The sequence below is a fragment of the Amyelois transitella genome, chromosome 3, assembly GCF_032362555.1.
Source record: "Amyelois transitella isolate CPQ chromosome 3, ilAmyTran1.1, whole genome shotgun sequence".
Lineage (NCBI taxonomy): Eukaryota > Metazoa > Arthropoda > Insecta > Lepidoptera > Pyralidae > Amyelois > Amyelois transitella.
Window position 1 is genome coordinate 3,017,519 of NC_083506.1, and position 144,179 is coordinate 3,161,697.

The 144,179-nt window shown below is 34.2% G+C and overlaps 2 protein-coding genes across 2 annotated transcripts; one reads left to right on the forward strand and one right to left on the reverse strand.

The window, feature by feature from the left end:
* Positions 1-46,731: 46,731 nt before the first annotated feature.
* LOC106133482 (tyrosine-protein kinase Drl) lies at positions 46,732-97,660 on the reverse strand. Its single transcript, XM_013333215.2, has 13 exons — positions 97,550-97,660; positions 72,016-72,143; positions 70,574-70,680; positions 69,125-69,255; positions 63,544-63,730; positions 60,569-60,696; positions 58,897-59,012; positions 54,927-55,104; positions 54,362-54,524; positions 53,519-53,662; positions 52,741-52,900; positions 52,317-52,453; positions 46,732-51,767 (listed from the first exon to the last, which is right to left on the reverse strand). Exons 1-13 carry the CDS (start codon positions 97,656-97,658, stop codon positions 51,656-51,658), a joined length of 1,800 nt encoding a protein of 599 aa, XP_013188669.2. The 5' UTR covers positions 97,659-97,660; the 3' UTR covers positions 46,732-51,655.
* On the forward strand, positions 82,670-83,571 carry LOC132903185 (uncharacterized). Its single transcript, XM_060950760.1, has 2 exons — positions 82,670-82,767; positions 82,869-83,571. The coding sequence occupies exons 1-2, from the start codon at positions 82,746-82,748 to the stop codon at positions 83,459-83,461; spliced, it is 615 nt and encodes a 204-aa protein (XP_060806743.1). The 5' UTR covers positions 82,670-82,745; the 3' UTR covers positions 83,462-83,571.
* Positions 97,661-144,179: the final 46,519 nt, after the last annotated feature.

Genomic DNA, 144,179 nt, shown 5'->3' on the forward strand with positions numbered 1-144,179 from the left:
TTTTACATACATACTTACATACATATAGTCACGTCTATATCTCTTGTGGGATAGACAGAGCCAACAGTGTTGAAAAGACTGATAGGCCACGCTCCACTAATTGGCTTAATGATATAATTGAGATTAAAATAGTGACAGGTTGCTAGCCTATCACCTACAAAAGAGTCCCAAGTTTGTAAGCCTATAACTTAGTCGCCTTTTAGCGGCGTCAAAAAAGAGATGGAGTGGTCCTATTCTTTTTTGTACTGGTGCCGGGAACCACACGGCACTTTTTACATACAATTTACAATCTCATTTCTAATTCAATCGCACAACAGGTCGATTATAATTCCTGAAACAATAATCATTGCTCATCCATGGCGGCGTCGCACAAACAGAGTGATAAATCAATCTATACGCGTTCGACGTCGTAAGCGGGGATTAAAGTTACAGACTTAGAGAGATTAATCTTCAAGTGAAGCCTTGTGGTTTGCGGGAAACTGGAATAGAACGATATGTAGACTATTTTTAGATAATTTTCTATATATGATTAAGAAGTCATTGGTTTTCCTAAAATAAATACAGCTGAAGAAGAGTGGAAATGTACAGAAGAACAAAAAATATACAGAATAATACGTATATTGGTTTTGTTGCCTGCAAGAGAAAGAAGATGTTATTGGGAAAAGTCAACTTAAGAATAAATAAACAGTTTTTCTTTTTTTGTCTCTTCCAAGAGTAAGTAACTCTACTTCTAATCAGTATTTTTAAGACTGTTGGCAATATAATTACAATCTTTCTACCCCGCAAGGGTTAAAGACGTGAATATATGTATGATTGTATGCCTATTAAATAAGTTTAGTAAAAAAAACATTTTGTTTACATACATAAAAAATGCCGTGTGGTTCCCGGCACCAATAGAAAAAAGAATGGATGTCGTAAAAGGCGACTAAAGGGTAGGCTTATAAACTTGGGATTCTTCTTTTAGGTGATATAGGCTAGCAACCTGTCACTATTTGAATTTCAATTATATCACTAAGCCAAACAGCTGGGCGTGGCCTGTCAGTCTTTTCAAGACTGTTGGCTCTGTCTACCCCGCTAGGGATATAGACGTGATCAAATGTATGTATGTATGTACATAAAAAATCGCTCGGCATGTAAATTTACGCCGATCGATGACGTCACGTACTCGGTAATCCTGCCATGGAGGCAGGACCATTGGAGGGATTACGTGCGTCCGCCGCCGTTAAATAGCAAACATACATATAATCACGTCTTTATCCCTTACGGGGTGAGCAGAGCCAATAGCCTCGAAAAGACCGAAAAGCCATGTTCAGCTGTAACGGAAATGAGATTCAACATACATATATTGTCACGTCTATATCCCTGGCGGGGTAGACAGAGCCAGCAGTCTTGAAAAGCTGAAAGGCCACGTTCAGCTGTTTGGCTTAATGATAGAATTGAGATTTAAATAGTGACAGGTTGCTAGCCCATCGCCAATAAGAAGAATCCCAAGTTTATTAGCCTATGCCTTAGTCACCCTTTACGACATCCATGAGAAAGAGATGGAGTACTCCTATTCTTTTTCAATTCGTGCCGGGAACCAGACGGCACGATGAGATTCAAGTTACAAAAAATACCAAGTTCATTAGCATTTTCCCTTGATAGACTTTTACAATCTGCCAGGAAGCAACCGGCACACACTGTGTTTAATTTTACGTTGCTAGTTTAGAATGGAAGATATATGTATGCCATTATACCTAATCAGGTTATGAAGCGAGATAAATTCCATATAAAATCCCGGCTGGGCGTGGCCTTCCAGCTTATGATGACTGTTGGTTCTGTCTGCCCCGCAAGGGATATAGACGTGATTATATGTTATGTTATAAATTCCATTGATTGTAAACTAAATACTATTTAATTGCTAGCATAATGTAGAGTTTTGTCATCTCAAACGTTGGCTATACATACATATATATTCCTTGCGGGGTAGACAGAGTCAACAGTCTTAAAAAGAGTGATAGGCCACGTTCAGCTTTTTGACTTGATGACGTTGGCTGTAGATATATTTTATACCCAAAGCGGTAGAGATAGGACTATACCTATCCACATTCCACGAACGAAAACAAGAATGTATAGGGCATTCTTGTTTCGCTTCGTACAAATTCGTATTCTGAATTTTATAAATTTCCTACGAATTTTTACGACAAACCTTTATACATCTATTATGGAAACAATAAGTACTCAAGTCAAGTCTTTTCGGGACTATTGGCTCCGTCTACCTCGTAAGGGATACGGACGTGACTATATGTATGTATGTTTTGTATGTATAAGTACTCAAATAATATAAGTTGATAAAATCCAATCAATATTATATTTAACCTTTCAATTCCTTGTACTCGGATGTGCTACGGCGTAGTATTTCGTAGCGTTTTGTAGCACTTGTGCTACGAAGCTGCTCGCGAGTCTCGTACGAAGTATAGAATTCACCGGAATAAAATCAGGACCTTGTTCCCTTTGTAAATAGTTCATAGTAAATTCTATGCCGTGTGGTTCCCGGTACCATAGGTAAAAAATAGGACCATTCCATCTCTTTCGCATGGATTCCGTAAAAGGCGACTAAAGGATAATTTGTACACTTGGGATTCTTCTTTAGGCGATGGGCTAGCAAACTGTCACTATTAGAATCTCAATTCCATCACGAAGTCATAGAGTTGAACGTAGCCGTTTAGTCTTTTCGAGACTGTTGGCTCTGTCGACCCAGCAAGGTATATAGACGCGACTATGTGTCTAGGTATCTGGATTAATTTAACTAGTCGTCACTAAGACCTCACGAACACTTTATTAAAATATTGTGAATATTCCAAAAACTACTTAACAAATTGTGATCTCTACGAACTTTAAAATTCCATTTACAGATAGAAAATCGTAAGAGCATCGGTTAGTTTTCAACTTAATGTAACATAACTGTTAAGTCTACTATTTATGATAATGAATAAACAGTTTTGTACACTTCAGAAATGATGACATAGCTCGTTAGTGTCACGGAGAGAGCGCCGAATAAAATATAATCACGAATCTAGCCAATAAAACGTTTCGAGACTTGGGGTGCTATTATCATATCGAACGATATTTTTAAAAGATTTTTTTAAATTTACTTTTAGATTAATTGATATTAAAATTAGAATACATGTATACGTATAAATGATCACGTTTTTTTCCGCAGGCAGACAGAACCAACAGTCTTGAGACTGAAATGCAACGTTAAGCTGTAAAGCTTAATGATGGAATTGAGATTCAAATAGTAACAGGATGCTAGACTACCGCCCAAAAATAGAAATTTTGTAGCCTTTTCCTTTAAAATTAATATTAGTATGTATTATCACAAATCATCATCCTCCAATTGCATTCTCACCTTCCTGGATACTATCCGAAGTGCGCCTATGAGACTATGAGTACAATCCTGAATTGGGGAAGAATTATTTTTTTATACGAATATTTCTGTCTGCTGAGGAGCCTTATCTATATCGGAGCATGGTTACCTGCACATTCAATAGCACTGTAATAGCAACAGTTAGTAATAAAACTAATGTATGTAATCAGAAAAAAGTCATTGTTACATGGCCGCGGTAGAGTTTGAACCTGTGCAGCATATTTTTTAAATCGGTTACTTTAAGCGCGCAACCATCGTTACTCTGTTTAATAAGAAAAAAAAAGAAAATACTACGATTGGAAACTTGGGTCGCTGTATCAGATAATTTGATATTTCATTATAATTTTTTTTTTGAATAAAGATATATGATAATTGTAAAGAAATTTTCCCCTTTTTTTGATAAAAATGTGCGTTTTCTTTACCTTTGATTTACAGTTGGGTCTTTAGGAGTAGTCTAAAATTGCATGAGGAAAACAAACAAGTGTATGAAAAAACTTTTAAACTAAGAATACAATTTTGAATAAACTTTGATAACAACGAATTTCAGAACATGACACGCATATCGTGCGACATAGTCGCGAATGGTTTTTCACTAGGCGAATCATTTCGAATGATAGAAAATTATTTCGAATGTCGAGATTAGAGCTAAGCACCGCCGACTATATCACTTTTATTTGGGGATAAAAGCAAAACTTGGATGGTCGCCAAATTAACTCTTACGCGGGAGCCGCAATTATGTGCGCCGAAACTATTAACGCGTATATTTTTGTATACTTTAATTTCGAGAGCGCATTTGGACGCATAAAACATTCATCATACTGATGACTGGTAACCGTTGATGTCGTTGGACTTTGGAAAACTTTAGAGGCCCACACCATCTCTTTGACATAAATGTCATAAAAGGCGACTTAGAAAATAGACACATAACTTATAATTAGGGACTAGAGAGCGCCCTAGGTTTCACCCGCGTAAACGAAAAATCCTGTTGTCTTTCGTTTCACGTAGATTCCCAAAAACCCGTTCTTACCAACTACTCGTTACAGTCTACTTTCTTGCCAAACTTTATCTTATTTGGTTCAGAAAATTTTCAGATTTCGTGATCAGTGAGTGAATGAATGAGTGAGTGTATGTATTTCGTGTGTTATGATAGGTGAAGATTGGTTCTTGGTACTTTAGGAACGCTTCATATCTTTCCCGTGGATGTTGTAAAAGGTGACTAAGGAAACAGGCACGTCCATCTAGTGCAGTTTTTAACATGAATGGTTCCCCTGCAAAGTTTGCAGAGGTCAAATGGGAGTCGCTTTGTTGAAAAACCTGACCTACACAATTTGGGATCCAGGGTCAATGCGCACTCAGGACTCTTTTTCAGAAGAAAGAAAGAATTCATTCTAATGATTTTTCTTTTTTTAATTGCTCTCAACCCAAATTTTATTCAAATTAATTTAAATTTAAGCGCTCCTTATCAGATACTTAATATATTTGAAGAGGACTGGAAAGTTTAAATATATGTCGTATACCCACCGTCGTCATGCGAGCCTATAAGCCTTTTTGACAAGGGTATTATTATTTATAGGGACGCGTAACTTGAAACACTTAATAATTAATCCTATATGATACCAATTTGCAAGGTGTGTTTATCTGGTATTTTATTAAAACAAATTTGTTTGTTAACAAAAGTATGGATGTGTGGCGTATCTATCGTATGGTTCTCAGCACTTAAAAATAGGAACTAGGAACTTTCCATATCGTTAGTCTTTTAATAGTTTCCTTAAATTAGTCTTTTCCTTAGTCGCCTATCGATCGGATCGTAAAAGGCGACAATGGTCAAGAAACAATAATTAGCTGATATCGTGTGCCACTGATGGTCGAGCCCTCTTCTTTAAATTTCTGTCAGGATCAGAAGTTTGCCATCCATTCAAAGAGGGTCCAAATACAAGTTATTATATTTACCAACCATAATCTCCACAAATCTACGCTCCATTTCCCAGATCCCAAAGTTGCAGGATTGCAGGTGGCTGGCTCATATCCAAGCCTATTGTCGCGGTATATTGCCTTTTGCGTTTGTCGCGTCGCGTGTCGTTCTGTTACGAGATGAGATTGATTTTAGTAGTTGAAATGGAATTCATATTTACTTGTCTTTATGTCTATCTGTCAGTTATGCTTTGATTACAGCTAGACTTTTTGTTTTAATATTAATTTGGATATTAAACATGGTCTACGATATTTTGATAAGAAAATGGCAATTTAATTTACACAAGTGAATTGAGTACCTCCTTCTTTTTTTAATTATGTAATCACGTCTATATCCCTTGCGAGCCAACAGTCTTAAAAAGACTGATAAGCCACGTTCCACTGTTTGGCTTCATGAAAGATAATAAAAGGAAAGAGATAAAGTAATCCCATTCTTTATTCTAATGGTGCCGGGGACCACACCAATATTCAACATGTCCGTTAAGTTCATAATTTTTTATTCTAGAGTATCTTTGATACCCATCACTGTCTGCTGCCTAGGCTTTATCCTTATGGATATAGTGAAGTAAATCCACGTTAATTTTGACTTTAAACGTGAATAACGTGATATTAATGCGCACGCTCTATGATTAATACAAACAACTATTAATTTGTACTAACTACACGCGCAGTTGTAATTAAATTCAGTACAAATTAATGACAAATTACGCGAATTGCTTGAAATGGTTTTGACGAAAGTGAGGTATGGGCGTATTGTTAGCGTTCTACTGTTTTTTGGGCCAAAATAAAAAGGAAAATATTAAATTAAGGATTTGCTATTGTGATATTTAAAAATCAATAAATATGTAAGACCAAGATATATTTAAAACGTTTACCTAGGTAGCTTTTAGAACTTCGAATACGCCAATTTCAGCTGTAAGGTTTTAATGATAGAATTGAGACTCAAAGTTACAGGTCCATCGCCTAAAGAAGAAATCCCATGTTTATTAGCATTTCCTTTGATTGATTTTTACAATCTGCACGGGAAGAGAAGATAACACCACGACAAAATCTAGTTATCTAATGATAACTACACTATACTAAATGTGATGTTTCAATACGCTAGTAATTACACTCCAACACATATGAGAGGTATATCACCGTTGCCACAGCAACCAAACTTGTGGTTCATTTCATTAATCTTAATTATATGCGGATGTTTGAGTACTTCCTGTTTATTACAACTGGTAGTGTAATTGTAGGACCATAAGATATTGTGTGCATAAATATTAAATAAAGAGTCTTAATCCAATCGTCATGTCATTCAGTCGCCCCTCCTCACAACATCAACGTCATCTTAATTTCACATCTTTACAAATATCGTTTTATTTCAGTCTTTTCAATTAAATTGTTGTCAATTAAATTTTGACATCAAATACAGCCGCGCCGACTTATTGCTGCGCCGACGCATCGCTGCGCCGACTGACAGGGTTGCCAAGTAGCGAAGGAGGAGACTGAATGATACGACGATTGGATTTCAATTGGCTTGAAGAGACTATAAGACCACTTACAGAAGTATGGTTTAATGATAAAATTTATATTCAAATAGTGTTAGGTTGCTGGGCTGTTGTCCAAAAGAAGAATTATTAAATTATCATATACCTATTTTACATCCCTATGGAAAGTCAGCTAATAACTTACAACTATATAATGTTGATCGATTTCAAATTATCCTTCAATTTTGCTGACAAGTGAACTTAATCAACAAATGTTTTGATTTACAAACCGAGTTATAACCCTCAATAAATCTTACAATTTAGAACTTACAGTTTCAATTTATAGAGTTCAAATTTCAATAGTATATTATGTTTATATCAGGGTCTTTCATTAAAGTGCTCAGCCAAGGACTTTTAAAGTTTAATTGAGTTGTGGATTTCGCTCGACAACTATCGGAAACTAACAAACTGAATTAAGAAAATTTCTGTTTCCATCCCGTGACGTTAAAGGAAAATGGAAAGCGTTTCTGTGATCTCTCGCACAATATACCGTATGTATCTAATTTTTTATTACAAAAAAGAATAACAAAAATGCATGCGAAGTAATGCACAAGCCCATTTAATCCAGCTTTACTTGGCCCTTGAGTTTTCGGAGTACTGGCTCTGTCTACCCCATTTGGAATAAAAACATAGTAAAGTGGGTGTATAATGAGCACCTTCTTCTAGCCAACTCTTAAAATCTGTACCATTTAAAAACTTAATAAAAGGAAGTACAACTACTTTCATATATTTGATTAAAATCGAGATAAAAACTGCCACAAAAAACAGTTTAAACTTTCTCAGTGAACTAGCTTTTGACCGCAACTTCGCCCGTGAAAATTTAGCACCACTTACAAACTCTCAACTATATATATACGCAACATTTAAATAATTCATTGGATAACGCGTGAAGTGGCAACAAACAAACGGTCACACTTTTGCAATAATAATAGGAAAGCATGTTGGTGAATGAAAACAAGCCAATGACGGATGATAGTTCAATTAAACGGTGTAAGAAAAAAATCTTTAGAACTAGAACTATTGTGGATGCGAAAAGAACTCTTACAAAACATATCAAATGCTGGAAGTTGTAATGCCAACTTCACGCACACTAAGAAAACGCACACTCATAATAATTTATCGGTTTGCAAGCCAATACGAATTTAAAAGCACGAAGTATTCCGAAACAAATACACATTAGAGTCTGAAAGTAAAGTTATAAAATCCACTTTAGTACTAAACTCGAATAAGCTACGACAAAACCAATTACTACCATTTATTTGCTACGAGCTGCGTCGTAGCCAATCCTTTTAGCGGCTCCGCAAGCTACGAAAATTTTAATAACAATCCAGTGAAATGGAACCGGTTGTGCGCGCCGAAAAGTTTCACTGAAAATTGAGATTTATACTATTTTTATACAATAAAATGTTAAATTTCAGAACCTCATTGTTTTTATACAACTTGCATTTTAATTTCGAAATAAAAACAAGCTATAACTTAAAATTATTAAGATTATAGTCTATTAATACGTTACTTAATTTATCTTTTTAATTTAAAATTATAAAACAGCTGAGAAAAATCAGGCTTATTTGTTGAAAATAAAATCAAACGAAGAAGAATAAAAACATCGTAGCATTTTCCAAGTTAAACTCAAACATCTGCGAAACTTGAGTCTATTTTTCTCAAGTATATTCAAAGAAAACTGTTGACTTTCCGACGAGTCTCACTCGAGAAATAATGGATGCAAATGCAGTTTTCCAACAAAATGCTGATTAAAATTACTATTTATGAATCCGTCAGTTACTTTAGAACTTGTTATTACCTTTTAAAAATTCAATACATTAATTTGATGTTGAGGTTGATTTTTTCAAAAAAACATTTTTTTTTAATTAAGTGGTACATCAAAATCATGAGTTTTAGAAATCATTTTAACATGAGCATTAGAAATATCCTTTGGAACTTTAAAAAATGAACCTTACATGTAAATAGTTATTTAAGAAAATTGTAAATAACTTATAAAGTGCGAGCTTGAAATAGTAACTCATTATGATGAAGAATCTTTATAGAAAAATATATGTCGGTTTATAGTCAAATCGATATATAATCTGAACAGTTTATTTTACAGGTGATCATCGATCATTTCTTCTCACGAAATCATTTCTACGAATTACAGGATAGCAAAAGATGTTATACATGAAAAAGTATCGTCCAAGGCAAAGGCTTTTAAGCGAGAATTTGCTGACACAGTTTCCACAAACAAGAGAGCTGATGGAAATTTTAATTCCGGCAAGGACGGTGTTTGTTTTGCGAAGAACGGAATATAACGTTATTTTAGAAAGGCCCTATTAACGTGAAACGTTTTAAATTTAGATAATACGTAACATGAATATTATATTTGACTAGCCTTTAGCCACACCTTCACTCGCGTGAATTAAGCGCTATTTACAAAAGTGACGACTTTAAACTACAAAGAAACTACGAAATTAGAACCACTTAAAAAAGCAACGAATTAAACGCTACCTACAAGGAGCGACGAATTTAGCGCCATCTACTTAACAATACAGGTTTTTCACAAACTGCACGGGAATTATAATTTTTACTGGAATGAACCCTATGTCCTTCTATATTATATCCCTCTCTCTCCCGCCTCTTTATTATATAGTGGTATATGATAAACCGTTACGAGGTAGCAAACAAACAAATGAATAAATAATTTTCGCATATGTAATGTAATTTGTAATACTACATACATATCTTCACGTCTATATCCCTTGCGGTGTAGACAGAGCCAACAGTCTTGAAAGGACTGTATGGCCACGTTCAGCTATTTGGCTTAATGATAGAATTGAGATTCAAATAGTGACAGGTTGCTAGCCCATCGCCTAAAAATAATCCCAAGTTTGTAAGCCTATCCCTTAGTCGCCTTTTACGACATCCATGGGAAAGAGATGGATTGGTCCTATTCTTTTTTGTATTGGTGCCGGGAACCACACAGCGTTATTTGTAATACTATATTTATTTTATAATAATATTTTTAGATGTAGACGTCATCATTCTATTCTAATATTATTTTTTTTCTTTCGAGTCTATCAGCAGCGCCCTTTTTACTACATTGAACATTAAATGATAGAGTATTTAAAAAAAAATTAAATCGTATGAATTGAATAATGGGCGCGAATAATTAAAAATATTAGCTTTATCCGTTTTCGCGAAATTACACTCACACAATGGTTTCCTTTAACAGCTAAACGCTTTCCAAATTCGAATTATAATTAAGACTAACAGCATTTTAATTCTACCACTAATGAAGAGGTGCGGCACATCAGCCGTTGAAGACGACGCGACGCGACGCAATTTCCGGTTTTTAGTTTCAAAGACGCGGCGGGTGCTTGCTTCTGTGCCTCGGAGATACTACAATCGGTTCTCGAAGATGTTTGACAATATTCTTTTTTGTCTTAAAAAAAATAAAATGTTAGGGCCCCTCCACATTGGGCGTCTTTCGAGCGTCGTCGTCTTACTAGCGGTTACGCGACGTGCACCTACCAGTATGATGCACATACCACTGCGGACGACGTCGCTTGAAAAATGTCCAGTGTGGAGGGGTCCTTACTATTAACTATGTTCTCTGCATGAAGTGAGTTAAGAATGTGAATGGAGCGAAATAAGTATGTAGGGATTGTGGCGAGTGGAAAAATGCCTAAAATGCCTACCCCTCTGGGATTTGTGTGATTCTTATGTATGTATGTTTCTATTACATATGTATTATTTTTAAGTGCAATGAAGATTATTTGCATATATTGTATTTTTTTTTTGATCGTATAAGTATTGTTTTATTTTATTTTAATAAATGAATGTTCAGAAATACATACATGTTTTTATTTTTATACATTTTAAATATAAAACTTAATTGACACATCTCATCCAGAAAGTGAGGATGCAATAGAATAGATTTATTTTCAAAATTGGATACAAGGTATCACTTATTGATGTTACATCACTTAAATCTAATTATAACTACTACCGCCTCCAAAGCGCATGTGTAGAAGAAGCGGCGGAACAAACTACACTGCAGCATTTTCATCGGACGTCAATTTACAAATATAGATATCTTAAATCTATCAATCGTATGCATGCAATCGAGGAGGATTACACAGCCGAAACTTCTTAGGGTAGAAAATCCAAAGGAGCGTAGCAACAACGAAAGCATATGAAAAAAACTATTTCTACAAGAATTGACGATATATTCTTTTAACGCCAACATTATAACGCAATCTAATAATAATATAAATTTGTAGAAAACGCGACCATTAGTAATTACCGTGCAGGAAGCACTTTGACAAACACGGATGAGCTCGAAATTGGTTCCGCTATTTAGTCGCTGGGTCGCCCCTCATTCCGTCTCCTTATTTGCTGGTACATAATTGGATGTACGAGATTTCTAGTACATTGTTAATGTCTAGAATCTAGAATGTTATGTAAGTATAGTGAAAAATTATGACTCTTTCGTGTCTCATGATTATTGATTGGCTCTGTTTACCCCGTATAAGATAAGGACGTTGTATTAGTTGTGTAAGACAGTAATATCAAAAACTGGACCTCCATCTTCTCTGCAGAATCTTGGAGATGTAACTAGGACTAAAGTAAGGAGGAAAAAATAGTGGGAGAGAGTAATGTAATGTATATGTATTGTATTTAGTAGGGTTATAATTGTATTAAGAACATTGAAAATTGGGTAGGTATTAGGAAAATAAACAATAATAAAATGAGAATAAATCTTTTCACCTAGCCTAACATTAAATTAGAACATGTACCTCTTTAATTAGAGCTAAGATTATCAATAAAAAAAGAAGCTTAATTTAAATTTATAAATTGTGTAGTGCCTATAAATTGATCGCCCACGGCAACGTGGCCAGACGATTGATTTTATATTTTTTTGTTCTGATTATTATAATTAATAAAAGAATATGACCACTTCATCTTATTTTCCATGGATGTCGTAAAAGGTGACTAAGGGATAGGCTTATAAATTTGGGATTCTTATTTTAGGCGATGGGCTATCAACCTGTCACTATTTGAATCTCAATTCTATCATAAAGCCAAACAGCTGAACGTTAAATCTGACATGAAATAAACAAACATAAACCCTTGGAGCAAGTAACGGATTTCCGGTCTTTTAGAACTCCATGTTTCCAATAAGTCAATATCAATTGAATGACGCTTTATTTAGCGTATCTATAAGGAAAATTAAGCGGAAGTTGTACCAATAGAATTCTCTACGGTGATGTAAAATAAAAGTGATAGAGAGATAAAGTTGTAATGTTTACCTGGTGTTCTCTGTATAAGTCACAAAATAGTATATACTGATAAGGGTCGAGGGTTGAGGGGTTAAAATGCGTCAGTAAAAGAGCATAGGATTTTATTCAATCGTGGCTACGTTTAACTATTTACGTATTACGTACTATTAGTTTGATTGTTCATGTTGGATGCTAATAATGAGAGACAATCTGCATATTCTGGCAACTGGATGTGTAACTATGATCTAAACTGATAGTTTCCTCAAGATTTCAGAGACCGGATAAACAATGTGGCTTATTGTAAAGTCGTAACTACCTCATGGTCAAATTCCGGTCCGCGACCCGGAGGAACAAATTAAATAAATAAGCGAAAAAAATCCAAACAAAATCAATCTAATTAGTATATGTCTTGTCTTGTTTTTCAGCAATATGTTTTACTTCTACACAGTCATAATATTTTATTTTGTGACAGTATCTTGAAGAGGTCGGTAATAGGAGGAATGATAAAAATTGGCAACCTCTCTTTGTTTTCCATTTCAATCTGAAGGAAATCGATCGCCCGGGGCGCTAACATCACAACGGGGACTATCGGATAGGACTCCCTGTTTTTAATAAATGAGAAATGCCTAGGGCGAGTTGTATTGTTGATCAGCGCCGATTTTGATGTTTATTGTAAAATTGAAATTCGAATTTATCACGTGATTATTATGGGGCCTGTGATTTATTCTCGAAGTGTTATTGTTTCAAATTGTTGGTTTAAACTAAGTTACTGAATATATACTATCCATTATTAGGATGCCTGATTATTGACAGTATATTTACTGTACTGTCTGTTTAATTTTGATCTGTGGAAATAAAGAAAAATATTACGTCATATCGACCTATTACTAGTATAAATACACACAAAAAAGGTAAATGTGTGAATGCCATGACAGTGCCTGGCTCAGTGTTACGCTTAACATGTTCAGTACTGATTTTCAAAACTTATTGTCTGTAAATGTTGAAACTTGTTGAAAATAAGTGACCGATTTAGATCTTAAGTCTTCATATTTTTTTAATAACGTATGCTAAATGGAGAATCTCCTTTTATGAATTCGGTTGAACATAAAGTTCATCACTAGGAACTATGACAACATCGATATCTTTTCATTAATAGATTTTTCTTTTCAAAATTAATCAACTAATAAAATTATCTTCAGTTCGCTTTTGATAAACGGAATATTAATTATGTTCGAAATCAATTAATTTTTAAGGTTTAATAAAGCGTAGATTTCAATTTATTGAATATATTAGCATTAATTCTTTATTATTATTCCGTGGTTTCGTCATTCAGTCCCCTTGCAAAGCGTACTGTATCGAAAATTTCATTAAACGCCGACTAAATGAAATGAAAGCGAATTTTACACTTGAAAAAATTTCAAAAGCTTTATCTTGGAATATTGAATACTGCGATAAAAAGAGACCGCATAATGATTGTACCTGCTTTTTAAAATGTTCTACTTAAACTTAGGTCTTTCAACTGAATATTTTAAAAGCATTTCAATAACTTGGGATTCTTCTTTTAGGCGATGGCCTACCAACCAAGGGATATAGACGTGATTATATGAATGAATGAATTTCAATAACTAGCCATGTATCCTTTTCTCTTCCTCCTGTAGTCAGATCCGGTTACATCCTAACCTCTGAAGAGGAACCTTGGGTACACCTTTAAAAATGATCCTGAAATGGACAATATCTAGCCATGGTTTCTAAAAAAGGACGACTTCTTCTTGCACCAATTTGCACCGAAATCCGTTCCTTGGTTAATTTTCACAGAAACCTTTCTCAGATTTATTGTATTTTTATCCTTAACGGGGCATCCAGAGTCAACAATCTTATACTTATACGTGTGTGTATTTTTTTTAAAGATTGTCAATAAGAGATAATATAATAGAAAGAAAAAAAGACTTGCTTCTATTACACACGTATAAATCAATAAAAAAATAAACGGAAATGATCGCGTACATACATATAATAACATATAACACAAGCACGTCTATATCGCGCGCGTGGTAAACATAGCCAATGATATTGAAAATACTCAAAGGTCACGTTCAGCTGTATGGTTTAATGATGGAATTAACTCTAGAAGAATCCCAAGTTTATTAAGCCTTTCCTGTTGTCGCCTTTTACGACATTAATGGGAAATATATGGAGTGGCCCTATTCTAACGTGCCGGGAACCACACGGCACAGCCGTTCCTCCAATTTTCAATAGACACAGCAGTCTATTCGTATTATTAAATCGTATTTAGTTTGATTGAAATCTTTTAGAGCGTGATGTATTCATTTTCGCACCGTTTGCTGGCACATAAATAAATTGTTTCTCCAGTGGTTACTCGGAAACACAAATTTGTGTTCGCAAATAATCATTCTATTGTTGTTTCGTATCAGATTTTCTGAGAAATTTACTTGTTTTAAATATTTTAGTCAAAAGTAATTAATTTGCTTTGGTATTTTCACGACGTGTTTGTAAATTATCACGATTTAACTATGTACTTAGTAAAATAATAGCGAGAAATTCAGTTTGTTTTAAGGGGGTCTTTTAAAATTTTATCTGGTGTGGGCGTCAGCTGCGAAATATTTTACACAAACACACACATTTCATATCTATATCTCATAACATAGGCCGCAGTTGTAAATGAATTATCGGGTTAGTAGTCGATTAGCATGAAAATTACGCGCACGATCGTGCGAATCGTCCCCTTTCAATAAAAAAATATTTTTGGTAGGCGATTCGCACAGAAGTATTTAAATTCCGTGCGAATCGACCCTTTCAAGAATTAGTAGTATGCGATTCGCACACATCGCGTTCGTAAGATAATACAACTAGTAGTAGTAACGACTAGGTGTCTTAGTTAGTATTATTTCCATCAATCCAAAGCGGTGGTCGGGTCAGATCTCTGAGGGGTTGGAAATACCGATCTGTATCGCGCTGCACCAAGTGACGGATAGCAATCAATGGAAAAAGTTGGTTGACAAAATCAGGAGTCACGACGATACTCGACAAGGTAATGGGTGGCCGACTACAAAGAAGAAGAATGTCATCAAACAACATACATACATACATAGTCACTCTATACCCCTTGCGGGGCAGACAGAGCCAACAGTCTTGAAGAGACTGAATGGCCACGTTCAGTTATTTGGCTTAATGATAGAATTAAGATTCAAATAGTGACAGGTTACTAACACATCGCCTAAAAAAGAATCCCAAGTTCTCAAGCCCAGCCCTTAGTCGCCTTTTACGACATCCATGGGAAAGAGATGGAGTGGTCCTATTATTTTTTGTATTGGTGCCGGGACATACGGCACTCATCAAACAAATGTACTCCTTTTTTGAATAATAAAGCATTTACTTACTTACTAAAGCCAATAGTTATCGGACTAGAATGATTTATGACCAATGACAAAGGAAATAGTAATAAGACTTAAAGGTTACGGTTGGATAGCTTAACCCTTTAGTTCGCAACAAGAATTGTATTAAAAATTGTTATATTTTTTTAATTATTTGATTTAGTAATGTAATATACAAAATCTAAAAAATATTTAAAAAATTTAATTATATATATTTTTTTAATAAATGGATGTTTAAAATACGTAACATTACGAAGTGGCCAGCATTTAAGTGTTCAAAAATACCGTTATGTATTTTTAACAATGCGAAAGCTACAGGAAAATAAAAATAAAATTTCTATTGATTTTTTTTAAACATTTATTATTATTATATCTTCAAAAATATAGAATGGTTTAATGGAACTCTTTTAAAAACTGTCATGAACCAAAAAATATTATTGATCATGAAAATTTTTAAAACAGTTGCATTTTTTCTCAAAACATAATCTCAAATAACATTTAGAACATATAACAGTTGTCATACCATTCTTACAAAATTAGCTTTTGCCTGGAGTTGCTATGAAGTCAGGCATGTGACCCACGTGGTCACGGCGAATTGCATCAGAAGGCCTCGGTCCCGTCGGCTTTTGATTTTTTTTACTTACCAGATACTTCTGCCCTGACAAATATTTTAAAACCCCACTTCTTTGCTTTTTTGCTCTGGTTCCTTTATAGGGCACCATCATTTCATCAACACTGTACCAATGTTCTTCTTCTATTTTAAGACAGTTTAGACGTATTACTTCAAAAATCGGCCGAACTTTGAAATAACGATCATCATTTGGTTGGGTATTGTCGACAAAGTGTAAAAATTGACGTATCTGTTCGTAACGCTTTAAACTCAAATTGAAATTGAAACTTTTTAGAAATTTTTGAACGGCATATAAATTTGTGTTTTCTATAATTATTTTTATAACATCTTCATTAAAGAAATCGAAATAGTATTCAGATGGCGACTTTGATTCAGAGCCAAATTTAATAAAAGTTATTTCATCCAAAATTGCAGTTTATTTAAATCTGCCGCCTTCCCATTCAAAATTCAAAGGTTTTTTTTAATGAATGCTGTCTTTTTTTTATCAACAAGGTTGGTAAAGGTCTCTTTCTTGAACGAGTGATCTTGGGCACACTTGAAGCTTCAGGAGTTGGTGGAACCGACAAGACAGATGATATTGATTGAATGGCAGGCAAATCTTGTGGTAAATTATGTGATGCGAGAACTTCGGAAATAGACGGAGTGGATGGTATCACGTCTTCAGGCAAAAGCGTATCATCATGTGACTCGTCTATAATATTCAGACGTTCCAAAGAGGAATCTAGAGAGGGAAGTGCAGAACTATAAACAGTTTCGTCTTTTACTATCTCTTTGTCACCGTCTGATATACTGCTATCCAGAGAGATGAGGACCAGAATCTTCTTCACACGCTCTAAGCGCAACTTATGCTAGAACAAAATCAAGCCACCATTCATGCAAACACCCTCCAACACCATGGTTATTTAAATAAAAAAGCCTAAATACATTGCTCATCATTTCGCATTGTTAGTTATTGTTAACATTCGTAACTTCGCCTCAATCACCGTTAGCTTCGCAATGTTAATTGTAGCTAACATTCCACTTTTACATGTTATAGAAAACACAAAATGACTTTGTTAGTAATATTTTGTACTAATAATTGTAGAATGCAAACATAAAAACATATTTAATGTAAAATATAACGAAAAATCATGCTTTTAATTAAATAAAAATAATATTTCTTACCATGTGCGCGGGAGCAGTTCGTGGTCGGGACGCTATTTTGTACCTCAATTTCAAAATTTACAACTTAATAACGTTTTATATTTTGCTATGGGTGGGTAGTGATGTCTTTAACTAACTTATCGAAAAAACCGCTGTAGAATCGATATTGTTTTGAAGGTAGAATTTTCGAAATGTGTGTGTTATGTATATCTAACGCTGCGAATTAAAGGGTTAATGATAGGATTGAGATTCCGAAATAAAATGTTGTTGGCCCATCGCCTAAATATTTTTTGTCGCTAAAAGATGAGCACGAAAGCTTATACTTGTACTGGTGTGGCGACTTCAGTGACGTCATACACCATCAGCCAATCACAGTGAGAACACAACGCGCTCAACCAATACCAGTGAAATAACTTTAGCAACATCGCAGACGTCACGCGCCACCAACCTAATCACAGCGCATATGCTAAATCGCACAAGCAAAGATTTCACGGATTGGAGCATAAATATAATCTCCGACTTAACAACGTCCACAGGCATGATACCACCATACCTGATGGCGGAAGATATCTTCTCTTAGTAGTGATCGAGCCCGATCGCTCCCGCTACACAAGACGTTAAATATGCCATCTAGTTTCACATGCTTATTTATGTCCTTATAGAAATTTCAGTTCCCATCATATTCGTACCCTACTAAATACTAATTTGTAAAAACATCACATGTGATACCGAAAACTAAACGTCCATTCAAATCCCAGTTTGATAGGGGTCCCGTAACTTCGGTAATATCGTAAGAAGGCGTACATGTGGCGTTTCTTTCCACAAGTTCGCGAATGCTAATATCGGGATAAACCGCTCGAGAGATGGGAAACTTTATGCCTGTCTAACTATTGTTCTATTCTGCTATGTAGATTTTTATATTTGGGTTGTTGTGGATTCTTATTTGCCACAATTTTTAAACCTCATACACTTAAAAATTCATAAAAAAATATACATTTATATATAAGTGGAAAAAAGATTAGATTTATTCCACTTTGGTTACCTGGACGGTTTATTCCATCTGTTTCCCATAGATGTCGATATATGAATCTCAATTCCATCATTAAGCCATACAGCTGAACGTGGCCATTCAGATTTTTCAAGACTATTTGGTTTATCTACTCCGCAAGGGATATAGACGAGACTATATGTATTCTTCTTCGTCCTGGCTTTAGGCATTGAGGATTCCTTTGACCATATGCGACTAAATGTATGAAACTAATTATATCTATTTTCTTTTCTCCGATGCAGCAATACTATTCATTCTCAAAACACTATAGATATAGGTATTTATACAAAACCGTTGCTTGTTTATACAAAATCTTATACAAACTTTCCTCTCAATGTTACTAAATTATTATTATATTGAAATGAATGGAAATGCTTTTAAATTGTTGTTCCAAGATGACGCCCATGAATAATTAAAACTGGGAACTTTCAGCGAGTTATTAACGGTGAACAAGTAAATGAACATTGTATTATGAACTCCGGTTCTATGTTTTCCAAGAATAATTGGAAACATTTTTGAGAATTATTTTGTACGGATTTGCCTACAAGAACTTTGTGTTATTGACCTTCGTTTTAAAATAACTTTTGGTGTCGATTATTATAAACTTACATAAATGATCACTCAATGCTGTCTGTGTTTTGTTTTTATTTCATGTGAAACTATTAAAATATACTTGTTTTGTAGACAAGAATATAGATATTTTGGTAGTTAATTTTTTTTTGTCAGGTTACTTGGAATAACACATAAAAAATACAAATTAAGGACCATTAAGTTAACACAATGTTTTAACTTATCATTTTTCGTGTCTGTCGTTGATACCTGATCTATTTGCTATCTTAAGTTACCAAATTATATCAAATATCATACTTTTCACTGCACAATAACCCACAATCCACATGCAATATTTCCACAACGCAATTATTGCATTAAGTCGTCCGATCGAGTGACAAGACAAACAGAGAGGAGGGCTGTGGTGTAAAATAAAAAGGTTATAAACAACATGCCGTGTGGTTTCCGCCACTTTAGAATAGAACCACTCCATGGATATAGTAAAAGCCGACTAACAATTTGTCAGTATTAAATTCTCAATTCCATCATATAGCTTAACAGGCCACGTTAAGCTATATGATGGAATTGAGATTAAGAAAAATTATTAAAATTTAGTCTTTCCAAGACACCCCACAGGGGATATAGAATAGTATAAAATAGAATAGATTTATTTTCAAAATTGGATACAAGGTATCACTTATTGACGTCACATAACTTAAATCTAATTATAACTACTGCCGCTTCCAAAGCGCATGTGTAGAAGAAGCGGCGGAACAAACTACACTGCAGCATTTTCATCGGACGTCAATTTACAAATATAGATCTCTTAAATCTATATCGTGTTTATCTAAATATAGGTGTTTGTAATATAAACAAAGATATACCTTAGAATTATGGAACAGGTTACTTATTTTGGTAATTCGTAAGGAATAAAGAATAACGGGGATTAAATTATAACGCGGGCGGAGCTGAGAGGCTGTGACGACAGTACTTGATATAATTACGAGTTTATTACCTATATTATTTAATATTTTTACGTCACAATAACAAAGCTATACTTCTGTTTCCTGAATATTTTGTGTTCGTGGATTCATGGTGATTCATCATCACGCCCCACTGTTTGACGATGCCTTGGACTTGCCATATTTTATATATAGATATATATATAAAGGGTGTCTGGCTATCAGCGTTGGAGCGCTTTGATGTGTGTTTTGCTAGATTTCTGCTTCTATTCCCGTGCAGATTGTAAAAGTCGGTCAAAGGAATAGCTAATAAACTTAAAATTCTCATTTTAGACGATAAGCTAGCAACTTGTCGCTTTTTGAATCTTAATTCTAGCATTAAGCCATACAGGTGATTGTGGCCTTTCAATTTTTTCTAAATCGTTGGCTCTGTCGACCCCGTCGGTGTACCTACATGTTTTTTTCTTCGCACTGCCAATTAAATATGATTTTATGCTGTATTTTGTAGAATCACAGCTATTTTCTAAAGAATGTTCATAAAAAAAGAATTTCAAATAAATCGATTCTATATTATAAAGTTTCCTTAAACTTATTCTCAACGAGTATATGGCTAAGTGGCTATCTGGACCGCGAGAGAAGTGCTGTTGTGGACCCAAGGTAATGATATTTACCCAGACCAACCCTTTAGATAACAAAACATCGGATATCCAATACAAAAGCCAGTGAATTCTAAACTTTATTACAAGAAACTTTGGATGTAAAATCGCATGTTTATAGGTTTAGATAGTGCATCGTACCAGTACCAGTCATGCACTTTAAAGATTTCCTGAAGAACTCTACAGTTTACTTGTTTGAAATTCATTCGGATCTAGTTTGATAGAGTAGATTAAAGTTTCGTGATAATTGGTATCGAAAGAATATTTTAATTTTATTGCACTTACATAGGTAGGTTTTACCCGCGGCACCACCTGCACATTTATTTATTTATTTAAAACTTTATTGCACAATAAAAATGTAAATGTCAGTTGGTAACTGAATAAGTCAGAAAAACTTTAAAGTGGTGCGATAAAGTGCACATTTTAGTCGTCAAATATAAATCCCATAGAGTAATTTTATTCTCGAAAAAAAAAACACTTGGAATAGTCAGGTAAAGAGTACATACCCGAAACAGACAGGCTTGCATATGGATTAAGCGAAAGGAGTATGTAGGGATCGGGGCAAGTGAAAAGATGTGGTCTCTGCCTATCCTTCAGGGAAAAGGACGTGACTTATGTATGTGTAGAACAGTATTTTTATAGAGAGTAAAATAACTTGAAACCTTTTTATGCACTCTTACATCATATGTTTGCAAAATTTCAAGAACACTAGTTAGGCTGACAATATGTGAAGAGATCAAATGAATATAAGCTAAAAAAATCATTTTGCTTTTGTAATATTACTTGTGAAGTGAAAAATGCACAAATTTTCTAACGCTGTTAGGTATGTACAAACTCATTAGTTCTTAAACTATAATAACGAGCTATTTCTAACACCCCCTACATGTTTATAAACAATTTAACACGTCGTTTACAAAAACTTGAATTTCCTATCCCTATTTCAGCATTATTTATTAAACTAACATTCAAGTCTCGGTTATTACGCGGCCAAGAATGGTAGCGACGGCCGCTAACGACTCCCTTTCTCGTGATATGACACTTTAATTTGGTATGGTTTACATTTATAAGTTACAGCTGAAATAACAAGTTAATATTGGTGCACGATATACATATACATATATTATTATGCAACACGATAAAAACAACTTGGGGTGAAAATATTTATTTTTGGATGTATGGATGTGTGTAACGCGATAACTTTTGAATTGTTGGTCTCATTGTCATGAAATTTAAAATGTTTGAAAGATATGTCAATAGAATATTTAAGTTCGTACGGCATCAAAATCAGTCAAGTTTTATTGGGATATTCTTAAATTCACGGCGAATGAGTTGTAATAATTATGACCTCTGACATTAAACTTGGTTAGATACTTGTCACACTGAAGAGGCACCCGGGATGCGGTTATGGACCATCTTGAATTGAGTAAGTCAGGATTATATACAATGCAATCCTCGTCTGATCCCTGTAAATCCTAATTCATATAAAAATGTGCCTTCTACGACATCCTCGGAAAAGAAATGTACGGGTGCTATTATTTAGTGCTGGAAAACAAACGTTATACATTTTTTGAAGTTTAGTCTTCTTCCCCCTGGCTTTAGTACCAGTTGCATACCACTCTGGAAATGAGCCCGTATCCCTTTGACCATGGATCCTGAATTCAGGTTATTTTCTGAAGTTTTGTAGCCAATTAGATGACTGTGGTTAGTCAATTATAATATATTTTGTTATGAGATAACATTATTTTGTAAATTCGAATATATTAACAGCCGACATAAAATTTGTAAACGTACAAAAAAAAATACAACAACACCTCGTAATTCCTCGCCGCAAAATATTCAAAGAATTCAAAAGCCCTATACAAAATGTTTCCTTTTTAACGGTTTCTCTCAATAACTCTTTTAAAATGCAAAGTCACTACATTGAATGCTTTCACGCAATATTTTTATAGAAAACAGCCGTGAAAGACGCCGCATGAATATCGACTGTGTCACGTCGGCTGAAATATGACTAGAGCAAGACCGCGGCTCTGTCCGCTTTTAAGAAAAAATCCCGTTTATTTCAGTTACAGTGGAAATTTTAAGAAATAAATATATGGATATGTACAAATCACACAGATTAAGCTAGCCTCAAAGTTACTTAAACGAAATCTTCAAATGTAGAATTTCAAATCTCTGACCAAGTGGGGCTGTGCGTTGATGTGTCCAGGCTATGAAAAGGGTAAGACTCCCGTGCAAGAGTTGCAGAGGTCGGATAGAGATCGCTACATGTGATTCGATTCGAGTACACGAGGACCCTAACAATTTCTCTACACAAAAAGACATCAAATCTAAATAAATGTAACGTACCAGTCTCATGGCCTCTTTGGCTCAGCGGTAATACGCTTGTGTGTGACACCGGAGGTCCCGGGTTTGAATCCCGGATAGGGCATGATGAGAAATTAACTTTTCTAATTGGCCTGGGTTTTGAATGTTTATCTATAAAAGTATTTATTATAAAATATACCTAGTACCTTTGAGTTATCGTAATACATATTTCGAACTTACTTCGAGGCTAACTAACGAGGTAATTTGTCTCGAATATATTTATTTTTTTATGTCACTTTCTGAATTTGAATTCCATGATTGGACGTAGTTTAGCAGAAAGGAGCCAGTCCACAAACCAGTCGAAAATGAATGAAGCCAAATGTACAGTTGAACGTGGCCTTCCAGTCTCTTCTAGACTGTTCCTTTTATCTTCCTCGTGTGAAATTGTATTTTATCCATAAGCTATAAAATAAATATAGTACATAAAAACGTTGCGCTAAGACAAAAAAGGTCGAATTGAGAACCTCCGCGTTTTTTAAGTCGGTGAAATATGGTCTGAAATTATCAGAAAAGTATCTTGTCATTACTACCGTCACGTTTAGCTATCAAGAGGTCAATGACCGCACCCCACCCCCAATTTGGACTCTGTCGCCCTTTCGCAATTAGTGACGATCGGAAGCAAAAATTACAACCTTAAAGCGGGAGTTTGATAATTTTGTTTGGCAGTGTTAATTATGTTTGAAATTTTCGTTTAAATGAGAAAAATATGAAAGGGGGTTGATGAAATAGAAGAAAAAAAATTTGATAGATGGATAAAACTCTTTATTGCACCATAAGCGTAAAACATACAAAACAGCACAAAGCAGATAGAGATGGTACAAAGGCGGACTTATCACTAATGCAATCTCTTCCAGTCAACCTTTGGGTGGAAGGAAACCAAACAAGAGATTGCCGTTGGCGCAGAAATATAACCAGGTTTCAATATTTAGTTACTAGCATTAGATATTTAAAAATTCTATGCTTAGAATTATGTAGTTGCTTTATGATGGTAAGAGCGAGAATTATTCAAAGCAATGAAAATCCAGTTAAAAAGTATCATGACGTAATATTTTTAATTGTCTCTCAACTTATTTTTTAACACTATTTTTTTTTATAATTTCGTTTGTACCTTTTTATTTTATATTTACTTTTTATACTTAAAATTGACTTATTTAAACTATTTAATTAAAAACTTATTAAGTAGATTTCTAAAAAACACGAAACGATACAATTAATTAAAAGAAATGTTCCCCATACCATTAGAATTCCATCGAATTGAAACAGAAGACTCTAATTACGGTTGAAAAAGAAAAAAAGAAAGAAAACTAATTCGTACTAGAGGGACTCGGGAAAGTATCCAGAAAGTGGGATAAACACTTTAAGGATCGTATACATTGCATTAAATTGTCATTAAGTAAAAGCTTTGTGGAACTGGGGACTTAATTAGGTCGCTTCAAGGCTCAAATGGAGATATATTGTGTGCGGCCAGTTGTGTAAACCAACTTATTAGAAACTTTTTTTTTTTTTAATTTCTTAAGAATAGTTTATACGGAACCAAAATTAGATAGAATGAGAGCTAGGTCAACATAAGTCTCCAGCTTATTCGGTAACCATAAGGTAACCTTGATTAAATCCTTATTCTTCTTATTTCTCCAAGCGTTATTACTTTACGTTACTTCCGAAGAGGAACCCAGGACGCGTCTTTTTATCATAAATGATCATAATATGATAATTTGATCGTTATATGTTTCTTCTTTTACAAGAAGCGGCTCCTGAATGTTCTCCTCAACCACTTCAATACTTAACCCATATTAGTAGGTGTGTGTCTGTGTGGTTCTCGGAACTTTAGAACAGGATAAAGGATATTTGTCCGTTTGTCACGTCAAAACCACTACACTGATCTCCGTAAAATTTTGTATATTATATGTGTGAACTACGAGGAAGGACATACCTTATTTATGCGGGTGAAACCGCGGACGAAAGCTAGTATAAAATACATTCCTGTATTTGTATTCCAGTTTTATAATATTCCATTTAACTCGCAATGTAACATTTCAATCAGAACGAACGACTGAATGAAAAAAAAAGTAACAACATTGATTGGTGTTTACTCAATGTGATATTCGGATTTCAATAACATTTAATCAGATTGACGTAAATAAATAAAACCTTTTGACAACATGCTTGATAATACAAGCATTTTTATGTTTGCTGTTAAAATAAAAATGCTTGTAACAGTGTTTTAGATATTTAATCGGATCTCGCAGATTTCTAAAGCTTTGTGAGGCGTTAAAATTCATGTACTTAAGACTAGTCAACCTTTAGCGAGAGATAAAAATAAATTCTTTAATAGATGCGTGTATCTAGAAAACAAAGTATGTATGGTTAATTTAACTTTTTAGTAAAGTAGCTTTGTCATAATTACTTCAGGATTACACGTTCTTTTGCAGTGAGGGAAAACACCGTGAGTAAACCTGAACTTTCAAAAGGCTGAATGTGTAATCATGATCCAATATATGTAAGGTACCCATGGGACCCATTTGGTACCACAATAGTTTTGGAGATCATAAGGGTGTTGTGTGTTTTCCGGAACCAATAAAAAAAAAGAATAGCACCACTCCTTCTCTTTTCCTGGATGTCGTAAAATGCGACTAAAGGATAGGCTTATAAACTTGGGATTATTCTATTAGGCGATTTAGCTAGCAACCTGTCACTATTTGAATCTCAATTCTATCATCAAGCCTAACAGTTGTACGTGGTCTATCAGTCTTTTCAAGACTGTTGGCTCTGTCTACACCGCAAGGGATATAAAGCATAACCCTTGAACTACCGTTTAACTGCAAACAAAACCGCGGGCGGGTGCTAATATATTCGAATGATGTACCCTACAGTCTACATACTTCGATGCAGTAATAGCACTCACACATAGGTGTTGTTAGAGGCGGCATAATTTAATTTTGTCATAAACCGCTTTGAAACCAGCGCATTCTGTTGCGGCGTGAGGGTGAATTATTTTGGTTTGTTTTCAATGTATGCATGTACGCTGTTGTATCTACATCAACGAACATTATTATTATTTTGGTAGGGGTTTCGTTTCGTCGAAACGTCAGGTCAAGGGTAACAGAAACCGACGAGCTTGCATGAAGAGTGTTATGAATGTAGGAACGAAAAAAGAATGCACATCGTGGCAAGTGGAAAAAATTTCTCTCTGCCTTACCTTCCGGGAAAGAGGCATGATTTTATGTGCCGTGTGGATAATAAAAAAGAATAGGACCACTCTTTCTCTTTCCCATGGATGTCGTGAAAGGCGTCTAAGAGATAGGCTTATAATTTTGCGATTCTTCTTTTAGGTGATGGGCTATCAACCTGTCACTATTTGAATCGCAATTCGATTATCAAGCCAAAAAGCTGAACGTGGCCTATCAGTCTTTTCAAGACTGTTGGTTCTGTCTACCCCGCAAGGGATATAGACGTGGCTATGTGTATGTATATATGTATGTTTATTGTGTACAAGAAATGGTAAACAAATTTATCCCAAAGCTGAAGAAGGCAAATGTCAATTCAACCAACAACTTAACCCGTCGACTTAACAAACATACAGGCATTACCTTAACCGCACTTTCATTACATCCGAGATTAAATCTCCACTAGGGTAAAGGTGCCAATAGTCGGTCGTTCCACGTTGTATCGAGGGGGCGATTGGTGCGTTCCAAGATAAATAGTTTCATTATGACCGTCTTTTGGTATCCAGTATTTTACACAGTATACGCAAAGTTTACAGATACTTCTTATCTGTTGTTGTTTTTATTTCCGAAGATCGTGTTGTGAAGTGTTTTGACATAATAAAATCTTGATTTTGATTTGCCTCTATGCTATTTTATCATCTGGACTGGACGTAGAATAGTTGGTATATTGAGTATGGTAAAGGACATAATCAGGATCGACCCTTAGTCACTTGCCACAGACTTACAGATAAACATCTACCTACATACAAGTCTTTATATCTAACCGAAAAGACTCGGAAGACCAGGTTCAGCACAATAGGTTTTAGATTAAGGTTCAAATAGTGTTAGATTTCTAGCTCATCACCTAATAGAAGTATCCTAAAATATTACAGATTTATAACTTAAATACTAGCATTTTCTCAACTTTATTATGTTTCTCTATTTATAAGCTCTTGCTTGTGCCTCTTGTGTTTTTTCTCCGATTTTTAGATATACTTCCCTCAAGCAAAGGCGAAGCATACCAGACGGAGTCATTATTTTGCCAACAGATGGCAGCACAATCGATTAGGATGGCGCCGGGAGCGAGCGGCGCAATTTGCGATTCTCTCACCCGTAAAATCTACTGAAATGAATAAAACTATCTCAGAATCGAACATTCGTCTTGGTCCATTTTTAGTTCCAGTCTCAGATGGAACGGTAAGGTGATTCGATTATATCGTAACATGATTTAAATTCGCAAACGTGGGACAACCTTATAGATGTCGTTTTATCGCTAAAGCTTTACAGCTTCTACCTACTTTGGATGACTTAAGCGTAGAAACCTATTTATCATTATAAAACATATATTATCCGATTTTATATTAAAGATGAATGAAGGAATTCTTATTTTTTAAGTAATAGAGACTCATAATAAATCACAGCTTTTCCAGATCATTTTGTTTATGCGATCGGAAAGAAATCTACATCTCAAAGTCATATTCAAATTCTAAATTTTTATTCTTTATGGGACATTTCAAACATCACTTGACAATTGTCATGTCTTTTGGTTTCACAACATTGGTTGACAAGAAGTACCTAAATTACTTAAAACAAAGTTTGCTGCCTCTTACAAAGTGTCAGTGCAGAAGAAGCAGTCTTAATTCCAATAAAAAGTTATCTATGTAAACTTGAGTAAGTTTACATAGATAACTTTTTATTGGAATAAGGACTCTTTGATTATTCTGATTAGCTCTCTCTTCTTTTAAGCAATATAGAAGTGAAATATGTTATATATATGTGCAGTAATGTAAATCAAATTCCAAAAAAATGGGGTTCTTTATATTCATCCTGATGTATGTAGACTTAGGAAAAAAGGTGCTGTCTATGAAAATACAGAATAAACATTACCCATTTTGGAGTATCGTTGTTACAAAGTAGCTTTGTTAAATTAAATCATTCGCTTATCAAAATACATTGACAACAAACTAACATAATCCCAAATAATAAATCATTAGTTGGAAAACATTGGCATTTATTTTGTGGTTTGCATAAATAAAATTAATATCCATAAATTTACTATGGATATTTATTATATTATCATTTTGAAATTCAACAAACATTGTAAATTAAATACTGTTATTATTAATAATCCTTTAGCAAACATAAGGTTTTCGGTTTATGGTTTATATCGAAATTCATATTTTTATAATAAAAAGGTCCTGGGGGTAATATTTTGATACAAATTGTTTAAATACAGTCGTCAGTTAAGATAATCTACTTGCGATCAAAATGACAATGTCTGAACTTGGGTCTGAAAAATACTGTTTATCATCCAAAGTTAAGATTAATCCGACATATGTATATAAGATGCCTATGGATAGGTCAAAATAACGTTTTTAAATACGTTAATTTATTCTTTAATAGTTGTAAGAACTAGATATCATTTAGTGAAAATAGATTCAATTTTTCGAAAGTAATCAGGAAAAAGTCATCATAATCAAAGAACTCTAAGTGATTAAAATAAAACTATATTTTCTTCACATTAATGCCGGCTATCATTCCTTGTCATTAAGCTCACCAACCCAATAAATGATTAAAAACCAATCACAGACACCTTTCAAAAAGGCAACCACTAATACCGGATATTATTCCAGTGATCAGACCCCATTAAAGGTTGGGCACCACTGCCCATGAAGAAATACAAACGTATGTATGTAACTAACTATATACTCCTACTCTACTATCGTGATTTTATATACATAAAACACGCTGCTTTCCCGGAGGGGAAGGCAGAGACCACATCTTTCCACTTGCCACGATCCCTGCGTACTTCATTCGCATCATTCTCATTCATAACTCTCTTCATGCAGGCTCCACGAACTAATATTTGTATCGAAATAATAGTTAAGATAAAAACTTAAATTACTTATGATGATGCATTATGGTGCCTGGATGCAGGTCTTCTCACCGTTTAAGCATGGGCTAGTATACAAATTAATGTGTGCTTAAAAAAATTTTCTGCACTAACGACTTATTACCACTTATACAAAGAATATGCTGTAAGTAACTAATACTTTGAAACCAAATGACACTTAGCTAGAAACAAATTGCTAAAATAATATTTTTGGTCTTGTATAGATCCTTGACATTTATTTTATGGCAATATCTTTTCAATGTTCACATATACGTTATTTATCATTTTATTATATGTACATATGAGTATGAATTTTAGGCATTTTAAAATGTAATTATTTGGCAAGGCTGCTTGGTTAGTTACCACGGTCGGTTGGGTGAAACCAAAACGCTGTGGTAACTTTTAAATGCACGAGTTAAGATCCCAAGGCCATTTGCCAAGATTGCAAGGCGTTCTACGATTTGTGTTTTTTTATGAAAATAAATTTAAAAAAAAATATCGCTATTACTGAGACCCCACCCGTAATCCTAATTGGATAGAAAGGACCCGAGAGCCGCCTGTAGGTGTACTGTACACACACACGTAATTGAAACATGACATGATAGTGTTCCAGCTTCGGTATGCGCCATGCTAATATGTCCATGCATGTGCATTGTGCATGTTTGCATATGATTTGTGTAGACACACACGTGTTGTTTGTGAAATCGGACGATAATTTTGACTATGACTATTCTAATCTATACTATAATATTATAAACCTGAAGAGTTTGTTTGTTTGAACGCGCTAATCTCAGGAACTACTGGTTCGAATTGAAAAAATATTTTTGTGTCGAATAGGCCATTTATCGAGGAAGGCTTTACGCATTATGCAACTACATATAAAAGACGCGAAGAAATAATGGAAAATGTAAAAAAAATGATGTTGCCCAAAAATTCCACGCGAACGAGGTCGCGGGCACAGCAGCACAAAACATACAATTTCGCATTTATATTATTTATTAGCATGAAATTTCAAAATATTTTTTCGTATGCAAAATCAATTTCCCCAATCTAAACTCCGCCATGTTCACGTTCCAGATAATTTCGCACGGATATTTTAAGGGTTAAATCCATTACTGCAAACACTTTCTGTATTTAAACCGTATCTTAACGAAAAAAATTGCATTTCAAAATCTAAAACTGAATTATTTTAATTGCGTAATTTAGTTAGTTTTCTTTTTTGTGTAGTATTGTTAATTAGAATTACTTTTACATAATAATGGCTTCGTATGAGTAGAGTCTATTCAGGTGTTACATACATACATACATACATATAGTCACGTCTATATCCCTTGCGGGGTAGACAGAGCCAACAATCTTGAAAAGACTGAATGGCCACGTTCAGCTATTTGGCTTAATGATAGAATTGAGATTCAAATAGTGACAGGTTGCTAGCCCATCGCCTAAAGAAGAATCCCAAGTTTGTAAGCCTATCCCTTAGTCGCCTTTTCCCTATTCAGGTGTTCTAGAAAACAAAATTAATTTTACTCAATATATGTCTCATTACTTAAAAAAAATATCAAAATTCGTATTGATAGAGGCTTTACGAATACCATGTTAGTTTAGAAGTCTAAAATAATATAATAAATAACACAAACATTAAATCAATTTTCATAGATCTTCAAATGCATTTTATAAAAAATATGTGATAATAGATTCGTGCTTTAAGTTTGCATGAAAATTGACTATTTAATCGTACGCTGACAGCCTTACAAGTTCATTAAACTAAAATGGAACTTTGTAATATGTACGTCATTAGTAAGCTTTAGAGAAATATGTCACTATAAACAGAGTTTAACTTTGGTTGACTGTAGTGTATATTATTTCTGATTGCTTTGTTATGTGATGTATATGCTAGTGTCACCTTTTATGACATCTATGTGAAAGAGATGGAGTGGTCCTATGCTTTTTTCTTTTGGTACCGAGAAGCGCACGGCACTATTTTAAAATATATATGACATAATATTTTTTTTAAGTATCTATAATCGCGTAAGTCCCAATGATATTCTCGCCCATAAGGAATAGAGCCCAGGGCGCGCCTTTGATGTCGATCCGGGACTTCAGGACCGGAATTTTTAATAGCGGCTAACTCCAGCTAGTCCAGTTTTTCCACTAAGTAACTCCCATCAGACCTCCGCAACATGCACAACCTAAGTACAGGTAAAACGAGGTCTACAGCCTAAAGCTATTACTGGTAATGATGGTGTTTAATTTGCTTAAGAGAGAACAATACACCTGAGAACATTACGCAAACACTGACATAAACAAATTACAAGACACCCAACTATTTAGTTATTAACGCGAAATAGCATGCAAATTGTATCCGATCGGGAATCAAGTCGCTCTCAATGATGGATAAAAGCGGTTAAAGCCGCTTTAAACCGGATTACACCGCTCCGAGGCGGAGGCGTTCATTTATTATGTAAATACACGACAAATTAAATCCAATGGGAGTTTCGTTTGACAAACGGTTGGGCCGTTAAATATATTGCGTTAGTTGTGAGGTGGAAAAGGTTCGGAGTTTGTTTCGGAGGTACTTATTTATTAATGCAATTAATTCAACAAGTGAAAAAAATAAATATTTCAGCAAGTGTTATGCGAATTTATCAAATACCTAGTTACTATATTTTATGGTAAAGAAAACTACTGAATGTCACAAAATGTACTGACTTACTGCTACGCTTATACTGTATTTATATTCAAAATTCGTTGCACACTTAGTACCATTGGAACTCGCAGCAGATGACCAATTCGTAGCAAGTGCTACGACCATTTACGGTACTCTATGTGCTACGAGCTGTAACGCCTATAGCCAATGCACTATTTCGCCAAAGCTGTTAAGCTGCGTTCGTATATCTATAGACATACTTCACATACTTAGAATTAAACCTCTTGCCGAAATAGTAGGCAGAAATTACATCTTCACAATTGCCACGATCCCTGCAAAGCTGTTTTCCTTCTTAACATACATACATACATACATATGATCACGTCTTTATCCCTTACGGGGTAGACAGAGCCAACAGTCTTGAAAAGACTTATAGACCACGTTCAGCTGTTGGGCTTAATGATAGAATTGAGATTCAAATAGTGACAGGTTGCCAGCCCATCGCCTAAAAGAAGAATCCCAAGTTTTTAAGCCTACCAATTAGTCGCCTTTTACGACATCCATGGAAACGAGATGGAGTGGTCCTATTCTTTTTTTATTGGTGCCGGGAACCACACGGCAAACCTTCCTTTCCTTCTTAACATTTATAACTTTCTGTATGCAAACTCGTTATTTTAAGATTCTCTTAATCTGACATTCCGACCAGGTTAAACAGATGGTACCCGATTTGGTAACGTTCCAACGTTAGAAGAGAAGAGCTTTCACAATTTCCGTATGTTTACCTTATCTATACTTATAATAAATCTGTAGAGAGGTCAATTCTGTACATGGAATATTTTTTCAAAATAACTATCAGGGGGTGATTAGTGATCGATACTGATGCCAAAAATGCAATCAGTAAAATTTTTGTCTGTCTGTCTGTCTGTCTGTCTGTATGTTCTTTATAGAAACAAAAACTACTTGACAGATTTTAACGAAACTTGGTACAGTTATACTTCATACTCCTGAGCAGGTTATAGTATACTTTTCATTACGCAACAATCAATAGGAGCAGAGCAGTGAAAGGAAATGTTGGGAAAACGGGAGAAGTTACTTGATTTTTTAAGCTTCCGTCGCGTGTGCAGCCTTAGTGGTTAAAGATACAGCAAAACCATGTACAACGGAAATATTCTACATAAAATTATTAAAAAAATATCCCAAGACAGCATAAGTCTATCTTTTATGGTTGACTCACAATAACACGTGTAATTCATAATAGCTTAGCAGTTCGGAGATTTCTGATTATATTTCTTTACTCTGATGTTTATAATACCAATAACACTCACACTCATTCGTAATTCTTATAAATTATATTACTTTTCAATAAAAAAAGAATCATCGAAATCGGTATAGAAACACCAAACTTACACGTGAAATAAAATACCCTAACAAGCCATCGCGCGTAACTACTGAATCATGATATAAGGATTATTTTTGCGTAACGGTTGCCGCCCTCGACGCGGCTAGCGGCGGCAGGGTATAAAAGGGGCAGGAGGCGAGCGCAAGCTTCATGACCAAGGCAGCCAGGGGGAGACTTCACGCAGTTCTCTCCTCCAGCCTCGCCCTGAGGACGAAGCTCGGGATCTACCAAACGTACGTCAGATCCCGCCTCACGTACACGGCCCCGGCGTGGTACGCATTCTGCTCTGAGACCAACAGGAGACTCAGAAGCCCAAGAGAACCAAAGTCTCAGAGCAGTCGTCGGAGCCCCTCGCTACGTGAGGAACTCGACGATTCTCAGGGACCTGAAGTGGGAGATCCTAGATATTCGAGAGGGCGGACGCGTCATCACACAGCCACCTACGTGGCATCGCGCCGCTCCACGCCCGCCCTCCGGGCCGTCGGGTGAAACCCTCCCCTCGCTGCCTTGCGGCAGACGTCGTCGACCAGTGACGACGCCGCCGCCGATGGGAACTCCCAGTGTATGAAGACGTGAAGACCCAGGCCGTCACGGCCGCCCCATCGACCTGCCTACAGTCGTAGGCAGCGACGATGATGCCATTGAAGAGGGCCAAAAGCCCTGACCAATCTACTCCGATTCCCTAAGGGAGTATGGGAAGACCCGACGACGGCAAGATAGTATTGCACAGGCGTTTCAACTTTATTTTCATTTATTTTTCTTTTGTAAGTTGTAGGTATTATATTATACATATTTCTGGTTATAATTCTATTAGAATATTTTTTTTAGTTTAAATATCTAGGCACTTAGATTTATCTATACTAATATTATAAAATTGAAGAGTTTGTTTAAATGTGCTAATCTTAAGAACTACTGGTTCGATTTGAAAGATTATTTTTGTGTTGAATAGACCATTTATCGAGGAAGGCTTTAGACTATATAACGTCTAGCTGCAACTATTAGGAGCGAAGAAATAATGGAAAATGTGAAAAAAATCGGGGAAGGAGCATCCTTGAGGGCTTCAATGATGCCCAAAATAACTATTCCACGCGGACGAAGTCGCAGGCACAGCTATAATGAATAATAATGTAAAGCTCTGTCCATGGTGGCGTACACCCAACCTATATTAGAGTTGATCGGAAAGTTTGCTACGGGAACCGTAATGCCATTCTCTTTTCTAACTTGATGAGATTTCATATTAATATGTTCATATAAATTTATTTCCTACGTGAAGTTATTAAAACAAACTGTAATGTAGTTCGAAGAATTTCATCATACCGGTTCTATATTATTTTTGTTACGTAGTTTCAGGAGTACAATCTAGATATTCCTAGAAGCTATTGCGCATGAGTTAATTCATAAGAAACTGTAGATAGTATTTTGGCAAACTATGAATAGGGTTCTAATTTGCGTACTTCTATTTAGTAAAATATCTCAATCCCTCAAGTAATAATAATGTTACCCGCATAAAACTCAATTGCCAGCTACGGATCTTGCCTAAACTCGATTTCCTAGGAAACTTTTACAACACTACATACAATTACTCAATACAATTTCTTGTGCAATAAAAAAAAACTTGTGCAAATTGGAGTACTCCATCAAAACAATAGAATTATTCGATAATTGACACGACATAACATCTCCATTGGAATTCCTTCCCTATCGCTTTGGTTCAGGGTTTCAATTAGAGTGTTGCTGAAGTAATTGTGTTGTTTACAAGAACTTGGTTAAAGTTTAATTGAATCGAGTCTATGGACGGAACCCCGACTTGATGGCGAATTAACGATTCTGTTATGGGGACACTTGTTGTTTACACGTCTACGCAATTTCATTATCTGTGAATTTTGGGGGAAAACACGATAATGTATGCGTGGTGTACATACTGATTTTGGATTCGGTTTTTTGATTTCGATTCTGTGATCGGTTCAGTTGTTCCGGAGATTAGCATGTGAAAACAAATAGATATACAGTCTACAAACATAAAGTCTTCTTATCATGTATTTTTCAACAGTAAGACCTACCAAGAATACTTTATTTAAGTGCCTAAAGAAACGGACTGTATTTTGATGTATACAAATATTATGACATTGTTTAGTTCAAAATACAGTCCATATACATATATCAATATGATACATAAGTCAAAATATAACAAAACATCAAATGCCTCTTTGACGCTTGATCTTTTTACAGTATCTTAAAACAGTCAAAAACAAATTGAATTCCTTTGAATTACAGGAACACGCGTGTCGATTGAATTACCAATAAATATGGCCGGGTGGAAATGCGAACCTTTGTCTGAAGACTTAGCAACGCCTGATGTCTACAGGGTGCTCGTGAGAAGAGAAATTGGGCCACGAAATTTACTGCAAAATGTAAACTTGTTAGTTGCTTGATAGAAATTATTTTGACTTCGCGGCGAACTTGGTCTGATGATGATGAACACTTAAAATTTTTAATTTTTTTTATTATCTCAAAACCTAATATACCAATTTTGATGCGCCGCCGCGAATTTAAAAATTCTATTGACACATTCTACGAAATCAGACCTCATTGGTCTGAAAGTTACCGCGTTAAAAACTATACACACAAAAAAAATGTGTTTCGCCCCAAGTTGATTAGTATATGGTAATTATTATTAATTTTAAAGATAATGGCAATATTATTTAGATTACATAAGTCGGAGTTAGATTTAAGGCCTTCCGAGAAGGAAATATCCTGACGATACTTTTCATGTAGCAGATTACCCTCTGCATCTTTTATCCTACTCGTAGTATTAAGCTAGAAAGTTTTGATCAAAGTTCTTCAAATACACTGTCCGCAGATGCGAATTATTTTAACCTATTATTAAATAAATTGTCATAAAAGATCTGAGACTGATCATCATCATATTTTTAGAGTCAATAATTTCAAAGCAGAAAGGTAATAAAAAAAAAAATACTGTTGGCCAGATATATTTTTAAGGCTTCTATTATTTTTGGAAATTCCCACGGGTGTAGAGCCCTGAGTAAAATTCCATTTCCAAAATAATATGTACTTCCATTAACAGTTCCTCTTATCAACGTCTTGTCCCAATAAATATTACCGAATTGAAATGCGAGAGCGATGTCAGAAGACATAGCAACGTTTGATCTCCGTAGGGTGTTCACAAAATGTGATGTCGGGCCACGAGAACGGCTGGATTTATTGTAGTATCTTTTTTTTTAAACTTATTTATTTATTTATGTACGTCAAGGAAAAAGGAAAAATGTAGCTTCTCCACGCAAAACGGCGAGACGGCGGCGGCACAATTGCAGATAACTGTACTATGTGATGAAGAAGAATAATCTTCTCTCTCTATTCATTACGCCGAATATTGCATTGATCTCCGCTATGTGTTGAAACCTGGTTGTAGGTCCTTTGGGACATCTGTTTGGTGCAATATTATAAAATGAATAATTATTTGTAATAAATAGACAAATCCTTGAACTATATAAACTGTAAAAGATATATGAGTGTTTCTAAGTTTTTAATGTTTACGGAAATCATACTTACAAAATGATTACTTACAGATTACCTATTTAGATTCCGTGTGCGGCATTCATGTTTTCTCGTTTAATTTGAATATTATTTTAGGCCAATATTAGATTGTTATTCTGTTGACTAAATAAAAAAAAGCATCTTACATAACAAAACAAATGTTTATATGGATTCCTTGTACACCTTTGTATGTAATTGTACCTTACTATTTAAATAACAGATTTCCTAGCCACACGTAAACCTGTTCAGTCCTTTGTCTCCGCCGCCTGGTAACCGCTGATTATTTCTGATCGCAGCATTTCAACTGTATTCACGTTAAATCTGACCCCTTTCCCCTCTTTGATATCAATTGGTTAATTAAAACTTGCAATGCGTGAATTATTGACATATTTGTAAAGACGATTTCCCCTTTCAATCAGATTTTGAATATGATACAATTGTTTGTGAGAAAATCGTGTTCTTGGGGTGTAACAAAAGGCGAAATAATCTTTATTCGTGTTTTCCATTTGCAATTTTAGTCGCTGACAAATTCCGATAAGAAGTTTGTTGGAAAGATGAAAGTGATCGTTAGCCTAATGAATTGTTTTCTTATAATGTACGTACTTGGTGTATATAGACATAACTAATTTAACAATTTTTAATATTTAAAGGGGTAGGCAGAGACTTCATATTTCTACTAACCACAACCGCTGCATACTTTTCCCTTGATTCGCATCAATTCCTTCATTAGCTAGCCGACCGACTCGAAAATGTTTGTTTTTCCATGGTAATTGTAGCTGAAGCAATAATTCGGTTCGCCCGCCACCAAAAACATACATAATTTTAGGTGTGATGCCTGGGGAACCGCGGCTCCAACGATGTGGTGTCGGAGGTTGTATTTATACTTCAATCTGTAAAATCTTTGTTTGCGCTGCTCTTTGCTGCTTTTGGCTAAGCGCGTCACTTTATTCGCTATGATTGACATATGTTTTGTGATAGTAGCAATATCGCCACAGTAGTGAAAAAGGCCGCTTTCGCGATTTGATTTGATTTGATGTGATTTTTTCCTCATGCACTAAATCGCAGGTACCGTTAGTAGACCTATATTTCTGATTGCATTTCCTATTTTTTGCACTGACCAATAGTCTGTGTAGTATCCGTAAATTTTGTAGGACAACGCGCAGTGTGCATTTTACGATCGAGGTACGGATTTACGGTACTATAGCATGGTATGTTACGGTACATTGCTACTGAATTTTCTAGTCAATTTACTGGCGTTGGTGTGGATGAAGCCACGACCGGATGAGTTATTTAATTTATTTAAAACTGGATAGTAAAATGGATATGTATTATTTAGACAGTGTAAATAAACATTTTCAGATGGTATTATTTAATTGATTTATTTTTTACGTATTTTTTTATTTATATATTTTTCATATTAGGAGACTAAATGTACTTAACGGAATTAAGATGATTGATATGTGTATAAATTGTATATTTCCTTAGTCGCTACTTACCACATTTTTAGGAAGTTACAATTACAAGCAAAATCACAAAGAAAAAACTTCTTCCTTCCGGCTCTTAGTCCCGGTTGCATTCTCACCACCCTGGAGAGGAAGAGAGTATGCTTTTGACCATGGATCCTGGATTGAGCGAGTTAGGTTTTTACAGGAAGCGACTCCCATCTGCCCTCCGCAACCTATGCAGGTAAACCTAACCCGTATTGGATCAATCATGGTTACACATCCAGTTTCCTGAATGTGCAGTCTTCCTCACAATGTTTTCCCTCACCGATAGAATAAACATTGAACAATAATTACACATTGTAAACGTCAATTCTAAGATCATTAACCTAAGATCACTTGTTTAAGTTCTAGCTTCTCGTGATATCGATAGCCAGCTGACATCGCCCTGGGTGCTATAGCGGACTTATAATCATAAAACTAAGTTCACAGTTACTCTGAAACTGTGACGTCACTGAACCAGGATAATGTCTTTAATAATGTAGGTACTTCATTACTGGATTAGAAGATATAATTTCAGAACATCGTCGTCTCAATCTTTTCAGAGTAATCGTGTTATTGATAATTTTTGCCATGTATTTAGGGTAATGGAAAGGTTTTACAAGAAATTAGCATAAGAATTGTAACAAATTCCTTTTTTTTTATGAATAAATAAGATTTAAAAAAAATTATAATAATTTCAATTACAATAATAAAACTGTTTCAAAGAGCACCGCACCCTTTTGACCTTTTTCAAAAATGTATAGGACTGAAATAATCTGCAGTTAAAAAAAAATTCAAGCTTTTATTTTTGAAATATCTAAAATTAATTTCACTTCTTTTTCAAGTCAAAATTCAGTGCCCTTGCACATTGAAAATAAAGACTTCAGACACTATAAAAATATTTGTACTTTTATACGTACTGTAAAAACGATCAGCAGGAGGCAAAAGTGACAAAGTGGCAATATTGTATCTCAACGGGGCTCCTCAAACAAGGGGACTAGAGTGAGATGTCCATATGCTAAACACGATGAGAACGAAAGAGACGGCACGAAGTTATTAATTGGAGAGAATTGACGGAGGTGCACCCAGAGTGGTGTTTTTGACAAATTTCCCTTTGATACGGCGATTACTTTCAGATCGTCGCTTGGGGTCGAGACGTAGACTTAGATAAAATGACTTAACTTGGAAAAAATAAGGTATCGGATGTTTTCGACGTCTTATTTTGACCGAGTTATCCTTTCATAAGTGTTGTACCTAATAAATAATATATATATAAATATTTTTCAGTATAGTCAAATGAGCTGCCCTCGAGAGGTTTAATCTTCAGTACCCAAAAAGGGCTGCATACATTTTTATCGTGATCGTGGCTTAGTCTCTGCCTACCCCTCTCAGTTCAAGATATGTTTTCATGTACGTAGTGTATTGTACCCTTAGCCTCCGCAACTGCACCCTGCATTACTGTGAGAATTCCAGAATTTCCACACTTCCTAAGGACTGTCTGTCAGCGGGATTATCATGACACGAGTATTTATTGTTTGATTAAATTTTGCATACTTACATACATACAAATTGTCACGTCTATATCCCTTGTGGGGTAGACAGAGTCAACACTCTTGAAAAGACTGATAGGCCACGTTTAGCTATTTGGCTTAATGATATAATTGACATTCAAATAGTGACAGGTTGCTAGCCCATCGCCTAAAAGGAGAATCCCAAGTTAATAAGCCTATCCCTTAGTCGCATTTTACGACATCCATGCTTAAAACATATATAATATATATATTAAACTTTGTTGATAACAAAATCACACAGATCTACAAATTCCAGAGGTCAAACGTGTGATGTATTAAAAACCTGTCGGGCGTTAAACAGGATCAAATGTAACGTTGTACCGACGCGAAAAATTCCAACTAAATAAAATTTAACCCGTCCAATTCAGCCAAATTAATTGAATTGGATAGACAAAGGTATTTTCCGTTTGTGACATCGTTCGCGTAATCAGATTATTTTGATTGCGATGGAACACTTCAATTAATTTGACGTTTTTAAATGTTCATATCGGCGGATGGACGGAGTTGAGCGTCGAGGGTTTATTTCGTACATTTTTATTTCGTATTAAGATCTTTGATATTTTTTAGTACCTATGTGTCAAACCTCACCTTTACCTATGTAAAATATCGTATGGTTCCCGGCACTGATATAAATAAAATAATAGGACCGCTCCATCTTTATCCCATGGATTTAATGCGACTTAAGTGATAGACGTTTAAACTTGGGATTCGCCTTTTAGGCGTCCACAACGTCAAACTTTGCTATCCATAAATTCCGTATAAACTTTAGAACTAATGCAACGTCTTAATGCACTTCCATTCTTAATAAACTTTATAACGCACCGTTTCGTATCACTAAAGGAACTATAAACTTGGTCACAGAGTAATTCCAGGCAGTTTTGCGAGACACAATCGCCCGTATATACGTAATAAAATGGCGTTTATGAGTCCACCAACAGTAGCCTTTTACTGCCACAGTGGCTGCATAGAATGGACCTACTTCTTGAATTGTCAAGTTAATATCTGGAGCACTGGGAATACATTGTATGTGGCTTATATTGTCGGAGTTGGTAAAGTTTTACTCTAAAGTTGGAATCAACGAGTTTACTCATTTGAAATGTTATAAGACGCGCGCTTTTGTTTTTTGCTTAATTATTTTAAAGGAAAGAAGTAACCTTTGATATACAATGTTATTTCGTGTTTTAATAAGACATAAAAATAACTTTATTATTATTAAAATAAGAGATTGTCTTTGTGGGATTTTCGATAAAAGATTAATTTATCTGGGCGGAGCTACGTTTAAAAGCTGGTTTTTAATACTTCATTTATTCGATGTTCATAAAAAATATTTGAGTTTTTCATCAAAATTCAGAAATATTTTGTGGCTATCTATTGCATAAAAGATTCAAGATTAGCCGGATTGAATAAAATATAATCATTAGCTCACACTTTTCAATCACAAGAGTAGTACAATGCGACTTACTGAAAGATTTATGCTGTTTCATTATCGGCCATCCACCGCAGGCCTATCGCAATCTTAGCACTTATCTTCAGAACAATCTCGCACTTTCTCACCTTTGTAGTAGGTAACATGTGTCTTAAATGTTGCACACTCCGTTGTATAACATCTTTAGTCTCATTGCAACACGAACCACCTGCAACTTTACTGCTAACGAAATAAGGTTTATTTTTAAGTGTGTTATAGACTGTGGGTAGGACAAAATTATTGTGTACGGAGTAACTTTTTGTTTTTATGCCCTCTCATCCATTTTAGAAGAATGTTGACCAACGTTGACCTGTGTTTGAAGTTTGTTACGATAGGTGGGGTCTTACCTTTTGTTATTCGTGTTGCAGTCGTAGTGTTAAATTTATAAGCTGAAACATGATATGACTTCACTTTTGATATGACATCTTATCCAATTTACGTGAATACATCTCGCCTCTTTCACGACAAAGGTAGGTAGAGACTATATCTTTCTAATAAATATAATTCGTGCATACTTCTACCCGAAACCGACGAGCTTGCATGAAGAGAGTTATGAATGTGGATAAGCGAAAGAAGTGTGCAGTGATCGTGGCAAGTGGAAAGATGGCGTAATTAATGATTTATGTTTGTACTTCTTTAGCTTCAAAAAATCTTGACATAATCTTTTACCAGAATGTACACTATTTATTTATCATATTCATATTATCAGACTAAATATTTTTATAACCTAAAATTATAATATACAGGCAGAAAGATCTCACAGTAAAGTCTGTTTACCCTGTAAGGGATGAGAAAATCCCTTATAGACCTTTTAGATCTATCACGAGCCTACAAGACCATGATTATCTCGATGGCTTAATAATGGAATTAAGATTCATATATACACTGACAAGTTGCTAATATATTTTGCCTTACAGGTGATCCCAAGATTGTGGGTCTTATTCCCTCATTGACTATATTGACCTAGCGGAAGAAGAAGATTCTTATAATAATTTACCTACCTAAATTACCTAAAAACTGTTTGATTATAAGTATATAGTTAACCATTCTCTTTGCCATGGATATCGTTAAAGGCGGCCAAGGGCAGGGCTTTAAACTTGGGATTTTTCTTATAGGCTGGGCTGGCAACCTGTCGCTATTTGAATCTCGACTCCACGACATCGTCAAACCCTTTAGTCCTTGCGAGACTGTTGGCCCCATGGGGTTAAACCGTGATTGTATTATAAATGTTCATTTTTACCTATATATATTTAGCATTTTTCTCTTGCGAGCATAACTTACTTGCCTCTAGGCAAAGCGGACGTGTATCCAAAACCACGACAATCCAAATTTGAGCATTGAGTTAAATAAATACAAAACCATTTCAATTTTGAAAGCACAAAGAACTTAAAGCTGCATGTGTTGCCTTTGAGAGGCATGAGCCACTCAACAGGAAGTAGCTACAAAGCTTTGCCCTCTTTCATATCCGGTAGCTTTCAGTCCAAAATAGCGCTTTCGTTTTGACTATTTTCGGCGTTTTTTTTTTTGTGTTGTTTTAATATCACAGTTGTATTTATGGTTTTTATAAGATATTTTATTTTTCTTGAAATAAGTTAGAGTAAAAATCTTAATTGCACTAGCTTCCGCCCTAACGCGTTTAACTTAAAGTCTCGCTCCGTTCGTGGCAGTCATCTATCAGTAAAATAGAAATAAAAAGTCTCGATCTTTCAACTCTTTATCCCTTACAGAGGGGTAGATAACACATAATCATTGGATTATAGAGGCTGAAAAGCCACGTTGAGTAAGATAGTTTAAAAATGAAATTGAGGTTCGTGCGAGTTGTACTCGATCAGATGAGTTGAACAGGGAAACGCAAATTTGTATATGATTTAATCAGCGCCATCTAGTGGCCATTTTAATAATTAAAAGAAAAACAGAAAACTGTTATATAGTATTGGGATATTACATCATAGAAATAAGATTAATATTTGTAGCCTTGAACTTTCGTGGCGGTTAAACTGCTCAAATCCTACCTCGACCAAGTTATAATGACTCTTTTCTGAGTTATGTACATTAGTTTGAGTGCTAACTGATGCTCTCACATTGAGTGAAAAAATCGTGAGGAAACCTGCACACGCAGGCAACTGAATATGCAACCGTGATCCAATATAAGTTAGGTTACTCCACACAGGTCGAGGAGATCAAATGGAAGTCACTTCGGTTAAAAATATGACTCATCCAATCCTGAATCATGGTCGTAAAGGCGCACCCTGGGCTCCTGTCCAGATAGATAAGGATGTAGTAACAGGGAACCGACGTCAGGAGGAAGAAAACTTTAATTGTAGCCTTTTTTTTAAATGATGTATGTACTTAAAAAGTATGGCTCATTTTTCCTCTCAGAAAATCTCTATTAAGACTGCACCGTAACAATATTTACACAAACCCAACTTATATTTTGTTTTTAAGAAAACAACATGGAGATAAAACTGAATACAGATGGAGTATACATTCTTTATTAGTAAATTTGACATTTATCCCGCTACAAACGTGAAATGAATGTGACAGGATTTTCTAGACTGTTGACTCTGTCTATTTCATAATGGATGAAGACGAGATTTATTAAGTTCGTTACCAAAACTAACTTTAGTCTCCTTATTTATACTTACAAATATGAACGAAGAATGACGACGGCATTGAGATTCAGGCAGTGACAGGTTGCTAGTCCATCGTCTTAATATCAATGTCTTTTCAAAACACTCCATCTAGAAATTTTCCTTCAAAGTTTATACAACAAACATAGATATCTCTGAGTAGATTTTATTTTCATACTCTCTGTTGATTCAGCGTAAAGTAAACAACGAGCAACTGAGACGCTTTAATTGTTTCTTTGTACCAACTGTCTGACAATTAACGAAGTTGGACTTCTCAAACAGAACGTCTCATAAATATACGAGAGATATTAATTTTGGACCGTTACGTCAATTCGGGAAAGTTAAATGTTTATTTTATTTTGGAAAACTTCATTGGGGTTGTAGAGTTATGTGTATTAAGAGCCTTAAACCTTAATACTTACATTTTTTTCATGTGGATATTGTAGGAAGCATTTGAAGAACTATCTATCTATAGATATAGATAGACAGTTCTTTAATCATATATATATTTTTAGGATCTTTTGTCTCTAATTCATAATATTTTTGTTTAACTGTATTTCTAACCATAATTATGTCCCCTACATCTCAAAAGTTCTACGTACATCATCTAAGAACGCGGCTGTTAATAACCTGATTTACTCCAGGGTTGTGTTCACAGGCGGATCTGGGACTCAATGTAAGGCTCACACAAGACTTACGCTGTGATCATTGTGATGAATTTTATTGTTGTTAAGCTTTGTACTTTTACACAAAATCTGTTTTTTAATACAACTTAACCACTAGTCAAAATGTCGAAATCTAAAAGTTAACCAGAATGTTTCACATACCGATAAAAATCGTTTCACAATCTAAGGACGCCAATATAGCAGTCTCCGAAGACATTATCTTTGCAACTTGATATAGGTGCATAGCAGAATCTGGAGTACAAAGGTCGTTGCCCCACACTAGGGTAGGACAGTGAAATTTATGAGTGCGCCTCGGTCACCACGCCATCAATCCCGTTTAGCATGTAATAGCTGATCGTACATTTATCAGTCCCCACTGTTATTAGTTCTAAGGACCGGACGTAGATGTAGTGTGCGATTCCTTCATTAAACGAGGCATAAATACTCGTATGTTATCTGTTGAAATTGAGAACTGGCTGAATAGGTTTATTTTTTTCTGAGTTGATCAGTTCGATTTTTAAAATTATACACTTATCCTTAAAAAAAGCTTGATCTCAGTGACAGTGATAGATGTCAAATGCATAGGTACATTTTATAGTCTTCATTTCATCGTCATTGTTTATTATGACAATGACGATGAAATGAAGACTATAAATGAAATAACTATAATAAAATCCATGCACTTGCATGGACTGCTTAGAGTAATGGAAGTGTTATAATTAACTAGCTGTGCCCGCGACTTCGTCCGCGTGGAATAGTTATTTTGGGCACCATTGGAGCACTCAAGGATTTATAATTTTCCTGGATTTTTATTCGCTTCATTTATTCGCTCCTAATAGTTGCAGGGTGATGGTATATAGCCTAAAGCCTTCCTCAATAAATGGTCTATTCAACACAATAAGATTTTTTAAATTCTAACCAGTAGTTCCTGAGATTAGTGCGTTCAAATAAATAAACTCTTCAGCTTTATAATATTAGTATAGATGAGTAATCACGTTACAAAAAAATGAACATAGAGTAACCCTCCTTTGTTGAAGACGGTTAAATATTAGTATAAAGTTTGACGCTGACCCAATATATTCCCATGTCTTGTTTTGATACAAACAAGTAATTACATTAAAAACCTTCGACGCACAACTTTAAGGTCGCTGTTGATAAATCAGTGAGTTAATGTTCTGTTCTGACCATTATACCTATATGTGTTTTTGTTTGTTGAAAGTTTATCATACTCGTAGGTGGATTATAAGTGCATCCTGTTAAACCTAATTTTTGAGGTTTGAATCAATCTTTGAAATAAAACAAAAGGAACAAAGTTTGATAGAAATTAGAGTTTGGAATCGAAAATACTTCGAATAAAGAACCTCCTCCTATTTTTTAATTCGGTTAAAAACCAAAACCAAATCTAAGATTAATTGTAAATGTAAAAATTGATCAAAATGCAATTTTCATTTTTATATCTATTTTGTTTAACAAAGTACATACCTACAATATTTTTCACTCTCTATTTTCTATAGATGTTTTAGTAACCGATTTTGATAAAACTTGGTACACAAATACTTCAGATCTTGGAAAAGGATATGGACTAGTTACTTTTCTTTTGGTAATTCTTACAGGAACAGATAAAACGGGAATTTTAATTCGACGCGGGTGGAGCTGCGGGCGGAAGGTAGTAAAAGAAATTTACGCCCACACTACGTAGAAAATCGGTACGCTCTACTGATCAGCTACGATGCGTAGCTAATTCGTAGCTATTTGTAGCGTGACGCCTACGAAATATGCCGTAGCCACAAGACTGTTATGCTCGGCCGTGTCAGGGTACCTTAATCTGTGTAACTTGATTCTTGAAATTTTGAATTTCATACATACATATAATCACGTCTATATTTCCTGCGGAGTAGACAGAGCCAACAGCCTTGATAGACTGAAAGGCTACGTTCAGCTGTTTCATTATTCAAAGTCGAATTTAAGTGATCTAAAAATAATTGACAATAAACTTAGCAATAATAAGTTAAGTATATAAGTTATGAGTAATATTAGGTTAAGTAATAAACTAGCTATTGCCTGCCGATCCGCCTGCGTTAATCTTAAATTTCCTTCAATGTTTTTCGATCCAAGGATTTTTCCACAAACAAGTTACCTATTTTTAACTTGGATATTTTGTTTTGAACAAACTTACAAATTTATTTTGAACGTAGATGACGACATACTGGGCAAAGAATTGTTTTTTGGAACAAAGTAAGTCTAAAATAAAACTCCATTCTATTATAAAATAACATTATATTTCGTTTCTCGTAATTGTCATTGAAGCCATACAGAGTACATTCATATTAAATAGTCACTTACTGTATTAAACAGATACTTACGTAACATATAAACATACATTTAACATACAATCACATTCATCTGGCACTCTTTGTCATATGCGACGTTTTTACAAATCCACATTTTTATCATATTATACTATATCTTATATGCTATAATAATATATTATAATGTAAACTATTAAAATGAAAACGTATTACGTAAATAATTTCAAAGTTAACTTCTTCTATTTTTTTTTATTTTCACTGAAAGGAAAGACTTATTGTATAAGTGATCTTATGGTCTTTGGGGATATTTTTTTTTGTGCTTCTTTTATTTATATATTTTCTAAAATTTATCATGAATGTCAGATTACTCTAAAATAATTGTTTTTTACAAATGTATATATTAAAGTTATAGTTTAAATAAAAAGAAAATGTTAAAATTATGTTGAAACAGATTTTCCATTCAGAGAAAAAAATGTGTTTCAGAAAAAGTTAACTTATTTGTCTGTAAATAAACATATTTTAAAACAAAATATATTGAATAATTATTTAATAATGTTTAGTAACTTGTCAATTTCATTCGACTACGCGCCTGCATTTTTGGTAATTTGATTATGCAATGTGTCAATAATATCACACTCATGCATATTTTTAATTTTTAACACTCTATATAGCTTGATTGTCCCTGAAATGTACTATTTGAATTTATTGGATGTATAGTGGAAAGTTTGGGAATATATTGTATATACACTAAAAAGACAGAAGGAGAACAGAGGAGAGAAATAATTAAATGAAATGCACTACATTTCTGGAAAAAAAAAATTCGATCAAAATCTGATACTTTTTGCTAGCCAAACAAGTCATAGCAATCGTTGCTATGGCATACATATGCACATGTATGCCAGCCGGCTTTGCCTGTTAATATTTATGTATGTACAATAAGTAATTAAAGGTTGGCCTACAAATTCATAATTTGTTATATTAGTTACACAAGTAAAAAGGTTTTGCAGTTCTTTGGTTAAATTTATATTTCAGCATTCGATTACATCATTAGATGACTACCACTACTCTATAAAATGTACAACGACTGAAGTGGGATAAGTTTCATTATTTTTCACGTAGTCGAGACATTTATTTATAATTAATTAAATTATAGGTTGAGTCTTGAACTTATCTTTAAAAAAAGTGTGTTCATAATTTTCAGTCCACAGAAAATATAATAATAGCAAGAAGTAATAAGAAAATCGGTTGACTCCAATTGGGTCTAATTTAAACTAATTTTAAAATAACACAAAATGTAATATAATTATATTTTCTAAAAGGACAATAGTTTAGGGTGCTTTAACCATAGTTTTACAAGAACACCGATTTCACAATTAGATAGAAAGTTACAAGCTAATATTGAAAGAAGCGCAAACTATATTCAAACCAATTTTAGACGCTTATAATGCCTAAGAGTTAAACACCCTGTATAATCCATATGCGTTTTTAATACAATTATATAATAGCGTTAATATTAATGCTAATAGTTAATAAACAAAGATACTAAGAACAGGGGTTTAAAGTGTTTAATAAAATTATGCAACTAGTACATGGACATATATAAAATCCTGTAAAAAAAATAAATTATCAGCTTGATAAGTATAACTAAATAAGTAGGAACAGTTAGGTAGAATAGCAAGAAAAATTATATTATTATTTATTTATTACACTCCGATCATTTTAACTTGGTAATAAAATAACAGATATAACAAATTGAGGAGGAAAATCAACTCTTGTTTTTAAAGTTTCATTTTATATTGTTAATAAATGTAAGTATAAATAAGCTGACAAAAATGGCTAGTAAGATTACAAAACAATGCACTAGGTTCATTATTTGGCTTAAATTGGCCCTACTTAAAGATTATTACAGTGTGAGTAATGTTAAATTACTTATGAAGGTGTATAAAAGTTTTCTTCGAACTTTAAATATGAAACGAATGAGTGCATTAACCAAAAGATGACTCATATTTTTTTCAGTCTATTGCCGCAAAAACCTGTGTTTAAAATTAATGAGTATTTAATTCCTACCTAAGTCATTAGCTAGGCTTGTCTTTGCATGTGGTATCTATTGCATAATTAATTGAAATAAAAATGAAACTTTAACTTATATTTCATTTCATGAAATATTTTCGTGAACAGACGTCATATCAAAAACTTATAATTACACTTTAAGGATTGAAATTTCTTAATACTATATTTTATCGCCATGGGCTAGATTTTATAAATATTTACAATAAATTAGTCTAAATTCTATTATATTTCTTATTATCCTATGAATTTTCCAATACATTCCAATATCGATTTTCTATGAATAATTGTGGTATAATAGACAAATATTTCTCGATCATGGGCGTCAGTGTATCTGGCTTCAAGAAACTTTGACTTAATTTATTATTTACAGATGTAATTGAAAAGTAACTAAATATTATTATGTCCGTAGTAATATATACGAGTATACTTGCTGTCTTCTTTAAAAAAAATATGAGAAAGTCATGAATTATGAACGATTAGCCATTTGTTCATAGGTATGGAATTATGACACCCGTGAATTCCTTTTCACCTGGTAGATCTGGGTCGGGACTTAGTGCAAAATTTTACATTTATTTTACGTTTTTATATTTAAATATAGAAAAATATTTCTGAAAAGAAAAAAAATATTTATCTTGTAAAGAAAAAAAAAAGTATAAAAAAATACAGATACCATAGACGTAGAAAAAAAGGCGGACGGAGTGTGGCTGAAAAACATTGAAGCATCGCAAAGGCGGCGTTGCACCAATGTGTGAGTGACATAAAACATGCCATTTCTTAAGATGATAATCTATGACGCATCTATGATGTAATAGCAGCCGAATGTCACACTTGGTGAGAGTGTGTGCGTGAGCCGTGTATACATAAAGTGGTATAAATAATATTGGTGCTTCATTTTGCCGTATTCTAAAGTTTTACGTTTATGAGAATAAAATTATCGTACGTTTTTATTTTTGACAATAAAAATATTTTGTTTGTCGAAGCCACATAGCAGACATCTCCATGATTTTACTACTGTTTTGGTGTTTGTTCCTTTTTGTGGGCCTGATAGGACTGGAGTCCTCAGGTACTATTCTAACTTATGATAAATATCGATGTTATTGAAAGGACAATTTGTACTGCACAATTTGAGCAAGAACTTGCCGGATACAGCTGATCTGAATTTGAATTAGTTTGGACCTTCAAACTCAAACTGAATTCATAAATAATAATAATCTTCGAAGTTATGTCTATATAAGTTTAATATAGACAATGATTTTGGTGCATTGCGTGATAGAATGTAAGTGACGGAAAACCTACTTTTTTTTGGATTTTTCTTTCTTCTAAATTTGAATCAGATGATAAATATTTAAAAAATAATTGTGAATTAAACAAAATAAGACGAGCATACCTTTCTTAAATTTACCATAGCTTTATGTTTTAAATGTCATTAGTGATATAATATAAATTGTCCTTTTAAAATCGATAAAGCAATACAGCTCCATTAAAAATTAAATTCCTTTTGCATCGATTTCAATTATATGTACATCTTAATAATTATATTTGGTGCTCAATTTCTTTATTTACAGTAGCTTTTTGGTTTTATTAAAGTTTTAAAACAAAAGATAACCAAAACTTAATTAAACAATGATTTGGTCATTTAAATAATAAATCATTAAGGTTTACATATTCACTAATAACCTAATTACGAACTTCATTTAATAAGGATTTTCTACGTTCAAGGTAATATGTCTTCATACATTGCTTAGAGAAAAATTACAATTATTATTAAAAAATAATTATGTCAAATGATGCAGGTTTTATTTTCAAAATTGGTAAATATTTTTGTTGTGTTTCTTCACATGTTAAGGATAGTATTTAACGTTAATAATCTAATATCTAGCTTTTTAAACCTTACGCCTATTTATCGTTAGAACACCCCTCTGAGATGACAAATTACATTTTTATACTAACATAATATTTATCACCATTTGATCAAAAATATATCTTACGTTTCGACATCATTTTTTTTTAAATATAATTTTGGTAGGTATGGTATGTGTACAACATATATTTTTTTGAATATTACGGTACACATATTTTTGTATAGGAATTATGTTGAGATTTTTTGATGCAGTTTATTTTACGTGATTTAATTGTTTAGTGTACCTATGAAAATTCATCAAGTTGTTAATTTTTTGGAATATATTACAGCGAGAGTACCGTACTTTAAAACAATTGACACAATTATTTTAGTTAATTCGCATATTTTCACATCAACAGTACCTACTATGCTTAATGAATTATTGATCGTATTTACCAGACACCAAATCTATATTTATCCAAGTTCTTGCGTAACCTATCATGGATTTGTAATAGGTATGGAACAGTCAACAGTTGAATAAAAAAGACTATTTTCTAAACGTTTACTGGTAAAGACAACATTTATATATGTACAAATATGATTGAAATACAATTAAACTTATGAAATTATATACGTAGATATTGCAAAACTGTCGTTTCTTTGGCAGGCACTTTGGATTAAGTAAAATAGGAAGCGAAGCAGTTAAAGAGAAGAGAGGTAATATTATTGCACAGTTTAAATTTGCTCAAAGAATATTATATAAGTGTACTAATAAAAAAAGTAATGTTAATATTCAAGTTTCAAAAATTACTTATTAGTCCTGTCTATTATCCTTTTATATCTGTGTCCAAGGAGCGCAATATTAGCAATGGTTATGGCAGTCACTTTATCGATAATTTTCCATTTTCATTGATGAAGTCACCCATATTGTTTTACCATGGCGAGAATAGAGTTTGAGTTAGTTCCTTATAAAGTTAGTTTCTAAGGAAATTTATATGTAAGTACTCAGAGCTTGTCTGAAGTCGTGAAGAGCTGCAAGTAACTGAGGAGCGGTCGGTCTGGCTGACGCTGGGGATGTCCAGCACCAAGACATTAGGCCATACCTGTTAGAAGTTAAATAAATTATTCTATTGTAGATGAAGCGAAGGAAATATGCAGAGATCGTGGCAAGTGGAAAGAGGTAGTCTCTGCCTTCCCCTCCGGAAAAGAGGCGTGATTTTATGTATTTTATGTATGTATGTAAATTATTCTATGAGATCTGTTCTAATTGTTTATAATTCTGAAATTTTAAACTGAAACTGAAGCTCTGAAATTCGTATTATAAATATATACGGGTCAGATTATACAGATTGAGTTAGTCTCGAAATAAGTTCGTGTCGTGTATTGCGAGATATTAACTCAATGATATTATATTTCATAATAAATTTATTTTATTATTTATTTAACTGTCCAGCCGTCTCAATGTGGTCCAATGGTTCGACTGGCAACATGTCTAAGTACAACAGGTATGTACATTATATTTGCATTAAGCTTTAATAAATAAATAATTTAAGCATTAAACCCGCTTTTGATACATTTTGTTGTATCAAAAGCGGATTTGATGCCTTAATGTGTAGTGATATAAAGTTTAAAATAATAAAAATAGTACTCACAGTTCATCAGGACAGTTGTGTGGTTGCGAAGGCCTGTATCCTCCGTTGAGGAAGGCGCCAACATCAGCCGCGTCCAACTCCGCCAGCGGAGACGCGCCCAGGGTGGCCAACTCCCAAAGAGTCACTCCCAGTGACCACTGATAAAAAGAAATACATACATACATATAGTCACGTCTATATCCCTTACGGGGCAGACAGAGCCAATAGTCCCGAAAAGGCCGCGTTCAGCTGTTTGGCTTAATTAAAAAGAAATATTTATGATTTCAACATGATTTACTACAGTTTCGAATAGATTCTTTGTGTAATGATTCCAGATGTTTTGTAATTTAATTGTGAGAAAAACTGCTTGTCATAATTATGTCATTTTTCATAAGGGACTAGCGCAGTTATAATCACTCCAAATCTTGGCTCCCGACACACTTACCACATCAGAAGCCGTGGTGTACTGGTTTTGCAGCAAGGTCTCGGGCGCCATCCACTTGACCGGCCTGTTCTCGTTGTCACCCAAACAATGGTAGTCGTCCGGGAACAGATCCCGGGACAGTCCGTTGTCGGTCACCTTCAGTCTCAATTTCTCATCAACTCTGATAAAAACAAATCAATTAGTTGGTAAACTTGGGCCGAGTTCACATGGCGCAATCTTCGGTAATAATATTTTTGGCTCTTTTTTTTGTGAAGTTTTTGTGGATACTTTATTGCGAACATTTTGGCAAAAACTATTAGTTCTTTTAAGGTTAGGTTGAATGGGCGAAAGAAAGGGTATCGTAAAATGATAATAAATAATTTCAGCGATACACAGAATCGAAAATGGAGAACTGTCTAAAGGAATTTTTTTTAGGAAGAGAACATTATAATCGCTTTATTAATACATACATATATATATATATATAAATCCAGCTTTTCGTTCTTTTTTAGACAGAGAGCATATCAAAAAAGGAGCTATTATGTTAGGTTTTGTAAACACAGAATAAAAAAATATATATAAAAAATATATATATTCAAAATGTTAGCCCCAAAATGAGTGTGTGTTTAAATTGAAACGAGAGAGAGAGAGAAAAAAGTTAAAAGTCATATGGAATAAATAAAATGTTACATTAACGCTTTAAGGTGAGAATAGGTTTCAGATACTAACTCAACAGTTATAAGATATATATACATTCAATTTAAAATCATGTCATGTTTTTTTTTTAAGATAAACTCACATGCAATTCCTAGCTGCAACATCTGCATGCACCAGCCGCTGGACGTGCAAGTATGCCAGTCCACACGCCGCTTGTGCCCCCAGGTCTACCAGCTCCCTGGTGGCAGGAGACGCTTGGTGGCCCAGACGACAGGAGGTCAGGAACCTACAGGTCAATTAAGTATATCCTACTGAACTGATTCATACATATAATCACTATATCTCTTGCGGGGTAGACAGAGCCAACAGTCTTGAAGAGACTGATAGGCAACGTTCAGCTGTTTGGCTTTATGATGGAATTGAGATTCAAATAGTGACAGGTTGCTAGCCCATCGCCTATAAGAAAAATCCCAAGTTTATAAGCCTATCCCTTAGTCGCCTTTTACGACATCCATGGGAACGAGATGGAGTGGTACTATTCTTTTTTTTTATTTGCGCCGGGAACCACACGGCACTGAACTGATGGTGAGGAAAAATATCGTGAGAAAAGCTATTCATTTAGACATGTGTTATCATAATCCAATACGTGTTCCCCTGTAATGGTCGCAGAGATCAGATAGAAGTTGCTTCGTGTGTTATAAACTAACCAACAATATCTAGGATCATGGTCAAAGTCGCACTCCAGGCTCCTCTCCAGAAACGTGAGGCCAGGAGGAAGAAGAATCCTACTAAACTATAAGTTAACTTTCTAAATGGCGCTTAAAGTTTTAAGCAACAAATTTTGTTTTACCCTGTGTATACCAACTAATATTCTACGGTCCAATCCTAAAATAAATTGAATTAGGGTTAGCTTAAATTGATAAATACAAAATTACTTATGTAGCAGTAACACTAAAACGTAAGACCTTTTAAGATAAGTACCTACCTTTTAAGATTCGAAGAGTGTGAGGCACAGCAATAAACTAACAATGGTCTTCGGGCTTCCTCGGCACAGGCGGCCATGGGCGCTAGAACATTAGCATGTGCTAGACCACACAGCCTTAGCCCTTCAGCCACTAAAAGAGCTGCTTGCATGGCGGACGCTGCATCTGTACATATAATTTTCATCTTTCACATTTCTTATCAAGTTCCATATGATATACTTAGCCTATCACAAATACCACCACACCTCACTGCAGACGATTGAACGCAGAGCCTTGTCCAATAGTTTAAAAATTTGCTTTATAAAATTTGTAGTTACCACAAATTTATATACCTCAATGAAATAGATCTTCTTAATTATTATATACATGATAAAAAAATGAAATATATTGTGTGAACCTCAATTTATATGATGAATTTTTAATTACAACCACTTTTTTTGTCAATAAAAACCTTACTATACGGTTGAAGTATGATCGATTGTTCGAACAACGTGCTTTCTTCTTTCGTAACATGATATGTTTGAAGGAAACTTATGGTCAGTGCACCCTTATTATCAAAAATCATACCTGATACAGTTTTCACCATGACCTCTTCATACGTGTCTCCTTTTTTGAACACTCCTTTATAAACTCTACCAAAGGTGCCTTCGTGCACCAAGATTTCTAGGCGAATGTTAGATCTAGCTGTCGTTAAATACTGTAGCTGTTCTGCTGGGTCGGTGATGCGATCTTTGGTTATAGTTTGCTGGAACAAAAATAATTATTAAACATTTTCATTTTGACAGTTCAGTCCTATAATTATAATTAGAGCTATAATTATAGTAAGTATTGTTAATAAAATTAATGCCGCAGTGTAGTTTAATTCGTTTTCTTCACTAACGCTTTGGAAGTGGTAGTAGACTTAGTCATAAGTTGCGCTCATATCCTCTTTTGAAAATATTTTATTTTTTCAATCAAAATCTGCCTCTTTCAATGCAAACTCTGGGAACGTCCTTCTTGAGAATTCCTGATGTACTGCTGATCGCCCTTATGTAAAGTCAACTATTGCAGGATACTTTAACTCAACAATATATAGTATGTACAACAATATATATAAGAGGCATATTTTATACATAAATTCCCTGTCCATGACTTGAAATCGAAAACTGATATCACAAAGGCAAGCACACTGCCACTGCGCCAAAGACGTCGGCAATTTATGACAATGTTATAGTAAAATTGAACGCCTTCCAAGCTCCATAAAACCAAGTCTTACAAGTCTACTCCAAACATCGAGATTCGTTTTAAATCTTTATTACCCGTCAAAGTATTGGTACTATATTGTATATCACAGCGAAAAGTAACAAAGGCGTCATCTATAAAAGTTTCCAACTACATAAGTCTTTTGTCCGCTGCAGGTGTAGAACATAATTGCATTGAGCCATCGCACTGACGTCGATATCCGCTAATCGAGTTCTCTATAGTGCCCGGAGTAATGGCTTTTTACGTCGCTGGCACTAAAAGCGAGTGTATGCCAGAGAGCTGGTGATGAACTGAAGAAACTTTAGTCTTAGGTTCGTATCCTGCGATAACATTTTTAATTTTTCATTAATTTATTTAAGTCAATCTAGACGACTCACTAAACTTTGAGAAAATAATAAAGTTGGATCCAGTTTTATAAGAAGCAATATACATACAAACAATGTACGAACACATATCATAAAAAAATTTAAATTTGCCATTTTAGACAGTAGGCATCAAAAATGAAAAAAGCGAAAGATTTAAAAAAAAAAATACCTGCTATCACGTAGGATAACTAATGGAAGCAAAAGGCATTTTATTCGTGATCACATGAATATCATCGAACATATGATGATGATACATGAATATAATGATTTCGGTCGCATTTGTAACGGAACTAATGATCACGTAATTATTAATCAAACAGCCACGTAAATGTAGCTTACTTTCGGAAATAACTCTTGTAGTCACTTTTTGAATCACAACCAGATTTGCGATATTTCTAGTTAAAATGCAATAATTGCTCGTCCTTTCAGAATAGAATTTACAATGCAATTACAAGAATCCATTTGCATCTCGGAGGGTCGTTAGCACCTTTTTTCTGGAGAATACTAATTCATATTTCCTCAAGGAAGGCTAACGGAGCGATAAATTTAGGGACAAAGGGGTTGCAAATTAAAAACTGTTCTTTTACAAAGATATAAAGCTGGCGAAATTGCTGGAAATTATTTAAAAGAATAGTTTAAGAAAAATGGAAGAAGAAATGGGAACGAATCAATTTTGTTACTAATGACTTCATAGCTTGAAAAACCTTTAAGCAAATGAAATTTTTTTTCCAAATCGTACGCAAACGAAACGAGCACAGTTAGTATGTATAATATAATAAAATCACGCCTTTTTCCTGAAGCAATACGCAACAACTATATCTTCCCACTTGCCGCGATCCTTGCATAATTCTTTCTGTTTTTTGTAATCTGCTTCATTTAAATCAAATATAATAATTTATAATATTTTTTTCAAATAATTGTCAAAAAATTCAAAAATAGAATAATAAATACATAAGCTCTTTGTTTAACCATACATCGTTTTAGCAAAATATGAATTTAAAAAAAAATATTTCTTTTTTTAACTATTTATTGTCACTTCCACTTTGATAACTAAATTTACATCAAAAGAAGACTTATGTTCCGCTGTTTGGCTACTTTTTGTTTTATCTTTATTTTTTTATCAAAACACTTCCAGGAATATAATTCTCTTTTGTCAATACTTGAACCCTCTAATTGCATTAAGGCTGTATCACCTGAGGAGTAACTCGTTTCAAATTGGACACTTAATGAGATCTTTATGCACAATCCACCGTCTTCAAGGTTTGAGGGGGAATTGTCACTAATTACAAAGGATTCTTTCATCATTCTTTTTGCGGCGTTGGTAATTCAAATCGTTCTTTTTTTAACTCAAATTAAAAGTATATTTTTTACAGATGCAATGCTACGGAGGTCCTGTTAATAAAGTTGTTAGTACCTACTATGACTTAATACTTATATTTGTATAAGTACTAGGTTAAAACCTAGGAAAGGGATTTTCATGCACGTAAACGTGAAAGAGTAACAAACACACACACATATAAACGTTCATAAATAATAGGATTGTTATAGCTGTTCAGAATAACTAAATTAAAAAGAATATACATATTTTATCATCATTTAATCCAAATACATCATAAAAGTTTTGTTTGTAAAATGACTACTTTCAGTTTATAAATACATACTTAGTTGTATGACTTTGGTAGGCTTTATGTTGCAACAGCATTAAAATGTAACATTGTGGGATTTGCTTAACTAAACATTAACGAAAACCACGTAATGTGGGTTAATTTATATGTGGTTGTTAAATTTAGGGCCCTGGATCCAAGTTGCGGATACCGCAAATCTTTACTAGGTATAAGTGGTTTTCGTTATTTTGAATTTGGAATTGAGAGATTTTTAACTTTTTTTAATAATTAAAAATATAACGTTCTTATCAGATATTTTCAGTGTAGTTTACCTAGTAAGTTCCAACATATATAAACTTTCATCATTAAAATTTACTGACCTAATTATTAATAACTATTTCATAAAATTCTATATCTTTGTTTCTAAAATTTTTAACGTTAAACTCTAAAGTTACAAGTTGACTTTGCTAGAAAGTTGATCATTTCAAATATTCTTGCTCAAAAAAGATTTTTCGCAAACTGCCCTCAATAGTGCAATTCAGGAACATTGTTATTTTGAGTATTTTATTTCGGAAGAAAATTTCTGCATTATAATTTTAAGCGACATAATTCTATTCTTATTTTTTTTATTTCAACGAAGAATAACGGTGACGTACATGGAAACTAAGCAATAGATATAAGTATTATGGTGCCTCATTTATTAAGTTATTCCTCGTCCTTTTTTTAAAAGGACAGATAGACTAAGACTATAAAAATTAAATTGAATTAAATTTTTGTCAATCACATCACAACATATACAACTATAAACTATAGCATTCGCAAACTTGACTAATTTATGTTGGGCATGATCCAAGGCGCGGCCTACACGTGATCTTATTTAACGCCCCAAAGCCTTAAATTAATGGGATATGTAGGTACGGCCTATTTCGGGAATATATATGGTGTTTATATTTTAAAACTACGATAGAGTTTTATGTAAAGAGTTGAGCAATTTGTTGTATTTTTATATGGAAAGATCTTCTTCCTATTGGCGTTAGTTCCAGTTACATCCTCCACTCCGGAGGGGAGCCCGGGGTTCGCCCTTGACCATGGATCCTGGATTGGGTGAGTCAGGCTTTTACATGACGCGACTCCCGTCTGACCTCCGCAACCTTAGCAGCGAACCAACTCATATTAGATCATCCTGAATGTACAGGTTTTGTCACGATGTTTTCCCTCACCATAAGGGTGCACTCAAACTAATGTGCATAACTCATGAGTCTTTGGTACATAGCCGAGTATGGATTTAAAAGAAAATAGGTAGTCATCACATTTCTCCCTACGTACCTGTGAAACATGTGTAAGATTCGACGCAGCGTAGTAAGACACCCTCGACTCTGGTTTGGCGTATATGTGTTCTCCAATATGTGTGGTGGCATAGGGTGACGGGGACCGACGACTACCTGCAATATAATGTCTAGGTAAACATACATACATATGGTCACGTCTATATCCCTTGCGGGGTAGACAGAGCCAACAGGGTTGAAAAGACTGAATGGCCACGTTCAGCTATTTGGCTTAATGATAGAATTGAGATTCAAATAGTGACAGGTTGGTAGCCCATCGTCTAAAAATAATTCTAAGTTTGTAAGCCTATCACTTAGTCGCCTTTTATGACGTCCATGGGAAAGAGATGGAATGGTCCTATTCTTTTTTGTATTGGTGCCGGGAACCAAACGGCACTAATACAAAAAAGAATATGTAAAATAGTAACTTAATAATCTTCAAGACAATTATGTGATCAATTTTAAGGTAGTCCATTTATTTACATATTTATGTACACAGTAAATGTAAGAAATTTCAAACCCAAGAAATTATAGGACAAAGGTTCTGTTTTAATCAGGATCGTTTTTGTTTTTGAAGTTAAGTTTATAATAATAAAATAAACCTACACTGCGTTGTGTGATAATCATTCCATAATCAAAACTATTGAAAAGATAAATTGTTCTCCACATATTTTGATACTAAAGTTCTCAAGTTTTTGCAGACCTCGATTTAACATCCAAAAAGTGAGAATTTTTGGAAAAATCTAACATAATAATATAAATGATCTTGTTCACTTTTGAGGAACACTCAAGATATTCCCTATCTTGGATGTTCGCCGCATACTGAGACCGAATCCTTCCTGTGGGATCATGTTAGCTAGCTAATGCGTGGGTCTTGATAACGGCAAACTTGATAACATATTCATCAGTATATCAAAACATCTTAAATAGCAAAATGTAGGTAGATAATATATTATACCTAAATATAACAGTTAGAATTCAGAGAAAGACACTTAACATTTGTATAGCTGTGATAGTACAGCTGCCGAGATGATGAGATGAGCCGTGTGGTTTTCGGTACCAATAGAAAAAAGGAATAGGACTACTACATCTCTTTCCCAGGGATGTCGTTAAAGGCGACTAAGGGATAGACTTATAAACTCGGGATTCTTCTTTTAAGGCGATGGGCTAGCAACTTATCACTATTTAAATCAATTCTATCATTAAATCAAGCTGACCGTGGCCTTTCAGTCTTTTCAAGACTGTTGACTATGTCTACCCCGCATGGGATATAGACGTGATTATACTTATGTATGTATGTAGATAGTACAGAGTAGATGACGCTGTTTTATCACTGATCATTTCTGGCAATATCCAAGGAAACGACCACTTTGTTTTATAAAGCAAAAAAATTGATTTAATATATATAAATTTGCTAACGTTTTTCGAGTAGATTTAATTTCTATGATTTGTAAATTGACGTGCGGCGTGTAGTTTATTTCGCCGCTACTCCTGCGCTTACGAAGCGGTATTAGATAAAATTATAAATTGTGTTGACGACATTAATTGAAAAAGGATACAGGGTGTATCCTTTTTTGAATTCTTTTTCTATTTGAATATATACGTATTTCGTATTGTTTAGTAGGTACCATTTTCTGCGAAAAACAATTGCATATCGAAAAAAACATACTTACCAAATGGAAATTTATGTAGGCTAGCTATAGTTGCATAAGAACCCGTGGAACTGGGGGGCCGGCCGAGTGTGTCGAGACGCAGTAATACATTCTGATGGCTGCCATATGCCGCTGTGGTATACGATGTGCTGAGGAAGAAATATCATCATCATACATACATACATACATATGGTCACGTCTATGTCCCTTGCGGGGTAGACAGAGCCGAACAGTCTTGAAAAGACTGAATGACCACGTTCAGCTATTTGGCTTAATTATAGAATCGAGATTCAAATAGTGACAGGTTGCTAGCCCATCGCCTAAAAAAGAATCCCAAGTTTGTAAGCGGATATGCTTAGTCGCCTTTTACGACATCCATGAGATAGAAATGGAGTGGTCCTATTCTTTTTTGTATTGGTGCCGGGAACCACACGGCACTCATCATCATTATCTTGTTTTAAATCCATGACGGTATGGTAGCCTGTGGCGGACCAGCAGGCTGAGTAGGCTGAAGCCTAGGGCGGCGGATGTGAGGGGGATCTACATACATACATAAGTATAATCACGTCTATATTCCTTGCGAGGTAGGCAGAGGCAACAGTCTTGAAAAGACTGAAAGGCCACGTTCAGCTTGACTCAATGATACTCAAAAAAGATTTTTTCTTACAGAAATAAAAAAAAAGTACTTATTTAAATATAAATAATTTTTTTTAGTTCTTTTACAATTTGACATTTGACCTCCACCTTATTTTCTCCGTATGGGTTATCGAAATACAGAGATAACAAGGGGCGGCAAAATTTGAACGGCCTACAGGCGGCAAATGTGTTAATTTACACTGCTGGTAGCGAAGATAAAACTGTGACAAACTTTAGCTGCTTTTTTTCCCATGCAGATAGTCATGTCAAGAGAATAGCTCCGCAGTCTAGCAACCTATCACTACTTACATTTTTGTTCCATCATTAAGCCATCCAGTTCTACTTATCTTGTTAAAATCATAACAAAGAAGAATTAAATTTATACTTTATAATAAAACCTACAAGTTGTGGTGGAGGTCTTTGAGTAAGGAAATTTGAAGTACGTAAGTGGACATCTGACGGTTGCGTTTTTGACATGTTGTTGATTCTTATTTATCGCTAACGCAAACGCTAGGAATATAAAAGATATACCAATAAAGTACACGATTTTTCTTAAAATAAATATCTATAGTATAGTAATAAAAACTGATAGAGTTATTCATGAAAGCGATAGCATTCTGGCAATATTCTTTTGACGTCAAAGATGTGAATAAAAGGAATTAAAAATAAATTTCTCCTTGTCTATCGAACCTTCGATGCCGCATCATCCATCAACTTGCCAGACAAGGGCACTCCCCTTTGTTAGTCATGCAATGACCCAAATTATAAGCGGTAGCGATTTATTTATTAAAATAATACATTTCCTCTATTGTATTTGCGTGTTCTATAAAGAGTATGAAGTAGAAAAAAGGGAATATCTTATTATATAAAATCCTCGTGTCACTATGTTCGTTCCCGTACTCCTCCAAAACGGCTTGACCGGTTCTCATGAAATTTTGTGAGCATATTGAGTAGGTCTGAGAATCGGCTAACTTATATTTTTCATACCCCTTAGTGATAACAGATAAACCATAATTCTGTGGTCTACACCTTTCACAGATTTTGATTGTATCAATACCAATATATCTATTAACTATATTAATAGATCTTAGGAAGAGAGGTTCTCTTCCTAAGATCTATTAATATGTCCAGTTGGGCCTTTCATCTCCAGACTAGCTGTGCCCGCGACTTCGTCTGCGTGGAATAGTTATTATGGGCATCATTGAAGCCCTCAAGGATGAATAATTTTCCCCGTTTTTTGTTCACATTTTCCATTATTTCTTTGCTCCTTATAGTTGCATCGAGATGTTAAATAGCCTAAATCCTTCCTAAATAAATAGTCTATTTAACGCAAAAAGAATTTTTCATTTCAAACCAGTAGTTTCTGAGATTAGCGCGTTCAAACAAACAGACAGACAAACTCTTCAGCTTTATAATATAAGTATAGATATACTTATCTATACAGAATTTAACCGTCCTAATACGCTAATACTTTAGAAATAAAAACATTTTTTTTTTATTTGAGAACTCAATTTATACCGCTTTAATTATGTTACTTACGCCAACCACAATTTTAGGTCAAACTCAACCCGATATTGTGTGAAAATTGATCCATTATTGAAAATTTTATAAAGGGCTAAAGGGGAAGGTGAAAATGTTGAACATGGATTGATTGTGCAGGAATAATTTTGTGTGAAAATGTGTTAGAAGCATACAAATTTTGTTCAATTTCCTTTCAAAGAATAATATGTAAGCATTGAATTTTGATTGTTCGCTTACACACGTGCATATATAGACACGACATATACAGAAAGAAAACAATTATCACGAAATAGACAGAGGAAATGGTCCCTAAGAAAGGGTTTAGTTTCACATAGATCAATTTATGAACTTAAGTTAGTATTCACATTAATCACATAATATTTATAAAAAAATATGTCCAAGACAATTTTTTTTTATTTCCAAGACAAAACAAGAAAATTATTTTTTTTAAAGAGCTATTTTTGTTTCCTTATATTATGAACGAGCTGGTAATGAAAATTGTGTATTTTTATGTGCCGCTAAGTGTAGCGTGGGGTGTAATTTTTCCGTTTATTGTTATTGCAGATGCATTATAAAACGTTGGTATGCTATTAACTTTAATTTACATCCCAGTAGTATCTAGGAATTTTTATGAATGACAATTTATAAGTGACTATGTTTTAAAAAGAATTTATTCAACAGTTTTAATTGCTCGTGTCGTCGTGTGTCTTGTGTTCGTGAATCGTGATGTCTTGATTTGTTCTTTCAACTAGTGTCTTATTTCTTCATTCGACTAAGTTATTATCATAACAATCTAATAATGTAATTTATTAATTTTTGCAAAATTAATAGTAACTTACTGTATTGAATCATGATGCCTTGCTTTACTGCCTCTTTTATACAGCGTACCGGCTGCAGCGGCCGCGCCTAGCAACGCCAAAGCTGCGGCTGCGCATCCACCGGCGACAAAAAGGACGCCACTTGAACTGTGCGTTGCGTCACCAGCGAGACGTGCTGTTTCGTTGTGCGTCACCACTGATGATAAGCCTGTTGAGAAAATAATTAGTGTAAGAGTAAATAAAAAATATGGGAATATTAAACTTTAGAAGATTTGGTTGGTATAAAAGCAAGTTCGAGGCTTGTTTAAACCAACGATACTTTATCAAGCTGACCTTATGGTCAAACGCTTTCTGATCCCAAATAGCTAGCGATTGTAACTTTGATTATAGTGATGATATTATAAAATGAATACATTCTTCGAAATAAGAAGTAAGTACGTATTGTAGTACGAGTATTGTGATAGTATGATGATTTTGTCTCTGCCTACCATTTTGGGATAAGGGCGTGTGTATTACACTAATTAGGTACTTTTTCGCTTCGACATATGTTACAACCATGTCTTCATCCCTTACGGGGTAGACAGTACCTGGTCGGCCACGTTCAACTAGGTAACTTAACGATAGGCATGAGAGATTTCTCTTCAAAGATCTATAAGTTTGTAATCAACAGACGTTGTAGATTTAAACATATTTTATAAAAGATATAATCCACCGTTCATAATTACAAAAATGCCTAAGCAAAATATGTAGATTTATTCCATCGTTACGCCAAACTTTAACCAAAAAATAAACTGTGCGTACAAAATTTTAAATCGTTTAGCAAATCCTTGGATGTAATGATATTAGATGAAGCCTGCTAAATGAAATATTAGGGGTAATAGAAAAAAACTTTGCGTACAAAAGGGGATTGAGAGAGGGCTGTAACAGGAATATAATAAGGCAGGTAAGGCTCTCCCGAAGCTTTCATTAAATGCCCCCCTTATATCCCATTTGAGTGCAGGAAATAAAAGGCAATTTAAAATAGTTTCCAGTGCTTTGTAAATTTAACGGTAAAGGAAATTGAAGGAATTATGTTTCATGTTAGTTAAATTGGATGTTAAGTGTGGTAATTGTTTGCTGACGTATTATTAGTTAACTGTACTATTTATCTATAGGTACTAATATTATAAAGCTGAAGAGTTTGTTTGTTTGGATGCGCTAATCTCAGGAACTACTGGTTCGAATTGAAAAATTCTTTTTGTGTTGAATAGACCATTTATCGAGGAAGGATGCAACTATTAGGAGCGAAATAATAATGGAGATTGTAAAAAAAAAACGGGGAACATTATTCATCCTTGAGGGAAATGCAAGGCAAGATACAAAAAATAACTATTTACGGGGACGAAGTCGCGGGCACAGCTAGTTGTTGTATAAATGTTTATACCGAATAGAGATTTTTCATTTGAACTGAATCATTGAAATCATTGAAACTGAATACTATCGTAATACCTATTAGTAAAGCTACCATTTCGTTTCACTCGGAAATAGATTTTTCGTTTTTTATACATGAATAATGGTAGTGAAAAACAAAAAGGCTTTTTCGATAGAATGTTGAATGATTACAGAAAAGAAAGATTATCTAAATAAACTAACTACTTTAAGGCGAGGGGTGGTGAGGCCTGGTAAAACACATACACACATTTAATTACGTCTATATCCCTTGAAGGTAATAGATGCAACAGTCTACATAATAAATCAAAACATACAGCAAAAAAAATCTTTCACAACAAATCTTAGCAAAACATTTTCGATTGTCATCGCATTAAAACAAAACGCAGTCATAAACAACCACAGAATTGTACTTTCAAAACACTGAAAAGGCAATAATAAAACGCGTTCCTATTCGAAGGGAAACAAGAATTTCCAAGTCAAATAAAAGTACAATGGAACAATCGATACTTGTAAACACATTAAGAGGGCGCCTCGGGCATCCTGTTGCATCCATCCCCAAGCTAACAAAGCGGGGAGTGATTCAGAAACGTAACTATGAATAAGACATCCGAAATAGGGTATAGATATTCGTTCCACAATATTCTTTGATTTTTATTTAAATACTTGAGATGGTACGCTCGGGGCTGCGTTCGCGTGAAACATCCTGTTAATTTCTGTTCTCGTCGGAATTTCGGAAAATCTTCTCGGAACCAACTTGCTAGAGTTCAAATCTCTTGGCGCAAATTTTTGCAAAGACTTACTTGATTATAAATTTAATTTTTAAATTTGTGTGTGCCGTTTGGTTCCCGGCACAAATATAAAAAAAGAATAGGATCACTCCATCTTTTCCCGTGGATGTCGTAAAAGGCGTCTAAGGGATATGCTTATAAACTAGGGATTCTTCATTTAGGCGATGGGCTAGCAACCTGTCTCTATTCGTATCTCAATTCTATCTTACAGCCAAACAGCTGAATATGGCCTTTCAGTATTTCAAGACTGTTGGCTCTGTCTACCCTGCAAGGGATATACACGTAACTGTATGTATGTATTGTTATTTTAGGTAAATTCAATGAGTCATCAACCTCAAGTTACTATCCCAAAAGCAAGTATGGTATCAGACAACCCAAGTAACAATTAGGCGCTAAAGTAAGATTTATAATAAGTCTATAAAAGCGCTAACTAGATTCTAAAGTGGTTTATGGGTGTAACAAATTAGTGTTAGAGCGCGCTCTAACCCTACTTTACCCCCGAATTAGGCACAATTTTTATATTACTTAAGGTTGTATAATGACGGTATACAAGAGTTATGGTAATTGGCTAAGAGGTACAATCAGTGCTATAAGAAAGTTATGATAGCGGTAACAGGATCTCTTAGCGATACAAGAGGAGTAAATAAGCGTCAACTGACTCCTTAAGCGGTACAGTAGAGATACAAAGGCGTTAATTATATTTTCAAGCGCTAAAAGGGAGGTAAATAGGTGTTTTGTAACGGTCTGAACGCTATTCAAGATAATTAAACTAATTTTGTGATCTAATAATAAATAATTTTATTTTCAATGGCTATAAGTTTACGACTAATGATTTTTATATTAAACAAAAAAAAGTGATATTGTATCGTGCGAAAGGAAGCATATTTTTGCTGCGAAGGGAAGTACACTGTGAATATGTTACATATTTATTGGCAAATAATTCGAGCGCCCGATGTTTGTTGTCTATTTACTGAAAACTTTACCACGTATTTACAACAATTTTTGTTTATTTTGGTTGCGACGCCATTGTCAAAAACAAGTAGTCAATATAAGAAATACAGTAGTGACCTTAAGCGCTATTACTTTACCTTTAGTCACAAAAAAGTAACAATAGACGCTAGAGGATCTGTTATAGCGAAAAATTATACTCCTATTTGACTTAAGGTAATGCAAGAGAGTTTTGTATAACTTCAAGCATTTGGTTCTATATAAGATTAAATAAACACCATTGTAAGGCTGGTAGCGCTTATTAACGCTATTGTGCAACTTTAGGTTCTTGTAAAGAGTTTATTATCACCTGCATAGCACTTTTGGAGGTAGTAGCTAATTCTTATTCTTATTTAGATCTTAGAGTTCTAAGATTCACTTAAAGCTATAACACAAAATGCTGTGCATGTACAACAGTGTTAAGATTTGCCATAATACATCCATAACCTTTAAGCTCGCCTAATTGTCGCGCTTGTAACTCTGTATTATAAGTAGAAGTGATATACGTTACTTGGTACGCCACTTTATCGCCAATAGTCATAAGTGCTGCTACTGTAATGCCTTTGTAGCCCACTAAGTAACAAAATAAGCTCTAATCGTCGCCTAAATGTTTGTTGGGAATGTATGATCACATAAATATATGAGATAGTTGAATTATAAGTCTTTCTAAATCAAATAAAGCATTTACCCCCACCCATTTGGAACTAATAATCGAACCAATGCTAGAATTGAAACAGCCCCACCTTGTTGGAGAGATTTATTGTTATTATTATTGCTGGCACCAAGGAAAGTGTTATAACCCGTCTTTATTGCTTTATGTGTTTTTAGTGTACCATCGTTTGTGTGATTTGTGGGTGGGAAAGTTCTACCGCGCATTTCCAATTGGTTGTTTGAGTGAATTTATTGCGTTTTTGATTTGATAGTCGTAATAATGGTAATCTGAAGGTATTGGTGGAATATATATAAATATATATATGGCGATGGGCTGGCAACCTGTCAATATTTGAATCTCAATTCTAACATTAAGCTGAACGTGGTGAACGTGGCCTATCAGTGTTTTCAAGACTGTTGACTCTGTCTTCCCCGCAAGGGAAATAGACGTGATTATATGTATGTATGTAGAAATTTCTGTGTTACTCTTATCTCTCTATTTGCCAACAACATCAAAAACGGACCAATAGTTTGCGAGTTCATTCAAAACAAACCAAAAATGAAAATTATTTATGTCCCCTCAAAATGTTAGTACTTAGACGAAAAATGAGGATTTAGTTTCAGTTCAGCAGTAAATTTCACAAATACGCATAATTTCGGTCGAATTTTCTAGAAATGCCTACACAAATATTTCATGACACACATTAATAATGCCCCAGCGATCACTTTGCATGCATAATGCATGAACAGACACGGAATTTTAGCAGATACGTAGAGATACTCGTATAAAATGGTGGATTTGATTGATTAAAATCGGAAATTTTTCATTTTATTTTCATTCGTCAGTAATAGACAGATTTATGGTGAAAGAAAGTTTGTTCATAATATTTGGTAGGTTCGTTAACTATTGTTTAGGATAAAAAAATGGGTAGATTAACTTCATAACCAGGCTATCTTATTTAGGAAACAAACAGGAATTAAGTTAATTAATTTTATGACACATTCCTGCAAGTATAATGCTTAATTAGGTAGTTTTTTTTTATCTTACTGTTAGAATTTCGGAATTTTATGTTAGTTAAAAATTTACTTCGTTTAAATAAATAAAGAAAGAAAGAAAATTTATTATTTATTTAATATTAAATATTATATGTAAGTTTTACAATGTACAGTTAATTGAACAATTATATAATGAAAGATATAAATTGTACAATAGTATACAATCAAAATATTATAGGCTCAAGATCATAGCAATAAATTTCTATGTAGTTGCAAAAATTTTCCGTGATATGTAACAATGAGCAATCAATCTGATTATGTGGGTTAATTCATCTCGATGGATGTGTTTACGTGACCCATTTATCATCGGATTATTGGTTATTTAGACGATATAATAATATATGGGCAGCTATAGCGTATTGATGAAGGTTGTCGGATTTTAACCATTAGTTGTTTCAACGCTGCTGGTGAGAACCAAAAAATGTAGTCCTAACCAAACCTGAACTATCTTCTTTTTGTAATTCTAGTTGTATCCTCTGAGTGTGTTCAAATGCTTTACGTCCCGCGCAGATTAGAAAGGGCAATCAAGAGGAAGGTTTATAAATTTATGATTCTTCTTTAAGGCAATGGGCCAACATCTTGTCACTATTTAAACCTCAATACCTTTATTAAGCCATAGAGCTGACCATGGCCTTCGAGACTATTGGCTCTGCAAAGCTCTAAAGACCTAATTGAAATGTGAAACTCACCTTTCCAACATATCTTGTTCCTCTTGAAGAGCAGCTTAACGTCTTTATGAGAACGATCCGGGAACGATATGTTGAGCTGCATCGTGACTAGAATCTCGGCGCTTCTGGAACCAGTGCACGGCAGGCGAACCCTGGTAACAAAGTTAGTAAACATACCTACAGTAGCGTCCCAGTACATTTTTGATCTTATAATGTATGTTAGGAAAAATACCTCTTTTTTTCAAAAAGTTAGTGCCACAACTGATAGAAATTTACGTAATAAACATAAATTAGTCATGCCGTTTCATAGGCTTAGCAAAGTCAGTAAATCATTTATGGGGAACTGTATACGATTTTATAATAGGTTGCCGGAGTCTGTTCTTGATATGCCCAACCGAAAATTCAAAGAGTATGTAAAGAAAGTACTTTGTGAGAAGGCTTATTATAGGACTGATGATTACCTTAATGATAAAAACATCTGGCTCGAGCTTGGCACAGGAACCTCGTAATTAATTGTAGTTTAATTTGAACTTATATCAAAATTTCAGTACACTCTGTACATAAATCTTTTTAAAATTGGCAATCCATAAAATATATATATATATATATATATATATATATATATATATATTTCTTTTTTCAATATTAAATCTCATAAATATATAAATCTCCCGTGAGCAATGTATTCTCCCGTCCATATTCTATTCTAAGTATAATTTAATATTGTGAAGTTGACGTTGTTGAAGAAAATGCTGCAGTGCAGTTTGTTACCGCTTCTTCTGCACTGACGCCTTGGAAGCGGCAGTAAACTTAGTTTTTAAGTAATTTATTTGACGTCAACCAAGTTGTTAAACCATACGACAATTATTAAGCGATATAATAATATCCTATAATAATGAATAAAAAATTTTGAATTTTTTGAGTAAGAACATAAATTACTACAAAAGTTTAGAAATTTATCATCTAATCGCACAAATTTTCAGTACATTCATGACCTAGCGATATAAAAGAGCGGAGCCTGCTGGCACAGGCATTCATATGTTTAAAAGTAGGCTCCAACAACACCTATGTAAAGATCTGTAATTACTGAATAAATATGTGTTTTTTTTTTACTTACTGGCCTGAGCAATTACCCAAAAGCGAAAACTCTTGAAAAAAAAATAATAAAAAACTTGTAATTTAGCATGTAGGTTCTTTGCACAATACTGCGCGAAATTTCCACGTGAACGTTGTATTGGATTTTTGGCGTACGAGTCAAGCTATTGGTCGAGCAAATACCGGAACGTGCTGGAAAGGACTTTATAAAAAGGACATAGAAGATAAAAGATATGGAGGTTGTAAGAGTAGGCTCAGAAATTGCAACAACTAAATGAGAACAAAAATGACAAGTATCCAAAGAAAAAGGTTTAATTGTTATTTTCTAATATTGATTTTCATAGAAAACCTGTACAAAGCAAGTCAATTACTAACCTAAAAGTTTGCAGGGTGGTAGGAACAAAACCGCGCTCGGATATATTCACTTGTGGCGGCAACATGGCGCCTCGGCTCTCGTAGTCTATGGCCATCACGTACGGCAGCTGAGAACAAACAATCGTTTATTAATATCACTCAATATTACTTTATTTCTAAACCAGCTTTAGCCCAGGGCTCATGTGAAAACTTCTAAATAAAATTACCTATGTTACCCTTGAAGCTCTGTTCTGGCTCTGTCTACCCCGCAAGGGATATAAATGTGACTATATTTTCAAGTATCTCAATTAAATGCTTTGAATAATCCTTAACATTTAACCAACAATCTCGAAAGACGTTTCCTGATACAGTTATAAATAAATTAAATAGATACGAGAAGCCGTAAATTTTCGTTAGATGTCAGTAAAAACGACTTCGCCTGACCTTTTGTTAAACAAAATCGCGTTTGAGTCGAATAGGAAAGTTAGGCTGCAGTTCCATTGTTAAGCTTAAATTAAATAACTAGTTTTTCCTCGCGAGGACTTCAAATTTCTTAACTATAATGTAAATATCTCAAAAACTACTTTGATACCCCGCGAATTTGAAAATTCTATTGACAGATCCTATATACATTTTAAATTTCATTTCATCAGATCAATGGTTCGAAAGTTATCGCGTTGCAAACATACACACAAAACAAAAATTGTGTTTTCGGCCCAAATTGATTAGGAGACCCTACTCGCTTTACTCGCTCGGTCAATTATGCAATCTGGGATTTGAACATTTGACAAACATGGTAATTTTACGCAGCAATGGTCATGCCACCTTAAGGGTCGCAACCTCGCGACAGACACAATTAAACCTCCATTAATTGACTGAGTGTTTGCGAAAAGGAAACGATGGAATAACAATTTACAAAGCCAGTACATGATTAATAAATGAATTGACTTATATTGTGGCAAGGACATTTTCGTCTTTTACGTTTATACTTGAAATTGTTCCTGAACAGTTGAATGTTTTGACTTGATTAATATAATAAACTTGATTTGTGTTTAACATGATAAAGCTAGTAAGTCATTATTTGAATCTCAATTCTAGCATTAATCTTAACAGCTGATCGTGACCTGTCATATATCATTCAAGACTGCTGGCTCTGCCTACCCCGCAACGGATGTAGACGTGATTATATAAATGAATGTGGTTCTCGGCACCAATGAAAATAGAATAGGACCACTCCATCTCTTTCCCATGGATGTGTGTGAAGGCGACTAAGGGATAGGCCTACAAACTTGGGATTCTTTTTTAGGCGATGGGCTAACAACCTTTCACTATTCGAATCTCAATTCTATCATCAAGCCAAATAGCTGAACGTGGCCATTAAGTCTTTTTAAGACTGTTGGCTCTGTCTACCCCGCGAGGGATATAGACGTGACCTACATGTATGTATATAATGAAAAACTCACCGGTTTCCTACCCAGAGCTTGCCACATGAACTCCAAGTCGGCTATATGCGCGGGCACAGGCACTATGAAGCTGGTAGCGTACGTGTTCACTTCACCTCCTCTTACGTAGTACAACTCAGCGTCTAAACCTGCAACAATGCATACTATTTTAAGGCAATTTGTATTTTGGAACTGTTTTATCTTTTTTTTACATACATACATTATATATACCATCACGGCTTTTCGTCATTGGGGTGGGTTGAGACTATGGATTTCCACTTGTTACGATCCTAACAGAGCTCACCCGCTGCGTCCACACTCATTACTCTTTTTATTTTTACTAATTAATTTATTATTTTTATCTTTTGATAATATGGATCCTGTATTGGGTGAATGAGATTTTGACACGAAGCAACTCTCATTGGGCCGATTACATCACATAACGTTCTTTCTTTTTTTTACTGTGCAATTCATTTGCACATAAAATTTTTTGTCAAATAATGGACACATATTAACTTGAAGGACAATTACCTAATTTAAAATTCTTTTCAATTGACTTTATTGCGAATACTTAAGTATTCACGACAGCAAAAAAAACATCAATATTCCTAATGCATGTCTAGAGGTAAAATTGTATTATTCTAATTTTTGCACCATTACGGCCGATTGCATAGTGAACAGATGGATGCTCCCCTAGATGCAAGTTCGATTCTCGGGGGAGGTGGCGCAGCGTCAAATTATCCAACTAACTCTATTTGCTTAGCCGAAAAAGTGCATTTTGAGAGGTACGTCGACCAACAATGTCTGATACTTTAAGATTGTTTAATATACCGTACATTAAGTGCACAAAATCTAATTTTGTGACTTCTGAGGCATTTTTATTATTATCATTATAGCTTTGCACAGTTTAAGTATTTTTAGATCATACAAATATACATATAATCACTTCTTTAAGCCTTACGGGATGAATAGAACCGACAATCTTTTAAAGAGGTATGATTGTGTTTTAGATCAAGATAGGCATTTATAGATGATGATGTATAGAATCTAAATAAGATGAAAAAAATGTTTTAATCATTTCAATAACCCTATTGAAATTTTCTACAAAACCACATAAAGCTTAACCTATGTGCCAAAATAATCTGAAACTCTGTCTGTCCCATTAAAAAAGATAAAATATATGACAACATACATGTGTATGACAAGAACGAAATTGATAAAATCCCAACAAAATCACAGATTAATTCCACCTAGCAACAAAAAAAAAATGCTCGCCGTATCACAAACGTACAAAAAGGCAATCAACTCTGAATACAAGTAATCAGCTTTTGAATTTCGAATAGAAAAAACAGACACAGAAAAAACATTCAAAAAGTTAAATAAAGGCTCCAGATCGTTCAGTGCGAGTACTTTTTTAGGCGGCAAAATGGTCGGGAGTGAATCGGACAGAATTTGAAGTGGCACTTTGCACAATTGATGAATCACTACCCTTATTCCGGCCCTGTATGTCATCTTTGGACCCCAAGCCCTCGGGCTACCTTGGATTAAAACGTGATATCATTTCAACTTTGGAAATTGCTTTGAAAAAAAACAATACTGTAGTGAATTGGTATTTGGATTGAGAGATTGTAGTTGGTACTAATAAATAGCGGAATTCTGAACAACGTTATTAGGATAATTGACTTAAAACTAATAAAGACTAAAAACGACGAATGAAATTGAGATTCAGATAGTGATATGAATCCTAAGTTTATGACTTAGGTAATGGTTAAACATGCAATTAACTGGTTTTTCTAATTCTCGCATAAATCGGATAAATTGAGCGCTACTTCTTAGAACCTTCTTTAATTCCTAAACTCATTATTTTAACTTATTTTTTAATTCCTTTAATTATCTGTACATATATTTTTTTGAATTTGTTTTTCATTCATCAACAAATAAAATGAAATATTCTTTATTTACTTGAAACATGGTACAAATGGGTGTTACAAATTTATTTATACTAAATTAATTTTATTAAAATTCACAATTAACAATATAACAGTACCAAGTAAGCCCATTCAACAATTTGGTGGTTCTCTTTTGTATATTCTGTAATTATATTGTAATAATTACGTGCGTAGCCCCGGGCGTTACTTTGTATGAATCAAAGGCGTGAATAACCTGTTATATGAGACATTTCCAGCTCATTAACATCCTTTGTATCTAGCTTTTTGGATAGGATATGCATGCATTTCGCAACAAGACACTTTAAATATATAACCTTTTGGCACGTTTAATTTATAGCTCTAATTAATTTAATTATAACTACAGCACACCCGCGGCTTCACCTCCGTATAGCCAAAATCCCATTAGTTTTACTCTACTGATTATAGGATAGGGCGTGAAATAAAAAACCAATGAGATAGGTATCTAACTAAAATATATCAACATACTTTGCTCAACTTTGAATTAATAAGTCAAAGCGGTTAACTAGATACGTCGCGAAGAGGACTAAAGCTTACATAAAGGAAGTTCGTTAATAGGACTGTAATATGTATAATCACACATACAGGAATTGTGATATTCAAATGATAATAACCTTAATACCATAGAAATTAAAGTTGCACTAAAATAAAATTTCGGCTATGTGTTACGTGAACTTTATTCTAAGGCCAACCGCACACTACGGCTCCAGAATTTAATGAGCCGTTTACAGGAGCTGCCAAACGATGCGGATTACGGTCTACGGTGAACATTACTTTATAATTATACTATTGAGAATACTAACGTGTTTATCAGACTAGATTTTGGTTCGCCGACGTGAATACCTACCTAACTAATTTTGTTAAATTTGAAAATATTATGTCAAAATTTATACCTTACTCTTACATGCATTAACTTTTTAAGATTTTTTTCTTAATCTCCCAATTACCTTAAGCCTTTTTCACTCATTTCGGTAATCGCTGCACCTATTTATTTATGTATATTGTTTATTGATTGTAGTTTTTATGTATGTTTAAATATTAAAATTTTATGTAAGTATAAATATATTTATTTAATTTAATTTGACTGCAGAAATTGCTTATAGCTGTCATTTACTTAGTGGTATCTATGTTATTATGTTTGACAAAAGAAATGTCTGCATGTGTTTTTGAATATATCTGGAACTAGTGCCCGAAATTTAATTGAATTTCACAGTCACAATATAGCCTAAAAAGTCAAACATTTCAAAGTAATGTACCATTATTTATTATTAAAGCAAATTATCAGAAGTAATTGGGTTTTGTACGTTGACATAATGAAGGCTACAATTGGGTCAGTCGCGATAACCAACAATTTATACAATTTAACGTAATTTCTCACTTAATTATCGTGTTCATTCGTAATTAAACGGTTAATTCTTCGTTAATATTAAGACTTAATTAGTTCAAACAGCTATGCATGGTTGTACGAAGCCACACCTATTATTTTTGTCACCTTTCTCTCTTGTTAATTAAGTAACGTTATGTAATTAGTTGTCGGGTTGATTAAATAAAAAAATATACATATATTGGATAACACAAAATTTGCTTGAACGAATATTATTATAGTTTGGTTATTGTTAAAGTAACCAATAGTAAGTGTCATTTAATTCCACCTAAAATATAATACCTGTCATTGTTTCCAAACCGAAACATCCGACTAAAATACATTTCCTTTTTTTATTTTCATGCACGTTTTCTTTATCAAGATAACCGATGACAAATAAGTGTGTAGATATACCATGAATATGTAAACACGATTGTCCATGAGTATTCATAAAGGCCCTTCATAAACCATCCTGTCTTTTTGTCGCGCAAGGAAATTCTCCAGATAACGCCTTTATTGCCTTACGAGGCTTATTTATACTAAGAAAGTTCCTCGCACATTTATTAAAATGGCGATAAAGGTGTATTTATTGTCTCCGTGCAAAGTGGCGAGCACGCAAAGCCATTGACGTAGGTTTGGATATATATATTGCTGGCCAAAAAGAAGTGTGGATAATCGCTGTTTAGAATAGATTTATTTTCAAAATTGGATACAAGGTATCACTTATTGACGTCACATAACTTAAATCTAATTATAACTACTACCGCTTCCAAAGCGCATGTGTAGAAGAAGCGGCGGAACAAACTACACTGCAGCATTTTTATCGGACGTCAATTAACAAATATAGATCTCTTAAATCTAAATCGTGGACGAATACACATTGTCTACATTAAAAACATGAATAAATGTAGAACCGGTTTTTTTTAAAGTCACCCATACTGAGTCTTCATTGCCCGTCTGTCCATACCAGCAGGCTGTGTCTTATGACATGTGGTAGGTAGACACAGATGGTGTTTTTCTGTTAACGCTCTAAGTGGGTACCTCACACAACAATTGTGATTTTTTTGCTTATTTTTGCTCAATAATGATAGGTAATTTCGCATTTGTTATTGTAAATGCGAATGGTATGGAACCCTTCCTTAGGTTCCTTTATAAGCTGCTGAGGTCAGATGGGAGTTGCTTCGGTTAAAACCCTGACTTATGAAGCAATTATTGAAATATGTAATGTGTAAGCAATACGATATAGAATATTGACTAAATCTAAAACGAATACATTGTAAAAGTATAGAAATTCTTGAGGAAATTTTTATTTATAAGAGGACGTAATAAAAGTGAGTTCGCATTCGTAGCAATAGATTTGTAAGCAGCCGAGATAAAATAACGGAAGTTCTTCGTTCTGAATGTCAATGCAGGTTCTATGTGCATTGGAAGCGCACTCTTTTCAATGACTTTCATTTATAGATACAGCACCACTATTTATTTATTGACTAAGTATCTTTTGTACGGGGAACTCATAAATATCATTCCGAACTTATATTATAGGTACGTTCGTTGAATTTCAACAAAATCACTGGACGAATTTATTTAGATTATTTTACATTGGACATGTTTTTATTGCATGAAGAGATTAATGAATGTAAATTAAGCTCAAAATGTTTTGGTGTATTGGTTTTTAATCTTATTTCCATAAAATAGCGTTGTCTTATATCTAGAGGAAAGAATAAATTAGTTTTTTCCACTTTTCGGTAACAAAAAGAAAGCCATATCTAATTAGGAGAAGCAATTAAATATCTATAGGCTTATAAACTTGGGATTCTTCATATAGTAGGTACATACATACATACATATAATCACGTCTATATCCCTTACGGGGTAGACAGAGCCAACAGTCCTGAGCGGACTGATAGGCCACGTTCAGCTATTTGGCTTTAAGATAGAATTGAGATTCGAATAGTGACAAGTTGCTAGCCTATCGCCTAAAAAAAGAATCTCAAGTTTGTAAGCCTATCCCTTAGTCGCCTTTTACGACATCCATGGGAAAGAGATGGAGTGGTCCTATTCTTTTTTGTATTGGTGCCGGGAACCACACGGCAAATATAGTATAGTATAGTAGGTAACTTTACCATTAAGTCTTTTTAAGGCTTTGTCTACTCTGCAAGAGACATAGACGTGTTTATATGAATGAACGGAACGAAATATTTAAATTTATGCGTGTGGCGTGTAAATGCATTTTTTATAGGTAGTAAAATTCAGTAAGTGCATGAAATTGAAAATACGATGAAATCTCCATAACGCCAAACTGGAGTGCTTGCCCAGTGATGCTGAAACTATCGAATTTCATTGCAGTGCTGTCTCGGGCAAATAGGATTTCAAATTCTATTTGACAGTGTGCCGTGAAAGTGTCAAAGGTGAATGCTAAACAAGATTTCATCTATGGGCCATACAGCTGAATGTGACTTTTCAGTCTTAAAGTGAGCTGCATATGGCTCACTTTCACCTAGCAATAAAAAAAAATCTACTTTCTTGAAAAATATATTTTGGAAAAAATTGTTAGGATTGACACTTTGTCTTAAGATTGGCCCTAAAATTTATCACCTTCATTAGATACAAATTTTTGCACGCAAAATAACTTTTTACATATTTTTTTATTACCCGTCAAAGCCTGCTTTCAAACTAGTGAAAGTACCTCGCAGAAAAATTTATAACGCCTTTGCGAAGTTTCTTTATCGGTAGCAATAAATTTCCGTTAGTTACTCACCCTTATTTCAAACATTTTCCAAACTTACTCTTTGCTATAAGTAGATATAGTGTAATCATAGCATAGAGTATGTAGTATGATATTTTTATAAAAGCCTCGGTGACTAAGCACTTAAAGTGACGGAATAAAATAATTACAACATCCATGGAAACGAGATGGAGTAGTCCTATTCTTTTTTCTATTGGTGCCGGGCACCACACGGCACTTAAGGATTGCCTTATAAACTTGGGTTTCCTCTTGAAGGCGATGGACTAGCAACCTCTATTTGAATCTTAATTCCATTATAAGGCCGTACAGCTGAACGTGGCCTTTCAGTGTTTACAAGACTGTTGGCTCTGTCTGCCCCGCGAGAGATATAGACGTGACTATATGTATGTATGTATGTAAGTAAATGTCACAGTATTATTTTTATAAACTTCAAAATAATGCTTTAAAAATGATGAAATCCACGGAGTTATTCAGACAGCCCTTGCTGACATCTCATCACACAATCAGCTTCGTTACAATTTTAATTATCACCTTTTTAAAAGAATTTCCTTTGATAACTTTCACATCATTATACTCATAATTGACTCGTCTCGCTTCGTCTTTCAAATTATTCTTCCTTTCTTTTTGGAAATTGTGTTTTTGTGATACATACATACATATCTTCACGTCTATATCCCTTGCGGGGTAGACAGAGCCAACAGTCTTGAAAGGACTGAATGGCCACGTTCAGCTATTTGGCTAAATGATAGAATTGAGATTCAAATAGTGACAGGTTGCTAGCCGATCGCCTGAAAAAGAATCCTAAGTTTGTAAGCCTATCCCTTAGTCGCCTTTTACGACATCCATGGGAAAGAGATGGAGTGGTCCTATTCTTTTGTATTGGTGCCGGGAACCACACGGCACTGGTTTTTGTGATGTTTTATTTAATTACAATGGCGAAAATTTGATAACGTAATTTTTTTTATGTTTATTGTGTGCCTAATTTATTTCAGTTACCGCTACAGTTTACATCGCCCAAAATGTATATTGTTTTAGTAATCAATTTATTCAGATCATCATTATATCCATTTCTTTCAAGTGTTTAGAAAATAGATTTTAGATAAATTGGTTGAATGACTGACTGACATATCAAATCAAGTCTCACCGCTGCGTCTGGATATTTGAAAAAACTGGGAATATTCCATAAGTGCCGTGTGGTTCTCGGCACTAATGTAAAAGGATTGGACAACTCCATCCTGTTCCGTTCTTGTTGACTCTGTCTTCACCGCAAGGGATATAGACGTGATTATATGTTTCCATAAGTGATCATGGGGTGCACTAAAAGAGAATTTCTCAGATTCCCGTGAGGAAGAGAGTTCATTTTATTTTTTTATATTGCGCGGGCGGATTATTTTCTAACATACGTACATACAATCACACCTTTTTCCCGGAGGGGTATTCAGAAACTGCATCTTTTCACTTGCCACGATCACTGCATATATCGCTTAATCCACATTCAAAACTTTCTTCGTGCACGCTTGTCAGTTTCTTTTATTCAAATTGTAGCGGGAGCGATAGTTCGGGCTCGACCGCCACAGGGGGAAGATCTTCCGCCAGGCTAGGTGTTATGCCTGGGGAACCGCGGCTCCGACGATGTTTTGTCGGAGGTTGTATAATAAATGCTCCAGTCCGTGAAATCTTTACTTGCGCGATTTAGAGTCTTCGCTGTTATTGGCTGATTGCGTCACGCGATTGGCTGTTGTGACTTGTGGCGTAGAGATGTCGCCACAAAATTTAATAACCGACACTTTGCTTAAACTTCGTCGTAAAATGACTTGCTTTTCTCGTAATACTAATGCAGCTTAATATCGCATTTCATTACTCCGATGACTTGTTAATTTTTGTAGGAAGCCCGTCAACGTGTCGGGCCGCCTGACGTCGACACTTTTAATAATTCGTGGAAATAACGACACTGTATAGTTTTACAAAAAAAGAGTGATTCATTTTGTCCATTTCATGTAAGGACATTAAGGCTACTAAACTTGGGGTTCTTCTTTTAGACGATGAGCTAGCAACCTGTCACTATTTGTATTCTCAATTCCTTTATTAAGGCATACAGATAACTCTACTAAGTATTTCAGTATTTTCAAGAATTTTAGCTCTGTCTACCTCGTAAGGGATTAAATACATGCGATTTTGTGAATACTTAGTAAGATTTCATTTAAGAGCCATACAGCTTAACGTGAATTTTAAGTCTTAAAGTAAGCCATATATGGCTCACGTTCAACTAGGTTTGAAAAAAAATCTACTTGCTTGGAAAAACTATTTGAAAAACACATAAAGACGGGTTATATGTGTAGATGTATATACTACAAATTAAGGATTTTCAAGGCAAGAGTGAAAAGTCATTATTTGAGCTTTCGGGAACCACGTTCAAATCCATTTTATTCGCTATCTGGCAGATTGAGATTAAAAGTACTCTATACCATGTATATTACTACGTATCTTATCATTCAGAACTAATTTATAACTTTATAGGCGTGGTTAGAAGAAAGTAATTTGAAGTAATGTAAAATTTAACCTAAAAGCTTATTCCTAAATAAACAACAGCAAAAACGTAACATTTAACATTAATGGAATTACAGTCATAGCCACGTTAGGGCGCGTGCACATTGATAATATATTTTTCCGGCTTTTAAAAAATAAAAACTCTTAATTTTTTTGGAATTTTTTTAATTCACTATGAATGAAAAAAGTCGGTTATTTTGTTTTCTATTTCAATTAAACAGTTGGTTAACTACAAACAAAAAGTTTGACGATACAATTCACAATACAATAAAGCATTATTGCCGCCAAAAAAAACTTAAACCATATTCACATTTAACTATAAACATTGCCGAATAAGGTAACTTTGTCACTAAAAACGACCCCTAATATGAGATGACTAAATATCTCGCAAACTTGCATGGTGAACGAGCCCTAACACGGTCTGTTTTTGCCGGTCACAAGATTTGACTAATGGTGCACTTGTCGGATACAGGGCGAGGTTCCCACGGTCTCTTTGTTATATACAACGTAATGTGGGTGCTCTGTGGTGGTATGTAATACTGGTGGGGTACTTGTTTTTAAAACAATACGGTTTTGGTACATATCTGTGAGCTATGGTTTTTAATCCATCTTTGCATAAGGCTAGGTGAAAATCTTTACTGAGTACAGACCTCAGTGTATCGCAGTGGATTTTATGAGCCTGAACTTGCGATGATAATAAGCCCGTATGTGTGTATGCCGTGTGGTTCCCGGCGCCAATATAAGAAAGAATAGGATCACTCCATCTCATTTCCCATGAATGTCGTAAGAGGCAACTAAGGGTTAAGCTTATAATCTTGGGATTCTTATTTTAGGCGATGTGCTAGAAACCTGTCACTTTTTGAATCTCAATTCTATCATAAAACCAAACAGCTGATTGTGGCCTGACCGTGAAAAGTATTTGTGATATAATAAAAAAAGTTCAACAAAACCGTACCTACATCCAAATATTTTATTTTCTACCAGCTTTATAATACCTAACAGAGCTTGAACAGAAAATAGCGAATATTTCCGCCCATCGATTTCGGACCAGCCCTCTGCTTTGATTCAATATCTGTAATGAACATGAAATGAACCAAGTAAACTGTCTATTATGATCATCGATATAGAAAAATATCCAATATCAACTGTCAGATTTTCCGCTAATTTTCCCACAAAGACGGGACTCCGCCTCGAATGCTACAATGAGGTTATTTCGGTGAGGAAACTCACGTACGCCGCAACAAGTGGCCGAAACAATGTTTAGGGGAATTTTATTGACTCCCTGGTATTATATTATCAGGGAGAATATTGTATTTTTGTCACATTTCAGGAGATATTACTGTAGCGTCGTGCGTGCGAGTCGACGGCTGAAAAGACGTAAACCTAAAATAAAACTAAATTTTTATTAGGTAGTACGCAAAATTTAAACCATTCTTTGTCAGTCAAACCATTGCAATCAATATAAATATGAGCATTAAGAAAAACCACAGACGTAAATATACCAATAGTAAATAATAACTTCAACATCTGCGATCTTTATAAAGGATTTTGGAGAATTCATGTCCTAGTTTCGTCAAAGAAGTCTTTGCTTATTAGTTTGATATTAAATTTACATAGTTAACAGTTCAACAAACAAATCTTGTTCAAATATATTTTAGTCCAAACGAAATAAAATAGTATCTTTAAAAAGAATATGTGTATCTTTATCATTTACTCACACAACGTTTGTTTATAGCTCCACAACTATCCGAGAACAAACTTGTATCTTTTTGCGGAGTACTTTACGATTGTTTGATGTAAAATGTAGTTGTTTCTTTCTCATAAACATTATTGGATATTTTAACTGGAAGGGATTGCATAGTGTCCGTATAAGGCCGCCTATTGTACATTACCTTAGTATGAGAGAAAGTTAGTTTTGATTTAATTTTTGTGCGATAAAAGGTATTCTATATCCCTAGATTACTAACCTTCGTCGATTCGACGACGCGTCACCAAAAAAATCGCGATAACTTTTGCGTGCGCGACCGTGCGGTTTTCTAATTCGAGCTAATCCCAGTCGACCCGTTGCCCTCGCGACGGACGGTAGTGTTCTGTGCGTAGGGGGGCTGTGCGCGCCGTTCCAGCAACCATGGCTCGTCGCATCGACGAAGGTTAGTAGTAACGTAACTTTTTGTACTATTTAGTTAAGTTAAAATAACGTTTTTTTATCTTTTTTTGATTAATAATGGTGTCTAATATTTCATTTTTTTAGATGCGGTCCTTGCGGTGTTATTAAATGATGACAGTGAGGAGGAAAATTTGTCAGAGAGTGAGCCCGAAGACCACCTTGAGGCTGATCCCGCGTATGAAACGGAGGGTGAAGATGAAGTTTTTACTGTAAATGACGAGCAACTTCCGGATGAAGATTATGAGGCAAGTGATACATCTCCACCATGTTCTACTGATGACGCGACACCTAGCACTTCAGCAGACCGTAGCGACTTGATTATAAGACCATCGCGTACTATTCTTCGTGGGAAAGATAAACACAAATGGTCGTCACAACAGTCAAGGTCACTAAGCAGAACAGCTTCAAGGAACATAGTTCATATAAGACCTGGACCTGTACGCTCTTATAAAAATCTTTTAGAGCCTCTGGGATGCTTTTCATGTTTCATTACTGATAATATGATTGATTTAATTGTCACCCACACCAATGCCGAGATAGCAATAAAATCTCATAAATATAAAACATTAAAATCTACACAGAGACCAACCGATCCTAATGAAATTAGAGCTCCCATTGGCATTCTCACATTATCTGCAGCAATGAAAGATAATCATTTATTATACTTATATGACTAAGAGTAGGTGCACTAAGTGCAATAAATCGTTGTGTGGGGAACACAAACTTGATGTGTGTCACAAATGTTTTAGTTCCTAAGCTATTGTCAAAATTTTGTTTTTAATTGATTATTCTAATATTATTTTTATAATTAACAGTTTATTTAGAACAATTTGATGTTATATATAATATGTACCGTTATGTTTATAAATTTTGAAAAAGTTGATTTTGCATGTAAACTGAGATCTCATTAATAAGACTGTTTGAATAAAAAAAAATGTTAAAGTGTATATAATTATCTTTAAATATGAAGATTAATACTTTGTTTTTAAAATAAAAACATTAATTAGAATATATATTTTTTTAATAAACCTCTAAGCCCCCTCCATTATAGAGCGTAGTCGAAACGACGAAGGTTAGTATTAAACGTCGTAAAATAAGGTTAGTGATCTAGGGATATACTTGGTATTTAGGTTTTAAGAGTCTACCAGAGTTTCTACATCTTCCGTGTCTGAACCCTAATTGGGGTCGGCCCTCCTCTTAAACTGGCGCAAAAACCATTGTTGTTCATGTATCTACATTTGCCCGTACCAAATTTTTAGCTACAGCTGTTCGCCACGTAAGCCTGCGGTCGACTCCTACGCCTCTAGCTATGTGTGAAAAATTAAAACTACTATTATAGATACTCGTATATAGATATTTAAACGGACCGTAATTTATATTATATATTTAATTAATAAAAAATAGGTGTAAATGCATATGTGCTGTAAGTGAGTATGTGAGCATACATTGTTTTTAAGGACAGTTTTGAATGTATATCCAATGCAATAAATGTATCAGAAAATTATAGTCAAGGTGCAAAGAATATAAGCATGCAGTCCCTAGAGTCTGAAGCACAGTGCCTCAGGATAAAACTGGATAAACTTAACACATAGATGAAGATAATACTATACAAAAATATACTTCGATTAAAAATGAAACTTTGGATGTTACAATACTGTTTATAAGAAGAAGAAAAAACTAAAAATAAAAGTTACAGTACAGATTTATAGTCAAAGTACGTGATCTTTTTCCGCGTCTTATCTGCATTCTGTAAACAAGCTATAAGTCTATCACGCACGACTACTCCCGGACAATTTTTATAGGGTTACCACAAACAAGTTACTTCTTAACTGTTATTAAAAATATATTTTCAAATAATTTTATATTTGAAAATATATTTTTAATAACAGTTAATCAGAAATTAATCATTATGAATGCAAAGTAATAGTACTTATAAAAAATATGAATGCACATAGTATAATGCTAATAACATAGTACTCCATCAAAAATTAAGTGCTACTTATGAATTGGTTTATTTTTTACCTCGTTGGATGTCAAGGAAAACCTCAAAGGACTACAATGGCAATATTGGAATAGGCAAATAAATTGATATCGCAATGTTCATTTTTCACATTATTTATTTCCATTTCGAAAAGTACAACTTTTACGTAACTGAATTTTTAACATTATACTACACTATTTATAAATAATACATATTATACAAAACAACCAAGATAAAATAAAGGTAACGTGCGTGTTTAATACCTGTAACAACTTTGATAATAGATTATCCTCTTAATTTTGGTTGATTGGAAGAAATTCCAATTGTAAGTCCGCCATTGTACGTATGATTTAAAATCCAGTGATTGTTTTGTATTTGTTTTTATGTGCAATAAAGAGTTTACAAACAAAAACTATTTATGTGAGTGAAATCAAAAGTTGTTCATTAAAATTATCGATATATTCAGCTTCAGTCACAACCCTACTAAAAGGGTTTGCTCTCACGGTCCACGTAACGTAAACAGGTTCCGGTTCGTTTACCCACCCTAAGTGTCCAAGCGATCGTAACAACGATGCTTAATTTATCTAAAAATTACCCATTTGCTACACACTTCAGGTGGGTGAGTCATATGGGATTTATAGATGATAGAAAAATTTTTACGAAGAATATTCTCGAATTGTTCTCAGTGATTATCTTTAAAGTTCAGGATTCGCTAAGGCGAGGATGAATTACATAATACTTTATGTTAAACAAAGACTTGTTAAAGTGTTTATTTGAACTGTTTTGGGATTTTTAAGGCATCAAATTTTATGTTGTAGTCAATACTTTCATTTACAAAGAGACGAGGAATCACTATTCTAACCGGCATAACTAACTAACCCATGTGAAATAGCTAGCACTGAATTCAATACATTTACTACCCTCAGCGCTTTTACCAAACAACTAAAAATAAAACTCGTGTAACATGAACGAATATTTAATTCACCGCCTAACAGTTACGATGTCACATTGGAACAATTACTCGAATACGAAGTGTCAATAATACTACCGTAGGAAAATTAAACAACCAACTAATGCTACTGCATTATTAAAACAGAAATTGATGCAAGTATCCGATAATACTCCTTTAAAATTGCCCGTAATAGTACCTCAACTAACTGCGGCCTACCAGGAATCTAACTGTCTCGACTTCAGCTACCATTAAAACTTAATCGCCCGACAGTAATAGCAGAAAATATAAGCGCATGTCTGTTCACACATTAGACTTTATATAAAATTAATTCACCGTTTTAGTTCAATTCTATCATAAAGCAAAATCGCTGAACGTGGCCTATCAGACTTTTCAAGACTGTTGGCTTTGTCTACCCTACAAGGAATATAGACGTGACCATATGTATGTATGTTTTAGTTCAATCCAGTCCAATTATAAGACGGCAAAACGATTTAAGACATTCAATTTTTATGCAATCGCAAACAGTGCCCGCACACGTTATAAGACAAAATATTGTATAGCTCAAACAAAATAACTCCGTTCTTATTAATAATAAATATAAAACAAAGTATTTATAGGTTACTTGTGTCGTAATCGTGGATAACCAAATACCGTATCTATATAGCACATTTTTTTACTAATTACTTATTTATATGCACAAAATAACATGCAATAAAGAATACAGAAATTTTTCTTATTTACTTCAGAGTCTTGATATTAGACATCTTGCTCGGCCTAGGAAACCTTATTACCGATTCAAAGTTTTCTAAACCAGCAATTTTTGCTCGTTTAGTCGTCATTCAGTCAGATCCCGAGTTAAGACAATAGCTGTAAAACAACAAGCTTATACCAGATAATTCTTATTTAGACAAGACATGTCTTAGTTCAAAGTCAAAGATTACACCAGAAAATTCTTATCTAGACTAGACATGTCTTAAAATATACAAGACGTCGCAATAGTAATTGCTATGGTTGACAAACGGTTCCGTGCACGTCGCGTGCCATCTGGTTCCCACAACCCCTTGTCCTGTTTATTTATAGCATTTCCTTTATAGTTGCAGTGATTTTAATACACTTGACAATTTCATTCATGAAAACTGTTAAAAAAACACTTTTTTAAATTATCTAATTTTAGTTACGTAAAATTCACCCAAATTGTTAATACACATACTACTTATTTAGTGGTCGCAAATAGGTAAGTATGAACTGCCAGAGTCGACACGATTAGCAGAGAAATAAGACAAAATATTGAAGCTTGCTGAACTATGTCTTGAATGCTGAATATGTAATGAAATCTTCCAAATTTTATTCTGAGTAATAACCTAAAAAAACCTGTTATCAACTAATTACAACGCAAACAATGACCGGAACAAGACACATTGTTTGTTGAAAATAATGTTTGTTATAGCTGTGTGTTTGTATATGTAGCATCTCAATAAATTGTGTTGAAATCAAACCCAAGCGACCTATCAAAGTGCCCCCGGTGGCCGAAAAACGCAAATTCCCGCCAAAAATGATAACATCCGAAATTTACGCTTCACATTCATCCCATCCCTATCAAGTTTGAGGAACAGAACATCGGCAGTACAGAAGTAAAGCTTTCATGGTTTATAAAAATTTAACTGTCAAAATCTATATGTGCAATCAACAACAAAAATAAATAGAAGCACACAAAGGCTTATTTGAGAAAAAAAAATCATTCTAATTTCGGTATAACAATAAAAAATTGAAAAATCAATATCTTTGGTTAATCCGAAAAGCTTTTATGTAGATTAATTTATTGGCTTCAACTTTATTATTTTTTTTTACTGTATTTATACCTCTTGAGCATTATGATTAAAGTAAGTTCCAAAGTTATATAAAAAAAAAAATAAGTGTAGGTATTCAGATGAGCATTTATACTGGAAAGATGCATTTATGTGAAAATTATTTGCGACCAATTCCCTAAAACAGACGTCAATTCGTAATGCAATAAAAAAAATTATAAATATAAAATAAAATAAATTATTTTATGTATAAAATCATTTTATTTTTCTGCTCCCGACAGTTTGTAATTGTGATTCCCTAGGGATGAGCTATCTGATCGTCCTCTGGGAGATATTATCGGTGATTGCAATTGTGCTGGAATTGTCGGCATGAGATGATAATTTGAAAACAGAATAAGGAGTTTATTCTGTTTTCAAATTATCATCTCATCGTCGGCTTAACAAACTTTGCCTGTTTATTATTATTGCCCGAATAAATTTGAAAGCACTTACAAGTTATAGCTTTAACTTGCTTTAAGAGGTTATCTTCTTTGAAGTTGTCGTAAAAAAGATTTGATTTCTTGAAGGATTTGCTAGTCTGCCTACAAAATGTGGAAATTTCATCTCTTTATGTCATTCTCTTCATTGATCTTTGTCTCAGTTTCATTGGATTTTATAATTATCTCGACAAGAAAAGCAGCTGGTAAGAACACACTATATTTTACTTCATTACCAGATCATCAAAGGAATTACTTGTATTTTTTTATTTCACGTACTATATAACTAAAGAATACATACATACATATAATCACATCTATATCCCTTGCGGGGTAGACAGAGCCAACAGTTTTGAAAAGATTGATAAGCCACGTTCAGCTGCTTGGCTTAGTGATAAAATTGAGATTCAAATACTGACAGGTGACTAGCCCGTCGCCTGAAAGAAGTTTAAAAGCCTATCCCTTAGGGGCCTTTTTTGCGAAATCCATAGGAATGAGACGGAGTGGTCCTAATCTTTCTTTTTATTGGTGCCGGGAACCTCACGGCGCTAATGAATAATTAATATGTTTTATTACAAGATCTTCATTTGAATTATGTTTTGATGACATTCATTAGTGTTTAACTATAGTAACGAACTAATTACCACACAATTCGACGCAATGAAACTTCAGTCCGAAATTGGTTTCCTACCAGCGCTAAAAGTTCACTAACTAAATTTCAATATAATTAACATCGCATCTTACCTAACATTATCTAAATTTACAGGTAATCGGAAGACTTAACAAATTTTCTAACACGCCATCTATTAATCAAACTCCGAAGTTCCTTATTAAATTTCAACATAAAATTTACGACCGCATTCGGGGCCTGTCCAAATAATTTATTGGCTTGTTGTCGAAGCAATTTGTATTGACTACCTCTTCATCGTGTGTTGGATTAAGGGCGTGGACACACTAACAAATAATGTACATATAGGGTCAATAATGGAAGCGTGTTTTTTAATCCAAAAATTGTAAATGTCTAGTCTACGAGTATCATTATCAATGCAAAGCCGAAATAAATACGGAAAAAGTTTGTATTAGTTATATTATAAGTTCTAGCATTATGTCCGCCAATTGTGCTATACATGTATATTTTGTACAAGTTTTAATAAATAAACAGTAACTTACAGCTAAGCGTGGCCTGTCAGTCTTTCATGACAGCTGGCTCTGTCTACCCCGCATGTGATAATAACGGAAAAATGTATTATTTTGAAAATATACAATCAAAGATCAAAATGAAATAAAAAAAATTCGGATTTCATTATTTTGTTTAAGAATTAAACACTAAACTAACTACTTAACTAAATAAACATTAAAATAAACTAAGATAAAAATCTTAATTTTTGCTAAACTCAATCTTATACTCGTGACAAAACGAAGTCGTTTAAACATCTGAACATTATTATAAAACTCTACTAATATACAAGTACAAAAGTACTTGTAAGTATGTGTGTATGTTTTTTACACTTCACGCAAAAACTAAACGATTTTCCATGGAGATTTGCAGTAATTAGCTTAGCAATTTGAATTACATTTAAAGTTAAAATTTACATTTTATTCGGACAAAAAAGGAAACAGTTAGTATGATATATTTTTGTATTCATACCTACGGACACATCATTAGTATCGTGGAAGGCCGTGAAAAATATCACAAGCTCGCCTAATTAAAAAGTAACAGGAGACGTCTAAATTAACAGATTTATTAAAGTGTTACTGTTATGTTATGATGTCAAGTATAATTTCGTTTTATAACTACGATTAATAGGTGCATATTTTTTTAAGCAACAAGGCTTTTGTCTTGTCCATAATTATATAGACTTTGCAAACATTAAATTCAAAACCTACTGTTCTGATTTTGATATAAACTATTTATTTCCTGGTAATTCCTAGGAAGCTACGAAGCTAGTGAAGTATACATAGTAGTAGTGTATATAAGTATACTTCTATACATAAATCGATATTTATGTATACGTAGATACGTATGTACTTATATTTTACAAGTGATATATAACATTGAACCAAACACAAGCAAAGCCACATGTAAACACTAGTAATAAGGGCTTTCAGATAATTTACGACAGAGGACGTTGTAATGCGTCTTATTCACGCCTCGTTACTCCGTTTCCTCAACAAGTGGTCTTCTCCTCGCTAAATTGGGAAAAATACTCTCCATCTGTTATTTTAACGTTCATTATAATGTTTCTCTATTTGTATACACAAAATTCGCAATTTGTTAACAGAAGAAGTTCGTATTCGACTCTGCGAGACGTTGATCCTTTCGAGGCTTAACTTCGGTGACATTGTCTATGGTCCTCGGCTACTTTGTAAAACACAGCGCCTCATTCAGCGTATCCAAAACGCCTGCGCTCGTTTTTGTTTCAATATTCCACCCCGCAGTCATATCTCACCATATTTAATCAGAGCTACAATGTTGAATATGGAAACGCGGAGACAATTACATTTAGCCAGCCTTATGTTCGGAGTTATGAAGTTCCATAAGCCTAACTATATTTTCTCTAAGCTGATATTTTTTCGATTTCGTGGTAGATCTGGGCCATGTAGGTCCACTCGCCCGATACTGTCAGTACAGCCACATAAAACCGTAGCCTTCGAGGGAAGTTTCCGCCACCAGGCAACGAGGTGCTGGAATGATATACCACCGCCTATACGCCTGCTTAGTTCTATTTATTCTTTTAAAAAGAACCTTAAATCCTTTCTACGTGAAAAACAAGCACTCGGTATACCGAAACGCTTGCGGTTGGGATTCTTCTCGTGAGTTTCGTTGCCTGGCTGGTTTTATGTGGTGAACTCATTTTTATTTTTACTTGTATATATACCTATACATATATTTATACTGTATACTTTTTATATTATTATCTACAACTAATAACAATTTACTAACATTTTTCGTATTTTCCTGTTTATCTATCTATATACATACACATTCCCATAATCTTTTGCACATAAATTTATTATTTTATTGTTTCTTTCTTTCACTTTAGCGCCCGCACCCACTTCAATGGTGATAACTGAAAATCAGCGTTTTGCACTTCAGTTAGTGCAAAAATTCCGCTGAGTTATGACCTTTTCTACTTGCTGCAGCACGCAAATGCATCTCAACTGTGTTATTATAATGTTTTGTTTAACTCTGTATTTTGTGTCTGTAGCAACTGAATAAACGTTTTTATCTATCTATCTATCTATCTATCTATAAAAAAATATGATTAGGTTAGAGACAGATTGCTGACCCATATAATCATAAAGTTGATTAATTCGCCTTTGAGGGTCTTTCATAGTCTGCGCTGGAAGAGAACTAGATATAATATACTATATGATTTGAATGCCGTGTGGTTCCCGGAACTAATAAAAATAAAACTAAGACCACTCCATCTCTTTCCCCGTGGATGTCGTAAAAGGCGACTAAGGGATAGGCGTAAAAACTTAGGAATGTACCTAAGCCGCCATTGAATATTTATTCATAATTACGAAAGTGAATATTACATTATGTAATTGAGAAAAATATAAAGTGTCTTATGATTCCCGGTACCATATAATATATGGTACCGGGAATCACAAGACACTTAAAAAAATCTAATTCTATAGAAAGAGAAGGCAATATTTGGTCATTTAGAGAATGCTCTAGCGCATCTCATTATAATATTTTACATATGTACGTATATAGTCCCTAATATGTTACGAGTATATTATAACCCGTGTATATATTTACTTATGTAGAGGTATATAGGTAAATAAAATCATGCTTTAAGATAGGCTAAAACTACATCTTTCTATTTGCCACGATCTCTGCATACTGCTTTCGCTTCATCTACATTCATTTTTGACAACAACATTAAAGCATAAGTTATACCTAACGTCAAAATATGTTATTCTGAAACCCTCTTCTCTGGTAAACATTAATTAAGATCTAAATACAATCTGACCCATACAAAAAGCACAATTACGTGTGCATCTAGTTGGTTGGTTAGATGTAAGTAGGCTAAAATATTGATAGTACAAAAGTGTAACCATCCACTTAATAAATATTCGCCCATGTGCTTGAAAGACATAACTTGCGCAAAGGTTCATTTGCACCAAATTGTGCGCTTCTAATTCTTAAAAAAATGTGAATATCAATTCAATCATTAATAACTTAACGTGGCCTATCAGTATTTTCAAGACTGTTGGCTCTGTCTACCCCGCAAGCAATATAGACGATAGATTATATGTATGTATGTAAACAACTTTTGTGAGTTATGGTAATTCAAGCCTCTAAATTAGTACTGCTTAAACTTCACTGAATAAACATTCAGTGAAGTTTACTTTCAGTACCACACAGACCAGGTTCAGTTTTAGATCTTAACGTTATATCATTTGTCTAACCAATGGTCTAGGTATTAGGTGGTGCGAATCGACGTATAGCTGCACATTTACTATATAGTAATTATTTCTGAGAAAAAACGTCAAAAAGCTGATCCCAAGCTCGCCGTTACATCTGAGGGTGAAAGTGACAACACGCTCAAATGAGAGACAGAGAGAAATAAATGAAATAACTTAAAAGACTAAATAAAAAACGTGTCACATCTATACCGACGTTATTTAATTAAGTAGTGAACCCCACGCCGCTGTAGCGCCGCGATAAGACCCCATCCAAATTGATGTTTGAACTGTCATTAATTCCCGGCCCGACAGATGTCGCTTTAGTCTATTATTTTTGACACATACGACTGTCATTTGTCATTAGAATGATTTATATTTGTCGTAATCGAATGAAGGATTGAGTTTGTTGAACTTCATTTCTTTAAATGTAGGTAGGCATAATAAATTCTTATTTGATTGAAATCTTAACTTATAAGATACAAAGACCCATCAAAAGAAATTTACTTAATTGATTCTCTTTTCACCTCGCCTGCTGTCATTGCTTTAGCGTAGTCCCAATTGCAATTTATAAATGCTAGATTCTAAGGTCAGAGTCGGATATGGAGCGGGTACTATTGCATGACGACATACTTTGACATACTTTGCATGTCGTGAACAGATTTGAATGTTTTTAAAGAAAGATGCCTACCTATCATCGATTCGCTATGACGATACGATGACTAGTGATTCTATTCTAGAACAATCACAGAAAAATAAATTAGTTATCGTAGTCAACCGACCCGATAATCAGAAGCCGTAGCATGTCTTGAAGTCAATTAATTATAAATATAAATATATAATCAATAACATCATCATTCTGTGTTTGTGTTATTTTGTGGTTTGGGATAAAAGTTAAAAAGTCTTTTTAGTTCTTTTACATTTAGACGAACTGCAAAGTGGTTTGAAGGGTTTATATAAGGATTTTTTATTTATTTAAACATTTAATGTAAGTCAAAAACTACCAGATGGGTTTATGACTCAATTCCAGTACTTGTGTATTCGTTGCACGGCGTAAGTTTCTTTTATCTCTAATCAGATTCCAATTCGGATGGCTGATGTCTCTAGCCCCTCAAGTAATAAACTACTAGAAGTGGTATCTACGCGCATTTCCATTGCACACTATGGGTGACACGATTTTTTTAACGTGACGTGGATTTCTTGAAAATTTTATATCATCGTGACTGTAATTTAGTTTTATACTACTTTCTTTAATTTAATTTTGTAGTAATAAAATTATATTTGGTTTGATCTTAGTGACTAAACAAACTATTAACAAGTTAAATAGTGATATTATGAATAATATAATAAATATAAATAAAAACACAAACACACTTTGACATATATAATTTAGTATGAATACGGATAATATGAAGTACAACCGAAGTCATCAATCCGCATGTCAATGGTAACAAACCCAATTGCGTATACGAAATACGTCGAATTTGTAGAACAAATATAAATGGTTGAGGGTAGATCGGGGGTAGATAATTACATTTTTTGATCTTCGGAAGCTGGGGCCGACGTCACTGTGTTCTTTGTATTATGTTTTGATAGTGTCAAAGATAATGTATAAATGAATAGGAATGTTTGCGACACGACGGACGGGAGAGTAATGAGGAAAATAGTAAATATGTGGTCGGAAAAATAGGAATATTCAGGATTTGTTATTATGTCATTGTTCTTGTGTTCAATAAATAACCTCTTATTATTATCGTATACTACGAGCAATATTTGTATATTATACTGGCTCTCTCTCTAAAATGGCTGTAACGATGTCGTAGAAATTTAAAATACTGGATAGGACATATATTCACACTTTTGTTAATTAATGTCCCGTTAACGTAAGACGCTTTGTCTTTGTCCCTTATGGGGTAGACAGGGCCAACGGTCTAGAATACAATGAAAAAACATATAACCTTATGATGGAATTGAGGTTCAATGGTCATTAGTAGTGACCAATTGCTTGCCCATCGCCTAAAAGAGTCACAAATTTATAAGCTTTTCTCAAAACTTTTTTTAAAAATCCTTCAAGACGGTTTTTGACAATCAATATATAATAACAATCAGCATGGGAAGAGAATTAGAATAGAAGCAGCTGGTATATAACTTCTTCTTTTCTTACCAACTAGACCAGCAGGCTTCCTAGATAAAAAGAAAATAGACTAAATCTGATATAACCCTTTAATTAGCAGTCGACGCAGGGTTAGACTAAGCTTGCTTGCCGAAGTTTGCTGATCGATTGCTGTCTAACACCGAACTCTGAGGCTTAGTGGCTTTTCATTAGCAAACAGATCAGGGCTGAAAGTAGAATTACTTTATCGAGCATTGCTTTTATATCAGACGTATTTTGTTCTTTTGTTTTTTTTTTTGTAAACTTTATAATGCTTATAAAAATAAATATAACAAATTGCAAAACTGTGTTCGGTTTAGAAGAATATGTATTATCATTATCTCATCATGGTGTTTAACTGAACTGTTTATTTATACTTAGGCAATGTATCTGGGAAAATTAGAAATGTTTTTCTTGTTTTTTGTTTAATTAATTACTATATAATGATTTACATTGTTATTTTAAAAGCTCACATTATCATGATTTCCAATCCAATGTCATATTACTAAGAGGGCCTTAAATATGGCAATGGAATATAAAGATATAGGAATAAATTTATTATCACCCACACAAAGGATTCCCGCTTAACCCAATGGTAGACTGTTAGTTGTTAATGCTATTAGAATTTGGTCCGCTTATTGTACTTTAAAAATTGTAAATGTAACAATAAAGAATAAATAAATAAACACGCGTAGTGCAAAAGCGTTAAGGAAAGTAGTAGTAGAAGTATCTCTCCTTTTTTACTCATACTATTATATTACATAATAGTGAGACAGCTAATGCTAAAACCGATTGAAAAATATAAACGCCACGACTCACATAAAGATCAGTTAAAAATAACGACGAAGAGGATTAGGTATATTGATTTTCAACTATTTACTTATCTTAAAAATAAATAACACGTAAATATTGAAAAACATAATAAAAAGGTTTTTACAGTCAGTTGCTAATCTGAAACTAACCCTCCAAAGATTGCCACATTAACGCTAGGGTATTGTGCGCGCCTTACGAGTATGTACCCCAAACAAAAAAAAAACGCCCGTTTTGACAGCGTGTCTCTTGGGAAATCTATGGATTAGATACTTACCTAGTGATTTATATATATTAGTCACGTCTATTTCCCTTGCAGGATAGACAGAGCCAGTAGTCTTAAAAAGACTGAAAGGCCATTCAAATAGTAGACAAGTTGCTATCCCATCGCCTACAAGAAGAATCTCAAGTTTATTAGCATTTTCCTTAGTCGTCTTTTACGACATCCATGGGAAAGATATAGAAGGGTCCTATTTTTAAGTGCCGAGAACCACACGGCTATATAACATTTATATATAAACTCATATATTAACTTCAATACAATGAAGTTATGAAATGCTTAATATAATTAATTATTTTCTGTCCATTTGTCTGTTACTACATACTCGTACATAGTTCTAGAACTTGTTAACAGACTTTTTCACTTTCGATTATTTCCCTAACTTTTTTCATTGTTACATACATATATTAATGAATATACTCCTGGCGTGAATCTCAGTTACGTCCTCGGCTCTATGGTTAGAAGCTCGGGGTCTGTATGAGACTACGATCTTGGATTTTGATAAGTCAGGTTTTTACATGAAGCTACTCGCGATTACCCTAGCGTTAAAATAGAAAAAAAAAATATAATAATTATGAACAATTATACAGCTTACTTGTTTTCTTTTTTTCTTATTCAGACATATTTACCCTCCTGCAACTTTACTAGGGAGAACCAACTTTGGGGTGAATTTCTGATGCGCACATTTTTTGCCACATTTGTTCGGCCCGCAATGTGACAGGTAGCGTAACTTTACGCATTTCATAAAGGCTTTAGTTATATATTTTGTAATGTAGTTATTTTCTATTTACTATCTTAAAATAGAGACTTCTCTAATTTGTATATGTTAAAAAGGAAACTCATTAATTTACTTACTGACTGGTCTACTTATGATATTTGAAATTAGACATAAAGGGTCTTTGTATGATCTAGGGGAGGACTAGGTGATTATTTCTTGAAATTTCTGTGGGTATGAAAATTTACGTGATAGTTAGCCGCGGGCGCAGTGTAGTCTAGTTATAAAATATTATATTTTAACCGACCCTTCACTATCAAACAAAATATTATTTTTCATTATCTTTTGTTTATTATTCAAACTTTTTTGCCATTAACGCGGGAGATAAATACTGCGGAAACTTTTTTGTACATAAACGAAATATTTGATAAGTATCATACATTGTTATTTATAGATCTCTTTACAAATTACCTACAAAAAATCGTGTTATATAACAACAGAGATAGGTACCATCACGCCGGGTACCCCTAAAATATCAATTTCTTAAGAAATTTGGTCCTCGAAAGTTCGACCAGGCCGGCCCTTTTACAGTCAGTATAGAAAAGTATAATCTCAAAAATCTCAAAATCCCAGCTCAATAATTCTATGCCTACATATAACAAACAAATATACTTAATACTAGATCAATGTCAAAAGCAGATAGAACATTTTTTGTCCACCTCGTAGCCCTCGGGGAAGATCCTTGCGTGGGCCAGTTCAGAAAAAATGTAATTTGTCAAAGGTTGAGTTAGTACCCTTTTCTTTTCTCGAGACTATTAGAGATTATCTTGTTGCCTTAGGGTCGTGTTAAGATGTTAGGTCGGTATGTTTTTTTTTTTTGTACGAGCTATAAAAGGATTTCAACTATGCATGAATTATATCAATATTTGCAAACTTTGACTCGGGTGAATGAATGAGAAGTTTTTAAAAATATTATAGCATATTTTCATGTCTGTAAAAAATAACTTATAAGCAATTTAACTAATAAATTACTCCATCGCTGTAACTGTAAAAATTAAGAAAAATTTGTAAATAGTAAAAAATAGTTCCAAATCGAGCAGATTACCTTAACGATTTACTTCTTACTTATATGAAATGTGATAAAAATTTGGGACAAAAGATTTCTTATTAAGCCTTACCTAATAGCTTCATTACTTCTGCTTTGCTGATGAGAACGTTGAGATGGCCCGTTGCCAACGGCAACGCGAACCATACAGCCCACGCGATAACAAATCTTCTGGCAGCCATCTCACTTCACTATCCAGTCATTTCAGTTTCACTTTCAAGTACATTTTTCCACTATCAATAGTATATTCTTATAATTGTTACGTTGTATCCATAGTTTTTACCGTCCGAACTTCTTTGAAACAAAAAAAAATGAAGATAACTAAGAAATATTTTTTGTTTTACAAAGTATCTGGCTGAATATTCATATTTCTTTTACTTTTTAAATAACATATTTAAATCTGGAATTATGTCAGGTCTGCAGCCACCAATTTTTTTTTTCTATAATTTGAAATTACGCGATCCTTCGAAATCTGAAACTGTTCGAAATTCAAACGTAGCACACGCGTTGGGCGCCCGCGGAAACGCGCCGCACTGCCGCTCGGATACACATCCGAGAGCCAACAAGTTACTGACATGCGCCCTACGACCCAGCCATACATCGACGATTTTATTCAGCATCTCTCCAACACCTTGAATAGACAAGTCGATGTATTGCAAATTTCTTTCAAAGTTAGTTCTAAATGTGTTTAAATTTTAAAAGGCTTTCATTCTCAGTTTTAAAGGGAATTAATTGAGTTTGTCTCAAGGGAGTGGCGTTTCCGTTTTGCATTAGACCCGTTCGAGAGTACTAATGAAATTACTCTTCTATAGAGCGGGTTTTAGACTTTAATACATTGATAATTAATAGAGTTATGTGACAGGACTGTTTCAGGGATATAAAATAATTTAGTTACTACCTGAAGTTTATTAGCTAGCACAAATTAAATCATTCTGAAGAAGTAATATTGATGTAGCATTTTTGTCGTCTGCTAAATTACGTAAATTGTATGTAGCTATTTAATTGAACGCGCAAAATTAATTCATTAGGTGCCATCATATTGATCAATCAAAATATATGTATTAATAGGCTTTCCTTAAATTTGAATATAAATAAATTTGAAATCTAACATCATTATCATATCGTATGGCGTACCTTGAATAGGGTTATCATGTATTTATGCTAACAAAAAAATATCTTTTAAATTTTTAACGACATAGAAACTTTTTCTTAGGACGAGGAAAAAGTATTTAATGTTGTAGCGTGTTAAACCCTTCGAAAAGTAGGTTTATAAAAAAACGCTGGCCAATTATAAAAAAAAAAAACTAGTATTTTATTCTTAGTCATACTCTATTTGGCCATTATTCTTTTGACCGACAGTAGAGCATAAACGGTTAGGTAAAAATATAACAACATTGAAATATTTATATTTATTATTATTAATATATTTGTATGGCATTAATAGATATTATTCAAACCTTATTGTCGGGTTCGTTTAATGATTTTTTTATAACATACATACATACCTACATATGTTCACGTCTATATCCCTTGTGGGGTAGAACGAGCCAACAGTCTTGAAAAGACTGATAGGCCACGCTCAGCTATTTGGCTAGGTTGCTAGCCCATCGCCTAAAAAATAGAATCCCAAGTTTGTAAGCCTTTCCCTTAGTCGCCTTTAACGACATCCATGGGAAAGAGATGGAGTGGTCCTTTTCTTTTTTGTGCTGGTGCCGGGAACCACACGGCACATTTTTTATTGTCTGCAATATTGGTTACCACAGGATAGGCATGTTGCCCAGTCCGGCCTAATTTGAGTAATCAATGTAGCAAACCTTTGTTTCATAATATATTCATTACATAAAAAAAAAACAACAGCCGTATTCTAAAAACATGAGTTTCCTAAACTATATTCCCGTTTACTTTAGTTCCCCATACATCAAACAAGTTTCACTGTAGATTAGTTCCGGGAATGCATAAGTAATCGAACCCAACACCTGATGGATGGTGGAACAAACAGCTACTTCTGAAACACCTCATTACGGCATCATTTATAACGGTATACATGTATGTATATAATGTATATAGTCAATTGAAGAAAGCAAAATTAATTAGAAACTCTGGGCTGGGAGTGAACAAAACCAGTATTCATTTGTTTTAGAGCGTTGATGGGCGAAAGGTTAAGTGGTAAGAGTGATAACGTAACCTTTCTGAGTTATGTACATTAGTTTGAGTGCTAACCGCGATGTTACAGTAAGGGAAAACGTCGTGAGGAAACCTACACCTTCAAACATCTGAATCTGTAAACATGATCCAATAAAATCTAAAACGAACGAGCAATAGTGAACTAAGAGAGCAGCCATATTTTTATTGGAATAAATTTATTTTGATTTTTGATTATATTATTTTATTTTCCACGTTAGTTCCCATGGAAGACCAGCGTTGTGACACGAATGCTGAGAGAGGGCCATTTTGGTACAAAAGTTGTTATAGATAAAGGTGTCTATCTGTTTTTGATATATTATTATGCACCAAATAAACATTTTTTCTTTTTTTTAACATACCTACATACATACATACATACATAAAATCACGCCTCTTTCCCGGAGGGGTAGGCGGGTTCCATTTGCCACGATCTCTGCATACTTCCTTCGCTTCATCCACATTCATAACTCTCTTCATACAAGCTCGGCGGTTTCGGGTACTTTTGACCTGACCCTTTACCAGGACGTCCTTAATTTGATCAAGATACGTTCGTCTAGGTCTTCCCACTCCGAACTTTCCCTCCACACTCTCCTTGTATATCTGCTTAGTCAACCTGCTTTCAACCTTCTTTTTTTTAACTTTCACTTAAATATTTCTGTACCTACTACAGAAAAACTCAGATATGTGCTTTATATGTACATTCATACTAGTAGCCGCATCTCGAGACTGCAAGCGCACTCTGGCGGAAAATTCCGGAAACTCACAGACGCATGAACCATGCCCCGTTCGGTGAAAACTTTCCCGTTTTTTCATTCCACTGTATTCCCGGAAAACACTATACGTCTGGCTCATAGCGCCGATTTGCTCAGTAAACCGGTATATCGGAAACTTGTAGAGTATAAGTTTGCACGTATGGTTTTCTTGTATTGTTTGGAGGAAAACTAAAAAAAACAAAACACTTTTTAAGACTTTAACCCTCAACTGAAATTATCAGACAGATGAAATTACGTATCACTATTTAAATTTAAGACCAAGTTAATATTATGTACATATTTATTTAAAATATTATTGCAGAAAAAAAAATTATAAAGGGCGGACTTAATGCCATCTAGCATATCTGTCGCGACAAAGCTTTTGGTAAAGAAACTATATATATAAAATTAAATAAAATTATATATAAAAAATATATAAATATATATATACATAATAAAAATGGACCCACCATTTTTAGGGCTTATTTATCTATGGGATTCCTAAGATATGAGTAAATGATAATTGAGTTATGTGTATATGTACTCGTACCATGATGACGGCCTCCGTACCGCATCGGTAGTACGCTTATGTCTGTGCCGGAAACCACACGGCGCTTTTTCATTAATGTATTGATTTCATAAATATTCAATAACGTTCAGCATATTGATTTTATTTAAATCCCTCAAACTCATGGACGCGTGCGGCGCACAAGTGTACCTACAGCTTTATTTTATTTTTTTACTGCAAAATATTCATACTTTTGCACTCTAAGAGTATCCAATGGAAGAGTAGAGCTCGCAAATCTTGTGGTTCGTTTTGTTTTCTGCAATAAAAATGTTTGTTGTTTTACAATGTGCCGTGTGGTTCTCGGTACCAATAAAAATATAGGACCACTCCTTCTCTTTCCTATGGATGTTGTAAAAGGCGACTAAACTTGGGATTCTTCTTTTAGGCAATGGGCTAGTAGCAACCTGTCACTATTTAAATCTCATTCTATCTTCAAGCCAAAAAGCTCATCGTGGCCTATCAGTCTCGTAGACTGTTGGTTCTGTCCACCCCACAAATAACATAGACGTGACTATGTGTATGTATGTTTTACAATCAAATCTGGATTTTAGCTCCATAAATGTATGCAATTATTTTAACAACTGATAATATACAAGTATATACATTTGTTCAATTTTTTGGTTTATCGAATCCGGCTTATTGTTTTTTAATCACTTCTATTATTCATATTTCAATGATAATAAAATATTAAAATAATTAAACATTAAAAATCGAAACCATCCACATTGGAACGTAAAAAAAAAGATGGCGTCACGTACCGACTAGTTTATTAATGCAAAGATGACACGTAATATTTAGTAAAACACAAATGAACTCAAGACATGAGTTTGACATAAATTTACATATACAAATTCCGTCTTTTACGTCAAAACCACTTAATATCCATGAAATGCATATAGTAGAATACAATGAAGTTAATAGTAAACTTTTCACGCGGGTGAAGCCGCGGGTAAAAGCTAGTACCCAATAATGAAAGATCTACTTTCATTATTGGGTACTAGCTTTAGATTATCAAAGTAAATAATACAATTAGTTTTCACAGTTTTAATATAAAGTAACAACCTCTTCATAACCTTTATATAGTTTTTTTTTTAATTTTATTTTACGCACTCTACAATAGATAAAGAAAGTTATACTTACTTTAAGACTTCAAAGTACAGCTGTCGAAGTATATTTGGCGTGGATTGCATCGATTTGTAGTTTATATCGGAATTCATTGAGAACGAGTGAAGTTTGTAGATTGCCTTATTTTCCAGCTATCTTCTATAAACTCTATGAATTTATGGAAAGACTAGACAACAACTTAGATAAAAATTCTGTAAGCTGAAATGAATTTTTTTATTGATTTAATAAATGTTATTTTAAAATTTCTATCTAATATACCTAATACGCGAATTAGCCCCACTCAGCCGTTGTAAAACGCAAAAATCCCCTTAATTTCGGGAAGAAAGTAGTCTTATTATAAAATACCGGGAACTACACGGCACACGTACCTCTAATAACATACTTTTAATCACGTCTTTTTCTAGAACGGAGTAGAGTGAAACCCAACTGAAACAAACTTTCAACTGTATTTATGATAAAATTGAGATTCAAATAGTGACAGCTTATTAACCCATCGCCAAAAAGAAGAATCCCAAGTATATATATTAATTAGCCTATCCCTTAGTCGCATGGGAAGATAGAGAAAAATAGGTAACTATTCCAAAGCGCTGGAAACCACATGGAAAAGCGATATAATACCAAGGTTACTGAACTCACATATAGTTAGAGTTAGAATTAAACACAAGCTCGATTTGCTGAAAAAAAAAATAGGTCCATACAATAAACGAGGCCGCAGTCGGAGCGATTTGCGACTGCAACGATCGAACAATATTGAGGACGCTTTTCCAATTTTTTATAACGAAACACGCTTCTATGGTAACTACGATTTTTACCTCCCTCGACGAACAAAAGAAGGGGTGTTATAAGTTAAATACGTGTGTGCTTGTGACATCGTAGCCACCGAATTAATGAACAATTTTTTATCTTTTTTCTCTATGTTATTCTGAATGTTTGACAGAAATTCCTTTGTAAATACTTACATACAGTCTCGTGTATGTCCCTTGCGGGGTAGACAGAGGCAACAGTCTGCTTAATGACTTCTTAAGTTCGTAATTCTTAAGTTTCTTTTATAGGTACTATACACAAATGGCTGAGCTCTGCGAAGTCAACATTTAATCCTCAGGTCAAAATGCTTCAGAAGATGTAAATATAATCCTATACATACAGTGAGAAGCTTGTTCCATCCACAATATATTCGGATCCGATACCGGCATCCGGCGCCGCCATCCGGCACGGGATCCGTAAGACGGAGATTATCATAAAACAAGCTGCCAAATACCCGATTATTGTGTACCGACTTGCTATTTCATCGAGATGTTTGTATTGTCTATTATTATTGTGTTTATTGGAAGTTATTTATATCAAAAGCAAATTTAAAATCAAATTTAATTGATTTTAAATTTGCATTTTATTTTTATTTTATCTCGGACGTTTGAATCATGTTACAATGATCCGTGGTTACCGAGCGAGAAGGCTGTTGGCTCTGTATGTACCGCAAGGGATAACGTGATTATACGAGTATGTATGTACTCTTCCTTTTAATATTTGGTATTAATTATAACCGTCCGTGTGGTCCCCGGCACCAAATAGAAAAAAAGAATAGGACCACTCCATCATTCTCCCATGGATGTCGTAAAACGCGACTAAGGGGTAGGCTTATAAACTTGAAATTCTTCTTTAAGGCGATGGGCTAGCAACCTGTCACTATTTGAATCTCAACTCTATCATTAAGCCAAATAGCTGAACGTGGCCTATCAGTCTTTACAAGACTGTTGGCTCTGTCTACCCCGCAAGGGATATAGACGTGACCATATGAATGTATGTATGTATGTATTAATTATACACCTGATACAGTCATCCATAGATGGCTGTGGTCGTATGACATCCACGCTGTGGTTTGTTCCATCAGAAACACGAGGGTCCTAATTCAGATTGCATTTTGCGGTATTTCTGCATCGGATCGTTGAACGAGTTTGCAACATGGAGTATGTACGTAGGGAATTAATGTACCTTTATGACTTAAATCTATATAATTATACAGGGTCAGGTCAAAAGTACCCGAAACCGCCGAACTTGCATGAAGAGAGTTGTGGATGATGCGAAGGAAGTATGCAAAGATCGTGGCAACTGGAAAGAGGTAGCCTCTGCCTACCCCTCCGGGAAAGAGGCGTGGTTTTATGTATGTATGTATAAATATCGTTTACCATGATCCAATTAGTGTTAGATGCCCCTGCAAAGTTCGTGGAGGGCAAATGGGAGCCGTTCCATGTCTACACCTTAAAGCACTTTAGAACAAAACCACACTCCATATCTTCCCCATAGATGTCTTAAGAGGCAACTAAGGGATACGCTTATTAACTTGGGATTCTCTTATAGGCGGTGGACTAGAAACTTGTCACAATATAATTCTCAATTGCATCATAAAGCTGAACGTGGCCTTTCAGTCTTGTCAAGACTGTTGGATCTTTCTACCCCGCAAGGGATATAGACGAGACTACATGTATGTATGAAGAACAAAACTATGGCACGCATTGTTTTGCTTCAGTAGCCGTTCGTTGGCGAAGTTTCGCGAACTCCTGAAGGAGTTTGTCGAACTTCGCTTAATCTGGCTGGAGACGTCAACCGCTATAGTTGAGACTTGTACCCGTATGTACTTGTTGGTAGATCGTCCTCCTCTTGAGCAAAAGTTCCATTCAAATTTAGCGAATAACGATGAATATATGGAGATTCTTTTTTTTACTACGCTTTTATTAGCTTGGGTTGTATGTATGTATGTATGTATGTATGTATGTATGTATGTATGTAACGGAATCTTTGAGCTTAATTTTCACTGATTTCTAAACGTCTGATCAACTTGAAACTTTGCACACGTATCAAGGACCGATGACAATGCAATATTTTGATAAGAGTTTCTCATTATCCTTATTAAAACTGCCAGGATTAATAAATTCATTTTTAGATCCTTCGTATGAGAGTAAGAGAGACAGAGATAGCACCAGTGCCAGTAATCTCCTTACAAGAAACCAAGAAGTTCTGACGTATAAGGAGTCCAAAAAGAGATGTAATATATTTCCATATAATGTTACTATTAACCTGAGGCTTTTTTATTTCATCGCATCGCTCCATTTAGAATTACCATTAGAAACAATAGTAGAATTAGTAGAATATTTTAAAACAATAAAAAATATATAAGTAATAAAACAAAAGTAATAAATGAAAATTGAACAACTAAATTTACAACAATACAAGAATAAAGTTACTACCTACAGAACTTTGCGATATTTAATACGTATTTAACATATTAATGCGATTCTTGAATTAACATTATGTAACTTTTGCATATTTATAATAGCAACACTGTAATACTCGCTTGGAAAATGAGTGACAGTTTGTTTATTTATGTAAAATAAGTTTTGCAGTAAGTTTTGAATTCGATTCTAACACCTGTAAACTTTCTTTCTGTTTTTTTACCGGTGCCTGTGTATTTACCTATTTGCACTTTGTTTTGTGCTGATAACTTGTCGTTATTTGGAGTTTGGAATCTTCCGTTGAGTCGAGCTTTGTTCTTCCGGATATTCGTGTGATTTTATCATCTGAGATTGGACTCTGACTGTGTTCACTGTGTTGTGCAGATATTTTGAGATAGGACTCCTGTAAAAAGTACCTGATTATTTGAGATAGGAGTCCCAAGTTTGTGTTTGTTTTTGTGAAAGACAGATTTTACTACAAAAGTGCCACGATGTCTTCAGATAAACATTGTTGCGTTCCTGGTTGTAAAGGCAGTGGAGGTATGTTTGAAATATTTTTGTTCCTGTATCAATCTGCCTCTTAATCTTGTGGTTTGATTCCTGGCAAGGCCACAATCGAAAATTGTTATGTTTGCTGGATAGTCAAAAATATTATTAACAGTGATTTATCACTATAAAATTCTTTTCAACTGGGTTTAACAATCATCATACATACATGCATACATATAATCACGTCTATATCCCTTGCGGGGTAGACAGAGCCAACAGTCTTGTAAAGACTGATAGGCCACCTTCAGCTATTGGGCTTTAAGATAGAATTGAGATTCAAATAGTGACAGGTTGCTAGCCCATCGCCTAAAAAAGAATCATGATGATGAGAATATTATGAGATTTAATCCAATCAGGCCACATATAACTTTAAGATAGTTATACAGCGTAGTAGAAGTAGTAGGAAGTTAACACTTCTACCAAAAAATAATTGTATAAAAAAACTAAAAAACTAGGCGTTTTATTGGTAATCAAACTAAAAAATAGAAAATAAATAATAGTTTAAAAAAAACTAAAAAACTACGCTTTATTGCTAATCAAACTAAAAAATAGAAAATAAAATTTAAAGACAAAGGAATTATAAAACAGTAGTAGCAAGTCGAACAATCGGTTATAGTCAATTACCTCCGATTAAAATTATAACAAAATTAAATTTATAAACAAAACAATTTAAATCAGAGTAAAAAGCGTGGGGTGCATTTTACTTCATTTTCATAACTCTCTTGTCATAAATATATGCTAATAGAATGATTTTAATATTTACTACATCAGGCACCCCACGCTTTTTACTCAGATTTCTATTGTTTTGTTTATAAATTTAATTTTGTTATAATTTTAATCGGAGGTAATTGACTATAACCGATTGTTCGACTTGCTACTACTGTTTTATAATTCCTTTGTCTTTAAATTTTATTTTCTATTTTTTAGTTTGATTAGCAATAAAGCGTAGTTTTTTAGTTTTTTTTAAACTATTATTTTGCATGTTTCCTTTTTTGCCGATACACTTAGCATGGACGCATCTCTTTCCCATGGTGGTCGTAAAAGGCGATTAAGGGATAGGCTTACAAACTTGGGATTCTTTTTTAGGCGATGGGTTAGCAACCTGTCACTATTCGAATCTCAATTCGATCATTAAGCTAAATAGCTGAAAGTGGCCATTCAGTTTTTTTAAGACTGTTGGCTCCGTCTACCCCGCAAGGGATAAAGACGTGACCATATGTATGTATGTACACTTAGCAACTAAACGTGGCCTTCATCATGTTTGTCTTTCAAGGCTCTGTCTACCCCACAAGGAATGTAAGACGTGATTGTATAAATCTTTGTGACCTTTTACGATATACACACGATAATTAAACTACTCAAAGAGAATAAGTATTTCCCGTATATATCTTTATCTTTGTGGTTCTATTTTCAAGAGCTGATAACCACACGACTCCACTCTTTACACATTTTAACGCGCGACACTTTTTTTGCTCGTAAACTCGACGATAATAAAAACCTTCCATTTAATCACAGATTATATTTAACATGTCTTATTGGGACATGTTAAATATAATCTGTGGGTCTGCCTACCTGTGATGTATGTATTGTATATTTACGTCTTTCTCCCATTCAAGGTAAGGTTTTCTATGTCTAATGGGTAAGTAGATAATCTATATAAAATGAAGTCAATAGGCAGCAGGTTAATTACTAAAAATAGTTTTTCATTTAATTATACACATGCATACATACATAATTTCGTCTATATCCCTTGCAGTAGACAGAACCAACAGACTTGAAAAGACTGATAGGGCCACGTTCAGCTGTGTTTATAACAAAATTGAGATTCAAATAGTGACAGGTAGCTAGCCCATCGCCTACAAGACGAATCCCAAGTTTATAGCCTATCCCTTAGTCGCCTCTTACGACTTTCTTGGGAAAGAGATGGAGTGGACCTATTATTTATTCCATAGGTGCCGGGAACCACATGGCACTCACGTACTAATACATAATTATACGTGCACGATGGAAAAACATATTTGTAACTTTATTTCCGTCTTAAATTCTAACTTATGGATTATTTTTACCAACTGCAATTTAAAGAGTGTGTAATAACAAAACAAGAGTTGACACATTTACTGTGTTTAGCTCGTCGTTATAAAGCCGTAAACCTAAAAACTACTAATGCCTTGAGCATTGTGTTTTATGGTTCATGTCTTGAGTGAAGGCGAGTTATAGTTAAGTTTAACTTTATAACTTACTTAATGAAAGGTTTTATTGTATTAACTTTATATGATTCGCATTTGACGTGTTAACTCACTAATTCGCCATTATTATGGCAATACTGTCCGTCGTATTTACGATGCCCAGTATCTTAGGCTAAATTTAACTGGTTTTATCCGTAATAAGCTTCCATTTTTTTTCTGCTAAATCTTTTTAAATTCCATGTCAGTGAGTTTTGTGCATCAAAGCCAATGTCTTAATGATTATTAGTTACCGTTGAGTTGTTTACTACTTTTGTAAAGATAATATGTTTTTCAGTGTTGTGTTTCATGTTATTTTATATCGATCCGTAAAAAATCTTTTGACAGCAAGCATTCTAGGGGAAAATCCTTAGTAATGTTTTAAATGCAAAAGTCTGTCTGTCTCCTTGTTCGGCTTTCACAGCGAAACCGCTGGATCGATTCGAATGAATTTTGGTATGCTTATAATTTAAAACCCGTGTTCCAACATAGAATACTATTTTCAAAAATCAACTCCTGAAATACTAAAATGGGGGGGTTATAGAAAAAGCTACTAACATGCGGGCGGAGGCGTAAGCAACAGTGCTGGTTAAAAATAAAATTAAGTATGCGTAAACTTATCGCATACATACATACATATACATAAAATCACGCCTCTTTCCCGGAGGGGTTAGCAGAGACTACGTCTTTCCACTTGCCACAATCTCTGCATATTTCCTTCGCTTCATCCACATTCATAACTCTCTTCATGCAAGCTCGGCGGTTTCCGGTACTTTTGACCTGACCCTTTACCAGGACGTCCTTAATTTGATCAAGATACGTTCGTCTAGGTCTTCCCACTCCGACCTTTCCAAACTTATCGCAATTGCGATTATAAGAAGATCTACCCAAAAAATCGCTTCAATTTATCTTCTAGACCAAACAAAAAGCATTGAATGAAACGGTTGACAGTCATGCGAGAGCTAGCATGTCCTTCAAACATAAAGCATCAGGCCAGCCTTGCGACTCCACATTTTATATTATCGGGCCGTTTGCATTGCCTACCTTACACTGATAACAGCGTGGATATTTTGGCCTGAATACAATGTAAGCATTTAAGTAAAACTCTAAAGTACGAGGTTTATGAAATCAGCAATTCATATGAAATTAGCAACTTATTTTTTATTCATGCAATTAAGTAACTAATTCTTTAATTTTAAATTGTTTTTGTTACTATAAAAAATACCATACTTTAATTAAAATGACGCTTCTTTCGCGGAGACTGTGGTGGCTACATTTTTTTTTTGCAAAGTTCCTTTGATACTTGATACTTTTTTAAAAAATACGAATTTCATTGAGTTTCATTTCTGCGATTACGTGTTAATAAGACTTTCACAAAAGTCTATTTTATTCAAAGATACGAGATACTCTATTAACCACTTTATGCCACAACTCTCCAACTATTTAGTTCACCCGTCCTCACCTGCAATGTTACTAACTTCGGCAATCTAAGAAGTTTTCCACTCGGGCGAGTCAAAACTAAAATAATTGTAAAGGAACGCACCGCTTTCATTGCTATAAGGCGGAATTCGCAACGAAATTCTTTTATTTTCTCTGTCTATATTTAGAGACTTCGCGTGAATCTCATAAGATTCATTAATTTACTAACTTTAGCAGGTACCTTCATAGTTCATTCTCCGGTTCAGGGTTAGTCCTCATTTTACTGCAGAGAAACCCATGGTGCTTCTATGACCATGATCCTGGCTTGGGTATGTCAGGATTTTACAAGAAGCGACTCCATTCGGAATTCCGCAGCGTTTTCAGGAGAATCTAACTCGTATTTGAACATTTTTACCTACTCGTACATATCCATTTGCCTGAATGTACAGGTTTTCTCACTATTTTTTCCTCACCATAAGAGATTCGGTTAACAATCGAAATAAATAAAAAGAACGTGGAACTTTTCACGATGGCGGATTCTCGGGCGACGGCGAATAATCCATAAATCACTAAAAAGAAAATACAAGAACTACCTAGTAAAACTATTACCTACTATATATACCGCATACCTATTATACCTACGAAATATTTAAAACTTACCCAAAAATTTAAAATTAAACTTTAAAAAAATAGTAATAAGAAAAGTCTCTTATTAAGACAGACACAGGGTAACTGTTTTAATTTCTTTTATTTTTAAATGTCAACCATCCGGTGTAATAGACGCCCTGCCAGTTAGGTGGAATTTTAAAACGTACAAAGAGAAAGGGGACTAAGTGGCTAGAATAGAGAGCACCTACCCTTTTGTTATGTGCAAAACGGTCTACCCATAGAGATAATGTACATTTCTATTTGTGTAAAGAGCGCGCAATGAGATTAAAACGTTTTGTTTTGATTGAAACTGTCAAAGATTTGAGTTGTGATTCTAGGTATAAAAACAAGGTTTACTAAGTAATTCTACTCGTATATCCAATAATATTATTAATAATAATCAAATGCTTTACATATAACAGCTCATTATATATACGCAACATGCTTCGTTAAAACGAGATAGTAGGTATTAAATTTTAAAATAAAATACGCATTTAATCCTTTAATTTGGCTACACTTAAATAAAAATTAAATTGATATCGAAATGAGTTAACCTTAACACATTTGCTCAAGTTTCTATCAAATGAATGAATTTCAGTGAATAGTTCTGGATTTAACTTATCTATATTAATTATAACTAGACGTCACATGTTTATAAGATAACTGTCAAAACTTAAAGATAAATGTTAGAAGTTTAAGCAAACAACGGCCAGTAACTGCGTTAAGAGGACATCCGCACTTTTTTACCCCTGCTCGTTTATATCGACCGACTTGGGCATCTGCTTCGTACTTACATGCTATGTGACAGTCGCACTCTATAATTGTATAGTAACTCTGTAGGTCCACCCCTCTCAGTAATTGGAAAGTGCGAGAATTGGCCCGTGAGGCAAGATACTGTCCTTTAGCTTTGAAGTTAAATTTTGCATATTTCTGTTATTTTCTAGCAAATAGTAGTGAGTTTTTTAAATTTTTTTTTAGTGGCGTGAATAGAGAATTTACTTATCATTATTTGTTTGGCGTATGTAATAATAATGACTACACATTATAAAGTCCCCCTTTTTTCTCTGTCTGTATATATGTATGTGCTTATCTCGGGAAATTGTGGACGGATTTTGTTCCTGTTTGAAATGTTTCATTTCAATTATTAATTTCTATCTATCTATATAATTTATCTATAAAAACGCTTTTCGTGCGAAGCCGGGGCGGATCACTTGCATACAATATATTACTTTTATTAAAGCTTAACGCCCAAGGATGTAAGTAACATAAGTAATTATATCAAAAACACTTATTGTATCCATTATCCGAGTAACAAAACAAATACATTCTCTGAATAATTTTCTTTTTTTTTTCTTGTCTTACTAAGCTGGTACATATTTCCGTTTACTAAAATATTATTTCCATGAAAAAAGTCCCGCAATCCTTCATTAAAATTTCTTTGATGTCGCGATCAACTAAAACTTTTGTTTCCTACCGTTCTAAAGCTACCTTTCTACACGTAGCCTCTGTAAGATATGGTAAATATTTCCTGTTCGTGTTACAGGAGGCACAGAAAATACGATTGAAATACCAGATTATGGAAAACTAGTCATGCTATGATTTTCGTTGTAATAAAATTGTTGAGAACATTTATTTTTGTTAGTATAGTAGAAAGGAGGCTTACTCGTTACGGCATATCCATTATGTTACTTTCTTTCTCTTACTCTCTGTCTGTGTGTGTGTGTCATCAAATCAAATCGTTTTCCTTTTTAATTAATAACTATTAGATTATTCTGATTTGCCAGAGATGTGTTTCAACATTCAGGGTCAACTAAAGTACATACATACATGCCGTAAAAAGTTTTTGCCAAGATTTAAGTGAACTTTAACTTGTGTTGTGAAACAATCATCATTTTTCCTTGTTCTTTCTTAATGTAACTGAATCTGTTAAACGTAAAGAAATAATACTCTACTAAACTAAGACATCATTTCAAACATCTCATTGTACCAACGATTTTCCTATTATCATAAATCTAAGACTTATTCTTACAAGGTAGAGGATCACCTAACTCACCTAGTTTCAACTCAACTGTAAGTTAACATTTCAAAATTTTAACATATTCAAATACCATTGTAGCATCTCTTAGAAATACAAACACACCACGCGTATTCAAAGGGAACACTTTTAAAATACACCTGTTTTGCCAACAAACGTTTGCATCAGTAAGCCAGACACTAACGCGAACTGACGGTAGAATAGAATCTAGAGGTTTCCTAGAGAAAATAAAGCGACAAATTTGAAAAGTGCACTCCGGCTACACTCCACGGCAAATGATTTCCACTTTTAAAGTTTCCCGGCCATGCGTTCAGTTCATCGGTGCAGAAAAGTGAAACTATTCTGTATAATATCTCCGTGCTTTGCTGTGCAATGGTGCAAAGTAGAAAAGGGTAGCGAGTTTCATGTTAGACATATAATTGACTAGCGTTTGTCAGAGATTTTATACTTTTGTGTTAGTTATTCTATATATGAATAATACTCATACAGGTATAAAACGTGCATGTATCGTACCCTATGTTAAACGTTCGCGATTAAATGAAGTTATGTACCTACATCACGTGCGCGTTTAATACCTGTATTATTAAAAATTATATTTGTTCACTACTTGAATTTTTCAAAATCTTCCTTTGTTACATCAAAAACATTCAAATTTCAGTCACAATACCTTTAAACTTTTAGCTGTGTGTTATAAGCACTTAGAATACTTTTTCAATGGTTCTAAAAAGTTAAACTTACATTGGGGTAACAAAATTACAAAAGTATTTACCCAACAAGGGAGCATAAATTCCCAAGGTAGGCAATCATTGTCAGGTAGGAAGTTGAATAAAAAAACATACATATAGTCTTGAAAAGACGAAATTCCACGTTCAGCTGTGTGACATAATGATGGAATTGAGACTGAAGTAGTGACAGGTTGCTAGCCAATCGCCTACAAGATAAATCTCAAGTTAATTAGCCTTTCTTTTAGTTGCTTCTACGACATCCATTTGGAATATGGCACTCCATATCCTATATATCTAATATATCCATCCTATTCTAAAGGTTAAAACTCTTGTCAAAATTAGTTTACATGTCTACGTTAGCCGTCCTCAAATTTGGAATTAAATACATCAAATGTCCTACAATGACGCATTCTTAATAAAATAATGAACAACTAATACCAATATCGACTTGTACCACACAAAAACGATACAAGAATGTTTAAGGTTCAAGCAAATATTCCATCGGATATGTTGTTTGATCGGCGAGACATGTTTACCGACAAATATGGGGTAGGTACAGTTTTTGCTATGTCGCAGACCTTTATATGTTGTAGCATATGTTCGTGTCTACAAAGATGAAATAGATCGTCGGTGGCCGAGCAGTTAAGGTATCCGATTTATATAACGTTCTCGTGTGTAGGTACACAGCTTTGAATCCTACCGCGGTCCCAGTGAGTCTTTTCTGAGACACGTTTATTATTTTGATTATGGAAGTATTGTGAAGATACCTGCACATTCAGGCAGCTGGTTATGGTTCCACTATATGGTGGCGGAGGTCAGACGGGAGTCGTTTCGTGGTAAAACCTAACCCACCCGCGCCATAACCGTGGTCACACGCTGACCCCTTGACTCTTCTCTAGAGGTTATAGCCGAAACTAATGTAAGGTGGCACCAGTACTTACTAATGCCCCGGTCTTAAGTATAATTGCAAATTTTACAGTTAATTTCAAGAATTTGAACAAAAATAGACGGTATAATAAAAAGTTTTACCTACAAAAATATCATTAATAACTCAAAAGGGTTGCAGTTCATATTTGGTTGTTAGGTTATGTCATAAGAAAACGTAAAAATGTAGGCATTTCGCCAGAGAAAGCCGCCGGAGCCCACATCTGCAGCCTCTTGACCCACATGGCAATGCGATTGCGGCTGGCACCGGTTTAAACCGGCTTAAACCAGTTTAAACTGATTTTATTTTTTTGGAAATTTACTCTTTTCAAAAATTTCATTAAAAAAACATAAGGATCAAGTTCAATCAAATCAGGTAAATTAATTTTGTCTGGAAAAGGCCGTCTGGCATCCGGCAAAAAAGAATAGGACCACTCCATCTCTTTCCCATGGATGTTGTAAAAGGCGACTAAGGGATAATAAACTTTGGATTCTTCTTTTAGACGACAGACTAGCTACCTGTCACTATTTGAATCTCAATTCCATCATTAAGCCAACTGAACAGCTGAACGTGGCCTATCACTTTTTTTAAGACTGTTGGCCCTGTCTAACTCGCAAGGGATATAGACGTGATTATATGTATACATGTATGTATAGAAAAGGCATCACACACTCTATGAAACAAAATCGCTTTACTCTTTCTGTCGGATAAAATCTATAAAACTGCCCAACGTATTTTATAAATGTTAATATGAGTGAGGTTTATAATGTATGTATACAACATGAGCATTGCACCCGTGTGAAGCTGGAGCAAGTCACAAATTAAAGAAAATCATTCTTTTTAAACTTAATTTTTCTGATTTAGTAGTTTTATTAAGAAAAGAAAGAACATTTCTCAAAGCTTTTGGTTAATAAATAAAATGATAATTAATTTGTTTTAAAACTGTTAAAAAATCACCAGGTAAACAATAATTCTTCACCTAAGTACTTCAAAGTAAATCTGAACCTACGAACTCTTGGTCAAATAATTTTTATCGCAAAGAAAATACTCATTCAATACTGCCTCGCTGGATCAAAATGATTCCAATAATAACATCTTATGAGCCATTTTCCTACTCAATAGGCCGAATAACCTTCGCGAAACTTAATATTTGCGTGAGAATATTACTGGAAAGGGCCAATTTAGTGAGTTTGACCCTCGACTTGGCGAGTTTTTGCCAAGTTCTTCGCGGTCTCTCTAACAAGCGGCCCCGAGCAAATTGGCCGAATGTTTTCGTGAATTCATCTTTGAAATTTCGGTGATAATGAATGTGATAACAAGTTAGCTTGTGATAAAAATATATATTTCTTTGGTTAATAATTATTGATATACAAGGAGAGTTTGGAGGGAAAGGTCGGAGTGGGAAGACCTAGACGAACATATCTTGATCAAATTAAGGACGTCCTGGAAAAGGGTCAGGTCAAAAGTACCCGAAACCGCCGAGCTTGCATGAAGAGAGTTATGAATGTGGATGAAGCGAAGGAAGTATGCAGAGATCGTGGCAAGTGGAAAGAGGTAGTCTCTGCCTACCCCTCCGGGAAAGAGGCGTGATTTTATGTATGTATGTAATAATCATTTATCTTAATCATATTTAATTTTATCATTATTGCTTAATCTAACCGCAATAATTTGGTTTAGCTCTAGCCAGACCACTGACAGTGCCCCATAATATGATCGGAATTCGCGTCACCCCTAATAACAGGTAGGGGGTTCGTTCCCAACGGACCGCATGCAATTCGAAACCCATCAATGTAGGTATCTAATGGACAAACTTTTTGAATGCATTGCAATCACCCTAATGTGATAAGACTATAGTTTTATATGACTTTTTTATTTAAAAATATATGAAAACTAAATTTTAGAATAATTTCGCCCGCAAAGAATCTGGATTCTCTTTTTTTTTCCAAGATTTGACGTGATGAATGTTGGACCACCTCAAAAGTGTCCTTTCAAATAAAAATATAATTTAAACATTTTACTAAGTCACAAATTCATATCGTGACAGGTGTCTAGCGTGTCGCCAAAAAGGATAATCCTAAGTTTAAAAAGCCTATCCCTTAGTCGCCTTTTACGACATACATGGTGAACATAGATGGAGTGGTCCTATTCTTTTTACTATTGGAGCCGAGAACCGCACGGCTACGAATAAATTCAAACATCCAAAACAACATATAATGAATTAAGAATCTCCTTTATTTTTAAAATCTGTTCAAAAGATCTTTAATAAGATTAAATTCATCCAATGTCAATATACTCGACAAAATGAAAAATTTTGTAACTTGTAACGCGTTTCTGAAATCATTACTCGAAGGGGCAGCAACAATTTTGGCAAAGTTAAATAAAGATAGATGAGTTTTAAATTTGATCATCAGCAAGGAGTTCCGTGTAACTTGCTCCTTGTTTATTATTGATATTGTTTACGGAATAGCCTTGGAAATTGAATTGTTTCATAATAATTATAAATATAGATTTTAGTGCCGTGTGGTTCCCGGAACCAATACAAAAAAAAGAATAGGACCACTCCATCTCTTTCCCATAGATGTCGTAAAAGGCGACTAAGAGATAGGCTCACAAACTTGGGATTCTTTTTTAGACGATGGGTTAGCAACCTGTCACTATTTGAATCTCAATTATATCATTAAGCCAAAAACTGAACGTGGCCATTTAGTCTTTTCACGACTGTTGGCTCTGTCTTCCCCGCAAGGGATATAGACGTGACCATATGTTTGTATGTATGTAGATTTTAGAGACAAGAATATTATATTTATTCATGTATTCACCAAGACTTACAGTCTATCAATTTATGATAACATACATACATACATAAATCACGTCTCTTTCCCGAAGGGGTAGGCAGATACTACATCTTCTCACTTCCCACGATCCCTGCATACTTTTTTCGCTTCATCAACATTCATAACTCCCTTCATGCAAGATAGTCATTTTCGGGGTACTCTTGACCTGACCTTTTGCCTGAATTATAGAATGATTACAGAATACTTTATTACATAAATATAAATTTATTATTAAAAGAACGACACTCATTCATCCTACCTATCCTACCCACTACCTATCCTACATACAATAACGAAAACACAACTCCCAATTCCTAATACAAATATCTCCAAAACGCCTCGTTTCCAAGTTTAAATAACGAACAATAACGGAAAACGGTTATAATAATTAACAGAGTAACCGATGGCAAACGCGATCTGAGTCAACACTGCGATTAACAATAAGATATTAAATTGCGCCCGGCCCAGAACAAACAGGAATCAATCATCTTCAGGATGGGGTTAACTCTATTCAAATATATACGTTCGGCGGAGTTTTCGATGAGGACGAGTCGCCTTGGGGGTTATTTATTTAGTATAGTATTTTCGGATTTTGCTTTATCTTTGTCTTTCTCAGTATATTAAAGGAAGAAGTATATACGTAGTTATTATCGCGTCTTTATCCCATATGAGGTAGACGGAGCCAACAGTTCTGAAAAGACTGAAAGGCCATGTTTAGCTGTATGGTTTTATGAACAAATTTTAATTTAAAAAAAATGTGTAATTTTTTAACTAGACTCCTTTTCCCTTAGTCGCCTTTTACTACATCCATGGTAAAGGGATGGAGTCGAGAGTGGAGATCGAGAGCAAACCACACGGCGCTTACTGAAAGAAAGAATTATTTGCATAAATAACCGCTTTATTGTAATTTAATGTATGTAAATAATCTCATGAGACATAACGACTTGGTAAATTACATACCTATGTCTGTGTCAATCAACGGCTGTTTATAGTTTTAAACAGCGCTGAGCTCAGAAAAGAGATTATAAACTTTACAAATTTTCCGAAGAACATATTGCCAAGTTTTGCAAAGAGTTTGCATGCGCCGGAACGTAATGCGAACATATTAAGCAGACTTCAAGTACCCTAAGATACACGGAGGAGTAACTTCCTCCACATTAAGTAATTACAAGTTAAGAAATTCAAGACTTTAGCAACATAGCACAGGCACTTAGTGAATTTGTCTACGATTTAAGTAGAGCCATTAACTACTTCAATTGAAACTTTGAAATTATGGTTAATTGCGTTAAATAATACGCACTAAATTAAAGCGACAATTAATATAGAAATACTCAAAAAGATCCCTTACTAATATTACATAACATTACATATAATCGCGTCTATATCGTGTGAGTTAGACAGAGCCAACAGTTTTGAAAAGACTGATAGGCCACGTTCAGCTGTTAAGCTTAATAATGGAATTGAGATTCAAATAGTGACAGGTTTCTAGCCCATCGCCTAAAAGAGGAATCCCAAGTATTAAGCCTATTCATTAGTCGCATTCTTTCTTCTGTTGGTGCCGGGAACCACACGGCACTCTTATAAGAAAATAAAGTCTTTCTATCTGTCTCTTCCGTTTTACAACGGATTTTTAAATTTTCCCTCACGGCAAGTGCATCAGTTAGTATTCAAACTAATGTACATAACTTAGAAAATAGTCATTGATACATTGTCGGTATTGGATTCGAACCTCAGTATTATATCTAAGTAACTTTATCTCATTGTATGATAACTGATATTGTACCTATAAAACTAGTTATAAATTTTTAAATAACCCTTAGAACTATTTCCGAAAATAATACGGAAGTATTAAAGTATTGTCAAGCCGCAATGTACCGATACTTTATCTACAGTTCTTACACATTCAATAACAAAGCTGAACTCAAACAATTACGTTCCAATCGACAAAGCAACCGATCACAATCAAATCCAGCGGTTTCATAAAGCGAATACATTTTTAATTTCGCTCGTAAAAAGCGCAACAAATGCTTGTTGTGATGAGGCGACGCGACCGCTAAGCGATTCAGCCAAAGGATTTTACGGCCGGCAGATTTCGGCGATACGCCTGCGGACACTGGCTGGGGTTTTATTACGTAACAAATGTACAAACGAGTGGAAACTCCATTTTGAAGGGAGCAATTGCCCTAAATACACACATGTTAAATTCCGAAACTATTGTTGCCACTTTTTAGAATAATTCCACTACATCTCTTTACCGTGGATGTCGTAAAAGGCGACTAAGGGACAGGCGAACAAACTTGAAATTCTTCTTTTAGGCGATGGGATAGTAACCAGTCACTATATTTGAATCCCAATTCCGTCATTAAGCCTTATAGCTTAGCTGAACTTTTACAATCTTGATAAATTGTCGATACAGTTTACGATTCGCGTAGCCCACTCTATCTTCGTTCGCATGGAATAGTTATTTTGGGCATCATTGAAGCTCTCAAGGAGGAATAATTTTCTCAAGATTTTGTTTCACATTTCCCATTATTTCTTCGCTCCTAATAGTTGCTCGTAATTCCTCGATAAATGGTCTATTAAACACAAAAAGAATTTTTCAATTCGAACCAGTAGTTCTTGAGATTAGCGCATTCAAACAAATAAACAAACTCTTCAGCTTTATAATATCAGCATACGAGTAGATATCACTCGAATCTTTATCCCGAAGGAAACAGGGTCTATACACGTAATAAGAGCCATGTCGTCGCCTGCGGACAGCGCGGACTGTTCGTCCGAAATTGCGAAACCGCGTGCGGTGGGCGGCCGACGCGTTGCAGACTCGTGTTGGTGCCAATATTGTGAACACGGCCTTATGTGGCACTTGGATCTAGATGTGACATACATCAAACATTAGTCAAGTGTATACCCCTTGCGGGTTAGATAGGGCCAACAATATAAATATATACGGGACAAATTACACAGATTGAGTTAGCCTCGAAGTAAGTTCGAAACTTGTGTTACGAGATACTAACTCAACGATACTATATTTTATAATAAATACGTATATAGATAAACATCCAAGACCCAGGCCAATCAGAGAAAGTTCGTTTCTCATCATACCCTGGCCGGGATTCGAACCCGGGACCTCCGGTGACACAGACAAGCGCACTACCGCTGCGCCACAGAGCCGTCAACAACAACAGTATTGAAATGACTGAGCCACGTTCAGCTGAATGGCTTGATGATAGAATTGAGATTCAAATAGTGACAGGTTGCTAGCCCAACGCCTAAAAGGTGAAATTTAGACATGACAAATGTTTATAGTATGTTTTGTACGGAGTACGGAGATTAGATACAGAGTGGTTCTGTTCAAAGGTGCCGGAGTTCAAAAGGCCGGCGTCCTCTCCATAAGTGTGATTCGGACCAGGACTAAGGCCATATTGTTTATGGACTATTTTGTTTATGGTTACACTTCCATCCCATTGTAAGAATGAGTAGAATTCTTTGCGTTATTTCGCTCATTGTACCCAAAATCTGGCTTTAATAGAGTAAAATACGTCTTTAACAATGAAATCGTATAACATTGCTATAAATATTAATTAGTTACCATTTGTATCCCTTCCATTCATGTCGTCTTTTATATCTACGATATGTTCCGAGAAACTCAAAGAAGGTATTTTACATAAGGGTTGGGAGACATCTTTTGAGAATCACTCGCTTCGATTCCTATTAGTTTGCTCATGTTCTATCTCCCTCTCACACTTTGTTTTCAACTAACACCCTATCCTATTATCTAGCCTTCTGATTAAGTAATGAAAAGATAAATAATTCATTCTTTTTTCAAATAATTCTTGAAAAATTAGGCCTTTCTTTCTTGAAAAGTTAAATAAGTTTATTTTTTTAATTTCATTCCATATCATTAAATTTTATAAAAAAAATTGCGAACATTATAATAAATAAAGATATTATAAAATTAGAACTAAATCAAATTCAAAAATCGAACAAACATCTCTTATGTTTTCAGCGTGAAAACGTTTTTAAATAAAAAAAAAATATAAAGCCACATTTCCCCAAACAGCTTGACAGGCGATGAAAAAAACACCCCACCTACCCTTGATGGCGCGTTTATTCTGTGTAACACGAACTAAGTGAATCAAACTGTCATTCGACGCATTACCTAGGTTACTATGCGTTAGATTTATGAGGATTTGACATTATTTATTATATTAGTATATTCACAAGATGATAATGAAGCGTTGCATTTTTATGTTCATTGAAAAGATATTGTCTCTGCGTAAGGGAAAGAGAGGCCTTCTACAGTTTTATTTCACAAAAAGTAAAAAATAAGTACAAGTTTTGTGTAGTTTTGTGTTGAGCCGTGTGATTCCCGGCATCAATGGAAAAAAGAATAGGACCACTCCATCTCTCTCCCATGGATGTCGTACAAAGCGACTGAGAGTATGTCTATAAACTTGGGATTCTTATTTTAGGCGATGGGCTAGCAACCTATCACTATTTGAATCTCAATTCTATCATTAAGCCAAATGGCTGATCGTGGCCATTCAGTCTTTTCAAGCCTGTTGGCTCTGTCTACCCGGCAAGGGATATAGACGTGACCATATGTATGTATAATCAAAAGATAATAATGAAGCGTTGCAATTGAAAAGATATTGTCTCTGCCTACGTGAAAGAGACCTGATGTATGTATATAAATCGAATAAAAAAGGCCTTCAACAGTTTTAATAATAACAAGTTAAATATAAGTACCTACAAGTTTTGTGTATTGACGAGACAATCTTATATATGATCTCAATTTAAAAGACACCATATCATTCTATCAAACAATTTCATTTATTTGCAAAATAAAAATAAAAAATGTTTAATCCACAATAAACCAACGTAACCCATCCTCAGTTCTCGCTTAATATCATCCCTTGGAGATGAACAAGGGGTGCACCTTACAAATTCTCGGTACCCTCTTTGCACAAGCGAAATCACTTCCACTGTGAAAACACACCCTTAATTTTTATTACGGAAGTATTGCAGGAAGAAAATTAATAAAACGGTAAATATTGGAAAAAGTACAAAGAGTTAATATAAAATTGAGACTTTATTTACGTTAAAATCACTCTTTCAAATATTTTTGTCTGTTAAATATACCAGGAAAGAGAAAAAGAGAAGGAGAGGAAGACCATAACAAGGACAAAACTGCCAGCGGTTATCAAACCAAATAAATTTGTCTGAAATTTTATAATGTAATAATTATGAAGCCATTTATTTAAAAATAAGTATAAAGTACTTAGTTGAACTAAAATTCCCGTTCCTGTAGTAATTATCAACTAAGTAGCCTATGCTAAGTTTCGTCGAAATCGGTTCAGTGGTAAGGTAACAAACAAACTTACTTTAGAATTTATAATATTAATTGAGATGGGATAGAATATCTTTATACCATGCGGGGTAATCGAAGTTAAAGACATAAGGATCAATTATAGATTGAAATTCGGATAACGCGACAGAGCGATAAACTAATGCCCAAGAGTCCATATTGTACATGGAGTTGTTCAAATAAAGCTTTCATTCATCCATTTCTCCATCAATTTTTTAAACGCTACTCAAACTAGTAACACAGATATTTCGGCACAAAAATATTCACATAGATCTCCATATGAGATTCTCCAATAATCTAATGCGAGCTCTGATGGACCTATCCCAGCGTAAGGTCGGCCGCACACTTGCATCAGTCTTCCACGGACTATCATCAATCACTGACGTTTGAACTCACACAGGCCGAGTCATATGCGAGTGGTCAATGAAGATTTTAAAAATGCCAGTTCTTTAGCGTTTGTATAATTTACAAGAAGAATGCAGAGATTGTGGCAAGTGGAAAGATGTAGTGTCTGTCTATCAGGGAAAGACGAATATTAATAGCAGAATTTAGAATTTTAAATATTTTTATTGTCACAAGTTAATTCTATTAGAGCCTGTGTTTATCAGTTCAGAATTGATTGTATGATTTTCAACATATAACTTGATAAACGAAACTTTCGCGGAAATATACATACATACATACATAAAATCACGCCTCTTTCCCGGAGGGGTAGGCAGAGACTACCTCTTTCCACTTGCCACGATCTCTGCATACTTCTTTCGCTTCGTCCACATTCATAACTCTCTTCATACAAGCTCGGCGGTTTCGGGTACTTTTGACCTGACCCTTTACCAGGACGTCCTTAATTTGATCAAGATACGTTCGTCTAGGTCTTCCCACTCCGACCTTTCCCTCCACACTCTCCTTGTATATCTGCTTAGTCAACCTGCTTTCATTCATCCTCTCCACATGACCGAAATATATTTGATATTTAATTGAAATAATAATTTATATCTATGAATAGTCACAGGTACACATAACATCACACAATGTGAACATTATAAACGACGTAAGTTAAACTTCGACCTAAAGTAAGTGGTTTTACAGTCTCACTTTGAATGAATTTTTCATATTCACTCCAATATCATAATGTCATCGGTAAGTTTTTACGGGTTTTGCCTCCGTTTATATCAATTTGTTTTAAAATATATTATTGCAATATGTCTTAGACGCAGTTTGTACAAGAAATGCATCTTAGAGTCATTCGTTTCGCTTGTAACGCGATCTGTGATAATAAATTTTACTTAAGTTCTCGTCTGTTTCAAAGTTAAGTTCAAAAGAAAGTGTATTAATGATAAAAAGCATGATATAATGTACGGATTGAACTAAATCAAGATGCAGTAATAAAGATAGTATATTATTTCGCAATTTCTGATATTGCGGGAATTTCAATAACTTCTCTAGACAAAGCCGTTTGGGCTGTGCATCACGTCAATGAGTCAGTCAGTGTTCCTTTATATAAAGACGAAATTCATAGAATGTCATCGTAAGTCAATGTAGTTTATATAATAGGATCTCAATGCTCAAACTTTATTCCTACACGAAGACGCATCAAAATCTAGTTAAGCCGAGGCAGAAATCCCGAAACATCGAATCAAAGTTGATCGTCCCGCTATTAAGCCGGACCTAGCCGGGACCAGCAAATTTAGTCCTCACGACTATTTTATTCTAGTAACGGTATCTAAAAGAATTGTGTACAGTCGATTGTAAACACATGCATAAATAAAATCACGTCTTCCCCCGGAGAAGGAGGCAGAGTGTATACTCTGGATGGAAAATTTGGATTGTATGAAGTAAGATGTATATCTTACTTCATACAATCCAAATTTTCCATTTACACTTGTTTATTATGAACATATTCTTATTATATAAGACTTTAAAAATAATATATATTTAATCTACTAGTATTTGTAAATAACTTGCTACACATCCAATTTACAGTGTCAATCAAGTTGGCTCGTGCCAGAGTCTTTCAAATACATAAAAAGATCTATTCTCTCTAAGGCTGTATTTTACATTAAGGAAGCAATAAATAAATAAATAAGTGTAACACAATTTTTTTTAGTCAGGCCTCTAAATAATTGATTACAAAATTTTGCTTCTCGTGGACCTCAAAATGCCAAAACCATTATTTATAGTTTCGCTCGCTTAATCTGACTAGACTTACTTCTTTTTTCTAATGACACATTCCGATTAAACAATGCCAAAGAAGAGATATCACGTATAGATCAAGTCTTATAACTTACCTTATCACGACATAAATTTGCAATTCCCGTAATCGTGTCGTTGTCGTCCCGTTGCATATAACGTAGCTCCAACATTTCAGCAGTAATTTAAAATGCATAAATCTCCTTGGCTCAGTCCGCTAACTGGATTCTCTGGAGTTTTAACTTTCCGTTTTATGAATAGGTAATAGCTTGCCGTGCGATCCCGACTATGATATAATTTAATAGATAAACATAATAGTAACAACATACATACATACATATAATCACGTCTATATCCCTTGCGGGGTAGACAGAGCCAATAGTCTTGAAAAGACTGATAGGCCACGTTCAGCTGTTTGGCTTTAAAATGGAATTGAGATTCAAATAGTGACAGGTTGCTAGCTCATCGCCTAAAAGAAGAATCCCATGTTTATAAGCCTACCCCTAAGTCGCCTTTTACGACATCCATGGGAACGAGATGGAGTTGTCCTATTCTTTTTTTTTTATTGGTGCCGGGAACCACACGGCACAGTTATAGTAACAACAATATTAAAATTGAACATTTTAGAAGGCTGATGTGGAGAGTGAGTGTAGTTGGAGTTGGAATAAATAAAGAATGATGCACAGGTTCATATCGTATCGCGGTTATATAGAAATGACTAAAAATTATTGTAGGAATATTAGTTATTCAATTCAAATTTCGTAATTACAGTTACGTACTACTTATAAGTAGGTACAATATAAACCTTGTTGGGCATCGCAATTTTAAAATGGAACGGCGGGGAGGTATTGCGAACTAAGTGGGCTGTGTCGTGCCAGCAGAGTAGAATAGCACCGCCCTATATCTTCCCGTGGGTATCGTAAGAGGCGATTGAGGGATTAAGCCGAAGGTGGGCAGCAACGCCTCCTACGCTGATATGACAATATAGTCCAGAATCAATAGAAACTACGGTCAACAACCCGCCTACCCAGCGTGGTGACTATGTGTAAAATCCTCCCATTTCTAGGGAGGTCTTAGTCCAGTCGTGGACTTTTATGGGCTGTTAAAGACTAACGAAGTAGTGTTCTTACGGCGAGGAAAAACATCGTTAGATCATTTAGGCATCTGAAGGACTTAGCAGGTTAACCTAACCCGTATTGAATTAGGTTTTAGTTATGGCGGAAAGAGGGTAATAGCTTTACCCCGCATAGCCAGGTGAATAAAGATATAACCGGGAAACTAATGCTAGGAAAAACAACAACACAATTTCAGGTCAGTATAAGGTTTTCACTAAGTTACCTATTTAATATTTATACTTATTTACTTACTTACTTACTTCTATTATTATCTTACTCAACTCAAAAATAGTGTTACTTTTTTAAGGGTCCACTAGATAATATTAGTTATATTACGACTCTCGAGAATATTGAATTTTTTATACAGAGTTAACGACACTCCATTAGGACTAGATTTGATTCAAACTGAAACTTTTTTAAATCTCATCAACATTTTGAACAGCCCCATTATTTAACTTCTCAGTTAATACGAATAACGAATCTTTTTCAATCTCGGCTCGCTTCAAATGCAGATGGGTGCAAATACAAATAAACACCAAAAAGAAATCAACCGGCGCCAAACCCCTATTCGTCACCGTGTCAACAATCGTGTGAAACGGCCCCATTTTACATTTAATTGCATTTCTTTGTCGATCTCCCTGTTAATCTGAATGCACCCTTATGTTGTGTCACGACCACATTAACTTGACCTTCCGCGCCCCTCTTCGCGTAACTAATTTATTAATACTTTTTGGTGCTCGGTGTCGAGTCAGGGATCAACATAAAGTAGTGATGTCTAGACTTGTTTGATATTGAAGAAAAGTGCGCGAAAGCAGTGTTTGCGGATGCACTTTAGCCGATAAGGTTCATGTTGATTGAAGTATATTTTCTCGGAATGTTATTTGAACAGTAAAGTTTTATATGAGAGGTAATCTAAAAATTATACCTACATACTTTAAATCCGCAATTTATTATTATAATTACAAAATTAAGCTAAAGACTTAAGTTAAATGAGTAATCCCAACAAATATTATAAATGCAACACTTTATTATTTTTTTTCATGTTATCTACTGAACCAATGTTCTCGAAATTTCACGTATATATAATTATTTACACTCTGGAAAAGGACATAGAGTACTTTTTACCCGGTAAAAAATAAAGTTCCCTTAGGTTTTGCAAATTCTTTTTTAATTGATGCAAAATTCGCGCGTGCGAAATCGCGGCCTTCAGCTAGTTCTTCTACAAACCCTAATTCCTAGCTTACGAAAACGGTAAACATATTACAGACAAAAATCCCCCTCAAAATGGAATCAACCTTTAAAATACAACGTCAAAGTTTCCCTCTAAACTATTTTCCCCATTTCCAGTTGACCATTCAAAAAATGTTGCCAGGAATAAAAAGGCATCGCCAGTCACGCGTGCATCTTTCGACATATCTGCGTTGCACACGCGTGATTCCATTCTATTCATTGAAAATTTGTGGAAACCCTTGTTTAAATTGTTTTTTTTTTTTTGTTATAAGGCAATGTTTATAGGACAGCTAGCTGGTACGATAAAATTGTACTTATTTGTTATTTTTTCAAGAGTACGCAAACCAAAAGCTTCTTCTAATTTCCAGAATTTCGAGGCATCCTCTCTTAAAGCATCCATAGAAATAAGGTACCTATGTACATGCCAAATTTAAATATTTAGAGCCATTGGTTTGAGTAATGCGTCAGTCACGTCAGTGAATCAGTCAAACAATTTATATCACAACACCAATAAAAAAAGAAAGTAATGTTTGATCATGTTCCATCCAGATGCAGAGTGTTGTATATCTTTATAATAAGTAATCTATATGCACACACGTTTATTTGATGATTCAACTTAACCTTGAGTAAGTGACCTTTACGCAGGTCTCAACCTAATTTTGAGTTCAATCCACGTAATACCCAAAAAATAAAAGTTTAATAATCTAACAAAGGACAATTTTTACCCAACATTCATCACACTATCAACGCATAGATCAGGAAACCATTACTCAATGTAGGTCGCCTCTACAAACTAATCATCATTGTAATAGGTAGTGGGCCGTATGGATAGCGATTTAATTGCTTAATTACTTGGGGACATTTAAAATAATACAAATGGGATTGGTTTTTGTATCATCCAAGGCTACAATTTATAAATTGCCGCTTAATTTCACGGCATTAATTTTGGGCATAAATTTTTATTTGGTAGCTAATTTTGATTGTACCAATTATGCTTGATTATAGAATTACAATTTACACAATGAAAGACACTAAGATACAATTTTACATAACTATGGAGGGGTAATTAATGTATTTAACCATAAAGTAAGAACATTTAAAAATATCTAACACCTTACCTATTCTACTACTTTTTTATTTATACATAGGTACATAAATACACAAAACACGCCTCTTTTCCGGAAGGGTAGGCAGAGACTACATCTTTCCACTTACCACGATCTCTGCATACTTCTTTCGCTTCATCCACATTCATAACTCTTCATGCAAGCTCGGCGGTATTTTTATTTATTTATTTATCTATTTAAACTTTATGTACGTAAAATGTACAACAGGATCTAATACCACAAGGCACTTTTGACGATCTTGTGCCGTGAAGAAGAAAATCTCTCTTTTTCTAATCTTAGCGTCTTGCCAGTTGCCCTCACAGCTACGGTACTTCAGGGCGTGGAATCCTCTTTCTAACTTTTCTTTCCACTTTTACTGATCTTCACTTCAGTATCTTCAGTTTTAAGACCTACATTACATATAACCACACAATTTATTATACCAAATTATTTCTAATGGCAAGTAACATACAAAATAACGCCAAAACTACAATCCAATTACAACAACGCACACCCCACGGAACTATAAATGGAAAATCATGGACCTATCACCCAAACAATGTGACCCATAACCTGTCATCCTGTCAGTTGGAATGCCGAAATATTGATCGAAATCAGAGGTCAATAACCGCTGATTGCCTTCATTGATGTGTGGTGTAGGTGTTGAACTTCTATCAAAAGTATTGATTACTTATAAGTACTGTATATTCAGGTCCTTTTTCCATTATGTAGTACACTTATTATACTATGTAACACAAATTTTGCGGTTTAGTCTCTTGTTAGACTAGTAGAGAATGTTATTAAAAGCATTAGCTTATATTATTACGGCCTTAATCTTTTGAACTTAAACTATGTAATAAAGATTTAAATAAATAAATTAAACTAAAAAAATTTAAGATTAATGGTGGAAAATATAGTCATTTTTATTGTCACTCTCTTACTCATAGTTTTCACCTTAGACCATTGCGCTTCAAAGTCATGTTAATCTTTATAACATTCGTCTCTCCACGTTTTTGGCATCCATCGACTACCATTAAGTCCCTATAAATAATGTCATATAACTTATATTATTATTAATATTTTTTAGTTAATACTCGTATTACTTTATTTTAGTCTGTTCTTTTGATTAAGAATTTTTTTTCTAGTTTAGATTTATGGTTTGGCCTCTCTTGAGTTAATCTAAAATCGGTACAATATTTACAATTCTAAGGGAAAAAGTACTTAAAGAAAAACTGTTTGAACCAAATATTATGTAAACACTTATGACGGTCAAATGCTTGGTTTAGGTCGGGCCCGGGGACCTTTGTCAAGGAAATTGCATTCTGCTACGTTCCCCACTCGACCGGGCCCCCTCGGTACGGCTAAAGAACTGATTTGTTCAAGATGCACTACTTATACTTTGAACATCGACGATTATTCAGTATATTTATAATGCAATTTTATATTTTCTGGCTTCTATAGCAGATGGTAGGAAAACATGTATTTCCTACCATCTGCACATTTGATTTTTTTAAGCCTATATATTTGCATTAAGTATATTTAAGTATTTTTCATCTATCGTAATCACAGTGTCTAAAATTTACGATTGATTTCTCAAGATTTGGATATTAATAAAATCATCACATATATAATCATCGCTTATCTTTATTTTGTGAAATAAAAATTGCACGATGTACTGAATATTATCTCTACTGTAATTTTTTTTTTCTAATATAAAGCCTACCACAACAAGGAATAAACAAAAATGTTAAGAGTTCACATCAACAGTTGTCTAACCAATAAAGTCTTCAAGTATGTTGTACAGATTGATTTTTAAATAATCGAAGGGTCGGTACCGTATACGATCACTTAATAATTCGGAAAAATCTTGGCGCCCCAATCGCCTTACGGATATTACTTATTTACGGATTTTATTTTATAAAAACCGGTTATAACCGCGATTCCATATAAGGGTACCTAAGTTAAGTTACAACTTTTAACCTTTGCAGAGTGTGCTATGAAAACCTAACTCATAATAATAACCAGTTGCCTGAATATATCCTTATGATATTCAAAATTTTTACAAGGCAGTTAGTTCCGAATTACTGGTCAAACGTGGAATGAACGAGATTCTGAATTTATAATACATTTAAAAATCAACTCTCGGGTTTATTAAGTCTTTGTGTCTCCCACGAAATGATTATTCTTTGTTCGTAAGAGAAGAATGTTTTTTTTATCAAAATTGTATACAAGGTATCACTTATGGACGTCACATAACTCTATATAAGAAGCGACGGAAGTTCAAAACTAACGCATAAGCTTATGTTTAAGATAAGTTATTATGTCATAATTTTATGTGCATTATAGGGTATTCTATCTTTAAGGAAGATCACTCAGTCACTCCTAAAAGCATCCATCTCTTCTTATTACCTACACTGTATTTCACATAATATAGTCAAATATTATTTCAAAGAAAGAAAATGTGTCAGGATTTAGAAAATACAATTTTCTACACATTGAACTGGCGGTGGCGATCAACTGCCTTATATGTAAGGATTTTGTGTGACAGGAACGCTTCAAATTGAAATAAAATTGATTTTACAGAGCGAAGTTGTGACAAGGATTTTGTATTGAAGCACTCGAGAGAATAAGTATTATTGTAATGCTGTGCATCAAAATAAAAACTAAGATTTTTCCGAATAACAATTTATCATTCTATCATTAAGCCATCAATATAGATTCATACTATTATTATAAAGAGTTTCGTCCGAAACTTAAAAAAACAGAAATAGTCATATTTTCAAGAGTAATTTACGATACGTAGATAGATACGAGTACCTTTTCCCACGAAAGCGAAGTCGTAATATAAAATTATCTAATACAATTCTAAACTTGAGATTCTTCTTTTAGGCGGTGGGTTAGCAACCTGTCACTACTTGAATCTCAATTCTATCTTTAAGCCAAATAGCTGAACATAGCTATCAGTCTTTTCAAGACTTTTGACTCTGTCTACCCCGCAAGGGAAAGACGTGATTATATGTGTGTACAATTACTAGATACAACAGCTAGCTCATCAACACTAAAAGCCTCTTTGGAACATTTTACACCAGCTTGCATAAATTTTTGAAATTATTCAATGTATTCATAAAATTCAATTTCCTGCTAAAGTTAGCATATAATGTTAACGCTGTACGGAACTTCTCAACTGCAGGTGACGATGTTTCCACACTATAAGAGAACATAGAGCTACGAATATTGCGAAAGCATTTCATTGGACTAAGCATTTAACAATTATCTAGAAATGCCAACTAATATCATAAATACGGAAGTAAGTTTCATATTGTATGTTTGTTGTATCTTCTAGCGTTATTTACTAAACCTATCTACTTAAAATAATCATCTATTAATGTATCTTATCATCTATACATATATGTATAATCATATATACAATTAACAGTCTGAAGAAGGACATAGGGTACCTATTATCCCGGTAAAAACTCTAGAATAAATATAGAGTAGGCACTCAGGACAAGAACAACTTGTATTTCTTTTCGGGATTGTAGTAGCTCCGACATCTCAACCAATTTATTTATATACCTACTTATCTTTTAGATCGTGGTCGTCGATATTTTAATGATAACACTACTGAAATACAACAAAAATTATCTTTATTTCGTACTTTGGTAGGTAGTAGTATAGGTAAGTATTTATAACATACAATAAAAATATATTTAATTGGAGCCGGGAACCATGCGGAAAAAAGAATAGACCCCTCCATCTCTTTCCCATCGATGTCGTAAAAGGGGACTAAGGGATAGGACTTACAAACTTGTGATTCTTCTTTTAGGCGACAGGTTATAAGTAGTTGTAATGTTTTTACTACGTACCAAAGAATGACCTCATCCAAACTAATGATGATTTTCATTTTCTCGCATCCACGACGTCATAACATTCTCTGGACAAGTTTCAGTGCGTTATTTAATGAAGTTAGTTTATTAGTTGTCGCCATGTAGTTGTAGCGAATCATTTAACACAGCCGGAATGCTGTTCAAATTGTATGGCTTTTACAATATATCACCTACGCAAGTGAATGAAATTTTAACGTTGATTCGAATTTTGTAACGATTTTTTTCGATATTTACAAAATTCAAATCGAAATAAAATTTTTATACATTCAGTCAATCGTCTTAAAAAGACTGAAAGGCCCTGTTCAGCTGCACGGTGTAATGATGGAATGTACATTCAAATAGTGACAGGTTACTAGCCCAGCGCCTACAAGAAGAATCCCAAGTTCAATAGCTATTCCCTTAGTCGCCTTAAAAACATACTGCAGGACAAGCTGCCCCCGAATATTTCCACCTTGAAAGTTATTTTAGGATAAGCAACCTTAAAATAAATTTTACAAACAGATAATAATGAATGAATATTTAAATGACCCAACCAAAGAGTAAAAGTTTGTTATTTTCACGTTTTTGTCATAAAAGTTAAATTTTTATATTTTTATTTATGTAATAATAGTATTATAATTTAGAACTTTTTAATTTCAAAATTATACACTTATTATCGCAAACCTAATCGTCCGAAGACAATAAGGTAACAGTATCACCGACGGCATTATATTATTTTCATCAAAAAAGTGTACATATTCGATTTCACTTAGCGAGCATTTATCCAAAACAGCTAGAGCTGTGAAAACGACGAAGTTATACGAATTTGTTCTTTTTAGCTTTCGTTTTAAGGATTATTTTCTTTAGATAAAAAAGATTTGGTTATTCTGGTCGCCGATCACTCTCAGATTCTCGCAGGAAAAATATGAAGATGAAACTTGGCTCCGGTCGTAGCTTGTTACGTTTTTGTTGGGCCTAGGACGCGATTGGTAGCGACGGGGCGAGGAAACATATTTTTTTCACGAGCAACGTGATTTATCGCTCATATGAGGAGCTTGTGAACAGATACGGGTTAAGAAGAGTGAAGAATATTGTTTTTTTAGTTGGTAAAAGCGTAATTTTGAATGAATTTTGATTTGTAATGAACATGAAGAGGCGTTAGTAGATAAGTGGTATTGCAAAGTGATATGTATCGTATTGTTATCGATTTGTTAGAAAGGAAATGTTGAACTGTGTATGTTGGATTACACTCAAATTATGATTAGTTTAATTATTACCAGGAAGAGTTTTGGATAAATTTGTGCAGTAGCGAAGGTAAATAGTAACCACTTAATAGATATAACCAATATTGAAATAAAAAACAATTTAAGCATTTTATAAAGTGAGAAGAAATAAGTACATTAGTGATGCATCCAATATTTCACTGACCAACATAAATCCGTAAAAAATATAATGCGCAGTGTTTTATTTAAACTAAACCCACTTACCGCCCTAAATCTATCTACAAGGAGTTGTTCGCACCCCCCGATCAACATCAGCCGTTGAAGAGCTCTTGAGAGCTGTTTAAACCCCCTGGCAGTTTTGTTAGAGTGGGAAAATGACAGACTATCGAGTTTTTGTGGGTGTTTTAGAGTGATTTTCGTATTTATAAACCGACTGCGCAAAAAAAAGGTAGTTGTAGTTTATTTTTTGTAGAAACATACATATTTATTCCCGAGGTGGTCCGGCGAAAAGTATAATAAACGCGTTAGAAATGAGAGCGCTTAGAAAATTTAAAAATTAGTGACTCGATAGGGAAGAGCGTGATAAGGGAATGTTGTGATGTGGCAGAAAAAAATTGTGACGGGAATAGAAAAGGGAATGCTTATATGATTTGGTCATGTCGAGAGGATGAATGAAAGGAAGGAAGACCTAAGCGAATGTACCTGGATCAAACCGACGAGCTTGCATGAACAGAGTTATTAATGTGTATGAAGCGAAAGAAGTATGCAGGGATTGTGGCAAGTGGAAAGATGAAGTCTCTGACTACCTCTCCGGGAAATATGTATGATTTTGTGTATGCATGTGGTCCTATATATTTTGACCAAGATATAGTGAAAAATACTTGAAGAAAGCGAGAACAAATCTTGATTTCATTGGCATTATGACTAGTTTTGCTATTAATTCTATATATAATTAAATATAAAAAAAAGTTGAAACGAGAGGCGGACTAATGTCATGAGGTAAACTGCGACACTCTTAAGTAAAAAGGAAAAAAAAACCCAAAAGACAATAAAATTTATAGCTACTTTATATTTATTAAAGGTTGAATTTTCAACAAATGATACGTATTAAAATTTTGTATAACTTGTTGTTACAAGTACAATTCAAGTGACAATTTAAAATTTACCGCATAATTCAACCGCTAATTTCATGCAATTTCAATACTTACAATACGCTGACCATTACACCGAACTCATTACTGTTTCATGAAAAATATATGATGTTTAAGATACTTATTATTTTTTGTCCATTTCATAAGAAAACGTATGCATTTGTTTATATCATTTCTTAACTACTGCTTCTCAAAGAAATGGAATTCTTTGTAGATAAATGTGTTTTGTTATCTATGTTTTTTTTCGTAAATACTTGAAAGAATATTAGTTGATTTAAATATGCTACAATTAGCAATCTCATCTTTATAAATATTATGTTCTTGCTCTCATGAATTACAGTACGGTGTGACTAGTGACTGAATACCAACCGACCAGAAGTAGCGGCAATCTCCGGTAAATGCAGAGGAAATTGTCGAGTTTCAGCCACAGAGCACAGAACCAACCCGCACAGCCCGGCGCGGTCTTCCGGCCTCTGTTATTTTCAACAGTAGTAATTTCACGCTTTACAAAATGTAATTAACATTTCTAACCGCGTTAGAATTTTGTTGTGTTAAATTTGATTTAATGTTGAAATTTTATTTTAAGAATCTTAAGAAAAACAAAACCCGGCTTGTTTAAATTGTTTTCTAAACAATGCAAAAAAAAGAATACCGAATATTAGCAATTTTATTATTTAACTTAAAAAAGCATTATTTCAGAAACTTTAGTCCAGTTTCAGAAAACTTTGCTATGTTTGCATGTGAAGTGACTGTCATTCAATGGTCTTTTTTACTTTAGTTGCCTTAAAATTCGCTATTTAAAAAATTATCACTTTTCCCTTAGGAAGAGTTATCTTGATTTCAAACCAGTCGCTTATTTATTCTTTTTTAATTTTATAAATAATTTAATTAAAAAAAAATATAACGTCCCAGAATTAATCATTTCAGATAAACTATCCCTAAGTTGAGGGCTTACAGATAACTAAGTTTCGCGTTACATAACTTATTTATAGACACCAAACTTACCCAACTAGTGTCATCTGAATATGATTCATGGGTACCTTAACTCATAAATCATTGAGGATGATAAAAACATTGGGATATAACTCTGTTAACGGTATTAGGTATTTTGGGCAATCCGTCGATCCTCGGATTTGTCACAAACTTTCATCTGTGTATTATTATAAAAGTATTTATTATAAAATACAGTATCGTTGAGTTAGTATCTCGTAACACAAGTTTCGAACTTACTTCGAGGCTAACTCAATCTATGTAATTTGTCCCGTATATATTTATTTTAAAAAAAACTTTTAACAAACTACAAACTTTAATTGAAACATTTCATGTAAATCGGTTCAGCTGGTTTAGTTGTAACGAGGTAATCAACTAACTATCGCATTTACAATATTAGTATGGAGTAAACAATGCCCGCAACTTCGCCCGCGGATAACGTAAGTTCGTTTATGTCCCGTTCACGTGCGATTTTTGGAATTTTAACTATTTACTTTTTCCGATAACATATACGTTTTCATACAAATTTCAGCTCTTTCACTTGAGAGATAAGTGTTATAATTGGTCCTCCTCAATATATTGATAATCTTTCTTCCATATCGAAATCATCATATTTATCACTCTTTTTATGCAGGCTCATCAACTACAGTTGATTTGACAATTTTATCTAAATAACAGAAACCAATTTATTGCAAAAACAAATTGATTGCATAGAAAAAAAATAAATAAAAAGACATAAAAGATATTGCCTATAGTATCCGCAAATTTTATGAGTAGTCATAACCGTAATGGTTTGACGACCACGTTAAATGACCGGTAAATGTACTCGTATTGTTACATTTAAGAGCATGATAACTACCGCCATAGAACTATATACATACCGTAATATATGTGCTAAATAACAATTAATAATTAATTTATTATATTATTATAAATGATTAATAAAAATTGGTCCTGCCCCCGTTGAAAGCGCGCGCGACGTCCATTTAATGCCGCGAAAATCTATCACTGTTTCGCTTTTTATTATGACGTTAAACGGGACAGCAATAGTATTTCGCGCGATGAATACGGCGTCGCGCGTGCCATGATACGGGGCTGTTCTACGTTTAAAATTCTATTATTTGAAGTTATTATATTATTTGAAGCATCTTGGGAGGATTAAATATAAATAAATACGTACATACATTTAATCACGTCTATATCCCTTGCGGAGTAGACCGAGCTCACAGTCTTGAAAAGACTGAAAGGACACGTTCAGCTTTTTGACTTGATGATAGAGTTGAGATATATAGCACTAAAGTATATAATATACTGAATAAACAGATAAATCTTTAATTAAAAATTACAAGTAAGTACGATCATTCCAATATCCTCACGGCAGATTTCATTTTGAACTCCTAAATTCACACAGAAGCGTCGAAAACTCATATCGTTGCAATTACTGCGAAAATTATTAGTATGGCTTGTGTATACAAATCTCTTGTACAAATAAATTGGAACCGGCAACGTAAAACGGCACGCAAATAATGAAAGTTCGACGTCGTCGCCACACGTTCGACACTGAGGGTTAAGGGTGAGTTATATAAAAATAAATAAATAAATAATATATACGGGACAAATTACACAGATTGAGTTAGCCTCGAAGTAAGTTCGAGACTTGTGTTACGAGATACTAACTCAACGATAATATATTTTATGATAAATACTTTTATAGATAAACATCCAAGACCCAGGCCAATCAGAGAAAGTTCTTTTCTCATCATGCCCTGGCCGGGATTCGAAGGGACCACCGGTGTCACAGACAAGCGTACTACCTCTGCGCAACAGAGGCCGTCAAATATATGTGTAGTAAATATCAACCAATTAATATTGGAGCCATCCGTAACATTATAAGTGAGAATTGGCCTGACGTAAACTTTCAATTCTTTATAGTTACATACATACATACATAAAATCACACTTCTTTCCCGGAGGGGAAGGCAGAGACTAGTTCTTTCCACTTACCACGATCTCTGCATACTTCCTTCGCTTCATCCACATTCATAACTCTCTTTATGCAAACTCGGCGGTTTCGGGTACTTTTGACCTGACCCTTTACCAGGACGTTCTTTATAGTTAGGTACTTTAAATGTTATTAATATGTACAAATTAGTTGGACAAATAAAATCCATTCTTGCATTATTTATATTTTGTTGAAATGGAAGGAAGTGCGTGAAAAACATAGCTTTATTTTATTCTCCGACCGATAATAACATCAATTCAATCCAATTATAATCAAAAAAAGAGCGAATTAATTAAAACTGAAATAGTATCACCCTTAACTCAGTCTGCTCCTGTCGCAGACTGGCTAATTAAACTTTGCTACTCGCGCAAACCTCAGTTTGTCAGCTGCCTACCAACAGTTAGCGCCGATTTCATTGTCAACTGATACAGTAAACAATGTGCCTGTAAAAGAGAAAGGTTCGTTAGTAACTCGTTGACTTCATGAGACTAACATACACGTGCTTATTGCGCCATAGTTTAGCTTCTACGTTTACTTCAAAGATACATTTGGGTAATCTTTACAACTTTAGAAAAGTAACTAATATTTTTCAAATGAAAATTCATATGTCTTCAAATTAATCCACTTTACTACACTCGCAAACCTCAATTACAAACGTGCGTACCTACTACGTGGCTCGCTTCCATAGTTTTTGCCAAATATTTGGACTTATATCTGTAATCTGGGTCGGTACGATAGTAATTCATCTATCGATTTTAGAAAAAAAATTAACAATTACTCTATCAAACCATATCAAATGCCTTAGTCCTCTGTTATTATTTTTTTATTTTAACTTTATTGTACAAAATACAAATGTATAGCACAATTGGCGGACTTAATGCTAGAAGCATTATAAACTAAATTAGGTCTGACGGAGAACTTTATGTGGGGTCAAATCAAATAAATATATTTATAGGTACCTACACAAAATATGACTACATATAAAAAACTACATTACATACACTCATATAATCACGTCTATATCCCTTGGGGAGCAGACAGAGCCAACAGTCCTGAAAAGACTGAAAGGCCACACTCAGCTCCAAGGTTATCGACTGCCTTAAAATCTTCGCCAAACCATTTCACAGTGTTAAAGATTCGTCAGTTGAGAGAACAACAAGAAATATCCTATTCTGATATAGCTTTTAAAAGTTAATTACAATGTAAGCATTACCCAAAGCAATTGTGATCCCAACAGCGTAACCCCAAGAGTCAGCAAATGCATTGTAATTTGCGCTTCATCAATATGACTAATAGGATAAGTTCCGATGCACATATCTGCATGCCAAATTGAACCATTTCACCATATGATGGGATAATTAATAACATGATTAATCTTTAATGGGCAACGAATGAGAGACATTGTTGTCACTCGTATATTTTAACAGTTTAACAACGTAAATCAATTTAATCCTGTGTTGTCAATGCGATCAGCTGTTGTTATTTTGTTTGCTTTGAAATTTATCAATGCAAGGTATAGCTTTTTGTGGTAATCTTATTTTTCCATACATATTCATGTCATATAAGCATATCATAATTTATTATTAAATTATTATGATATGCTTCTTCTGCACTGACGCTTTGGAAGCGGCAGTAGACTTAGTTTTAAGTAATTTATTTGATGTCAACCAATGATGTGAAAGCAAAAGATATGACAATTATTAAGTCATATGAAGTGTTCCATAATAATGAATAAAAAATTTAAACTAGATTACTAATTTGAATTTTGAATTTGATAAATAATCCCTGGATTTTCTTGTGACTATAAATTAACCCTGGATTCTGCCTTACCTACATTTAAATCACCATATCGATACAAACATTCCAGTTACATTTTTCTCGTATGTAGAGACGAAAATATGACACCTCCATCCACTTGCCACATGTCATTATTATTTCGTTTAATTTACTGTCATCACTCTCTTTGAGCAAGCTCATGGGTGTTAAGTGCTCCTTTTTTGCCAGGTACGTCGTCCCTGACATAAGCAAGGTATGCCACTACGCTTGCAATAAATTTGCGCTTCTTAATGTAAATAACTAGTAGGTATCGACAGAATATACAGACTTCACTAAAATCATAAGATCGCTAATAAGGTTACTTGTAAGAGATTGCTTTTAGTGATAAGAGCGCCTTTTGCTGCTATGTTTTTACATGATTGTAAATTTGCTGTAATTTATTGTTATGCAATTAAAAGTTATTGTATTTTATTGTAATAAGGTTCCCAAAAATTTTTTCAATAAAAATATATCGTCACACTTTCAAAATATAATAAGACTTTCTGAATACATTCCAAAAAATTCTAAGAAACTCACTGGAGCAAAATCAATGCAAAACACACCCTTCCAGTAGACTAAACAAAACATCTCTATTCCGATACATAGACGTAATAATCCGAGCCAATAACATGATTATTTCAAAATTTACCCCACGGGGTGCCCACATTTGAGAAATTTAAGCGGATTTGTCAAGTTCTGAAGCGTCCGACCGGCGCAGAAATTAGGTCCACCCTCGTTACGGCGTCTGCACTGCGAGTGACAACGATCCGTGTATCATGCAAAATATATTTCAAATTTTCGTTCGAGAATAATATTTGAATTTTAAATTTTTAAAGCTTCATTCAACAGTATGGTTACCTCTACTCGTATTATGAAAATATGCTTTTAATAAAAAGAGAAAATATTTGTCTTTTTTTAATGAAGAAACTCAAAATGAACTACACTGATTTTGACAAAATGAGGCGCCAGAGATAGAATTAAACAGAATTTACATTTAATACTTTTTTCTGAAGATTGCCGTTATGAGCTGATGTTAACAATTATAATACATTATTTTCAAATTTTTAACAGCAGCAACCTGTCAAATGTTAACCATATATTTATTTTCACCCAGAAATTCAAGTTACATTACAGATTGACAATCGTTCAGGCATTCAGATACTGAATTTCTTTTTAAAACATCCGGCCCTCCTGAGCCCCAAGGTCCAAGAAAAAAAGAACATGGCTTGTAAGCCTACAACTAATATTTCTAGCCTGGCTGAAACCAAAACAATGTCTTATCTAGACCAGAAACAATGTCAGTGAACGCAAGTAGTGGATTTTGTAGTCTAAGATTGTAGAGGTAATCTACGTTAAAATGATGCGCCAGATTCTTGAAAACACGCACACAAATTTTACACTAATTTCAGAGGGCAACTTGGAACATGCATTTCTATCTAGAGAGAAATGAGGTAAGAATAATATACATACATACATAAAATCACCCCTCTTTACCGGAGGATCACATATTTCTACTTGCCACGATCCCTGCGTACTTCTTCCGTAAGTCATCTTCATTCATAACTATCATAATGCAGGCTCGTCGATTTCGGATACTCGTAAGATGGATATAGTCCACTCAAAAGTATAAAAATGAGATACTTAGATTTTATTATCTGTAACTTATTCATCTCGTATATAGTTGACTACATCTTCTATTTATCATCATTCCTTTTACAAAAATATGTGGATGAACCATATATTTTTTTTTATTTCAACAATTTCAGACCAGTAACACTGGTCTCTATCTTCTCAAAGATTTGAGGCAGCTTTCCGTAATCAAATGCTAGAATTTTTAAATAAACATAAAATATTAATTGAAGAGCAGTATGGCTTCACAAAGGGGAAGTCAACAACACTTGCTGCTTACAATCTTGTTAAGCAAATCATTGATAATATGGATAGGGGATACGCATGTACAGTTTTATTTTTCGATATGTCCCGAGCTTTTGATTTAGTCTCACATGAGCGTTTACTAGAAAAGCTTGAAAAATATGGTATTCGGGGTCCAGCTTTGAACTGGATATCAACGTATTTAAAAGATAGAATACAGTGTGTAGAAATTTCAATCGTCGTACAAAACAAGTAAATACGGCGTCCCACAAGGTAGTGTGTTAGGACCATTGTTGTTTAACATTTATATTAATGATCTACCAGAAAAAATATCGCACCCTTGTATCTTATATGCTGATGACATCTCTATAATAATTAAATCTCCAAATAAAGTTAATACGATTGACATTGAAAATGTAAAAGACATAGTGACAAAATGGCTAACAGACAATAATTTACAAATAAATTTCACGAATACGAACATAATACAATTTCATTATTTTCAGAAAAAAGTTGACAAATTAAATATTAAATATATTAAATTAACTTTAGTACGACCCCTTTTCTTAGACTGGTATTGGATGAAAACTGTAATTGGAAGGCTCATATTGACCAAGTTTGTAAGAAGCTCAACAGATTTGTATATGTTCTTTGGAAACTAGCAAAGCAATCTACAAGAAGCACAGTCTTGACCGCATACCACGGATATGTCTGCTCAGTACTAAATTATGGCCTGATACTGTGGGGTAATTCCACGGAAGTGAATAGAGCTTTCATTGTACAAAAAAAGTGTATTAGAGCTATATGTGGTAAAGCTCCATGGGATTCCTGCCGGCCTCTATTTAAAGACCTTGAACTAATGACGTTGCCATGCTTGTATATTTTTGAGGCTTGTAAATTTGTAAAATTGAATTGGGACTTATTTGTGAAAGCTAAGGACTTATATCTTAGTAATACAAGAAATCCGGATAGAATAGTGCTACCTATAGTACTTAGAACAGTCTTTTAAAACAAAAGCTGCTATGCAATGTGTGGAAAGATATTCAATGCACTTCCAAACGATATCAAAATACTTCCTATAAAAAAGTTTCAAAAAGAACTAAAGTTGTGGCTCATAGAGAAATGTTTTTACACTATTGATGAGTTTTTCCAATGGCGCCAACGGTGATATTATTGTAGTTAACATTGATATTAAGATGACATTTTAAATTATTTAACTTATTTGTACAGAATTTTAATTAAGCGCTGATTGTAAATTAGGATTTAGATAACTGACATCCAAATATTTGTACGCCTGATTATAAGGCAGAATGCATGTACTTAATTATATCGTGACCATCTGATTGTAAAAATTGTATTCTAACAAATAAATGATTTGACTTTGACTTTGAGAGTGCTCGTCAGTTAAGGTTGACATGACCTTTTGCTAGCGTAACCGAGATTTAATCAAGGTACAGTCGTTATAAAATAGAAGGGCTAGTCATTTCATCGTAGACAATCTCTACTACTAGGTACCTACTTTTCATCCGCCCTTTTCCCGGATCAGCCTCGAATCGAGCCGTAACTCGATCATATTGTAACGTGATTACTGGGGTTTCAGTACAGGGAGCTTTTATCTGTAATGGCGTGTAACTGTGTGTACCCAGGGAGATTTATGTCATGGTTTTTGCACGAATTTTAAAAGATCATTTATTATTGGTTTTAACACAAAGTAAGCGTATGTTTTGTTAAAATACGTTAAGAAATTCATGATGCATAAACGATGAGAGATCATCGTTTATAACCAACATAGGATACGTTTTTCCGATTTCGTGTTTCTATTGACTTGAAATGAAAAATGCTCAAGTTATAAGTTTTTATAAGTACACAATCAAATCTGTCCAACTTGAATTCGACAGTTAACCTATACTTCGGTAAATGCGAGTGTAAATTAGGGTGAAATCGCCTTAAGGTCAACTAAATAATCGCTCCCTAACAAAGCACCCTCGTCAATAGACAGTGCTTCCGACAGCTACCAACTCGAGGATTTGAGGCTTCAAGGGGTGTAAGGAAATTGGGTTTAAAAATATTTTCAAGGTCCGCGTCTGTTTTCTGTTTTATATAGACCTTATATGAGTTTACATATTGACATTACCTAAGTCTAAATGAGTCCTAAGTGATACGCACTTTGTAATTTTTATACGGAGTTGGTATCGGTTTCCACGCTGAAAATAGGTCAAGTGTAATTCGGACTCGCGCACTAAAACTTTCATAACAAAACTATCCTCAGCTTTATTCAAAAGAGTTCAATTATATCCAGTTTTGATACATTTGGAAAGTGAATCTGTCACAAGTATGTCCAAATATACTACGATAAAATAATCAAAATAAAAAAAAACAAAAATTAAAATTTTATTCCGAAAATAGCCCTACCCACATTTCCATGTCCTGTTACATTTGGAAAAATTAAATTTACCTACCCAGAGGCTAGTGCTTTCTTCAAGTAACGGAACGGAGCGTTCTCTAACACGGACCCAGAATCCTTTTAAAGAACAGAACGAAACGCTCCTAATTACACCCTCCTTAAAAGGGTGCTGGTACTTCAACCAAACAAATCGACCATCTAAGAGAGATTAAGATTGAGAGAGAGTAAGAGAAGATGCACCAGCTGAAGAAACTTTTCCAGTATTGGTCCAGTTGGTGATATATATATATATATATATATATATATGTATATATATATCACCAATATATATATATATATATATTATATCATTCCTCAGTTACCTTTTATGACATTCTATGATGAAGAGACGTGATATTTTTAAGCAGGTTTAGTTGAAAATACCTATTAAAAACTTATAAATGAGTGAAAATCTAATGTTATAGGTATTTGCTGTAAGATAAAAAAGAGAAAATATCGTAGCATCATTTTCTTGGCATTATACTAAATGGTATCTTGGAGAGTCAAAAGTACCCGAAACCGCCGAGCTTGCATGAATCCAGTTATGAATGTGGATGAAGCGAAGGAAATATGCAGAGATCGTGGCAAGTGGAAAGAGGTAGTCTCTGCCTACGTGCGTGATTTTATGTATGTATATATCTTGGAGAGGATTGTAAGTGAGCTTAGCCATTTTCAAAGAAAGCCAAGTTTGCAATATTCTTTGTGCTAATACCAGGTTCGAGTGAGGTGTCACGTTGGCGCCGTGACGAGCGTCCAATACGTGTCTAGAGTTTGGCGTGCACTGTGCACTGTGTAATTTATATGCACTCTGTACATCCATAGGTATGTCAAAAGTGAAAAAATAATATCTTTTTCGTGAAAAACCTTATTCTTCATTACCTACTTCACGCTATTTATAAAACTGTCATGGTTTGTTAATTTCTTGGGCTTGCTTCTCTCGTTGTAACTAGAAGTTCGCATATCTTTTAACAAGTGGGAATTCTTTTTACACAAAAAGACACCTGTCTGACCTCTGCAATATTGTTGTCATTATATAGAATCATAGTTACGTATTCATATGCATCTCCTTCACTATGAAAGCATAGGTTGGTAATCAAACTAATGGTTCTCTGCCTTTTC

Excerpts from the sequence above, each read along its gene's own strand:
- LOC132903185 (XM_060950760.1), top strand. The coding sequence starts at position 82,746 with ATGGCTCGTCGCATCGACGAAG. Across the intron at positions 82,768-82,868 it reads GGCTCGTCGCATCGACGAAG|ATGCGGTCCTTGCGGTGTTA; the intron begins GTTAGTAGTAAC and ends TCATTTTTTTAG.
- LOC106133482 (XM_013333215.2), bottom strand. The coding sequence starts at position 97,658 with ATGGCTGCCAGAAGATTTGTTATCGCGTGGGCTGTATGGTTCGCGTTG. Across the intron at positions 59,013-60,568 it reads CCTACATAAATTTCCATTTG|GTAGTCGTCGGTCCCCGTCA; the intron begins GTAAGTATGTTT and ends ATTATATTGCAG. Across the intron at positions 54,525-54,926 it reads CATGGTGAAAACTGTATCAG|ATGCAGCGTCCGCCATGCAA; the intron begins GTATGATTTTTG and ends TTATATGTACAG.